At 44.1% G+C, this 144,179-nt stretch overlaps 1 protein-coding gene across 1 annotated transcript; it reads left to right on the forward strand.

Moving 5' to 3' along the window:
- Positions 1 to 5,501: 5,501 nt before the first annotated feature.
- On the forward strand, positions 5,502 to 116,068 carry FER1L6 (fer-1 like family member 6). Its single transcript, XM_044914306.1, has 40 exons — positions 5,502 to 5,577; positions 9,494 to 9,614; positions 12,737 to 12,791; positions 12,888 to 13,019; positions 15,400 to 15,462; positions 19,064 to 19,142; positions 20,389 to 20,545; positions 21,220 to 21,406; positions 23,088 to 23,280; positions 24,804 to 25,152; positions 30,299 to 30,411; positions 31,159 to 31,339; positions 35,724 to 35,844; positions 38,270 to 38,370; positions 41,706 to 41,796; positions 45,130 to 45,249; positions 46,736 to 46,888; positions 52,174 to 52,351; positions 55,635 to 55,759; positions 60,828 to 60,962; positions 64,695 to 64,844; positions 72,355 to 72,465; positions 72,727 to 72,888; positions 73,997 to 74,177; positions 76,403 to 76,629; positions 78,313 to 78,435; positions 79,694 to 79,733; positions 81,033 to 81,148; positions 82,404 to 82,535; positions 83,434 to 83,559; positions 86,801 to 86,928; positions 90,986 to 91,156; positions 93,745 to 93,905; positions 95,844 to 95,986; positions 98,203 to 98,291; positions 98,783 to 98,881; positions 101,110 to 101,351; positions 102,761 to 102,924; positions 114,445 to 114,545; positions 115,885 to 116,068. The coding sequence occupies exons 1-40, from the start codon at positions 5,502 to 5,504 to the stop codon at positions 116,066 to 116,068; spliced, it is 5,580 nt and encodes a 1,859-aa protein (XP_044770241.1).
- The last annotated feature ends 28,111 nt before the right edge of the window (positions 116,069 to 144,179 follow it).

Below are 144,179 nucleotides of genomic sequence, written 5' to 3' on the forward strand. Positions count from 1 at the left end.
TCCTACAGCACCAGCCTTCTACCACCTTGTCCTTGAACATTGGCAAAGTCTCTGAAGGGCTGTCAGAGGCTGGCTGAAACAGGCCGGCTCTACATGATGTGGCTCGGAAGTATTTCTGAGTCATCCTTGGTTCAGAGAAACCACAGGAGGAGGGATTCATTAGCATCCTCGGAGGTGCATTTCCTTGACTCAGCTGCCTCTTGCAGGTGCAATATCGAGGTCCTCAGTGACTGTCTGTGAAGCTGACGTCTGAATCTCCTTATGATGGCCACTGAGCTGGAATGAACAAAATGAGAGCCTAACAGGGAAACATTCCTTTACTGCTGCAATGAGGGAGGAGATGGCAAATCGTAGTAGCCCAGAGCGAACTGGTTCTCATGAAATTGGGAGTCATTGCTCAGTCTATTCAGGCCATTGTCTGGGACACTTTGGACCCAAATAGAGGATTGATCCTGCTCTTTCAAATTGGAGGAGTCAGGTCCTCCAAGGTTGGGTTGATCCTGTGCATAGTAGAGAAGGTGACCAATTCTGTGGGCTAATTGCCAGGATGGGGGTTGAGTGGAAGAGGAACTGGGGTAGGATGATAAAGTCCAGCCTACAAATATATTCACCAAGTGCTCTGAATTTCCTAAATTTCACAGCCCCCCACTTTGGTTGAAAATTTGTCTTTGAATTTCCCTTAAAAACCATACACCTTCTCTTTGGGAAGAGAGCTCTCTGGCACTAATTACTTATACACAGGGATTTGCAACACTGCTGCACATTAGAACGACCTTGGGAATCTGAAAAGTACTGAGCATTGGCCTCACTGCTGATCAGGGACATCAGACTCTCTGGGATGGGATCTGGCCGCAGTGTGGGAGACTGTTTTAGAAAGTGCCCCATATGAGTCCAATGTATAACCAAAGTTGGGCATCATTGCCTAAAGAAATAGGATATAGAGCAGGCAAGCTGTTATAGGAAGATGATGGGGAGAGAGGAAGAAACATTTCAGTCTTGGCAAGGCAGGAGGTCCCATGGATTTATATTTTAACTATCTTTTTTTTTAAAAATATTTATTTATTTGATAGAGAGAGACACAGCGAGAGAGGGAACACAAGCAGGGGGAGTGGGAGAGGGAGAAGCAGGCTTCCTGCAGAGCAGAGAGCCCGATGCGGGGCTCAATCCCAGGATCCTGGAACCATGACCTGAGCCGAAGGCAGACGCTTAATGACTGAGCCACCCAGGCGCCCCTATTTTAACTATCTTTAGTCAAAATCCACATTATGGCTATTTCTATATTTGGTGGTTTTCCTTTAATGAATATAACCCAGTTTTAAAAGTAAGATGAGTACACAGAGCAGATTCCTCAGTAGGCAGCAGGGAATCTATCCAAGGCTCTCTGGATAACCTCAGAATGGTGGTAGATCTTGGTTTTGCTTTATTTTTAAGGTAGTCCTGATTACATAAAAATCCCTTCTTTTAATAAGGAATTTTAAAGTTTATAAGTGTTTACCATATAAATAAATCCACAAATCAAAGTGATTTGTTTTTGTTTTTGTTTTTGTTTTTTTTCACACTGGATGTCGTGACTCTGGGTTTGGAGGGTCAGGTGCACAGATGACCTGCAATCTGCATCCTCTTAGGTGGGAGGAGAACAGCAGGGGCTAGTCCTGGTCACACCCATTGACTCAATTAGCTTAGTGTTTGGCTGCTTGGCCTGAGCTGCTTCTACTCCATATTGAAGGTAGAAAAGGTGATTCCAGAAGGGGAATTTTGTGAGGCAAGTGGAAAACCACATGGAGACCCTAATTGTGAGCCATTTCCCGATCCTGGCTCCAGTGAGCCATGGATATGAGTTGACATTAATTATTTGTAGAGCTCCTAACAATGCAGCATGAGCACTCAGTGAGGTCATATACATAACATCCCACGAGAAGAGCAGAGTTAACTTTATTGCCACTTCCTGCAGAAGTGGAACCTGAAGCTCAAAGAGGCCCCGTGGCCAGCCCCACCGGCATAGTTAGAAATGGTAGAGATGAGACCCAAACTCTGGTTGTCGAGCCCCTCTTTCTGTGTGCCCGGTTGGCTGCCTTCCCTATGGGGCCACCTGGAGTGACATCACCTGGAACAGAGGTGCTGAAGGGAGCCTAACACGCACACTGTTTAATACTCTCATTGTTTGGATACAGATATCGGAGTCATGGTAGCTTTCACCCTGAGGAGACCAGGTTGGTACGGGGGTTTCTGTGTGTCTTGACTTACCTTGGGGTGGCCCTGGGAGGGAATTCAGTAGATCTGAAGCCAGAGAGCCCCATCCTTTTTTGTGAAGTGGGAGGGTTCCCATGCTGGAATCCATGGCACACTGAGAAGAAAAAGGGGTTTGATGGCTCCTGCCCTGGGGACTTGCTTCCTGATTTACTAGCTGACCCCAATACACTGGCTGGAAACCCCTGACAACCTCTCATTTGTAAAAATGGGAAATAATAGCATCTGTCTTGTGGTATGTTGCAAGAATACTAGGAGATAGTGTGTGTCAAATGGTGCTCCTGGCACGAAGTGAGTGTTAATACATGTTTCAAAAATACTGGACTCACTCAGGGGAGTATTGTAGCACATTTCCTTGTCATCAGTGTTGTAACACAGTATTTTGTAGCACATTTTACACTTTACCAGCCTTGTTTCCCGTTTTGATGCCACCGTATGAACTGGGTAAGAAATGCCCACGTGGGAATGAAGCGTGCTCATCTGGGTTAAGTGTCTGGTCCTAAATTGGAGAGCTAACAGGTGATGCAAGCAGGGCCGTGAGCTGTCTTCTGTCTCCAGTTCGCTTTCTGCTGCCCAGTCTCCCAGCAGCATGATTATTCTGGGCTGGTGAGCCATGCCTTCTCTCTACTGCAGATGTCATGGGGCTGAGGAGGAAAAAATCAATTTTCATCAAGAAGCCTTTCATGCTGGGAGTCACGCTGGGAGTGCCCTTGATGACTGACTCAGGGTTTCAGGCAAACAACCCTGTGTGTTTGTGGAACAAATATCAACCCATCCAGGAGAGCTGAGCTGGTTGTAAATCCATTGTGCATTACTGCGAAAGGCTCTCTGGCTTCCTTGGTAGCTGGGTCTGAGCTGTGCCAGGGCTTCTCAGCACTCGTTTTTCTCCAAAGCAATTACAGATCTCTGAAAGTGGTTCCAAACATTGGTATCCTTTAAACTTCCTGAGGTGCCCCTAATGGTCAACAGGGCCAAGAGCTCCTGGTTTCAGAGGGACAGGGGTACCCATTTTTCTCTCTGCCTCTGCCTCTGCCCTCGCCAGTCACCTCAGGCATGCTTCAATGCCTCAGTCACCGGCTGCCCGACGGGAGATTCAGAATGCTGAGGCCATCTGTGATGAGGATGTCAGCTTCCTCCAGGAGCATCGAGTCTCCCTGTGGTAGATACTGTCATTTATTAGTAGTGACTTCCTGTTTGTTGATGGAAGAAACTCAGCCTTTTCAAATAGTCTGCAGAACCATTGGCCAAGTCCCAGGGGACATCAGATTCTGCCTCCATGAAATGATCATGGCATTGAGCCCTTGGAGACCACAATGGCAAGTCAGGGTTTGGAAGATACTGACCTTGGCCCTCTGCTTGGTAACTCTCTTTTGAAAACAGAAAAGTTATTGGAAGTTGCCTTCAAGAAATTTCAGAAGAGGAAAATCCTCCTTGTGTGTGTTCTCCTGAGATTCTTGGGAGACTTTAGAATGATTTGCATCACAGATGATGGCAAATCAAAGAGGGGAAAATGCTACCTCCAAAAAGGGCACATCCCAGCACTTTCTATATACCAGGAACTGCCCTCAGTACTTTGCTTACTTCACCTCATTTTATTCTCACAATTCTGTAAAGTTAGGTACCTTATTATTTATTTCCATAAATTTGTACCCACAGGGAAACTGAGGCTCAGAGAAGTACTGTGGTTTGCCCAATCCATCCATGTCTGGGGGCTTCCAGAGACCATTTTTTCCATTCTACTGTGTATCAAGGTCTTAAAGGACCCCCAGAATCCCATAAGCCAGTCCCCCTCTTCTGATGTTTGTCCTCTCTATCATATCCTTTTCCAGTGGTTGCTGGCCTTTGTTTGTACACCTCCAGGAACAGGGAACTCACTCCCACTCAATGCAGTCCATTTCACTGTTCAAACAACACCAATGTGGAGGGCTCCTTAATTCCTCAGTTGAATTAAGGCAGGATATAAAAAGAAAGTAAACAAATAAGTAAGTAAATGAATAAATAAATAAATGGAGTGAACTTCTTCACCTAGTAGCTTCCACTCATTGGTCCTAATCTTACCCATTACAATAATAACAAGCATAACTAACATTTATTGAGCAACAGGTATGTTCCAGGCACTGTGCTAAACGCTTTATATTTCTTATCTCATCTTATGCATGAAGACCCTAAAGTGCAGAGAGGCTCAGTCTGCCCATAGTGCTGGGACCAGAACCCAGACAGCCTGATGTGGAGTCCCTGGTCTTAGCCCCTCATGAGTCCTATATTCCTAAGCACACCGGACAACTTCGATGGCCCTCCACTTCCCTCACATCTCTCTGGGACCACAGGGTGTTCCTGGGAGGGTTTGCTGCTCTCTCCTCCTTCTCCTCTGTTCTGTCTTTGTTATTTCTTCTCCAGCCTCCAAGGGTCAGCTCACCAGCCTGCCTGACTCAAGGCCAGGACTTTCTTCTGAACTGGGTCCATCCATCCTTCCATCCAGTGTTCAGTCCCTCAACTCTAGAAAAGGATTCTCTCAGGACTGTGTGGAATGCTTCTGTTGTCTGTTAAGACAGAGGAGCAAGCCCTTTCCTGGGATAGAAGGAGACCCCAAGTGGCTTCTGCTCACAGCTAATAATGACAAAAATAATAGTAGCTGATATTCCGGGCACAGACCATGCACTAGTGGTGGGACCCCAGTGAGTCCCAGGGTCTCTTGACCTTGAAATGGCCTGGGACCCTGGCTCTGAAAAGGGTGTTCACTCTGCACAGGGTAACCTGCTCAGGCCATCCAACGGTTAGAACCTGGGTTCCTGTGGTCCTGATGCTCAGAGCTGTGTGACCTCAGAAACACTACCTACCCTCTCTGGGCCTTGCCTTCTCATCTATAAGATGGGCAAGAGAGGGTTGCCATGATGATTAAATGATGTCATTTATTTTTAGTACCTGGTACAAGTAAGCGAGGAGAAACAGCAAAATACTGGCTGGGGCTCTTTGTATTCATATTTTGCCCATTTAAGTTCTAGGTGGAACCCATAATTTCTGGGGGGCTTCATGGTTTCTGCAAATGTAGAGCTGTCTGAAGAGCTTGTTGGGTCATCCTGACACTGGTCTTTTGATCCCCATCCAGGGTGGAAGAGGAGGCTGGTCAGCTTCCAGGAGAACTCAGTGTGTGTGTGTGTGTGTGTGTGTGTGTGTATTTCCTCCTTATATGTCTGAATTCCTCGAAGTTACTATTACAGTGTTATTTAGTTTTTCTTCTTCTTTTCAGAAAGGGGATGTTTGGGTTCAAGCTGAAGAAGAAGAAGAAGAAAGGAGAAAAGGGGTTAATCCTAGCCAATAAGGCTGCCCAAGGTGAGGCTTTTGGGGGTGGGGAAAATGCACTACCCTGGTGCCTACAGGTCTCACAGAGCTGAGCCCTCCTTGGCTGAGAATGGAGCTCTCCCTCCGTGGGAGTGAGGTGGGAAGTGTGGTGCCTGCTGGGTCTTCGGGCCCTGCCGGTCACAGGTATGGTGTCCGCCCCAGTGCTGCTGGTCATCTGGTCACTGGACCCAACAGGTGGGGCGGACACCTGCTGGGCTGTGGAAGGGGACCCCAGGGGGAGAGAGTAGCAAGGTTCAAGCTCCTGTTTCTGTCCTGATTTGCTCTGTGGTCCAGGAATCACAACACAGCTGTGATTCTCGGCTTTTCCCTCTGGCAAGTGGGCACGATGGGGGTTGCTGGGCCGACCTCACACGCCTTGGGGAGGATCCAGTGAGATTTTAAAAATACGAGTGAGGACAGCAGCTGCTACAGGGGAAGCTTTACATTTATTGTCTCATTTGACCCCGCCATCATCCGACCAGTGGGTGTTGCTATCCCAGGAGGTTGTAGAGATGCAGAGAGAGTAAGTCAAGTGTGGGAAGGACAGCTACTGAATTTGCAGGGCACCATGGAAAACGAAAATGCAAAGCCATTGTTAAGAAATTATTAAGTTTCTGGATGTCAATAGCAGAGTATTAAGCCAAGTGCGATGAGATCCTTCAGATCACAGGACCCTGTGTGGCTGCACGAAGCTCAGAATCGGCCCTGAGACCCAGAGCACAGGCCAGGAAGCAGTGAGCAGCACTGGGATGTCAGTCCCGGCTGTCTGACTTTGTGTCCTCAGAATGGGCTACTTGCATCTTCAAAAGAGCAAATGAATCCCCAAGTTACAGTGTGAACTGTGCCAGTGGGGATAGGCCTGGCGTCAGGTAGACACACATGTTTGTTGAGTCAGATAGGATTAACCACTTCCGATGGACAGTTCTGCGGTGGTCTCCTAGAGTCCACTGCCCAGCGGCCCTGACAACAGCGAATTCAAGGCCAGCTCTCTGGACCATTTCTAAACCAAAATGGTGCAGTGGGTCTGCTTTATCTTCACCCCTCTTGTCTCCTTGGGGGGCCTCCCTCGCCCTTCACTGCTGCCCCCTGCGGGTGCTCTGTCGCTTCATGTCCCTCTCTCCCAACTCCATTTCCTGCCCTCACATATAACCTATAATGGAAATCTATGGACCCTTATTCATACTGATGAAGTCATCCTTGGATGGGATGAGAGAGGCATTTTAAGTGGGGACAGGGCTTAAAGCTACCTACTCAGGGAAAAAGGCTTTTAGGTCTTATCTGGTGTCCTTGAAATTAGGACCCTGCAGTGGGTCCCGGGGCATAAGGTTGAATGAGACAGTCCCTTACTTTCAGGACCTTATGAAAAATAGTATTTAGGACACATTTAGTGAGTCCCTGCTGCTTTTTAGTTGACATGCATCATTCATGACTCTGAAATGTAGGTTCCTTTGCTCCTGTACAATAGAGGTGCAGAGAGGTTGAGTGCTTACCCAAAGTTGCACAGCTAAGAAGTAGAGAAGCTGGCTTCTGAGCAGAGGTCAATCTCATACAAGAGCCTGGGTTTTCCTACTCCATGGGTCAGCCTCCAGTTAGGAGCCTCTACTGACTGCACCAGGGAGGAAAGAACAAGCTGGTGGAGATTTAGGGCAGTCAACCTGAGGCATTTCAGAGAAGCTGACTCCCCAGGCTCATTCTAATTAGAGTCTTTAGCCCACAAAGAAACAGGGCAGAGTGGAATCAGGCCCTTCCTAGAAAGTAAATAGCATTTATGCTGATGGCCAGGGGCTTGCCCCATAGGAGACTGACAAAACAAAGTCCATAGTACGCTCTCTCCTTTTTGGCCTGGCCTGGGAAGTTAGGGTTTTACTGGATGAAGTATATGGAGATTCTCAAAGTCAGTGGCTCTCATATCCGTGTATTTGAGGCATAGTGGCTATGTCTTAAATTTCATAAAATTCCGATGATCCTAACCCATCCATTAATTAGTTACTCAAAGTTATTGAGTCCCTCCCATGATCAGCCATTCATTCATTTACTCAACAAATGCTAATGGACTGTAAACTGAGTGCTGGGTTCTGCGCTAGATTCTGGTATAGAACAGTGCCCTCGGGTAGTTTAGAGGGAGGATCACCCTATGTAGGACTTTTCTGTTTGCCTTTCCCAAATCAATTCTCCACCCTTTTCCACCTGTTCTCAGTCCCAGGAGGCTGACCTGTATTGATGCAGAACCCAGGTCCCTTCCCCAGTGGGGCGCCTCAGCAGAAAGGATGAGGGAGGGAGGAGCATGAGCTCAGATCCAGGGATTGGATGTGTCCCTCAGCTGAAGGGTTGTAGGGAGCTGACTGGACCTGACTTCCCTTCCTTCCAGGTTCTGGTAACTGCTCTCTTGCCTCATTTTTGGAGCCTCCAAACAGAAACAGCTTGGCTGCTATGAGCCCCAGATAGCTGCACAACTCTTTGTGATTTTCCTGTACCCACACCTTTGTATAAAGTCCTCAAATCATCCTGTTCTGGGGGGGGGGATGGGGGAGCCTCTTTTATCTATTGAGACTTGAGTAGGTAACTGCATTACAGGTTGAGAAGAGTGCTATAAAAAAAATAGACAATAAAAAATAACACCTCTGTGAGGTAGGTAACATTGGCCTTGCCTGGCTTTATAGATGAGGACGACAGGGCTGAGAGAAGTGAAGTAACTTGCCCCAAAACATAGTTAGAACCTTTGGAGTCAGGGTTTTGAACTTCACCATGCAGTCTCTTAGTGCCTGAGAGAATTCCACACACTCTTTGGTTTTTGTCAAAAATCTGTCTGAGAAGTGGTTCTTAAGCTTTGCTATACATTAGAATCACCTGGGGGGATTAAAAAAAAATGGACATCTGGGTGACATCCCAGATCAATTAAATCAGAAGCCCTCCGTGGGGGAAGAGGAGGTCTAAAGAATATGTTTACTATCCATTCATTTAAATTTTCTAGGCACTCGTGCATTCATTTCCTGTGGCCGTTGTAACAAATGACCACAGACTGGGTGGCTTAAAATAACCCACATTAATTTTCTCATAGTAACAGAGGCAGGAAATTCACAATCACTATCACGGGACCGAAATCACAATATTGGCAGGGCCTCACCCCCTCGGGAGTATCTGATTCCTCCCTCTTCCATCTTCCAATGGCTAGGGTGGCAGCGTCTGGCCCATCTCTGCCTTGTGATCACATTGCATTCTTCTGTTCTCCCGCCTCCCTCTTGTAACGATACATATGATTGCAACTAGGACCCACCTGTAGAGTCCCGGATAACCTCCCCATTGGAAAATCCTTAATTTAATCAAAGACCCTTTTTCCAAGTAACATTTACAGGTTCTGGGGACTAGGACTTGAGGTCTTTGGGAAATATAATTCAACCTAGGACACCTTTCTACTCAAAATTGGCCCTCAGACAGCAGGAACAGACTTACATGGACCATTGCTGTTAGAAATGCAGAATCTTGGCCTCCACCCCAGCCCTACTGAATCAGAATCTGCATTTCAACAGTTTCCCAGGTGATTCTTACGCACATTACCTTTTACTGAGGAGGTTCAGAGGGAATAAATGACTTGTCTGAAGGTCCACTGTGGCAAGGTCATGACTTGAAAGCATGTCTTTAAGTTCATAATCCAGTTGTCTTTCCACAATACCATGCATATACATCTACTCTTTTTTTTGGAAACAGAAGATGAATATTTTTTTTAGAAAAATTAAGGTACATGCCTTTCTTTTCTGCCAGTGAGATATTAAGTTTCATGCTGGCAGGGAATGTCTTATAGGCTCCTTGTACTCCTTATGATGATTGGCATAGTGCTGGACAGTTGAGGCTCAGGTCACCTCTGTGTATATCATAATTGACAGTTTTCTTCCTTTGTTTGCTCCTCTAGATGGCCAGAGTGAAGCAGAGGCACCACAGGAGGGGTCTTCTCACCAGGAAGGACCAGGAGGAGATTTTATTTATGATCATGAATCTGTCACTCCTATCACTTCAACTCCTCCAAAGAGAAGGTACAGTGTTGGTGCAGGCAGTCGGCACACATTACTGGGTACCTCCCATGTGGAGGCACCTCTGCAGGTTCTGGGGAACAGAGAATAATACCTGATTACTGTCTGCAAGGAGCCAGATGTCTAAGACAGGAAGACAGACGTCTGTATCTACTTCATATCCTCTATGGCAGTGCTGGCCTCTTGATACCGGTCAGCCTTCAGCAGGCCAGGGGCCCAGCTCTACCAGCTTCTGGTCTTCAATCCCCTGAGTTAAGGTCCTGCTGTGCCTCATAATTCAGGAATGACAGGAACAACAGAAGACAGACTCAGGACCTGAGTCCCTCACCTGCTCTTTAATTCATCAAGGTGCCAGATATCTTAGCTTTGTGTTTGTCCCAAGTGTTTATCCTACCCAACAAAAAGTCAGAACAAACTGTCCTTTTGCATGTGATTTGCTATTATCAGTTAGCGCTTCATGTGTAACAACCCCAAGCTCAGAGGCTTAATACAAGAATTTATTATTGCTTATGAATCTATGAATTAGTTGGTTAGCTTTACTGGTTCCAGATAGTTATACATCCATCACTCATGTGTGTGTGGTCACTGGTAACTCTGCTGATTTTAGTTTGAGGGTTGGCTGGTGGTAGGCTGGTCTAGGATTGCTTCACCCAGGACCACTGAGCTCTCCTCCATATGGTGTTAGATCCTCTAGCAGGCTAGTCCAAGCTTATTCCAATAGTGGTGATGGCAGAGTTTCAAGAGAAGGAAGGCAGAGTGGAAGTACACAAAGTTTCTTGAGTCTAGGCTTGGAATTAGCAAAAATCATTTCTGCTGCATTCTATTGGCTAATGCAAGTCACAAGTCCAGCCCATGTCAGAATGAGAGACTACAAGTTACAAGGCAAAGAGCATAGATCCAAGGTAACTAATACTTGGGGCTATTGATGTCTTCAGTCTACCGTATTTGTTTATGTCATTTTCTTACTCATGGTAATTCCTCACGCCCTCCCTTCTATTTCTGCTCAGAATTCTTACTATCAATAAAGCATATTAGTCCTTCCCTGTGTGGCAGAACCTGAATTGTAACTGGGCCATGGCAGGATAGCACACAGTAGATATGTGTAAGAGGTAGAGGGTTGTTGGGAAAGAGCTGGAAATCTGAGATGGTGATAGCTGAAAGGTTGACTCTTAAAAGGAGACATGAAATTTGTATGCATATACTCACTGCAGTATCTCCTTCTCCCTATATGGCACCATGACAATCATGGCCCCCCAAGTCCCCCGAATCAGGATTGCAATTATTTTTAAATATCCTTGAAGGGATCCCTTGTGATTTACTTCACCAGAATAACAATACTGAATGAGGAAGGCAGGGGGAAAAGAAGTAAGGAGGAGAAGACTTTCTTTTTCCCTGGTTAGTGCATTCTGCATCAATCAAAATTCTACCCACCAACTAATGCTCAAGTGACATCTAATCTCTGCAGTAAAGTCTTTGTTGCTTACCTGGACTCTCAGGAATGTCTCTCTTCTTTGAACTTGTATCACATTTTTTTTTCCCTACAACACATTTTACATTTACTAGTTCTTTCTTGATATGCTTTGGTCCTCTCTCCCTGGGATAGATTGCTAGCTCTGCAAGGGCCAGGTTGCTAGCTCATTCACCTGTTTATCCTCTGAGACCAGGAAAGCACTTTCACACGGTAAATGGTCAGTATGAATTTGCCATTTTATTAATGAACTTATATACCTTTTGATATCTACCCTTCCCTACATGCATTATCTCCTTTAATCCTTAGAGCAACCCTATGTGGTCAGAATTATTATTTCCACTTTCAGATGAGGAAATTAAGCGTAACATCACAAAATTGGGAAAAACAAATATTTTAATTCAGATCAATCTGACTCCAAAGCTTTGAGATTTTTTACTAGCTTACTCTGTTCTCTATTAGACTCAATTATAATCAGCAGAAAAGGGATGAAGTCAAATGCAAGATGGTATTTTCAGAAGGCAAGAGAATAAAATTCAATAGGAACTCAAGCTCATTCATTTCCCACTCATTGCTGCCTTGGTGACGACAGGGATTCTTCACCTCTTTCTACTATTATCAGTTTCTAAATACCCAGGTGTTGCACATCTGTTTCCAATTACTTATGATAGTCCAGATAAATGAAATCCCCTGGAATGTGAAATCTCACTGAGATGGCATCTAGGTTGTTCCTTCCAATTTTCTCTTTTACTAATTCTTTTTTTTTTTTTTAAAGATTTTATTTATTTGACAGAGAGACACAGCGAGAGAGGGAACACAAGCAGGGGGAGTGGGAGAGGGAGAAGCAGGCTTCCCGTGGAGCAGGGAGCCCGATGCGGGGCTCGATCCCAGGACCCTGGGATCATGACCTGAGCCGAAGGCAGACGCTTAACGACTGAGCCACCCAGGCGCCCCGCTCTTTTACTAATTCTTTCAAAAGCAATCACAAAACTCAGGGTTGTTATATTTACTAGAAATGGCAAAGGGGCGCCTGGGTGGCTCAGTCGGTTAAGCGTCTGCCTTCGGCTCAGGTCATGATCCTGGGATCGAGTCCCACATCGGGCTCCCTGCTCATCGGGGAGCCTGCTTCTCCCTCTGACCCTCTCCCCGTCATGCTGTTTCTCTCTCTCTCTCTCAAATAAATAAATAAAATCTTAAAAAAAAAAAGAAATGGCAAAGAAGTCTTGTGGATAGGATCAGACAGGAGATAAGGGAGATCTTTATGTAGACCCAGCTCTGCCACTGACTTGCTGAGGCATCTCAGTTTCTCATTCTGTATAAAAAATAAATGATACTGATAATCATACTCACAATAAGAGTTGACATTTATTCTTGCCAAGCACTGGGTTAAATCTTTACATGCATTATATCATTCACTTGTAGCAATTACCTCATGTGGTAAGTGCTATTATTAGTTCCACTTTTAGGATGGAGAAACTGAGTCATAGAGAGGTTAAGTCACTTGTTTATTTACATTTATCTCCTCCAGAGATGGAGAGAGAATATGTGATACAGTATTAATAAAACTACTTAGATATACCTGGGAAAATGTTTTCATGGCTTATGGATCTAAAGTGTGTTCTTACTTAAACAAATACATTAAACTTTCTTTTAATAGATCAAAACTGTCGACTAAGATCCACGATGGGGAGGTCAGGTCCCAAAACTATCAAGTAAGTGAATGACTCCTCCTGCCCAGCCTCCCCCAGTTCTTCTTGTGTGAACGAACAGCAAGGTCCAGAGTGCATACATGCTGCTTTGTGTTGTAGATTGCCATCACCATCACTGAGGCCCGCCAGCTGGTGGGTGAGAACATTGATCCAGTTGTGATCATTGAGGTCGGGGACGAGAAGAAGCAAAGCACAGTGAAGGAAGGAACCAACAGCCCATTTTACAATGAAGTAAGTCGTGGAGGTCACCAACATCTTCCCCACCAATTCTCCCTCCACTCCCATCTGTGGGAAAGCTGTGCCCCTCCTCACTGCTTCCCACAACTCGTCTAAGCCTTGGCAAACCCTCTGAGCCTCCTTACAAACAACCCCGTAGAGTTTCACAAAAAGATGATGAAAAGGAGAGGGGAGGAATTCCTACTGATTTTAAATTCATTGCTGTGTTTTCAATATACCCATTTTCTTATTTCTCATATGCTCATCTTCACCCATTATAAGCTCTGGTTTTAAGTTCAATAAATGTATTGAGCGTTGGTGATGAAGAAGATAAACATCTTTTTCATGAAAGAGACACTAGAAATTTAATTATTAATTTTGAAATAGGCATGTTGGTTTGGAAAGTAAAGCAGACGGGTTTTTCTAAGCAGTGTAAAAATTGTGAACATCAAAGCGAAAAACATCAGAGAGAGACAGGAAGCTTCTAAATGTTATACAAAAAATGCAGCAAACTCTTAACTATTTCCCTAATGGGCGTAGTAATTGAAAAGGGAGACCATGGAAAATGAAATCAACAGAAAATAACCAAATCCCACTTGAGCTGTTAACTCCTTTCCTCATCACTCCTGCCTCTGAGCTTTCACCATGAGGTTTTTCCTTCCCATCCTACCTTCACCTCCATAACAACTTTGGCATGGATGAGACATGAAATAATGTGTATGAAGATGCTTTAAAACTGCAAAGCTCTACAGATTTGTTAAATGTTATAATTAGTATTTTCTTTATGCATACAAGTCCTGGATCTAAATGACATGAAACTGGGCTTATGTGTCATCAGTAGACATACAAGTAGAAACATAGAAGTTGAACTGAAAACCTTTATTACAGCTTTTGACCCTAATTTTCAAGCCCAAGGGCCATCAGATGTTGAAGGAACCAGTTAATAGGGGCTGGGGAATATTTTCCAGCTAGAAAAATGTGTGTGGCTCAAAGGTCTAGGGAACCTGTGTGAGGCAATTGAGTTTGAAATGTGAAAGCAGAAAACAATAAACATTGGAACGAATTTATTGGTCCAAGGAAATCACAACTTTCATATATCCAAACGAGGAATTTCATGTGAGTTTTCCACATAAAAAAAAATTCTGAACAACACAACTCTTTAAAAGTTTGAACACATATATGAAAAGCTTCCTGAAATAGCATGTGTATTTTCCCATTTTCTTAAACAGAAGACATTGAATGTAATGTGGCCTGTCATTGATATCTAGGGACTGCCATTTTGAAGGTTTCTTATTATGATGTATAATGGCATCTTTCAATTTCCACATTTTGATTTTTCTGTTCTGCCCTTTAAAACCAGGCTGTGAGCAGTCAGTTCTCCCTTTCCTACTGCTGTCCTGTTCATCTCTAAGGTCCTTGAATTATTCCTCCACCCTAAAGCTCAAAAACAAACAACCCATGAAGCGACTTCCTGGTCCTGCCTCCCCCACCCCTACCAGTCCCCAAAAGACGCAACCTACAACAAAACACCACCCCAGTGTTCTACATCTTAGGAGAATATTACCTCACATTTGGGAGGTACTGGGTAAAGTTCAAAGGGTGAAACATCTATACTTGAACGCTTGTGTGATAATTTCTGGAGAACTGAGCCGTGCTCTCAGGCTCAGCAATAACCAGCTGTCTGAATCCAGGCATGTCTTTTAAATCCTTTGGTCTTCAGTCTTCTTATCTGTAGAATAGAGAGACTGGTCTAGAGAATTTCTTCAACTCTAAAATTCAATCACTTTCTTAAAATTAGAAGTCCTCCTTGTCCATAATTTCTTTTCATTCTCTTCCTGGTCAATCTTGGGAATGGCCACAAAGATGTTTGAAACTGAAAAATCCTGAGACAATGAGATTTTAATCAATTCACTCCAAATTAAAACCACACTCTGATTTTCACCCATCATTATTTATAGACCAACAAATTAAGAGAATTGACAATATCAAGGGTTGGCAGGGGATGGGGAAATGGCTTTTTCGTATGCTGCCAGTGAGCATGTAAAATGGCTTGGCCCCTTTGGAAAGAAATTTCATATTATCTATTAGATATTTACATGCACATAAGCCATGACCCAATAATTGCACATTTTATGTCCATTTTAGAGGAAAATTCACGTATATCCTGTGCAAAGATGGAGATGACAGCATTTTTTTTTTTTTGCATTTGAAAAAAAATTGGAAAGAATTTAGGTGACCCTAAATAGGGGATGGCCAGTTGATTTATGGTGTATCCATGCTACTGAGGACCATGCAGCAATTGGTTAAAATGGTAGAAATCTATGACTAGTCCAGTAATAAAGTTCTTAAATGCAAGCCCTGAATTTATGGTCAGAATGAACTTTATGTTTTTTAGTACTTTGTCTTTGACTTCATTGGACCCCAATTGCATCTTTTTGACAAGATCATCAAAATCTCAGTAAGTATATCATTGGTGATGGAAGTGGGAGGGTGATGGGAGAGATTCTAGGTATTGGGAACTCTCTAGAACAGCTCAGCCTGCTTAGGGGTGAATAGGTTTGGGAGGGTGAGTGTGGGATGGTAAGTGCAAAACCAACAGGATGGAACATGAAATAACTAATGTGGAGGAATTTGAGAAGGAAAACCTCCTCAAGGAAACCTGTGCTTCTTGGAAACAAGTTATAAGCTACTCTCAAGCTATCATGAATTGAATTGTGGAGTTTACTAATGTGGAAATTTGCAACACATGCTTCAAATGTCATCTTGACAGATTGCCATTTTGAGTCAATTTATTTCTTTTTATGAGATGAAATGTTAGTGTTTCTCTCTTGGGATGATATCCACACTAATGATAATTAATCACACTGCTCCCCCCTCCTAGTTGGTAATAAATAGAAAAGGAGGAAAAGGCATCAGGAAGGAACCAAATATATCAGTAATGCTGGATCAGAGGACATGATTTGGAGCAAGTGGTTGCCATTTGGCCTCTTCCTAGCTGCCTTTGAGTGTAGACCTTAGGACCTGTTCATGGGGGGTTGTGTCTGCTGCACATACCCTTCTTCAGCTCCGCGGGTGAATTCCTGTCTCCACAGATCATGTCTGAACAGTAGAGACAGAGAAGCTTCTTGGTCTAGCCAGGCACCTTATCCAGGTGGTCCACCACATGGAGGACAGGAACGGGAAGGGAGAGTGCCCATGCTGAAGGGCTAGTACTTCAGAGAAAATGGGGGCCAGACAAGATTGATACCAACCTCACATCACTCAGCAAAGGGACAGAGAGACCAGTGGGTGACAGACTGCATTTATCTCACCAGTCTGGGAAATCACTGCTTCTCCCATGAAGAGGTTAGCATGGCTATGCATGCCTGAGAGAGGCGGAGTGGGTCGTGGAAGGGTAAGCGCTCTCCTCCTAATGGTTCTGAAAGGACAGACTCCATACTTTATGTACCAGTGCAAGACATATGGAGAGTGAGGAAATGTTTTTCTCCGCAGTGACACCAACTCTAGTTAGAATTTTGAAGATGGCAAAACTTGTCTTGGAGACTTCCTTGCCTGTCCTTATCATCCACCCATCTCTGTAATTTATATTATATTATATTTATTTTGTATTTTATATATGTACATAGTCTTATATATATATATATAAACATATATAACATATTATATATAGGTCCTGCTTTAAGTCTTAGGTAATAGTGGAATTATTATATTCTCTTTCTCAGGGGCACTTGAAGAATGTGACTCTTGAAGAATGAAAAGTTATCAAGAATCAAACATTCTTAAAAAAATAAGAGCCAAACATTATTTATTTATTTTAATTTTTTTAGAGAGGGAGAGCATGAGCGGGGAGGGGCAGCAGGAGAGGGAGGGAATCTTAAGTAGACTCCACACTCAATGTGGAGCCCATTGCAGGGCTCGATCTCACAACCCTGAGATCATGACCTGAGCCGAAATCAAGAGTTGGATGCTTGACCGAGGGAGCCACCCAGGCACCCAAGCCAAATATTCTTAATTTGAATTTTAGGCATGATGACAAGTGGTACAGAATATATTTTGGGACCTGGGGCATTGCCTCAGACTTTGTTACATTGCATAGCTCTGGCAACCACCTGTTTGTGAGATTGGCAGTGTAGCTGGGCCCTAAGGAACTGTCTAGATTTCAGACAAACAATTAATAGCTAGATTTTCATACCATAGCATAGACAAGGGTCATGGCTTTCTGTGGGACCGTGGATTTTTAGACTGAGGACCAAAGCTGGTATTGCCTTTCTTTCTTTCCCTAACTTGGAAGAAGAGAATACTTTGGGACCCCCAAATGACCCTTAGGGACAGAGACCAAAGATTTTAAAGGGAAAACTCCCCTTGGAGGGGAGTATTTAATACAAGTTTTCTGGTAGTTCATGGACTAAAAGTCAACATGCCCAAAATAAATTCAACATGGGACAAGAAGGGGGTGGAGTGCAGTAGGCAGATACTATTGGGATAGACAGGCTGTAGCAGACTATGGTGGTGCCAAAGACCATCTTCCTTTGACAGCGACCACAGGCATGCAGGGCCCCCAGCACTCTGTGTGTGATACTCCCTGAAGTCCCTGTAATCTCATGCTTGCCCGCACCTGGCGCTCAGACTGGGTGGATGGATAATTTGAGGAGGCCTCCTGTGTTATTTAAAGACCCATGTGGGCTCTTATGTCCCATTGTGCCCACAGGGACCCAGATGCCTTGGGCCTAAGAAGAGAGCCTGAATCAGGCTTATGTTCTTGCTGGGGCCTTTGGGAAGCCACATTAGCAACTGCAAGCATGGGGAGGTTTGGAGTGAGCTTTATATATGTGGCCTTAAATAACTCCTCCCCTCGAGCCAAGCTGTCCTTACTTGCCCTCAGTTCTCTTAACTCCCCTACAAAGTTTGGGCGAGGTAGTAAGGGTAGAAAGGGAGATTGGAAGGGCTGTCATTTCTTCATTTCCTAAAGTCAATTGAATTTATTTTTATTAGTTGCCTCCACCAAAAGGAGCTGTTTAGAAACCACATAAGTCTTCCACTCATCCATCATTCGATCAGTCAATCATTCATTAATTCAGTGAATGTTTACTGAACACCTATTCTGAGCAAGGCCATGCATGTGGTGGGTGGAAGAAAGTAGGAAACTGTTTCTGATTCAAGGAACTCATAGAATGTCATAGAAGGGAGCCCAGAGACCCTCTAGTCTAACACAGCTGGTGCAGGAACCCCTGTCGCTACCTTTCTGACATGGGGTTTTGGCACACTGCTTGGTTATATCCAGTGATGGACGGGTCACTATCTCTAGAAAAGCCTGTTCATTACTGGGAAGTTCCATTATAAAACCTATCCTTATAGTGAGCTGAGTCTCTCTATGTGTGACTTGGATCCACATGGGGAACCTACTCCCTCTTGTACATGGCAGTGTTTCCAAGATTGGAAAACACTTCAGTTACCATTACCCCACCTCCACACCCCCAGTTTTCTTTTTTCTGAGTTAAAGGTTAAACTACTCCTGCTTCTTCAGCAGTCTCTTATGCAGTGTGCCTTCTGGACCCCGTGCCAGGTCTTCTGCTTTCCTTTAGAGCTTCCTCATCCTGATAGCACTGCTCAGTTCTCTGAGTAAGTTGTGAGCAGAGTGTGGTGGAAGTTTAGGAGAGAAAGGGGACTTTCAGCTGTGGGGGATCAGGGAAGGCTGCTTGGAGGAGGCAACATTTGCTCTAGGCATTGAAGGATAGGTAGAGTTTCAATAGGGAGAGATGGGTGTTGAAGGGTGGGCTGTACCAGAGCTCACTTTGGTTTAAAAAGATACTTTTCAGAGAGTGAGATTTGTTAGGTGCCCTTCAATAGCTGAAAACCTGCTAGGGGGAAGAGGTCCAGGTGAGATACTTCTGGATGCCCTTTTCACTTGATGACCAAATGTCACTGTGCTCCAGACAAGAGTGAAGGCCAGACAAGCGTCACGGTCTAGAATCCTTGCTGAGGGGTCATGAACCCATTTCACAGATTTATCCTCAAAGAGAAATCTAGTGCAGCCAACTCACTGCTCCATCTCTCCTCAGGTTTTTCACCACAAGCTGATAGGCAGCATATTGATCGGCTCCTTCAAAGTAGACCTGGGGACTGTGTACAACCAGCCTGGTAAGGAAGCATCACTTCCCAATCTCTCCCTTACTCATCTCCAGTTTGCCACACCTGGAGGTCAACTCATTCATGTACCCATCCACTGACCCACTCATTCAATCAGATGAGCACCAATTACACAGTTGGAGCAAACCCGGCTCTTTTCCTCAACGTTGACCATCTAATGACAACATTATCTTTCATGTCCATACTTCTGAGCAGTTTTCTTCCCCCAACAAATTCCGTCTGTAAGTTCGTGCTGTGATGCTGTGTGACATGGGCAGAAACAGTGACATAGGAGTTACACATATGGACTCCAGAGCCAGATTGCCTGGCTTCACATTCCACCCTGCTCTTTCATGGTTGTGCAACTGACTTGACTTCTCTGCACCTCAGCTTCTTCATCTGAGAAAATGAAGATAAGATAGTACCTCCTTTCCAGGGTTGTTGGAAGATTAAGTTGATACATAAAGTGCTTCATATAGAACCTAGCTCAGAGTAATGGCTGTGGCATGCCGTATAAGGGTTGGCTATGATAATTCTTATTATCTCTGATTTATAGGAAAGTGAAACTCAGAGAAGGCAGGTAATTTGTCCAAGGTCAGGAGCTGATAAGTAAGAGGGCCATCAACAAATCTAGATCTTCTCATGAAAGCTCCCTTCTCTTCAAAGCAATTCCAACTCTCATGAGTTGGGGGCCAGGAGGGCAGTGGTTGGGGTTAATACCTTAAGGGGTGCTACAGACTGTGGGGAACAGGAGAGCTCACAACCCACATGAAAGGAGCAGTGGCTTCTCAGCTCCTTTACCACCTGCGAACACGTGGAACTGTACATTCTGTATTGGCAGATCTAACAATTTTTTTTAGATAAGCCAGAGGTCTAGATTTTGTAAGAGCTTTTAAAGTTTGGACTGACAGTGTAGGCCAAACAAAAAGATCCATGAGCCCCATTTACAGCCTGTGAAAGAGTATGTGACTTCTTTACCCCATTGATGTCCTCCTAGCCTGTCCAAGCTAGGAACCTATCTAGGTGATTAGCGCTGGGTGGAAGGCTTTCCAAATACCTGTGGCAGGTTGGAGAAGAGAGAGAAGAGGGTGGGAACAAAAGGAGAGGAGGGAAGGAGGGGAGGGAGGCAGCACGAGGCTGGGGATACTGACAAGAGCTGCTGCCTCCCAGGGAGCAGATCCAGGGAGGCCTGGGGTGTGGGACAGACCTGCTGGGTCCAGCTGTGTGGGGAATCGGAGCTGTCAGGACGCTTTTACAGGTCATCAGTTCTGTGACAAGTGGGCCCTGCTCACAGACCCTGGCGACATCAGGACTGGCACGAAGGGGTACCTGAAGTGTGACATCAGTGTGACTGGGAAAGGCGACGTCTTGAAGACCAACCCCAAAACCTCTGATGCCGAGGAGCAAATAGAAAAGTGAGACAGGCCCATCCAGGGTCATGCAAGAGAAATGATATGTCCCAGGTTCCATCTCTCTTTCTTCCCTCTCCCTCCTTTTCCTTGTGGGCACATGAGAACTGCCAAGTTCATGGCTTGTCTCCCTGGGATTCTGCTCTATCAGAGGCACCAAGATGTGTCTTATCAAAGGTGTCACTAGTCTTTGGGAGGTCAGCTTCTAGGACAAGGACCGCCTGTCTCCCTATAATAACCCAAAATAGATAAGCTGTTCCTGAGCTTATCCTATTTATCTGAATTTGGCTGATTTTTCTTTGAAGGAATTACCATTTCAACCAGTCGTTTGTGAAATGGGAAGACTTAATGCACTTCTTTTAAGAGGCAGAGTGGGAGGTGGTGTTTATGCTATAATTCAAGGACTTGAAGGAGTTTGCATTCACTCTATTCATACCCTTCGCTGCCAAGTACACCACAAAAAAAACTCATTTTATTTTTTTAAATTTTATTTTATTATGTTATGTTAGTCACCATACAGTACATTATTAAGAAAACTCATTTTAGCGATGAATCCTGATCTTTTCAGTTTTTTCTCCTATATCAGGATCCTTCTTTCTGTCTCCAAATTGCTTCTACCTTTTCTCTCTTCTTCCAAGTGAGAGAGCTTTTTTATTTTTTGTTTTTTGTTCCCCCTCAAGGAACCTTTTGATCCCTCAAGGGTTTCCATCAGAGAGACCCTGGGCCAGATTCTATGTGAGACTCTTCAAAGCAGAGGGGTTGCCCAAAATGAACTCCAGCATCATGGCGAATGTCACTAAAGCATTTGTGGGTGACAATAAGGACCTCGTGGACCCCTTTGTGGAGGTCTCCTTTGCTGGGCAGATGGTAAGGAATGTTGTCACCACCAACAGCAAACCAGGGCCAGAACTCTGCTCTTTACCTAGGACATTACTAATCAAATGAAATCAAGTTAAAATAAAAATTAGGAAGTGCCTTAAGAGAGAAAGCTTTCACAAAAGGCGTTGAGTCACATGGCAGGGAAGTGGGGGTGGTGGTGACCCACTCACTGTCCATTTGAGATCATGGAGAGGGGCTGTGAAGTATTGCAATTTAGGGCCCAGGCAGACAGGCCTCCTTCCTTACCTCTGGCTACTTCTCCGAGCTGTTACTCAGTCCCCAGGCTCCATAGCCTCGCCACCTGCCTCCCAACCTACTCCCCAGGCTCTCCAGGTATTCCTCGTCCTGTGTAAGCCTGGACATCTCTGTTTCCTGTTATTCCCTGCTCAAGAGCCATTGGAAGTACCAGCACCTGGGCACGTGGTCACAGCTTAATCCTGGTTGGCTGGACTTTGAAGCTTCAGCTGACACACATGTTGTCTCTGCCCTTACAATATATGCTACTCTAACCCCTCATCTTGGCAGGGTGAACATTGGAGTATTTTTTACTTGGATCCCTTGAGTCATATAGGACATCATCTCCATTTTATGACAAGGAAACTGAGGTCCAGAAGGGGGACGTGACTTGCACAAGGCCTTACTTTTATAAGACACAAACTCAGGGTCTAACTATATCTGCGGCATGGAACAGATGCATGGAACAATTCATGTTCAAACATGCATGTTGGCCTTTTTCCAGCCCCCATGTGATTATGAGAACTTTCTGAGGGCAGGACCCATCAATTACTCCCTTTGTTCCTGATGCCTGGCATGGTGTCTGGTGCAGAGTAGGATGTTAGTACAGTATTCCTCCCTTATCTGTGGTTTTGCTTGCCATGGTTTCAGTTACTCATGGTCTTCATGGCCTGAAATTATTAAATGGGAAATTCCAGAAATAAATAATCGATGAGTTCTAAATTGCACGCTGTTCCAAATAGCGGGATAAAATCTCGCGCTATCCTGCTCCATCCTACCCAGATGTGAATCATCCCTTTATCCAGCAAGTCAGCCCTGCCTACAGTTAGTCACTCAGCCACCTCGGTTATCGGGTACACTGTGGTGCTATGGCAGTGCTTATGTTCAAATCACCCTTATTTTACTTAATAATGTCCCCTAGATGCAGGAGGACTGGTCCTGGCAATTCAGATACACCAAAGAGAAGCTATAAGTGCTTCCTTTAAGTGAAAAGGTGATAGTTCTCAATAAGAAAGGGAAAGAAATTGTATGCTGAGGTTGCTAAGATCTATGATAATGTTTATTACAATATATTGTTTTAATTGTTCTATTTTATTATTAATTTGTGGTAATCTCTTACTGTGCCTTATTTATAAATTGCACTTTATCATAGGTATGTATGTATAGGAAAAAAACTTAGTATATATAAGGTTCAGCATTATCTATGGGTTCAGGCATCCACTAGTGTCTTGGGATGCGTTCCCTGTGGATAAAGGGGGGCCACTGTAATGTTCCTGGGTGCAACGGATTTCCATGGGTGTTGGGTGGAAGCAGGTTCATTATTTCTGGCAACTTACTTTATATTTCCTGCTGGTTTAAAGAGTTTTCTTTAGTCAGTTCAGGGGGCCTCTTTCCTTTCTTTTGACAGCTTACATCTTGCTGGCTTTGTTTTTAGGGGCGAACCACAGTGCAGAAGAACTGTGCCAATCCTGTGTGGCACGAACAGGTGGTCTTCAAGGAAATGTTCCCTCCTTTGTGTCGGAGGGTGAAAATCCAGGTGTGGGACGAAGGCAGTGTGAATGATGTAGTGCTGGCCACCCATTTCATCGACCTGAAGAAAATCTCCAACGAACAGGATGGAGATAAAGGTAAATCTTTATCTGTCTCACTTGGGAATGGGGTCACAAAATGATTGATTTGAAGCCCTCATTTTCATAATGAGAGGATTGGAGCAGGCAGTGTGTTAGGCATTTCCATGCTCTGTGTGGTTTCTGGTTTGCGTTGATTCAGGGCAATAGGTGGAGCCTGGCTGTGGGATCCAGGAGGCTTTATCGTGGTCCCAGGTCTTCCATGAACATTGCTGTGTGTCCTTGAGGTAGTCATTCCCCCTCTCTGGGCCTTGGGTTTCTTAAATGAAAAATGAAGAGTTTAGATTAGATCAGACATTGATAGGCTATGGTCCATGGGCTACATTCAGCTGGCCAAATACGTTTGTATGGTTCATAAGCTAAGAATGATTTTTACATGTTTAAATAGCCCAGAAGATACTGTGCCCCCAGCTCACTGTTAGGAGCACATGGTCCTGAGTGTTGCAGGAAGGTGCTGTGACTGCACACTCAGAGAGCCAGAGAGGGAATGAGGAGGCGCAGCTAATCCACCAGTCAGGGGAAAGAGCTTTTACTCTTTCTTTATTTGCAAAACCTAAATTAGCAGGTGATAACTTTCTAAATATCCCAACAAACTCTCCCTCCTTAAAATCCCAAGGCAATCTTTCTCTGCACTACAAATTGGTGTTAATTGATGAATATATTTAAGCATATATATATGTGTGTGTACATATAACGTATATACCAAAGGCTTCACTTAAGCAGAGGACAAGATTTACATATTTTTATACCTCTCACAGCGTGACACCACAGAAAGACCTCGATAAACACCTACTGTTTAAGTCTTCCTATCGTGGAAGGGTTTGCCACAGGATTGCTTCACGCAGAATGCGCACCACCCTCAGAATATCTCAACTTGGTATAAACATGTTTTACCCCAAATTTTCAGGAACATCTTGATGGTGTTCAAAGAAATGTATAAAATAGTTTTAAAAATTAGACATCAGGGGCCATAAAATCTTTTTATCCCCTTTACCACAGTATCTCTGCTCCTTAAAATCGACCCTCCTTTGGGACAGAATCTCTCTCTTTCTGCCTGACCCCTCTCCATGCCTCTTCAGCCTGTTATTTGTTCTTGCTGCATAAGGCAAATCTTCTGCTTAGCACTTATAATGTAAATATTTACTTGTTTAATGTTCGTTTCTGCTTCATTCTCCACTGGGCTCCGTGTTTAGTATCTAGCGTGGTGCCCGGCACATGTCAGGACTCAATAAACATGAGTTGAATGAATGAACAGACAAAGGATGCACGTCGGCATTGGTAGTAACATTACAGCTGTGAAGAAGTGTACACGTGTGCATGCAAGGAGGACTAGAAAGAAAGAAATACAGCAAATATATCAAAGTGGCAATGGTGGCTCTTTGGGGGATGGGATATTCTGTAAATATTTTCTCTTGTCTTTTCTGTATATTTTACATTTTAAATGAATGTGCACAATTTTTATAAAGCAAGAAATAATCAACTTGGAAACATTACTGGGCAACTAAAGCTTGGGGCTTTTGCAGGCTTTCTACCAACCTTCGGACCTGCCTGGATTAACCTGTACGGTTCACCCAGGAACCACAGCCTGATGGACGACTACCAGGAACTGAATGAAGGTTTTGGAGAAGGCGTGTCATTCAGGGGCAGAATCTTGGTGGAAATTGCTGTGGAGATCCTCTCGGGAGGGGCGCAGGAATCTAAATTTTCCAAGGCACTCAAGGAGCTCAAGTTGTCTTCAAAGGACAAGGACTCCAAATCTTCCAAAGGCTCCAGTAAAGACAAGGGTGACAAAACCAATGATGGAAAATCCCAGCAGGTGTCAGACAAGACCAACTCAACAGAGGTAGAGGTGGAACCTTTAGATGTGCCCCCCCCAGGTAGGTCTGAGCACTGCTCCACTGCCCCTGCGAGGCAAGCCCAGAGTGGAGGCAGCACCTGCCACCTCAGCTCCCACAGGCTCCCAAAGGCATGCACAGGTCTCACTCCCCCTGCTAAATGTGTTTTGGCCCAGCCTTGTATTCTGCGCCGATCCGCTGCCTCTTCCTGACACATTACAGCCATCTGCTCATGATAAATCCCTCCAGTGTTCCCCCCAAATATGGAATCCCATGAGAACCAAAGTGAAAGGGAAATAAAAGTGTTCTGGGAGAGCTGGTGAAAGCAGGTTGGTGGGGGGATGGACTGAGCTCTATCTGTGGGCTAATTTTGTTTAGCTTTGTTAGCCTAGCCTATGCTCTGGGTGTGAGGTAATGTGGGATGAGGGATGAAGAGGAAGAAGAGTGAGTGACACGCTAGGATGAAAGAATTTGAGAAATCTATTCCCCTGGCTAAGACTGGGGGAAATCACAATTCAAAGGAATGCCTATTACTCAACATAAAACACATTAGCATTTTTTCTGTATGATGGGAAAGAGATCTGGGTCTCCAAGATGCATACAAACTGTGAATATCCCCTAACTGTTTGTTAGTTTGTTTATTTGAGAGAGAGAGCAAGAGAGCAAATGAGTGTAAGTGGGGGAGGGGCGGAGAGAGAGGGAGAGAGAATCCCAAGCAGGTTTCATGCTCAGTGCCCGATGTGGGACTTGACCTCATGACTCCGAGATCATGACCTGAGCCGAAATCAGGAGTTAGAAGCTCAACTGACTGAGCCACCCAAACACCCCCCATCAACTGTTTAGATTAGCAAGACTGCTCTGTAGTTAAGCAAGTGAAGGAACTTGTGTTTTGTTAGTAGCAGAGGTGAGTGGACTCCAGCTCTCAACTTGGATGATTCTGCCTCTGGGAGTATGTTTCTCAGGTCAACCAGACAATCATTTTGGGTGGGGAAGGAAGGTAATGGCTGGTCTGGGTCACCTTGGCTTTGGTAGAGCCACTTATTTTTACTGCTGGGATCTAATACATCTTAAGAATCAGTGTGGGGGAGAGGTTGGAGCCCAGGGTTGGAAATCGTGAGGGGTGGTTCTATTCATGGCTCTGATAGTAACACCTCTCCATGTTTTAGTTTACTCATTAACAAAATGAGGTAGTAATAGTCTCTTTGTCACTGGCATCTCCTGGGGGTAAATGAGGGAATGCCTGTAGGACGGTTGACAGTGTTCTTTACATGTTTATGGTAGGCTGGCAGTACATTTACCATTGCTGTGACCGGTGTTTATGATTTGTTCAGAGCTCTCCACCCTGTTTTTTGGACCTATTTTGGATATTTTGTGGACCTCCCCAGCTCTCCCCTATGGACTTGTATATTGGGAAATATTCTCTGGAAATGTGTCCTGTCAGTTTCTTGTGGTTAGAATTGACATTACTTTGATGTGATTGTATTTATGTGTATTTTTTCAGAATATATGCCAACTTTGGAAATGACATTTTTTGGACTTTGCCAGAAACTGCGGGTACCTTAAGTAGCCACCTATGCTGATACCTGACTGTATCTGATTCTGCAGCAATCTTTCCTACTGTTGAGACTGGCCATTCTTTTCTAGACAGGAATTACCGAGTAGAAAGGGCCTAATAGAAGATTTTCCTAACCCATGTCAGTATCTTCAAGATATTTTGCTAAGGCCATCTAAAAAAAAATTTCTAGCAGAAAGCAAGTGTAGCTGGGAATTTACATAGACTGTACATTTTCTACAAGGCCAATAGCCCATCTTGGCTCTTGGATAGAAGGTGGTAGGAGAGGGGAAATTCAGGTCTCATTCAAACCCTTATTTCTCCTTCTTTCTCTCTTCATCTTGGCTTCTTGTTTGTGGTCAGTTTCCTGCTGGGTTTATTAGTTATCTATTGCTATATAACTATTATCCCCAAGTTTAGCAACTTAAAACAACAAACATTTATTTTTTCTGTGGATGAGGAATTTGGGAATACCTAGCTTGGTGGTTCTGGCTCAGAATTTTTCATGAGGTTTCAATCAAGATGTTGGTAGGGGCTGCAGTCATCTGACAGCTTGACTGGAACTGTGGGATCCACTTCCAAGATGGCACACTCTCATGGCTGTTGGCAGGACTTGGTTCCTCACCACATGGACCCTTCCATAGGCTTCTTAGTATCTTCATGGCAGTAGGCTTCCCCCTGAGTGGAGTGGGTGATCCAAGAGAGAACAAGGCAAAAATGTCTATGTCTTTTATGACCAAACCCATAGAAGTCACACACTGATATTTAGGCCACGTTCTACTTGTTAGAAATGAGTCACTAAGTCTAGTCCACACCGAAAGGGGGGAGGAATTAGGCTTCATCTTTTGAGTGGGGGGTTTCCAAGGATTTGTGGACATATTTTCTACCTTCCCCAGAGCCTCAACAGCCTCAGAGCTCACCCTTACCAACATGGTGATAGTCCTTCTTGAAGCAGTTTCTTTTTTAGCTCTCCAGGGTCCTGAGCTCCTATCTCCCTTGCTGCAGCCATGCTCTCATTGCATACCTGGACAAATGAGATCCCATGATGTTGGCTTTTCCAGTTCACCCTCATCACCACCATCAAAGGTTATCTCCCTATGCCAAGCTTTCACACAGCATAGCTAATCTAATAGATATGTTCATTTTCAAATTCTGTGAACATGTACTGACTAGTTTCTTTTTTTAGACATCATCCTCAATATTGGTAGGAATACAAAGAGAGTTTGACTCCATGGAAATTATGATATAGAAGGGGAGGTAAGACATACAAAATAAATGTACAGGAAGTAGAAGGTGATACATGCAATAAGGAGCTACAGATAAAGTGCTAATATTTCCTGGAGTAAGTGAAGTATGATAATTAAAATGTTGGGCTCTCAAGTAAGAGAGCTGGATTTCAGATATGGCAGTGGTTATTGCCCAGCCTCTGGAGAAACATTGCCTCTGAATCTTTGGGCAAGTGATTTAAGCTCCTTATGCTTATTTCCAATAATAATCTCTACTTCATGGGCTCACAGTGAGGATTTAATGAATTAATACATACAAAGTGCTAAGAATAGAGCCTGGCACATAGTAAGTGCTCAATAAATATTAGGCATGTTTAGTAATTTTGGACAGATATTTTAATCTTTCACAAGCTGCATTGTCTTTATCTTTAAACAGGTAGAATGAAAGCATCTTCCTCCTAGGGTGGTTATGAGAATTACATGAGATAATGTAGGTAAAATTCTTAATACTACATCTGACACATTATAAGAACTCAGTAAACATTGCCATCATCATTTCTCAAACTCAGGAAGTCAAAGTATGCTTCCAAAAGAATGGGCCATTTGAGTTAGACCTGAAGGATGGGAGGATTAAGAGATGAATTCTATCTGTTGAAATACTTGCCAAGACTACCATTCTTGTGGCATTTGTATGTGTAGGCTTTATACAAGATGCTCCGTGTAGATGATCTCATTATTCCCCCCCTGTAGGCCCTATGACAATGTTTATTTCACAGACAGGGAAAGTGACACCCAGGGAGTGGATATGACTTGCCTAAAGTCAACCAGCTAGGAAGTAGCAGAGCTGGGATTTGAAGAAGGGCTGATCTGGTTAAGGAGTCCATCATCCCTCTTCTAGGCTACATGGCCTATAGTCCCATCAGGTCTTCAGATACTTTTTAACCTCCTCCCCGAGAGTAAACTTGGCCCCAGAAAGGCAAGATAAGTGGCTCATTTACAGCTGGTGCATACAGTGGCAGCAGGTGGGAGGGGTGTGTGCTCTGTGACTAAGATCCAACAATGGGCCCCCACCCTGTCCAACATTTTCTGGTCAATAGAAACATTTCCTGCTGATGCCAACAGCAAGGAGGCTCCTGTGTAAAGGAAAGGTCACTTTTTTGAGACCTGTTGGCTCTCAGAGGGACAGGGTTCGGGCTCTTGATTGAATGGGGCTCTTCAGCTCTAAAGCCATTACTGTTTATTTTCCTTAGACGAACCTTATTGCTTTTTCCATGTAATGCAATCAATCCAACTCTGAAACCAGGAAACACGGACTGTATGGCAACTCATTCAGCCTCTTCACTCAGAAATGTGATGCTGTGTTGGTGTCTCAGCTACAACTGCTCCCTGAACCATCAACCTGTTCCACCTCAATGGGAGTCATCTACAAACAGTTATGGTTACCTCGGGATGGCTCCTGTCTTGTGACCTCTCAGGGTCCTGTCTTCCACAATGTAGGATTCCTTGAGAGGGAAGGCTTGGTGGAGCCCAAGCTTCAAATCTTGGCTGACTTTAACTTGCTGTGTGACCTGGGGAAGCCCCTTAATCTCTCTGAGCTTTAGTTTATTCAGATAGGAGGAAGCTGGAGCAGATGAACTCCAAGGCCCTTTTCAGTATAAAAGCCGATGTGGTCCTGAGACTCTCCGCATGCTTATAGCTTGTCCTGCATGCATTGGATTGTCTGATGCTCATGCAAGTGCCTAGCCTTCCTGTCTCTTTTATCCAGGCTTATGTTATTTTGGGGAGTAAGGTCTGTCTTTGAACAGCACCAAAGTGTTGGGTTAGCACATGGTAGAGCTCAAAGAGCACTGGTCTGTGGTCAGAATACTTGGGAAAGTTACTAAGCTCAACCTTAAGTTTAGTTTCCTCAACTTCTTCACCTGTAAAATGGGAATGATCCAGATTTTGACCTCTTGAGGTTGTTGAGAAACAAACATAATGTATGTGATCTCCTATATAATCCATAAAACAATGCTCCAATGTAAGGGTTTGATTCTGTTACTGTCTGTTTTCTAAATGGCTGCTCACCCGAAGGTGATTCCAGATCTGTGTTCTACCAATAGCACTGTAGAAAGATACACATGCCAACCTTTGTCTTTAAAAAAAAAAAAAAAAAGATTTTAATTGCAGGGCAGAAGCTCAGAAGGTTGAGATTATATCATTCTAGATAGATGGCTGAATTTGGATTTGTAATTTGTAGGTCCTGGTTCCTGCCTGCCTGCTTAGCAGAGAAATGATGTGCCCTTTCAGGCTGACACTGAAATTCAAATGCCTACAAATCACTCTGGACAAGTTAACATCACTAATTCAACTTCCTGGTAATAAAAAAAATAAAGCCAGACCTGTCTAAATTTTTTTTTCTTTCTACAGATTATACCAGAAAAATATGAGAAATTTATACTTTTTGGAGCATTTTTTGAAGCTACCATGATTGACCGGAAGATTGGAGATAAACCCATTAGCTTTGAAGTTTCTATCGGTAAGTGCAAACAAGCACAGTGCTTGGCACATGGCACTGGCTTTATGCTTGTTTCTTGAATGAATGAGTTAGTGTCTTACATAGAAATGATAGCATTCTGGCAGAGGTTTGCACCTCAGAAAGAAATGAATAATTCTTTGTTCACCCTAGTGTCAATATGTAAGGGATAGATTTATTTTCATACTTAAAAAAAGGATTAAGAGTATAGTTTGGATTCAGAAGGACTTGGATTACTAATCCTAGATCTATTACTCCTAGGCTCACTTAATTTCTCTGGGTCTCAGTTTCTTCATCTATGAAATGGGAATAGCGATAACTCTTCATAAAGCTATTGCAAGAGTGTAATGAGTTAATGCTTGTGAAGTCCTGTGCATATTGTAGGTGCAGTTATTATAACTCCCAACGATCTTCCTGGGCTGATGTACAGCTGGGAAAATCTTTCCAAGGAAGAGCATTCCATTAGAGAAGGTCTTGATTCCCATCAGGAGGGTGCCCTTCCAAGGAGCAGAAGGAAGTGGAGATGGAATCCAGTTAATTTGTGACTTAAGTAGTTTTTACAAAAGAGAACATGAGATGGATGCAGATGATGACTCACCATCACTGTCAATCTTATTTCTTTGGTCTGACCATCACACTTCCCACCTTCATACTGAGATCTTATTTCTCTGTCCTGGGAGGATGTGACCTTGGTAGCCTGATTCTGCTTGTTGACACCTGACCTCTCTCCCCTTGCTGCTGTCTCTATAGGTAATTTTGGGAATCTGCTTGATGGAGGGTCCCGTCATGGGAGTAAGAAGTCAGCTGAATCAGCTGAAGAAGACAGCCTCCCACTCCTGCATGAAGGAGAAGGGGATGCAGCCCACAATGTTGCCATCCCTATGGTCTCCACCACTCACCCAGAGAAGCCACTCGTGACAGAAGGAAACAGGTAGGAGACACGGTAAGGGAGAACAGCCAGGGTTCTGACAATAGGAGTCTGACCTGTTTCTGGGACTGTTTGATTCAGTTCTTCCCTAAAACCAGAAACATCATTTTTTAATCTTAGTCATGGGAGCAAGGCACGAACAGGAGCAACATGGTCATTGCCACTCTACTGAATCTTTAGTGAAATGTTGACAACTCTCCAAATGTCACATCTAGGTAATTCATCTAAGGGCAGGACAATGATGACGGCTCTTGTTACCATATCTATAACTTCGAAGCATAACAAGGTGGGAAGGTCAGAATTTAACATTTCAATCCAAACCCTATTAATAGTACTACGTTCATCTGAGTTCTGTGCTATTATGTAAATGGGATTATTGGATACATCATTTCTTATCTTGTTTTTGCCACAGTCAGACTAAAGAACTCAAAAACAAAAACAAAAACTGTCAGCCACCAGAAAAGACCATTTCAGAAAACATCTGGGGTACCTCCATGTATACTCACTGATCTTAAACCCACATAACCTTTCAACATGCAAAGAGAAGTAAAATTCTAGAATTTTGTTGTAAGAAAGTGGTGTTGAGCATCAACCACATGATTTACAAGAAGGGAAAGCCATATCCAGCAAGAGTCTTCTGAGTTCTGAGGCTTGTGCCCTGAGAAAAGCTTTATCCTCTCATTGGGTTCTCGTAAGAGAACATAGTTTTCCCCCTTTGTATGTGAGGAGATTGGAACCACATTGCTGGAGCTCTTCACTTTTTCTGCTCTTCCCAATCTAGACACTCTCTGGGCACAGACCCATGGCTTACTGAGCACCGTCAGGATAACAAGGACTCCCAAAAGCATTTCCCCAGACAGCCCTCTTCCCTGAGCAGCAAATCCAAACACCCCCACTTGGGTGTCCCAAAGTTGTAGCGGGTTCATTGTCTCCATACACAACATTGTTCCTCTTCCTATCTTTCCCATCTCATGGACTAGTCCGACCATTCCTTGTGTCCTCTGAACCACAAATCAAAAAGCTGTCAGCTGCCCTCTGTTCCCTTCCTTCCCACATCCAGTCAGCAATGAAGTCTGGTCAATTCTGGTTCTCAAGAATTTCTCATATAGATGGTCATTTCTTTAATTCTGGCCATTGGCATCTTTGTCCTGGATTATTCTAGAAACTTCCTACCTGGCTCGGATCTTCAGGAAATTCACCAAACTATCTATCAGACCCAGTTACTCTGACATCATTCATTGGCTGCTTTTGGCTTTCAGGATTATTTTCAGAAGCCACACCTTGTTATTTCCATCCCTATCTACTTCTCTACCATCATCTCTAGTCCGCAAACTCTGCCATTCCTCCAGCCACGCAGTGTCTCTGGTGGTTCTTCAAATGTGTCCTGCTATTTGCTGCTTCTGAGCCTTTGAGTATGCTCTGCCCTCTGCCAGGCGACGAGCCCCCTTGTCACAACTGCTGGTTCCCATCACCCTTCAAGGCTAAGCCCACATTCCCTTCCCTAAATCCCAAGTCTGATGTCTCCACCAAGCACCAATCATACTTCATGAAGATGTTTTTACTTGTTTGCCTCCCTATGAGACTGTGAACACTCTGAGGACATGGACCATGTCTTATTGACCTGTGTATCTGCTCCTCTCTAAGCCTGGAATGTAGTAGATCCTCATAAATGTTTCTGAATGAGTTAAGGAATTACCATAACTGAGTTGTGCACAGGGTACTAAGGGGGCAGAGAGAGGAGGCGGATAACTTACTTTCCCTGGGGAGGAGGTGAGGAGTTGATAAAGGTCACAGAAAAGGCAACATCTTAAAGAATGGGAAGGGCCTTAAGCAGTGGAAAGAGAGTGTTTGGGACAAAGTATGAAGGAGTGAGTGAAAATAATCTGAGCTGTTTATCTGCTCATTTTTTAGTGTTTCCTATACTTTCTAAATCCTGTCCCTCCCATGGACCACCTACCTTGGCATGTTTTTTTGGCTCCCTGGCAGCCATAGTTGGTTGTCCAATCTCCTTTCCACATACCCAACAAGGAACCCAAACTTCCCAGTCCTTTGATGGCTTCTCTGTCTATTCTCAAAACTGAGTTGATCAATAAGTGGATCCTATACCTGGATCTGCAACTCAGGGAGACTTTTCTGAGACTACTCAGAGGTACTGTGCATCCTTTCACGGGGACCAGGCAGTAAAAACCTCTCCACTTGTTGGACTAGCCCCATTGTTGACAATGGGTGAGAATGTCAGGAGGTCTAGTGTGGGAACAGTTTGGGAGGAAATGAGAAGTCTCAAAGCACCCTTGGATGGATCTCATATTAGTGCTGGCCAACTGGCTCAAGGAGACCCAAACGAATCATGCTATGTTTCTTGGACTTTCTGTCTCTCAGAAATATTCCTCAGTCACTGTATTGAGGCTCTGCCCACATAGTGGAAAACTGGGGTGGCAGCAGCTGAATTGGAAGATCCTCTGTCTATAATAGACACACATGTGCATGCACACAGGCACAGACACATAGTCACTTGATTTGTGTGTTACCTTCATTAAAATACCTCCTTGCGTTTCTTCTGGGCTTTCCTGTTTTACAAAGCACATGCATTTACATACGATTTCTGTACTGGGCTGGAGTTCAGGAATGAGATCAGAGCACAGGACATCCCGTGGCAGTTCATCATTTCCTTCTCAGGACTCTAGGGCTACCCTTACCCAAAGTCACAAGGCTGGTCTTGTGTCAGGGCAGCCATTCCAACTGGCAGGCTTCTCTTCCCACTGGCAATATGGTGCCCTCATGGTGTCCTCCCATCCGCCATGCTCCATCTGTACTGAGTTTGCCTGAGACCCACAGCATCGCAGTCCCAGGCCCAGTAAGACTAGGAGGACTCTGGGAATCCAAGAGAAAAAGGCCCCGAACATCATTAGCCCAAAATAATCTGAACCATAGAAACCTTGGAACAAAGGACAATATTGGGTGAGAATGTATCTTATAGGATTCTTGGCGCAATAGTTTTAAAAGAAGTGAAAGAACAGTTTGATTTCTAACTTTTTTATTTATTTATTTTTTGTTCTCCTGTTACAATAACAATCTCAGGCTCTGCCAAGAATTTATTTGGCTTCTCTTCTAAATTGATGCCTGCTGATTTATTTTCTGCAGAACAGACTGTAGGACACCTTTGCTAATTTTATGGTATCCAGAAGAAATTTGGTTTGTAGATCTAAAAAGAACAGCCATCCATTCTTTCAGGACGAAGTTCTCTTCAGTTTTTTGGAATGGAAACAAAGCTTTCTCTCCCTCGGTGTCTCCTCTCTCAGCCTTTATAGGTGTGTGACTCCAAAAACCGCCCATGTTTATAGGGCCACATGTCTCACCCTGCCCATTCCAAGAACTTTGCCTTGGCCTTCCTTCCACATTTGTCTTCTCATAGTCCCAGCTGTTAGTGGGAAAATTACAGGGGGTTTGGGGAAAACTTAGTCAAGGATATAGCTGTCATTAGACAGGAACTTCAACTTTTTGCCACAGTTCTCCCACCTTACCTGCCTCACCCCATCCCTTTCTTTCCTGGGGACCCAAACTGACAAGTTAGTTCCTTCTTTTGTGTCTTCAGTCTCACCCTGTTAACTGTCTTTTTCTCATCAGCATTTAAACATATCCAACCATCATCCTCAAAAATTTCCTTTGGCTCCACATCTCCCCTTCTAGCTATGTCGCACCCTCTTGTCCCTTCTTAACCAAGCAGGTTACCTGCATTATCAACACCAATGCCTGGCAGCAATAAATATTGGATGCATGGATAGATGGATGGATGGACAGATGGATGGATGGATGGATAGATGCATGGATGGACAGATGAATGAACGGATGGATGGATGGATGCATGCATGCATGCATGCATGCATGGATGGATGGATGCATGGATGGCGACATGGTTGCTGCAGTTTAGATTGAGGCACATGCTTATCCTCATTAATAATATATTACGCTCTTACAGTTCTCTAGCAATTTCATTCACATCTGTTATCTTGGTTGATTTTCACATAGTGCGTAGCTTATAGACATTAAAGGGAACATGTTAGTTTTTCTCCCTTCTTTCCTCTCTCAACTGGAAAGGGAAGTTCCTCCTTGCAGAAGGCTTGCCTGATAAACCCCGCCCCTGGTGCTCAGCTCTAGGCTTTGCCCTGGGTCTGATGGCTGTAGCTGTTAGTACCTCTCCATTGTCTCCACATATCTCTTCACTGTTTATTGTTCATGGGTCCCCGATCAGAATAGAGTTAATTGTTTGATTGTTTTGTCACCACCCCTCCCCACCCCACTCAGAATGTATAAAACATGAATATGTGGCTGGAATTGCCTGAATAATACCGATTGCCAACTAACATCCAGACCTAACTTGTTTTCACAGGAATTACAACTATTTGCCTTTTGAGGCCAAGAAGCCGTGTGTCTATTTCATCAGTTCTTGGGAAGACCAGACATTTAGGCTGCACTGGTCCAACATGCTGGAGAAAATGGCGGACCTGCTGGTAGGTGACCCTCACAGGTGATGGATTTGAACATTGGGCAGCTGGAGGCAAAAGGAATCTTTTTATTCATCCAGAAGAGGGTCTTGACCTCAATTTAAATACAAATAAATTGCAGCCGCTGCTTTGGAGGGCACATAGTTCCTACCATGTGGACCCAGGGGAATGAGAATATATTTTGACTTTAAATAGAACTACCTGGATTAGAATCCCTGCTCTGCTTCTTAATGTTACAGGACCTAGGGATAGGCTGTTTTCCTAATCTCCAAAGGGCAGGAGATTGACAACTTTCTCACAAAATTGATAGATCCTGGCTTCAACTCATATAAAATTCTAAGTCCTTAACATGGTAGAGAATCACCTACAAGATGAAGTCCTGCCACCTCTCCAGTCCTGCCTCTCACATGCTTTCTCCTTTGTTCCAATCACACTGGACTTCTGGTTTTTTGAAGAAACAAAGCTTCTTTAATGCCTCATAGCCACCTCTGTGCTGCTCCCTCATCCTGAGCTACTTCTCCCCTCCACGCTTCTCCTGTGTCACGCATCAACTTCCACAGCTCAGTTTCAACTACTTCTCAGAGAAGCCTTCTGGCTTCTCCGCATTATCCTCTCTCGTAATACCCTGTGCTTTACCTTCAGAGCTTTCTGCATTTTACAATTGATTTGTGTGCTTATTTATTCAATAACCATTTCCCACTGTTCTGTGGCATCTGGCGTAAGACCTGGCCCCTGAAAGGGGCCAAGAGTTATTTAAGGGATTGAACATGTGTAAGTACTTATGACCGTGCCAATATGCAGTGACTGCTGGCTTGCTCCACCCAACCCCGGAGAGGAAGGCAGCCCTGGGATCTCTGCTTCTTTGGGCTCCTGAGCCTGCCCTTTGATGTCTGTGCCTGCTCTTTTTTTTTTTTTTAAGATTTTCTTTATTTATTTGACAGAGAGAAAGACAGTGAGAGAGGGAACACAAGCAGGGGGAGTGGGAGAGGGAGAAGCAGGCTTTCCGCTGAGCAGAGAGCCCGATGCGGGGCTTGATCCCAGGACCCTGGGATCATGACCTGAGCCAAATGCAGACGCTTAACAACTGAGCCACCGAGGCGCCCCTGTGCCTGCTCTTATATTTCTCTTCATGCCCTCTACTTTCTGTCCCACCATGCCTCACCAGGTGACCCTCTCATTCCATGAAAACCTATGGTAGGGAAAGAACAAATTTCTCTCTCTCTCGTTTGCTTTATCATTCTGTCTCTAGTTGTGTGAAACAAAGTTTCCCCTCTGGCCTTGGGGATTCCAGGCATCATGGAGGTAGAGTCTGAAGGTGGTAGAGGATGCTTGGTCTGATGTCACAGTATGTGGAAGCCATAGACTCGCTTTGTAAGGCTGGTGTTGCTTCTCCTTCAGGCCAAAGAGATAGTTTATTTCTAAAAGGCTTGACAAACAAGAATGTTTCCCTAGAGGCCAGAGCTGCCTTTACCATTCATCTCTAATTCCTTTCTCAGTGCCAGGATCCCTGCCATGCTTGGCATATCACAGCTAGCATGATTGAATATTTACTAAGCACTAAGCTGTGTTTGAAGAAGTCCACACCTCCCTATGGTGCTATAGGTGGGCACTTTTATTACCTGATTTTATAGGAAACTGGGCATAAGGGGGTTAGTTCACTTATAAGAATAGAGGCTGGATTTGAACAGAGGTAGTTTGACCCTATGCCTAAATTTTTAACCACTCCACAATTTGCCTGTTCTTACAGTGAAGGGGAAAGAGGGAAACATATGTCTCCAGACATCAAACTTTGATGTGTAGTAGAGAATGTAGTTTTTGTAAGTTCCAGCAAAGCAGTGATAACATGTATATTTTGAGTGCTGTTTCCCTCCAAGCCACTGAATGGAATACTAGAATTTAGACCTAAAAAGAAAAGTATGATTATTAAATATACAAGCATATAGCCATTGTCATATGCAACCTGTCCTCCCCCATATAACACCTCACCCCCTGCCCAAACCCCTATAATCAGAAGAATTGATAACCCTTGAAATTTAGGATTATTCAGTATTACTGTATTCCCATATAACAAAATGACTTTAACATTGCTTTTGAAGTTTTAAAAAATTATATCTTACTTACTCTACTTTGTTAGGTATTTCTTGACGTTAGGTTTCCCCACAGCGTAGACTCTAAATAAATGGTTCCCCATTCAGAAATGATTTGGGATAGAAATGATGAGTTTGAACAATGCAGGAGAAGATTTGTATTTAGACTGAGTCCAGTTAAGAAAAATGAGGTTCAAAGTTAGTAGATCAGACACAAGAAAATGGAGGAAATCTTCCTTCATTTCTAAAACACAAAATCAGCAAAATATGATATCTGAGATATCAGTGTCTCCACTACAGTGTCTCCTTCCCCTCATCCCTCCACCTCTGTGGTTTGTTTCCAGGAAGAAAGTATAGAAGAAGTGAGAGAATTGATCAAGATTTCAGAGAAAGCATCAGAAGATAAAATAAAGACGGTGCTCAATGACTTCATCAGTCAAAGCAGGTACTGGGAGAGACAGCTGGTATATGGGTTACTGAGCTATATGGAATCAGCTTTTAATTACCCTAGAAAATAGTTCATTTTCCATGAATTCAGATGGGCATTTTATAGTGTTCTATCCATCTTTATTTTGTTCAGTAATTGAGCTGGCACTTCTGGGCTCACTGTTGCTTCCTGACACTTAACTAAAGCATAAAGCAAAGGGGAAAAAAAGAAAGAGAAGAAAGGAAAGACTCACTGCAGAGACTTTTAAATGAAACAAGAAAAATGCTAGTAACATTAAGCCCAGCACACTTCTTTGCATTTGGTAGCTACTCAACAACTATTTAACAATTAGATGGATAAGTTATATCAAATACCATTTAATGGAATTTTTTATATAACACAATAAGCACCAAATAAGGACTCTGATTCCAGGTAGCAAAAAATATAATGGAAGATTTAAAAATAGAGTATACTAGTTGCTTATTATGGAGTAACAAATGACTTCCCAATTTAGTGGCTTAACACAGTATTGATGATCTCAGTTTATGTGGGTCAGGAGTCCAGGTGTGGTTTAGTCAGGTCCTTTGCCAAGAGTCTCTCAGAGACTACGGTCAAGGCATTGACTGAGGCTGCAGTTACCTTGAGGCTCCCAGTCGGCAGGATTCACTGCCAAGACCACTCACGTGGTTATTTGTGGAACTCAGTTCTTCACGGGCTGTTGGATTGAGGACTTTCAGTTCCCTGCTGGCTCTTGGTTGGAAGTCAGCCTCAATTCTTTACCATGTGGGCTACCTCTCACAACATGGCGGCTGACTTCATCAGAATGAGCAGGCTAGAAGAGTCAGAGAGAACATGCCAGCAAGGTGGAAGTCATGGTCTTTTATAATCTAATCTTGGAAGTGATATCCCATCACTTTTTTTTTTCCATTATGTTATGTTAGTCACCATATAGTACACCATTAGTTTTTGATGTAGTGTTCCATGATTCAGTGTTTGCATCACTCTTGACATACTCTACTATGAGCAAGTCACTAGGTCTACTGTACATTCAAAGGGAGGGAATTACCCAATGGCAAGAAGAGCAGGAGAAGGAGGTCACTGGGGGCCATTGTAGGGGCTGCCTATCACATAAGGAAGTAACCTGGACTAATGCTTGAAATTAATTAGTTCAAGACTTGAACAAAAATGAGAATTTGTCATAAAGGAAGCAATGATGAAGGGGCAGAGATTTATTTGATGTAAGGCAAAAATTAGATAGGGGTAGCTAAGTAGCTAAATTCTGGTGTTCTGCTTTGTAAGTTCTCTTTCCTAATCTCTCAATTACCCCACATTTTTGCTTTAAAAAAGGGAAGCAAACAAATAAATATATATATTTATTTCTATCTTTCTTTCTCATTTCTCATTATAGAAGCAGTATGTGTCAGTGCCACTCTTGCTGCAAGCTAAGTGCCACCTGCAATTCTCTTTAAGCATCTTTGAAAAGCTTCATGATCTCATATTTTTAGAAACTGTTTGTGGGCAAATTATAGCTCAGTAATTTTCTATATTAGGGGGTTACTTGGAGTGATAATCATTCCCCTTTCTCTTCAAGTTACAAGCAACTGAACACATATTTATGAGGATCAGATGGAGCTCAAATTGTTAGTTTTATATTTGGTAATCTTGCATTTGAGAAAGCACCTGAGGTCAAGGTGGGCTTCCTGTTTCCCCCACACACACCCATTTGTGGTTAAGCAGCTGGACTTCCGGGTCTCCCCTGCCCCCCTGGAGAAGAGACAGGCCACTTGCCACGTGAAGGTGAGGAGGCCATCCACAGGCCACAGCAGGCTGGGTCTGAAAGATGAAGAATGAACAGAAACAGGTGCCATGGTAATTTACTCTGATTCTGATGAGGAAATTAATGGTTCCCCCTGCTGTGAGAAAGGGAGAGAGAACTCAGAAGTCAGAAGTGTCCATCAGGTCTCCTTGAGCTGGTCCGTCCTGGGAGTGGAATGGAATTTCTTGTGGCTCCCAGAAAGGTAGACATGTAGCAACAAGATGCCTTCCTCAAAACAGAATCCTTTTTAAAAATTAAGAGAACATTTAACTTGACTAGCACGTCCACAGTGAATTTCTGGTGCAGTTTCTAATTGCGCTGACATAGGACCCCTCACTGAGAGGTGTGGCATCTTAGACTTCCCCTTTTGTTTCCTTGTTTCCTTTTGTTTCTCCTTGATTTTCTAAATCATAGTGTTACTGCTCATCTTACCAAAAAAAGTATAGAAATGTATAAAGAAAAAGTGTTCTCAATTCTCTCTCCAATCCCACTCTCCAGAGACAAGTGTGATTTGTCCTCCTAGATTTTTTTCCTGTGCGTTTGCAAACCCACACGTTCCTAAAAATACTATATTTTTTCACAAATGATGCACACTTTGTTTAGCACATTGTTTTTTTCACTCTACAACCTATTGCTGGCATATTTCTATAGTAGTATTACGATAGCCCTCAATATTTAACTGTGTGATATATATCACATATTTCACTGGTCCCTGATATATTAGTTGTTTCTACTTATTTTCCTACTATAAACAATGTTATGATAAGCATTACTGTGTGAACATCTTGCACAATTTTTTAGTTGTTTTTGAAGAACAGAATTCTAGTTTAATTTTTGGATCAAATTATACGGACATTTAAATTTTGACAAGTGCTATCAAATTGTCTCTTAAAGATTATAACAATTATTGGAGAAGAGTGACTACTTCCCCCACCATCCTGGAATATTATCCAATTTTTAGTAAGTGAAAATGGTATTGATTTTCATTTGCATTTGTTATCGCTAATGAGGACAATATCTTATTTCCCCAAGTTTTAAAGCCATTTTATTTCTTCTTCAATTGCATTTATAACCTCTACCATTTTTAACATCATCCCTCAAAATGTTACTACTCAGTCTTTTGTATAGTTTTTAACATGTGAGGACATATCCCAGTATTGAGTCTAAAATATTTTTTACATACAACTTTTCAGGAAACTCTTGGTATGTGTTAAATGTGTAAAATGATGGAAAACGGCATTATTTTGTGTTTGTTATGACCTTGGATAGCAATCATAATGGATATATACATGAAAGAAAGTAGGAAAACAAGCATCTATTTCCCCAAACTAATGTGGGGTCTGGGCATCATTTCCAATCCTCATTTTGTCTCTTAGAAAAGTTAGCACACCATTGCTTAATTCTAAATGAGAAATCTTGGGTCTGTGGCTTCATCAACTTTCCCATTGTATTGCAGAAAGTATTTTTGCAAATCTCTGGAATTACATAAATGGATTTTCACTAAGTAGGTTTCAAAATTGTTATTCTTCTCTTATAGTGTCTTTATCTCTGAAGCAGAGAAGAAACCCAAGATGTTGAACCAAACCACCTTAGATAAGAAACGACTTACGCTCTGTTGGCAGGAGCTGGTATGTGAAAATCTATACTTTGAACAGAATTAAAACATGTGCTTTAAAAATAAACCTCACAGATGAGGCATAGGTCGTAGACCAGATGAGGATAAGGTTCTAAAGGTTATACATTTGCATGATGTAGAAGGATGAGTGAGAAGTGCATAAGTTGGAAGGGAACTAGCATTTATTGACCGTTTATAAGAATGATTTAGAAGCCCACCAGTCCTACATCCTATTCTGGTGGATTTCTCCCTTGCCTATTTTCTTGACATCTGTATTTTGTTAAAGGCTCTTTGACTTGACCTTTTGTCTCACAAATGGAGGAAACCCCTCCCACCCCCCCCCAAAAAATCCTGTTCTTCCCCTCTTCGGTTTCCTTCCATTAAGAATCGTGTGAAGAGTTGTAAGCCTTCTTGACAACGGGGCAGGAGCGCTATGTCCGTAATACTGCATGCCTCACAGATCCTCAGTCCCTGTCGCATGAGTGATGGCTGAGAAATGCCAGACCAAGTCAGACCCTGGATTATCTCACCTTGAAACTTCAGTTCCAGCAGTGGTACCAAGGGGCGTTTTGAACGAGGCCATGATAATCCTGTAAAGAAAAATTACTCAGTATTTGACTGGTCAGGGACATTTATAAGATGTGAGGGGGTCCCAGAGAGATTAAATGATTTTTTAAAGGTCACAGCTCATTAATCGTAGTCTATACACTAAAATCCAAGTCTCTAAATTGGTTTACCTTTCTTTCCAAAATAATAAACAAAGGTTTGTGTACTCCTCCTCTGGACTCCAAGGGAGGCCAGATTTTCACTATATAGAAGATCTTCCTCCTACCCCATTTCTTCTCTGACTGCTCTTCCCTGTCTCTGCAACGTCCATCCTCTACACATACTGCCCACAGAGCTCTATTTTCTTCTTATCATCCAATAGTCCTTGGCCTGAACGGGTCCATGAGTTTGATATCTTGTAGTGGCCCACCTCTCCCTCCTCATCTCTGGACCTCTATTTCCACCTTCCTAGGGGACACATCACCTGCTTGTCTCAAAGCACCTCCAACTCAACCCATCCTATTAAACCCATCAGCTTCCAGTCTAACCTTGTCCCACATTCTGTATTAGCACCACCAGCTACACCTGTTGCTCCAACCAGAAGCCTGGACTCAACTTTGAATCTTTATTCCTAACCCTCGACAATCAATTCGACTGTAGGCCCATTGATTCCTCCCCTTAAAGACTCTGGAACATGCTCCACCTCTTCATCTGCAGAATCGCTGTCTAAACTGACTTCCTTAGCCCAGTCTATTGCAGTAGGCTTTCTTCAACCCATCTTCCATACCACAACCAGAATGGTCTTTCTAAAACACAAACCTGATTAAATTGCCATTGCTTCAAAAATCGCTGACATCTGTCAGTCCTACATACCCTGAATCTGCAATTGGTTCCTTTGTCTGGACTATCCTTTTTCTTCTTCTTCTTCTTTCTTCTTTCTTCTTTCTTTCTTCTTCTTCTTCCTCTTCCTCTTCCTCCTCCTCCTCTTCTTCTTTTTTAAGATTTTATTTATTTTATTTTATTTTTCAAACTCAATTAGCCAAGGTATAGTACATCATTAGTTTTTGATATAATGTTCAATGATTGATTAGTTGAGTGTATCACCTAGTGCTCAACATATCTCATGCCCTCTTTAATGCCCATCACCCAGTTACCCCATCCCCCCACCCACCTCCCTTCTGCAACCCTCAGTTTGTTTCCCGGAGTCAAGAGTCTCATATGGTTTGTCTCCCTCTCTGATTTCTTCCCATTGAGTTTCCACCCCAACCCCTAGTGTCCTCTGCACTATTCCTTATGTTCCACATATGAGTGAAACCATATGACATCACCTGATGAATTCTGTTCATTGTTTAAAACTCAGCTCAAATGTCATATCATCTATAAAACCTAGCTCTGTCTCTCTCTGGCCCCCCTGATATTTTGCACATATATTGCTTTCAGCTCACCAAACTGTCAGAGTCTCAGGAAGAGGGAGCCTGTGTCTTCATCCCCTGTCCTAGGCCTTGGCTCCTAGGATAGTGCCTGGTCCATAGCAGGTATTCAGTCCCCCCTGTCAGCACGAACATAAGGCTTTCTATGGCCCAGGCCCTGTGCTAGGTCCTGGGAACACAGAGCTATAAGGACTTGGTACTTGCCCCTGATGAGGAATTTATTGATTGACTGGCTTATTCATTCTACAAACATTTATTTAACACCTGCTATGTGCCAGGAACTCTGCCAGACACGGAGAATAAGTAAGAACAAAGTAAAAACAAGCCAGAGGAGGTCCCTGACCAGTGGAAGTTTATATTTTAGTGGAGTAGACAGAAGATAGAAAGGTAAACAACAAATAAACAAAAATGATTATAGGTTATGATTATGAAGGAAACTGTGTAAGGCCACGGTGATCAGGAGAACGTGGGGGACATGAGGCAGTGGTGATGTTTAAGCTGAGGCTTCAGAAGAAATGAGCCATGCAGAGTCCAAGAAGGACATTTGAGCAAGAGGAAAGCCCCCACACACTGGTCTTGAGGATGGACTGAGCATGGCGTATTTTGGACCCCCTTGAGGACCCGTGTGCCGGGGGCCCAGCGTATGAAGCAATACAAGATGAAACAGAGAATAGGCCAGGCGCACTTATGCAGTGTCTCAGAAATCACTGGAAAGTGTTTGGGGGTTTCCTGAGCACAAAAATGTGGCTGAATGAATGAATTCAAATAAACAGTTTTGGATGTTCCAAACACTCAGGCTGAGCTCCCTGGCAGCATTTCTCAAATAATGCTGGTTTGGTCTGGAAGCATCCCCCAAGCCTCTAGGAGAGGTAGTGAGAGCAGTGACGAAGGATGTGGGTTCTGGACTCCACTGGGACTCCGCTCTGGCTCGGCCTCTCTGTCCAGCATTACTCTCCCTCCTCAGCTATGGTACCCACCCTGTAAAGCTGCTGTGAGGAGCAATGAGGACTAATTCCACAACTAGAATGTTGCCTGGCACAGAGTAAGAACTCAATGCATTTTAGTTACTTTTGTATGAGAGGGCCTGGATTTGGGTCCTGGCTAATAGAGTTTTGGGACCTTGACAGACCTCTGACTTCTCTGGGCCTTGACTTCTCTTCTGTCAAACAAAGGTGAGATGATATTCGCTGCCTCCATATGCCTATGAAATTTTTATTAAATGGGCAGCATGCACACTGACAGGCCCTGAACCAGCCTCATGAGTGGCTCAGTGTGGAACTTATAAGCACCTTCAGGATTCTCCAGCAACAGGATAGTACTTGTTGTCCAGATATCTAGAAAGATCTACACTGACTCTTGTCTTATTTCAGGAAGCAATGGCCAGGGAGGCCAAGGGGATCATTCAGCAGCAGAAGAAAAAGTTATCTCTTGATGAAATGATCCATGAAGCAGAAAACTTTGTGGAAAAAATCCGCTTCCTTGTCGATGAGGTAATAACTCTAAAGGCAAACTTCCTTTGGGAGATTAGACCAATTGTATTCCTAGTGAGGTTTGAATGTTTGGTGAGGATGCAAGATGGAGACCAGTGCTTTCTTCCAAGCCCTGCTGAGCTGAGCAGGCACAATTTAGTTTAGGGGTGAGAACAGAGATTTTTATATTAAGCCAAAAATGTACAGCTTCATTGATTTTTAAATGAAGCCTGGGTATTCAGCAGAAATAAAATGCATGTTCCTTAATGGAATCAAGAAAAGTCAAAAGAAGTATGGGACCTTTGATAAGTTTTCAACTGTAAGAGGGTTTAAACTCATATCCAGCAAAAGTCAAAACAGCATCTCATTTTAAAGTTGAAATCTTTTGTGACTTCTAGAATGATCTAAAAAGCTCCTCATATTTGCTTTGGTCAGATACCAGGTTTTGTGAGTGAAGATTTCAAGGAGAGGTACAGACCTACTCCTTCTGTCAATCTCAAAAGTTGTATTTCTTGTTGCAAATCTATCATTCCCTGGGGACAAAATAAGCAGTGAGACAGGAAGTTAGGTTAGTAAATGCAGGAATTTTATTAAGCACCCAGAAGGTTTAAACCAAGCATCAGGACTTCAGGTCTGTGACTGACTGACCCTCTGGCTAGGAAAACCTCCTTACTGATACTTCTGTTTCCATATCAAGAGAGAGGGGATGCCCTCTTTGGGAACAAATGACACCAGAGGATTATAGGGTTGGAAAGACAGAACACCGAGCCCAAGAAAGCCAAAGCATAGTTTATGACAGTGTACCTCCCTTTTGATTTGGTAGCTACTTTGGCTCAGAAATGTGCATTTCAAACACTCACAACATAATGGGCCTCTTGGCAGGGAATTCTGCAATTCCTATCTCAATTAGCTCAATTTTAAAGTAAAATTTTATGTGCAATTTAGTCGAGTTTCTCCTGAAAAACCACCTAAAATGGAGCTAAAATACTTAGCAACCATATTTTAGGTCGAAAGTCCCTTGTAGAATTGTTTTTCCTTCCTTAAGAGCAAATGGAAAGACATTCAAAGACATTCATGGATTTTTGTTTTTGCTTTTTCATTTGAATATTCTGGAATGTTACCTGGCTTTTAGGGGGACCAATGATTGAGGATGAATTGTTATTACATGATTACAAAAAAGCAAAAACAAAGGGGAAGATGTTTTATTCCTTAGACGTAGATATTCCTTAGACCACCAGAGATGCCAAATCATGGGTCCAACTTGCATATCCTTAAAGCACAAGAGCACAGTTGGGCATATGGGGTTTACATGTACTTGTAAGTCAGCACATAGGTTTTCTCAAAGAAGGTACACTTAACTCGCTTGCTTGCATAGATGTTTAAGTGGCTAGATGGTTTAAGTCACAGAATTTGTTTTACAGAGGGGGACTGTTTCAGGATAGGAGAACTCTGGAAGGGTACCTGTTAAGCACCAACCCACCAAAGCCATTCCCCTCCATTCCCACAGCCACAGCACACCATCCCCGACGTCTTCATCTGGATGCTTAGCAACAACAAGAAAGTGGCATATGTCCGCATTGCCTCCAAAGACCTGCTCTATTCCCCCATCAGGGAGCAGATGGGCAAACACTGTGGGAAGATCAAAACTCATTTCCTCAAAGTAAGTCTGCACTATTTTTGACTCAAACACAGGAAACCTCTGTTTTTCCCGAGTCTCTCAGCATTTCTAGCGTGTGTCCATATCTCTGACTCTTCCCCAAAACTTTCAAAGATCTGAGGACAGACAGCTGAAACACCTAGCCCCCTATTGATTCAAACTGTGATTTGGTAGACCATCCTGAGGCTGAATATTTTCCAGTTTTCCAATTGCTATGTCAACAGACACATAATAAAGGTGTTTTTTTTTTTTTCATCTAGGGGGTGTACCTCAAGATTGCTTTAATTTTTATTTCTTTGATTACTAGGAGAAACAAATACTTTTCTATTAGTTTTCTCTCTACCTTTTCTCTTGTGTAATTTGTTCATGGCACTTTTTCATGTGAGTTCATCCATATTTTAAAAATAAATTACAAGAGAAAAGGTTTGTATTTCACAGAACTGGTAGCTTAGGATTCCCTGGTGGCCTTCAACTATGAAATTTCATCTTGGGTCCATGGACCCTTCATGAGGACAGGTCACCTGATGCTTCCCCTAATGCCTCACGAGTGGACAATCATAGATACAATCTCCAGATGGATGCTGCTGCTGACTCTAAATCAAAATTTGAGCCTTTCTTGGAGACCCTGGGTATTTTACCTCTATTACAAATTTATATCTCAGAAGTAGACTCGAGCAAATCTGGAGAAGGAGAGGTCCAGAAGCTCAACACTCACCAGTACCTGACAAGAAAGTGTAATTTGACTGATTAACTCTTCCCAACTCATTGTCGACTTTCCTGGCAATTATAGTTCTGATGTCTTGCTGTAACATAATTATGTTCTACTGCCTCAGGGTGGGGGGCGGTGAGAAGCCTCATTAACCATGCCATATGAAGAATGGGTGAAGAGATAACAGTGCTTAACTGAGAAGGCTTGACAGCATGATAGAGATTTTAAGTGTTTGTAGGGCTAACACATGGATGATGAGTGTGTGTGTGTGTGTGTGTGTGTGTGTTTCCAGAGGCTAGAACCAGGCTCCATGATAGCTATGACAGGGAAATAGCTCCCTATATGGAGGTCCATATTTGTTCTCTGTCCCCTTGATATAAATATGGCAGTGGGCAGCTAGATTAGATAGCCTCTAAGTGTCATCCAAATATTAGAGTCTACATTAGATGTGATCGCTAAATGTTGGACACAGAAGAGGCAGTAGGGGATATTGGTTTAATGCTTGGGCTTTGAAACGAGGTGAATCTGGGTGGGAATTTGTATTGGTTTATCAGGGCTGCTATAACAAAGAACCACCAAGTGGCTTAAACAACAGAAATGTATTATCTTATAATTCTGAGATTAAGGTATTGGCAGAGCCATTCTCTCTCGAAGGTGCTAGGGAAGCACCTGTTCTAGCTTCTGGTAGTTCCTTGGCTTGTGGGAGCATAACTCCAAACTCTACACTGTGTTCTCCCTAGGGTGTGTCTCTTCACATGAAGTCCTTTTTGTAAGAACCATACTCCAGTTTGACTTCATGTTAACTGTATCTGCCATGACCCTATTTCCAAACAAGGTCATATTCTAAGGTACTGGGGGTTAGGACTTCAATGTATGAATTTTAGGGGAACACAGTTTAACCTATTACAGAATTCTGGGACTAATATTTACAAGCTGTGTGACCTTGGGCAAGTTACTTAACATCTCTGTGTTTCCTATTCTTCCTCCATCAAATGGAGATGATGCTGAGGGTTAAGTGCGTAACTGCCCATAAAGCAAACAGAGTGGACATCATCCAGAGTAATCACTCAATAAATATTGGTATTCAAACAAATGGGCATCCAACATCTAGAGGCCATTTCTGGAATTGTGTGCCCCTTCATATCCGGTGAAGTGTCTGTGGCTCTGTCTGTTGTTTTCTACCATGTGTGTAATGTGATTCTTAAACTGATCCCTGTAAAGCTGTAACTGAAAAGAAAAAAAAGGAAAAAAATTCCCTCTAGCTATTTACCACAAATGTCAGGGTTTCTCTTCAGCTTTCTCCATTCAAGGAATTCTGGGGTCACGAGAAATATTTGTCTTAAAAATAGCAAATCATTTCAGAAGGCTCTGCACTAAAAATACTAGAAACTCAGTGTAAAGTTCCTCTCTGCTAAATATTTGGATGTATGCTGACTTTATTTAAAATTAGAACAAAGAACAGCTGTAACGTGAAGCCCGAGGACGGACATAACTGAGAATTCAGGACCTCTGCCCCTGGCCTTGGCTTATGTCTGTCTGTATTTTCCTTTTGCCATCAGGATTACTTTGGGTGATAGCTTTTTAAATTTTGTTGAATTCAATTGCACTGACTTGATGAAACATCTTGATAAGATGATTCAGCAAAACTGTTTTCAGTCCAGTTTTGATTGTTACCCTTGCTTTTCCTTCCCTCTCTCCACCTCTCTTTATGTCCCTTTCCCTTCACCAAAATGGTGAGTCTGAAAAAAGCAGGAGTGGCACCAGGGAGACAAAATGTTCACCCACCTACCACTCGCTCTGGTTTCTTAGCTGAAAATTAAAAGTGCAGGAAGAGAGAGCAGAGAATGCAAACCTCCCAAATCTCCAGGCTGGAGTTTCCTCAACGTTTATGCTGTGGGACAGCTCGGCTTTCAGTGGCCCCGTGAGCTTCCATGTTCAAACCCATCTGGGAGGTTGCAGGTGCCCCCTCCCGCAGGGTTTCAGGTGCCCATTAGCCAGTAGAGGGCTCCCAGAAGTTCTGCAGTCAGGAAACATCTCCAACCTTTACAAACCACGCTTGCCAACGTTATTCATCTAGAATAGTTATTTACAAATGTTAGGAAACTCCTTTTACTAGGGGCCCGGTTTGGGGAATATGAATCTAGAGGAAATCAGAGTGCCTCATCTGAAGCCACATGGCCAAATAAATAGTAAATTGTAATAGTAAATCATGGTCCCTGGTTCCATGATCTTTCTTGTTTTCTAATTTTAATATACTCATAATGCTAGAGTGAACAGGAAGGAATCGCTGGAACAAAATTTGCTGAGCTCAGCCCAATCCACCCTCCAAAAGAACAGAGCTCTCCTGCTTGGGTCTCATCCCCACCATATCCTTAGTGGCCATAGGGTGGGAAAGGACATTCATGACCAAAAGGAAAGTACGTGTGGAAGGAGCTGGATGCACTCAGAGCCCAGCGGGGTGGTGGTACTCCACCTTCATTTCTCTCTGCTCCTGTGAAGTCCCCCACTCAGCTCCCTGTGAGTCCACCCCAGCTGGACTCCAGGGAGCCCCTCCTTTTGAGTCCAGTCACTTCTCTGGACCCCAACTTTCAATCCAGCTTTCCCTAGGATGCAGCACAAAGTGGTGGCTGGGTCCCGCCACAGACTGAAACCTCTACAAGGCAAGCACATCCTCTCTTTCTAGTACCCGCTGACCAAGTTCAGCACAGTATGTGTGAATTACCATCTCTTGTCCACATAATGAGCAGGATTCCTCATCCTTGTCTGTGTCATTCTCTTTCTTCTCTGAAAGCTTTTGGCAAATCCCTTCGTGGCACGGAATAAGCACCCACTCAATGTGAGTCTCTGTTAGCACTGTTAGTTCCTGCCCCTGTGTCTCCGTTCAAGCCTTCCCTCTTCCTGGGATGCCTTCTCCACTGGTCCAACTCTTGAAGTGCCCATTTAAAGCCCAGCGAAATATTTGACTCATAAAGAAAAGATGGAAACTCCTGCTACTACTTCTCTGCTCCCTTAGCCTTTTCTCTCTTACCCTTGACTTTGCACTTGAATAAATGAATTAAAGTCAGCCTCCTTGTCTAGATGTGAGCTAATGAAGGGGGTAATGCCCTCCTGACCCCACTGCCTCAGTAAGGCCTAATGGCACTTCAGGCAGGTGCTGAACTGAGTGGCTGAAAATCCATTTAAAGGACCCACAGTGCAAGATAGAAAGGTAAATAACCATGCTCAATTTTGCATTTAGATGCTCTCCACGGGTGCCTTGGGAACCGTCAGAGCAAGCTGTAGCCTCTCATGTAGGATTTTGTGATTCTCTCTGGAAAAGAAGGGGTGTGGAAGGAAGGGGAAAATATTGACGGGAAATCTGTAGAAACACTAAGAGACACTTAGCCGCGTCAACAAATTCTGGAGAGGTAACTATTCTCAGAATGAAGGTCTTGCCAGCAATCCTGAACACAGCCAAGTCTGGGGTTTGGGATTCCTTAGCTAGGGGGAAGGAGTCCTCTAATCCTGGTGACTAAGAAATAAAGAAGCCACACTGCATTGAGTTATATCCTCCGTATCTTGAGAACACATGCATCTGTATATGCACACACTCATACCACTTACACTAAGACACACATAAACACACCGATTCTAACAAACATAAATAGAAATCCAAATCCAAATACATTCAAAGGAGAGAATGGGGGGTGCCTGGGTGGCTCAGTCATTAAGCGTCTGTCTTCAGCTCAGGTCATGATCCTGGGGTCCTGGGATCGAGCCCCGCATTGGGCTCCCTGCTCAGCGGGGAGCCTGCTTCTCCCTCTGCTCTGCAGCTCCCCCTGCTTGTGCTCTCTCTCTCTCACACACACACTTTCTCTCTCTCTCTCAAATAAATAAATAAAATCTGTAAAGAAAACAAAACCAAAAAATCAAGGGAGAGAATGCAGGGTAGAAAGGGAATTTGAAACCATGCTGCGTGAGGAAGGGATGGAGGGACTAGAGATGGTTAGCCAGGAAGGAAGGGCACAGTAGAGCAGGTGGGTCCCTTCAAGCACATGGAGGCCTGATCTGTGGAAGAAGCACTTGAGTCCTTCTGAATGAAGCAAAGAGGTGGGAGCTGTGGTTGGACTTCCAGGTCTTGGCAGTTCTGGAAAGGGAGGTTTCAACTCAGTGTGGGAAGAGGCAGGCTGTGGGGGTACAGAGACCGGCGTCTAGCTCTGCAACTATCTCCCCTGGATTTGGGTGCTGGCTCTGTCACTTGAAAGCTGAGTGATCTTAGGGAACTTCTTTAACCCCTCTGAGCCTGAGTTTCCTCTACATAAAACAGGGGCAATAATCATACCTTTCCGTTAGATTTAAATGATCCAGGGCTCAGAAGTGCCTATTTAAGCTTCAGGCCCCGCTAAACCTGGATACTCCTCTGGAATGGTGCATGGTGGCAAGTGGGGGGTCGTTAGTCTCATTTTGATATAAGATTAGGTCCTGAGAGCTGTTCTCCGAATACCTGCCCTGGATGTGTCCCCAGATCCGCAGAGGACCTCTTTTCTCAAAGACTGAGGCTCCTACTAATGAAGTGGTCTTCCTTGTAACCTTTCCCCAGCTTCCTGGAAAACAGCCGGCTGGTTGGTCAGTGCAAGCGAAAGTTGACGTGTACCTGTGGCTGGGCTCCACCAGACACTCCAGTGCCATGTTGGCCAACTTGCCAGTAGGCTATGAAGCAGAAATGTCCTCCGAAGTGGCCTGCGCCGATCAACCCCCAGCCAACCTGCTCTACCAAGGTATGAGGCCCACTGGGCAAAGAGGGTCATTAGGTGTCTCCAGTGGACTTCTGATAAAACAGTGAGGAGGGTGGCATGCATGAGTTGTTTGCACATTATTTTAGGATCAACTTATTAGCCTTTTAAAAATACAGTTTCTTGGGGCGCCTGGGTGGCTCAGTCATTAAGCGTCTGCCTTTGGCTCATGTCATGATCCCAGGGTCCTGGGATCGAGCCCCGCATCAGTCTCCTGTTCAGTGGGAAGCCTGCTTCTCCCTCTCCCAGTCCCCCTGCTTGTGTTCCCTCTCTTGCTGTCTCTCTCTCTGTCAAATAAATACATAAAATCTTTAAAAAAAACACATATAGTTTTCTAAATCTTCTTCCTTACTTTCCAATGTCCCATCTCAACAAAACAAAGTGAAATTGTTAAATACATTTGGAGTAAAGGTTTATATTTTTCTGATAATGGAGAGGATGCAGTTTGAGTTTCTTTGTAGGCAGATTATATAGATTGAGTTTGCATTAGAAGCAGAAGATGCTTTTTAAAAACACATCAGTAAGTTCTTGCTCTGATATGACATGTGGTGCTAGGGTTTTGACCTGTACATGGCAGGCATTTACATTTACCAGTAACGACCCAGTGGGAACTGGGTATCGTTGGGGTCACTTGTGTTTCCTCAGCTTGGTTCTTGACATGGTCGCTTTTAAGAATTCAGCATGCATTATGTAATCCTCTCTTCTATATAGATATTTTCTCTGAGTGCCATTATTGACATTTTCATATAATTTAGGATTTTATTAAAAATATTAATGGCTTACGGTTGCAATTTGCATTCTGTTTCCAAATGGCTTCAATTTGCAGGATCTTCGCTGCCGAATTCAGACAGACTGCAGTTTTACCTTCGTTCAGCTGAAGATAAGTTTTGCACTGAGCCAGTGTTAGAAGCACAGGAGAACTGTCCACAAAGCCAGGTTTTCTGTGTTACACAACGCTCCTCTGATGTGGGTTGACCTTGACTACCAGTGGAATCTAAGTGGCTCAATAGTTAGAGAAGACAAGGTTCTGGGGATATTTATCCAGTGGTTCAGCTCATGGTTGCTGTGCCCAGTGGTAATGCACAAGAGCGAGGAAAGTTCAGCCCTGTCTTTTTGGAAAATGCATAGCCCCTACCAGGAGCCAAGCATGGTGCCCTCTACTTTAAACATTAGATTGTATTTATATTGTCACATCAGCCCCGGGTAGTTTCTTCATTTGACAGAGGGAGAAAGGATGTATCAGAAATGCTTAGAAATTTCCCAAGATCACATAGCTAGTGAACGCTGAAGTCAACTTCTCCAAACCCTGCTTTATTTTCCCAGCTTTCCATCCTGCCTTTAAAGAGTTTTCATCTTTGAGTGAAAGACACCCACATCGAGTTATCTTGTTATTTCTGTAGATACTATCTCTAGAGATCTGAGATACCTGGACATATTTGCTGGCCCAGCTACTAACAATTCAAAGGAGAGGGAAGATTTTTTTCCCAAAGCTTTCTGATCCTCTGCAGTGTGTTATTTTCATGGAGTGACCTAATAAACTTTCTCTGCTATGCACTGACTTTGATGGCTTTGGCTGCCTTCCACACCCACTGGAAAATTTTGTTTCTTCACCCATTTTGTGCTTCAGAAAATATCCATCCAACCAGTAATGAATTTGCACCTACATATGGCAGGCATGGTGGGAAAACTAGCGGGGGATGCAGAGATGAGAGAGGGGTCATCTGGCTCTCCAGTGGGAGCAATCAGACTTGTCTCTACTAACCACAAGTGGAAAGTGATCTTTAGCACAAGAGGTGGGCCACCAAATTGTGAGAGCGAAGAGGAAGCTGACTTTATTAGTCTAGGGACGGAGCTGCTAAGGGGTTTCAGAAAAAGAAAAACCTTGACTAAATAAATGGCGCCCCCTAGAGTTGTGTGGTGTACTGCCTACACGGCCGTAGTTAGGGGCTCTAAGGGATGCCCAGGTGGCCCCCAGCTGCCACCATCACAGGTCACATTACAATGAGCAGTAGTAACAGCCACACCAGCATTTTCACACCACTTCTTCCCGTGTGTCAGGCACCATTCTTAGTCCTTAGATCTCTTACGTCAACTCTATGAAGAACTATTATTACCCCCATTTTATAGGCAAGTAAACAAAGGCACAGAGAGGGGTAGTGACTTTGTATGAGTCCACGTAGAGACCTGTGTGACCTAAGCCTAGGAGTGGCATGGCAGGGGTCGGGGGGCAGTATTTGCACCCTTAATTGAACTAAGTAGAGCTAGTCAAATTGGTATGTGAGAGTTCCTGTCTGCCAGTCCACACATCAGTGCAAAACACGGGTACCCTGAATGCGGTATAGTGTAGCCTCTGGGGGAGACAGGGAACAGGAATGGGGAAAGGGATAAAGAGGAGCAAGCAGACATAAAAAATAAGAAGGGCCTTACAAAGTCCCACGAACCCAGGAATATGTAAGTCACCTCTTACTTGGGATCTCCCCCTGCAGCCCTCTCTCTGCTCCCGTCCTATCAACAGATGTGCTCACCCCTGCCTTTCATGTCCATGTCCTCTGCCTGTATTTCTCACAGGCTGCTGGTCCCTGGCCTCCTGTCACTGGGGTGCAGGTGCTTGTCTTATCTTCTGCCCCCTCCCTGGAGTTCCCATAGGGCAGAGGCTGTCTTAGCCACTTCAGAATCCTTAGACCAGACTACCTGGTACACGGTAGGCACTCAAGGTGACACTGGCTGGCTGAATGGAAGAATGGCTGAGTGGCTGACTCAAGAGCTTACCAAAGCAAAAGCTATTAGTGGGGCAGCCCCTTTCTTACACACACACACACACACACACACACACACACGCATGTGAGTGTATGTGCCAGTGGAAACAAGGAAAATTACAAAAACATAAAATGTGGTATTTTGGAAAGAGAAGGTGAGTTGGGAATCTGACAGGAGTAAACATCCAGGCTCTGGCATTTGATAGCTCTGCAAACTTGGGAGACTTCTGTAGCCATTTGCCTCATACATATATGGGGATAATTATATCTATAATCACAGGGTTGTTATGAAGATTAAAACCCACGGTGTGGTAAGGGTGCCAAGGAGAATGCATGGCTCCAAAGTATCCCCCCACCTTCTTAACTGCTTCCCCTTCAGTCTCAGAGGCTGGCGATTCTCCTCGTCTTTGCCTCCAGACAGCCACAGATGCACAAGACACACAGACACCTCTTGCCACTCCCTGTTGGGAAAAGCCCACTGATGCCTGTCCCTTTCCACTCTTTGTCCACAGCCCGGCATGTCTTTCAGCTGAGAGCACACATGTACCAAGCCCGGGGCCTCATTGCAGCCGATAGCAGTGGACTCTCAGACCCCTTTGCCAAGGTCACGTTCCTTTCTCACTGCCAGACCACAAAGGTAACCAGGGAAGCCCGCCTGCCTTCTTCCTGCAGCCCATGACTGATGTGCAGCAGAACCCAGCACAGGAAAAAACAGGGGCTTGTTGCAAATACCCGTGTCTCTGGGGATGCAGGTGTTCAGACTCCAAAGCACGTGTGCAAGGAAAGATTGACATGGGGCAGCTCTCTTGTTCCAAGGTGACCCACGGTCCTGCAGCCAAGAGAGCAAGTCCCCAAGGTGAAGGAAGGGTGTGAGGAAAGAGGAATGAGGAGGAGAAGTGAAATCTGGCACATCTGGAGTGACTGCCGAAGCGCTGGGCACAAGGCCAACTTGGGTGGGGAACAAACACACGAGAAAACAGCACACAGGCATGGCTGTGTGAGGCTCATGATCTAACCTTTGTGAGGGGTGTCAGTGGGGAGGAACGTTTTCCAGCTTTGTGGTCAGGAAGCCCTAGACTTTGCACCAATGCTTTCTACTTACAAGTTAGGGAAAGGGCTTCCCTTCCAGAGCTCTGGAAAATACTACTTCCTAGTGGATGTTGTGAGGATTAAAGCAGGTGGGTCTACACTGGTTTCCTCTGGGCTCTCCTGCTTTCCTAGACACTGAGTGCTGAAAAGCGGAAGGGTCTCAAATCAGCGGGCATCCAATAGGACACTTTTCCCATTAGATCGTAATATCCGAGGATTGACTCTGTTCTCTGAGGATTCAGTGTTCTGAGAGAGAGTTCACAAGGGATTCACCCATCTCCGGGAGTTAAGACAAACACGGAGGACCCAATGAGACCTGAGTAGCTCATCTACTTTCTGGCCGAGTTTACTCACTAAAACTCCATCTGTCATCTAAAAATAGGGCTGCTGTGAAGAAGCACAGAGTTAAGCGTATAAAGTGATTGATGAATGGTGTCCGCTACATTGGGTGATAGTACACAGGCTGACATGTCTCTCCAAAGTGAGGCCTGTGACCAGGGAGATCGAGTTTGATTTGTGAAACGCAGACCTGGATCATAATGTGAATCATCATCTCGTCCATTTCTCCAGCACCTGCCGAGTGCTTGCTCTGTGACAGGTCCCATGCTGGGCTCAGGGGCTGCACCATGGAAAACCCCATAGTGCGGGGCTAGACAAAGTCTTCCAAGAGCCGTGGGGAGAGAGGTTAGTTCTGTCTGAGGGGGGAGGCGAGAAAGACCTTGGAAGGAAGGTGACTGCATCCTCACTTAGTGAAGGAGCATGAAAACCCATGATGCATGAAGACTTCCGACTACTTTCTCTTCCCTGTGTTTTGAGAGGTAGTACATAGCTCAGTGATTAATAAGAGTATAGACGCTGGAGCCACATTGTTTGGGTTCAGATCCAAGCTCTTGAAGCAAAGCCCTCACGATGATGACCCTGTATACACTTCCCAGAAGGTAAACCACCCAGGACAGTGCCTTGCTTCTAACAGTTTCTATGTGACTCCTTATTATTGTCATTGAGGCTTCCCACCAGAAGTAAGGATGATTCTCAAAGGGTGGACCCCTGGGGCCTTCCTCCACCTGCCACAAAACCATGAAATTCCAGGCCCTGGTGATCTCAGGGCCCTGGATGGGGAAGAGGTTTGAGTGAGCCCACTGGGCTGTGATTATCTTCCTATTTTGCATCCCTATCTACTACCTTCATTTGATTTGGACTCATATCTCAAAGGAACAGATGGCATTTATGAAATAATCATTTGAAAGGGAAAACAGCTCCTGTTGAGCCCTGGACTTTGCCTCCACAGTTTTGAACCAAGTACCTAGTTTTTGTTAGTAATAATAGCTGCCATTTATTAAAAGCTCCTTTTTTGCCAGGCATCATGCTAAGCATTTTATATGCTTTGTTTACTACATCTCACTACAGCCTAAAGGTGGATGTTATTAGTGTCCCCGTTCTGCAGATGAGAAGGTAAGGCTTAGGGACCATATAGGTAGAAGGTGGCAGAGCCAAGATGGAAACCCACATTGGCCATTTCCAAACCCACTTTGCTTAACCACTCTGTTTCCGTTTTGGTAAGCAAAGGTTCTGGTTTCCCTCTGCTGTTTCAGTGTCACGCCCCACTCTTGTACGCTTCTTGATGGGGAAAGCTGAGCCTGGGGCCCCTGCAATCCTATCCACGCTCCACCATTCACCTGGTAGCACATGCCTGAACTGACCCTATGGAGCTCAGCGAGAGCAGTCTCAGCAGGGCTGGTCCTGCAGCCAGTCCTCTCTAATGTGATGTCATGATCTGAAAGATATCAGAAGGGGAACCCTGTTATTCCAGAGGTCACTGATGATGTGGGACTTAGAATTCTTATAGTGGTCAAAGGATAAAGGGAAAGGGAGACAGCACCCCAAAGAGAAAGGCTTTGAAGACAGTAGGGGAGAGGGACTAAGTGGCGGAGAGGAGCTTTAGAGGAGAGGAGAGGACATTGCGGAGAGGGGGGCAGTGTGGAACCTGAGATTTCAAGCAATCAGAGTCCCGAGGACACAGACGGTCTCTTGTCAGACACCAGTGCCCAGTCCACCAAGACTGGCACGTGGTAGGTGTTCAGTAACTGCTTACTCATTCATAAATAGCTTGGCAGGATGGAGTTGGGTGGGCAACAAGCACTTACTGAGCACCTACTGTGTGCCAGGCACTTAACACGCTTTATCTCAGACAATGGCCATCACAATTCTACAAGGTCAGCACTAACCCCAATTACATCAGGGGAATGATGGTCTACATCAGATCCAATGATGGATGACATCACCCGTTTGTCTGCACAGCCTGGGAGAGAGGGAGATGTGACACCGTGGCCTCTTTCCAGGACCAGCCTCGCACATTAACCCAATTTCACAGGGGTTAAATCACCTGCCCAAGTTGAGGCAGTCGATAGAACTTGGGTTCTATTCCAGGGATATCTGACTTAAAAGTCATGCTCCATCCATAGTACCTCACTGCTTCTTCAAAATGTCAGCTAAGTGCTACCAAAATCTCCCAGATGGCATCAAACACAGTCATAATGCATAACTCCTTAAGGAAGCCCTGAAGGAGAGAAGCTAGTCACGGGCACCTTGGAGGAGAAGTGGGAGAATATATTTTTGTTTGGGTGAGCCTTTTAGTACCTCTTGAAGGTGGCCACATGGCCCTTATACTCATGGGAACAACTCTGAGGACAGGCCACTATCCATTCATTTATTCATGCAGATTACGATTGAGCACCTGCTGTGCGCAAGATGCCATGTTGGTGCCCAATACTGTGCCTAGCACACTGGGTGTTGAATGTGCTAAGAAATATATGTTGAGTGAACGAATGCTGGCCTCTGAAATCTTATCAAGTGGTAACCACAAGTGCCAAGGAAGCCATCAAAATATTTCTATAGGAAAGATGCTGTGAGGATCATAAATAGCTTTGGTATCACATTTTTGTGTGCATACTGCGAAAGAGTTCACATTTCTATTTTTAAAAAAGCAACACAAAAACTCATGTTTCTTTGTGATGTCATACACCCACATGGGGTAACTTTTCATTGCAACGACGTAACTCCTGTTCATGGATTGGTTGAAGCCATTCTTCCCTTGACCAAAAAGTTAAGATTTTTTTCTGAGATTTATGTCAAAAACATCACTGTGTCTGAAGCTTAAAATACTCTAAAAGCAAAAAGTGAGAAGGGAAGGAAATGGTGGAATGCATGGTATTTTTTTGACTCCCATAAAGAAGAACAGTAAAAAATTCTCTCCTGACCACAGTGCCAATGGTTTAATGTCCTGACTAGAGATGCCTCCTGACGTAGAACTCTGAGATGCCAGTTTGATTTGTTCTTTGGAGTCTGGGAAGTTAATCCAGGCTGGATCCCCCTGGGACCCCTCTGGCATGCATAGTGAGAAGTAAAGGTGTAGTTCAGAGAGGGTGTGGAAATTCCCCAGGACCCAGCAGCCTTGGTTCTGTGTCCACCTGTGACATCACCCGTTTGTCTGCACAGCCTGGGAGAGAGGGAGATGTGACACCGTGGCCTCTTTCCAGGACCAGCCTCACACATTAACAGAACAGTTTCTGCCCAGGAACAGAGTCCACCTGTCCTGCAGACAACCCCAGTCTTCAGCTCGGTGAAACTGGCAGGTGTCCAAGCATCCAATTAAACTAGAGTAGGAGAGGCAAAGACCAACGACACACTGACTTCTGAGGGTAGCAGGTGAATGGCCTGGCAGGGGGTCTGTGAGCCAATTTCAGGTGAGACACTCATGGTTCTAAAGCAGTAATGCAGACTGTTGTCCTCTGTTCTTTGGTCTCTCCATCTGTAGGATGGACACAGCCAATGACCTATGTCACATTTTGCTATCTCAGAAAAAAGATGCCATGCAAAATGGTGAAGGTTATTTTGAAGACTTTGGTTAGTTCAACACAAGTCAAATAAATATCCACAGAACAGTGGAATTCCAAAAAAGGAATATTAGAGTTAAACCCCACTTTTGAGTATTTAATGACAAAATTTTATTTGCTCATAAGCGAAGCATCACTAGATCTTCCTCATCCACGAAGTACCCTTCCATAAAATGGAGATAATATTAGCATCGACATGGTGAGGGTGGATGAGGTTAGCAGGCTGGGCTTTGGCGCCAGAGGAGTGAATCCCAGTTCTGCCACTTGCCGGCTCCAGACAAAGTGATCCCTGGTTTCCTGATCCACAAAATGTGAGCAGATAACCATCCACCTCCCAGAGTGGTTGTCAAGTTTGAATGAGACTGTGCATCTGAAATGTAACAACTGGCACATAATGCTCAACCGAGGGTAGCTCGTGTTACCAGCACAGCACTACCGGGAGGCTTGAGTTGAAATTATGGGTGCAAACACGGTGTTCATCATTATAGGGGCCCTACTCATGAACTTCTGTGAGCTCTCCGGGACCAGGGATCTGCATCCGCTCGCATCTAGCACACGGTGGCAGTACATCGGTCTATGTTGTGGCTCGGAGGTTAAGTGACTGAACGAGAATGACGAGGATGGTTCTCTCTGCCCTCCACCACGAACTGTGGAATGAATGCATCCCTCCCCCTCCAGCCCTACCAAATGATCTTTTGCTTTTCTTTTGGCCCCACCTTCCAGGTCATTTCCCAGACCCTCTCCCCCACCTGGAACCAGATGCTGTTATTCAATGACCTGGTGCTGCACGGAGACCAGAAAGAGCTGGTGGAGTCCCCGCCTTCGGTGGTGGTGGAACTATATGACAGCGACGCCGTGGTGAGTGTCCCAGGCAGTGCCCACTGGGCCGAAGTCCACTGATGTACTTGGTCTAACCAGCCTGTGACTGCTCAGGCCCCGACAGGTGCCCAGAGCCATTCTGACCTGGGAAAACAATGATTTGAAATGGGAAAATGGGTAATGGTCATTTGCTTTACTAAGGGGCTTTTCACTTAGATTTCCCACGAGATTGCAATTAGAATAGGATCCGGGTCACAAAACTTCGGTCTGCACATGCTTCTTCAGGAACAGGATCCTCGTATGAAGTCACCTGCTGTTGCACCCAGCCTTCTGCTATGTCCTATTGCTGCTCAGTAAAAATGTCCAGGCCTCAGGAACCTGGGTGGCTCTGTAGGTTGAGCGTCTGCCTTTGGCTCAGGTCATGATCCCAGGGTCCTTGGATTGAGCCTTGGATCCAGCCCTACATGATCAGGGCTCCCCGCTCAGTGGGGAGTCTGCTTCTCAGTCTGCCCTCCCTCCACTCATGCATTTCCTCTCTCTCTCAAATAAATAAATAAAATCTTTTTAAAAATGTCCAGGCCTCTTGAAAACTGGAGGTGTTTACTGACCTCACTTGCCTGGAGGGAACTGGGTGGGTACCATCAGCAATTCAGCCCTCAGAGCTGGGTCTTGTTTTCTCTTGGTTTTGTTCCCAAGCCCTGCAACAACACATTCATCTCCATCCCATTTCTGCTGATGTTAACCAAAACTTTTCCTCTCCAGAGATGTCTGTGTTCCATATTAAGTAGATTCAAAAGCTTACTGGAGGATTTTTTTTGATTACTAAGACAAACCTTCTTTTTAATTTTATTTCTCTTCTCCTTTTTTAAATGAAATAAGTCTAAGATAAAAGTCAAAGGCCGATTTATTTTCTTTGATGTCTGCCCCCTTGGGAAGTTGAAGAAGCACAAATATATTAAGTACAATAGTTGTTCCAAGAAGCCTCCCTACAGCCTCCCCACCTCCTCAAGCATGCTGGCAGCTCTGACCTGGATGCAAGGTCAGAAGGAAATTAGGATGGGAGAATTACCGATGAGCAGGGACCTTGGAGAGCATGCCCTCTGGCTTCCTGGAGAAGGAACCAGAGACCCTGGAAAGTCAAATGCCTTGTTCAAGGTCACAGGTAGCTGAAAGCAGAGCCGGAACTTGAACCTAGCGTCCTGTGTCCATCCTTTCTTGCACATGTGGGAGTAGCTGGTGTGGCCATATCCCTTTACGCACACACATTCTGCTTCTCCATGTCTCTCTCTCTGCACCCTGTTGCCCCAGCTATAAATCGGAGTTCTGTAAATTGTATATGAGTTCTACCATTGTGCATATTGTATAGATTTTCTGTAGAGACAGCCACAAAATAGATGCCTTTTTTTTTTTTTAAGATTCCGTCTATTTATTTGAGAGAGAGAGTGAGAGAGAGAGAGTACAAGAGGGGGGAGAGGAAGAAGCAGACTCCCCGCTGAGCAGGGAACCCGACGTGGGACTCGATCCCGGGACTCCAGGATCATGACCTGAGCCAAAGGCAGTCGCCCAACCAGCTGAACCACCCAGACGCCCAATAAATGCCTTTTAAATTGTGTTGCTAACAACATGATTCCCATCCTAAGTATTTTTGTATTTGAAAACCAGTAACAATGATCAAGCATCTTTGCGAACTCCTAAACCAACCTGCTGCCCTTTGTGGATTTCCCTTTGCTTTCAGACCCCTCCCAGATCCCGTTCTACGGCTGCCCTCCTGGGCCCCACCCAAGCCAGATCCTTCACAGAAAAACAATCAAAGGGAAACGTAGGAGAGAAAAAAATATATGAAAACTTTGTATTTTCTTCCTGGAGAGATACATGTAGACATGCAGAAGGTTCTGTTTACATTTGGGGGGCTGCAGCTATGTCGGGCCCGCCGCCCCAGGCTGGTGATCGGATGATTACATTCTGACTCTGCCAGAATGTGGCTCCAGTCTAGGACTTTCTCTCATTACCCAGTGGCTTGTACCCGCATTAGGGCCTGCTGCCTCTCTAAGCAATGAGTTTATATTTGGCAAATTAGCTCAGGTTTAAGTTTATACTCTTTTGTGCCCAGGGCAATTTTACTTAATTATTCCCAGCTTGGATCATGGACGACATAGACAGCAGACCACTTGTGTCATGTCCAGCGTCACATCCATCCCGCAAAGGACAGTTCTGACCCCACCAGCTTTGTTTGTTTTAAAGTCAAACTAATCATCTAAAATAATTATAAAATCATCAAATAATCATTCGTTGAAACGAAACCCCATTTCCACCTCAACCAAGGTTCTTTCTACAGCCAGGAGCACGAGTGCTGGTTTGAGTCCCAAGGCAATGAAGCAGAGGGGCTGCGAAAACCTGGCAGAAGCCGGGCACTGACTGCCAGCGCCGTCCTTGTACCTTGGAAGTCATTAATCCAACACCTTTCACTCAATAAAATGTAATGAGTGCCTGCCCTGGGCTGGGGGACACAGCAGTGAGTAAAGCAGGCAATGCGGCCATTCCTGAGATAAAGAGCGAGGCAGCCCCATGCTCCAGCCCCACGCTGCTCCTGGGGGAAGGCAGACCCACACTCCGGGGAGCAGGTGTGGCGAGAAGCAGGAGACGGCACGATCTCATAGTTCTTAAGGAAATTTGAGGCCCATAGGCAAACATACATACAAAAATATTTTAATGGCCTCTTTTTTTTTTTTTAAGATTTTATTTATTTATTTGACAGAGAGAGACACAGCGAGAGAGGGAACACAAGCAGGGGGAGTGGGAGAGGGAGAAGCAGGCTTCCCGCTGAGCAGGGAGCCCGATGTGGGGCTCGATCCCAGGACCCTGGGATCATGACCTGAGCCGAAGGCAGACGCTTAACGACTGAGCCACCCACGCGCCCCTAATGGCCTCTTTTATTACCAAGAAAATTGAGGCAGAACTGCTCTATCCCTTGAATATACTGATCATCATCATCTCATCATATCATCATATTACCATGTATTGAGCGCTCATTGTATACCAGTCACTGTGCAAAGCACATACATCACTAAGTCATTCCCCATGGCCCCATTAACAGGTATTATTTTTTCTTTTTTTTTTATTATGTTGTGTTAATCACCATACATTACATCATTAGTTTTTGACGTAATGTTCCATGATTCATTGTTTGCATATAACACCCAGTGCTCCATTCAAGACGTGCCCTCTTTAATACTCATCACCAGGCTAACACATCCTCCCACCCCAACAGGTATTATTTTTAATCCCTTTTAAGACATGAGGCTCAAAAAAGTTGAGTAAATGGGCCAAGGCCATAGAGCTAGAATGTAGCAGATTTGGGAGCAGGGACACTGGTTTACCTGAACTCCAAAGCTTTTGCATTCCATGACCACAGTGGTGTCCTGTCCTGCAGAGATTTTGGAAGGTTTGGTGCCACCTTATTTCTTCTTTTCCCCTTCTAAGCCTACCCTAGGTGATTATTTTAACTTAATTCCACTGAGCTCTATACGTTGAGAAGAGATAACCCCTAAGGGCCTTGGGCCCAGAAGTTTTCCCTGGGACCCCAAACGGATTCCCCTGCACGCTCCCCACTGCCCCCAGCCTTGGTCAGGGATGAAAGACGCTTGGCAGAAGAAGAGAGTGAGTTAGTAGCAAGAGGGACACACTGAGGCTGACAGTTTTAAAGGTGCACCGACGCAGGTCAGATCCAGGTAGGTATTGACAGGGGACAAATGCCTTTCTTTTCTGCCTTAGGGGAAGCCAGAATATTTGGGTGCCACCGTGGCTGCTCCTGTTGTGAAGCTAGCTGACCAGGACTATGAGCCGCCCGGGCTGTGCTATCACCCCATCTTTTGTGGGAGCCTCTCCGGAGGGGACCTCCTCGCTGTATTTGAACTGCTGCAGGTAAGCGAGCTGGAAGTGTCATCTGCACTCGAATCCACCTCATCTTCCTGGCCAGAGACGGGCCCTCGCTGGAAGTACACTCCATAAAGCTGTGCTTGGTTGCTCCCTGCTGCCCTGGGTCTGGAGGTGTCTCCTTCTTGGGATCTGGGAACCGCCACTTAACAGTTCAGGTAACATAGGCTATTTCTAGAGCCCCTGTGCTGGAGGTCAGAGTCCCAGGGTGAAAGCCTCATGGGTTTGGCCAGCAATGCTTGCACAGCCCTGTGTGCACGTCCTGGAGCTCACGTGGACCATGAGAGGATACGGGGGAAGAAGGGAGCAAACTTGTGGGCACTTACCACACGTGATGTTTGCTGCCTCACATAACTTTCATCACGTAGACCTCCCTCAACCCTGTTGAGGTATTATGATTCCCATTTTCCAGATCATAAACCAAGGCTTGGTGCAATTGACTGACCTACCTCATCATGCAGCTAAGAGCTGAACTGAGACCTTTAAAGCCTTTTGCTTCTTACACTGCATCACATAGTTGCCCCGAAGACAGTTGCCCCATCTTAATCAGTCCTATTAAAACATAGGGGAATTTCAGGGGCGCCTGGGTGGCTCAGTCGTTAAGCGTCTGCCTTCGGCTCAGGTCATGATCCCAGGGTCCTGGGATCGAGCCCCGCATCGGGCTCCCTGCTCCGAGGGAAGCCTGCTTCTCCCTCTCCCACTCCCCCTGCTTGTGTTCCCTCTCTCGCTGTGCCTCTCTCTGTCAAATAAATAAATAAAATCTTAAAAAAAAAATAGGGGAATTTCTGAACGTGTGTCTCAGAAGACTTTTCCAGGAAGCAGAGGCAGGATACTAGGGAGGGAAGCTGAGACTCTCAGGTCTGACTGGTCAGTGGAAAACCAAATGGGACATGGAGAAGATCTGGAAAAGAAGTGAGCAGAAGAGACCACTGCATTCACTGAGGCAGGCGGCACTTTACCTTTGGGTCATACCAATTCCTCTCTAGGTAACCCTGTTTTTCAGAAATCCTATTTTTAAAAAATTCACTTAATAGAGAAACTAGAAGGCAAGCACTCCTAAAACATAGAGACAAGGGAGAGGGAAGGTGACAGAGTCGGATCCCAAGGGTATGGATCTCATTTCCACCACTTAGTAGTATGTGACCTTGGGTAAGCTACTTAATTTCTGTTTCACCTGCAAAATGGGGATGATGATCAGTCTACTGAAAGTGCCTGGCATGGAATAAACACTCAACAAATACCACCTATTTTATTAGTAGTGGTAGTATGCCACAGAATATTGAAGCAAAATGTCTAGTCCCGCCTATTTATTTCAGGTGAAGAAATTGAGTGGGTAATAGAGAGGTAATGACCTGCTTAACATGGCAGGTCAGGGCCTAGAATCCAGCTATACTGATCGATTCCCCTGATGGCTGAGAGGCTGGAAAGTGTAATGGGGCAGGGAACAGCTGAGAGCGCCTTTAAAAAAGATCAATGTTGCCAGTAGGAACATTTCCCAAAGTGTGCTTCTTGGAACATCAGTTCAGAGACAGTGAAAAGAAAGTTTAAGAAATGCTTCACATTCCATATTCCCATAACCTGTTTGTTTTCATTGGTCTTCTTTTTAAAGTCGCTTTTCATTTATACAAGTGTTACTTTTTTGCTTAACAGCATAAAGTTCCCTTTTTAAAAACAAAGCATTACCTAATGAAAATGTTCACTGGATAATAGTACAGGGCAATATATGTGGTAGAGGAACGGCTGGAAAACCAGATCTAGTGCAAGGCTCCCGTTTCACATGTCAGGAAGCTGAGGCTCAGGGTTAACTGACTGGGATTCAGTCAGCTGTTCTTTAACCACAGGAAGCTGCCTGCCCTGCTCTGAGCCTGAGTCCCCTAGTCCCTCAGTGAGGGGCTGGGTGACTGGTCCCTACAGGCTTACCAAGGGATGGCTCTCAGGGTTTCTTGTCTTCCCTCCCTCCATGCTGAGGGTCCCCCCCTCCCCATCCCTTCCTCTCTTCCTCCACACTGAGGGTCTCCCCTCACCCCCTCCCTCCACAGCTGAGGGCACCCCCTTCCCCCTCTATGCGGAGGGTCCCCCTCCCTCTCCCTCCTCTCTCCCTCCACTCTGAGGGTCCCCCTCCCCCATCCCTTCCCTCAGGTACCCTCAGTATGAAGGGTCCTCCCTCCCTTCAAGCCGAGAATACCCCTCCCAACCTCCCTTCATGCTGAGGGGCTCTTCTCCCCTCTCCCTCCCTCTTTCCTCCACACTAAGGGTCCCCCCTCACCACCCTCTCCACTGCTGAGGGTACCTCCTCCCACCTCCCTTCATGCTGAGGGCACTCCCTCCCTCCCTCTCTCTCTCCCTCCATGCTGAGGGACCCCAACCACCTCCCTTCAAGCTAAGGGTCCCCCCTCCATCCCTTCAAGCTGAGAGTACCCCGTCTCCACCTCCCTTAATGCTGAGGGCCCCCCTCTCCTCTCCCTCCCTCTCTCCCTCCACACTGAGGGTCCCCACTCACGCCCTCCCTCCACTGCTGAAGGCACCCCCTCCCCTGTCCCTCCATGTTGAGGGGCCCCCTCCCCCCTTTCCCTCCCTCTACTGCTGAGGGTACCCCGAGATCCTGCTGCTTCCCCCCAGCTGCGTTAATTGTCAGAGGTGAGCAGCCTAGGAGATATAATTCATTAGGGTTTCATTAGGACTTCTCATTTGATTGCTTGTTCAAAAAGTAATTTGATCATCAGCATGACAGACTTAGTATGTGGATCTTGTACGTGCTGAGAAGACAAGAGCTGGAAAATGCCTTCATTTGTCGCCAGCTGCTCGCTCTCAGTTTTCATCTGTGGGTGGTTTGCTTCAGCCTCTCCACCTCCATTACTGAAATGCTTCTGTGTCTCAGAAGAAGGATTTGGTAACTCGGCTCTTCCGTGTCCAGACTGAATGCATTGTCTCTACTTCCCTCCCTGACCCCCTGTCCGCCCAGTCCTGGCACATGGCCCCACTGTTCTCCACTGTTCTCTGCCTTGAAAACTCAGACTCAGATTTAATTCTTCTCTCTGTGTCTGCACCCTTAGCCAGGCCAAGCCTGTCTTCGAATGGTTTCCATCTTCCTGCTGCCATGTATCTCTTCAGGATCCTTGCATTGGTCTGTTTCCTGGTCTTCTAGCTTCTTACTCTTCTTGTTTATGTCATCCTCCACATTCCTTCCAGAAGACAAGTTGGTTCATTCCACTCTCTTCTTCAGAAATCATCAATGGCTCCCCACTTCTTACCTCCAGAAACATTTCTCAAAGTCTATTTTGTGGAACACCAAATACAGTCCCTCTAGTTACACTGAAGAGAAATTTTGGGAAATGCTTCAAATTATATCCCTCCTGGGGATTTGGAATGCCCATTACCATGGTCAACACTCTGAGAGGATCCAAAATTTCCCAAATGCTGTGACTGTGACATTTTTTTTTTTTTTTTTGGCGTGATTTTCATATCTCATGAAAAGAAAGCCTGGCCCATAGAGAATGTCAGATTTCCACAGCTTAGCACTCAAGCTCTCCTATAACTTATCTTCAAACTGCTTCTTCAGCCTCATATTTCCTCATATTACTTTATACACACTCTGGCCTCTTTACGTCAGGCTACTCCAGGTTCCCTGACCTCACCACACAGATGCGCTCCTCTGCTTTTAGTCATGCTGTTAGCCCATTCTGAAATGTCTTCCCCACTCCACTCACCCCAACATTAACCTAAACCACCTGTTTATGATAATGGTCATCAAAGTTCAAAACAAGAGATGCCTCCTCCAGGAAGCTCTCCCCACCCTCACCTTGGTCAAATTAAATGTTTTCTCTTCTTCCATCCTATAGCACATTGCCTCTTTTTCTTTTTAACTCTGGCTACAGTAAGGTAAATTGTTTACAGGCTTGTGTCCATTAATTTGTAAGTTTTTTGAAGGCAGGACTACTTCACTCATTCATGCAGTCAAACAAATATTATTGAGTGTCCACTATGTGTCAGGCATGTTCTTAAGAATTCATCAGTGAGGGGTGCCTGGGTGGCTCAGTCAGTTAAACATCTGCCTCCAGCTCAGTCATGATCCCGGGGTCCTGGGATCGAGTCCCAAGTTGGGCTCCCTACTCAGTGGGGAGCCTGCTTCTCCCTCTCCCTTGACCCCTCCCACCCACTCGTGCCCTTTCTCTCTCTCAAATAAATAAATAAAATCATAAAAAAATAAAAATAAAAATAAAAAGAATTCATCAGTGAATAAAACAGGCAAAACTCCCTGCCCTCCTGAGACTTATATTCTAGTGAAGGGAAGATAATAGAGGATACTATGTAAATTATAATGTAACAGCAGTGTGACACATGCTAAGAAGAAAAGGTAATGCACTGGGAGATGTGGAGTGGACATGGGTGTGTGGGGGAGGGGGCAGTTCGACATTTTGGCATCCAGGGAGGCCTCACTGAGAAAGCGGTATGTAAGTCAAGACCTGAAGGGGAGAAGTGAGTCAGCCATGCTGGTATCTGGGCAAAGAGCATTCGATGCAGCAGGAGCAGCAAATGCCAGACTGTGAAGCCTAAGTGTGCCTGGCATGTTCAAGGACAAGCAAGGACACCAGTGCTTCTGGAGCAGGGTGTAGATCAAGTCAGAGGGAAAAGATCATGTGGAGCACTGTGAGGAGTTTGGCTTTTATTCTATAAAAGATGAGAAGCCAAGAGAGGATTTTGTTGAATTTTGTTAAATTTGTCTGGTTTATGTTGAAAACTATGGATGCTAGATTGGGTATGTGCTGAAGGGGCCCAGGGGGAAACAAGGAGGCCAACTGGGAGGCTCTTCAGGTAATCCAGATTGGAGAACTGGAGACTTGGATCAAGACTGTAGCCATGAAGAAGGATTCTGGTAGAGTCCACGGGATTAGCTGATGGGTTGGAAGTGGGGTGTGAGATTCATCTCCACGTCACACATGGAAGCCAACAATAATAGACACACAATACATAGTAGACTCTCAATACAATATCTTCAAACATGTCTCACTCATTCACAAAAATATGTAGACAAAATCTGAGCATAGGGTGATAATGTTTTCCTTGCGAGAGGATTTAAATTTGCTTCTGAGGTAGTTTGGGGCACTAGCAATCCTAGCTCACCTGAGTCCAAGATGGCATGAAGTCAAGCTTCCACCTTTGCTGTCTCCAGTAGACCCTCACTCCTAGGGAATTTACATGTGCCAGAAAATGTGCCAGGCACCTCGCATGCTGTGTCAGCCACTCTTCACAGCAACCCATGAATTAGATATCATTATCTTCACTTTGCAAATGACAGAACCGAGACTCAGAAACACTGAGCAACTTTTCCAAGTTTGCACAGCTAGCAAGCGCTGGAGCCCTGGGCTGTGCTACCCATGGCACCAAAGAAGAGGGGTATCGCAAATGTAAATGATGGGCTGAGGGACACAGAGGACGCAGAAGGGCTTCTGAGCAGCAGCGATTTTCAGATGAGCAGGACTGGGATTAAGGTCATGCATGACCCCGAGAGTGGCACCTGTCTAAATTTTGCACCCTAGGTCCTTGTCCTGGCCCTGCATCTGGATCTCCTTTGAGGTCCCGATATATTGTCTCCACTGGGCTATTAGAGCAATTGGCTTTTGGACCAACCTATTCAACCCACCTCTGATGGTTACCCTCTTGCATTTATAACTGTTCTTTATCTTCCTCTGGCCCCGTGTGCCGAGTAACTACACACCACGCAGATTCGTAAGCCAGTAGCCAACCCATTTCCCTGTGAAAATGTCTACCCATGGCTGGGAGCAGCCACACAGTCTACACCATGACGCAGAGCCCTTCAGGGTTGGTGTTGAGTTCAAGGGCATCTGTCAGGCACTGTGGGACAAAGCTTCTTCAGAACATTTCCTGGCGGCCCCGGAATGAGGAAACATGTGGTACTTTTATCAAAGCCCAGCCAGGGGCACCAGACTATGCCACCACCACAGCTGTTTTGTGGCTTTCCCTCCAGAGCTAGAGAAGCAGTCAGCTTTCTCAGGGAGGCGAGGTCTTGCAGGCTCAGTCGCTCAGGCCGTGCGGTACTGGGCATGCGTCCTCACAGCTTCCAGCGCCTTTATCTCATCTGGTTCTGCAGCTTCACTGTCTCCAGCCTCTTTGGCGTCCACGGTGTCTGCTGTCTTCTTTGTCTGAGCTTTCTCGTAATTAGCTTAACCGCATCTGTCGTTGCCAGCTAGAATATGTCTGTGAAGAAGAAATGGTGATATGTTTGTGCTTTGCCTGTTTTGAGGAGCAATTAAGCTTTTTTAAGCATATGGAGCTAATGTGTCAGTCAGCCAATAAACATTTATCAAGAGTCCACTGGGTATGGAGCACTGCTTAAGGGGCTTAGAGAATGAAATGAAGTAAATAGAGGCTTCCTCTTGGTCAAGTCAGAAAAACATACCCAGGGCATCTGGCTCTCAAAGGGTTTGAAGGGTCATCGGGCCCACTATCTGGGGCCCCAGAGAGGGGAAGGGACTCATACAGGGTCACACAGCGGGGCCTGGTTTCTGGGCTCAGGCCACTAATTTCTGCACTAAGCTTCCACAGAGAACACACTGCATTCCAAGGACCGAAGGGTAGGAGAACCACCACAGTGACTGGGGTCAAATCAGGGACGGCTTTTTGGAAGAAGTACGCATTGAGCCAAGCCTTGCAGTGTGGGGTGGCCTTTGTAGACTTGCCAAGCTCTTTGTGTGAGATTTCAGTGAAGCACGGGGATTATCCTCCTGCAGTTTCTGTATCTTCAAATGCACAGGAAATGATAACCTTTTCATTCTGGAGGTCTGTCTTCAAAAAGCTTCATTTCTGTTTCACTGATGAAGATGTAGTCTCTATTTGACTAAACACAAATCTCTTGGGGCTCCTGGGTGGCTCGGTCAGTTAAGCGTCTGCCTTCAGCTCAGGTCATGATCTCAGGGTCCTGGGGTAGAGCCCTGCGTTGGGCTCTGTGCTCAGCATGGAGTCTGCTTGTCCCTCCCCCTCAGTCCTGCCCCCCCCCACTCGAGCTTTTTCTATCTCAAATAAATAAATAAAATCTTTAAAAAAATAAATAAAAATGAATCTCTTTTGTACTAGTATGTAATGAGGGCGTAGCTAAGTCTCAGCGCTCAGAACCGGACTAGAGCCCTTCTCCACACCTCTGCTGTCATTCCAATGTGATCTCATCAGCTTGTGAGGACCCATTTGTCTTTTCTTCTCCCCTCTGTATTGTGAGCTTACCAAAAGCTTATTAACCTATTAACTTTGTGGCACATTCTAAGTGCTCACTAAATGTTGGTCACCCTCGTGGAGGTGTCAATGAATAAATATTTGTCAATGAATAAATCATTAAGTGTGGTGAAATGCACTGTCTTGGCTACACTTTAAGCTGGAAACATTCGTTTTGTTAAGTGAGTGTCATATGGATGAGGTGGTTGCTTGGCAGTGCTGGTCTTCCTCATCTCTCCCCCACCTTCTAACCAGCACTTGTTCTGTGTGGTAGGTCCCTTCATCTGGGCTACAAGGGCTCCCTCCCATTGACTCACCGGATGTTGCCCAGATCTACCCAGTTCCCGCCAACATTCGGCCAGTGCTGAGTAAATACCGAGTGGAGGTATGGTGCAGGGGAGGACTGACTTGTTCTTTGGGGCTAAGGGCAGTGGTGCATTGTCATACCTGCCTGTGTTGTCTGAGGGGATTGCGGGGTGGAAACGAGGCATAGCTGCCAGAACGGGGCTCTCAGGGAGCTGCTCGGTCCTGTCCCAGAAGAACATACTTTAGTTCCCGGGCAGCACACCTGACTTCCCACACCCACACCTGCATGCCGGCTCCTCCCGGGGTCTCTGAGTGACAGCTCTGCTGGTCCTCTCGTCAGGTCCTCTTCTGGGGAGTCCGAGAAATGAAGAAGGTGCAGCTGCTCTCCGTGGATCGCCCTCAGGTCCTCATCGAGTGTGGGGGACGAGGAGTCAAGTCCTGTGTGATCCAGAGCTACAAGAACAACCCGAACTTCAGCGTCCAGGCAGACGTTTTCGAAGTGGTACAGCCTCTCCTTCTCCTGCCTGCTCATTCCCTTCATTTCCACAGATGGGACCCCCTCCTTCATTCACTTGGCTTGGGGAGATGCTTCAGAGTTTTGGGTGTCCACTACCTACAAGGAAGAACAGTCTGAGTAAAAAGCAAGAATCTCAGACCAGGATAAAATGGACTTTTGTTATTGCTGTTGCATTGTCTTGTTTTTAAAGGTTCAGTAAATCCAAGCAGGTGGACAGTGGTTCCCAAAGTGTGGCCCCCAATTCATCAGCATCAGCATCCCCTGGGAACTTGTTAGAAATGCAGATTCTCAGGCCCTGCCCCAGTTCTGCTGAATCAGAAACTGCTGGGGGTTGGGGCCCAGACGCCTCTGGCTTAACAAAGTCTCCAGTGATTCTGATGCATGCTAAAGTTTGCAGACCACTGGCCTAGAAGGTTCCTTAACGAAACTTATTTTAGTGGTTAGATTTTTAAAAAATTATTTGTATGTACCATGTCAGCGGCTTGCATGTGAACTTACGTTTCTAAAGTGATGTTTTTTGACACCTGAGCTTCTATTTCAATATTTCAACACACATATTTGTGTTCTGATCTGGAACTAACTGTGAAGAACGTTTGCTTTGTGTGACACAGCTCCAGTGGACACATTTCTAAATCAGCAGAGAGTGGAATTAGAGGATGTGCACGGTGTTTGCAAACCTGTCACACTGGGCGTTGTTGAGCCTCTGGGGCCACCGGGAGACAGGAGAGGGAGGGCACTGGCCCCTTACCCTCAGTTCCATTTTTAATGTGTCCACTTTCATCTGTTTTCTATCTTGGGTCTGGCTCAGCGTTCAGTTGAATTGGCAGTCTGTGATTTTTGCATTTTACACCTGGGATGACTTGTCAGTGCCATCCCTCATATTATGGATAATTGTTCCCTGGCTTGGAAGGCAATGCTCCAGACTTCTGGCCAGCTGCAGGGGTGACCCGGAGGGCAGAACAAAAAGGCAGGGACAGAGGGAGGATGGGTGCCTGGCTTGCTTTGATCCTGCCCCTCAAGAGGTCAGCAGGGCACCAGCAGCTGGGCTCAGCCCAGGCAGTGCTCCCCACTTCACCCTGGCCTCTCTTCCCAGGAGCTGCCTGAGAATGAGCTTCTGCACCCGCCCCTGAGCATCTGCGTGGTGGACTGGCGAGCTTTTGGGAGGAGCACCCTGGTGGGCACCTACACCATCAACTGCTTGAAGCAGTTTTTGTGTAAATCCAAGGAGTCCCCGGCCCTCACCTCCCAGGTGGACGGAACCCAAGCGGAGCAAGGTAGGAAGCACCTTCTAGATTCTGGAGCTTCAGACTACAAAGCCGTCGTGCCTGCAGAGGCCTGCTAGGGGACACCACAGGAAGTGGGAGCCCCACCGTCAAGTCGAACTTTCTGAAGAATTTGCTCCTGCAGTCCCCTCAGCTTCTTTAGCTGCCAGGTTCTGACTCTAAGACTGACATCAGGGTCAGCTCCTCTAAGAAGGCTTCCACGAATATGAGTCCAGCTCCCTTCCGCCTCCACTCCCTGACATTTTTCTTTGCTTGATGTTACTTTGATTTGTTCCCTTTTGGATCTCAGGTGCAGAGTGGAGTTAACTGCACTTCTCTGCTCGTGCTGGGTAGTCATCACTGGTCTGGTCAAGGCTTCTGTCTCATACCCACTGCCCTCCTGTACCTTATGCCCCATCCCCACTCCCGCCCCCTCCCACTGCAGGCCCCACACTGCCCCTCCTTGTAAAATTTCAGTCAATTTAAATGACATACATAACACGATGCTGTAATCTTCATTTGGTTTCCTACTCTTGTGCTCAAAGCAATGCTTTAAGATCTATCCATATTGCTGTGTGTACGTTAGTTTGTTACCACTACCTGCTGATCCACCCCACTTTGCTTTTCCTTTCCCCTCATATTGGACCCCTAGGCTGCCTCCAAGTCTCCACTTCCACAAATGATGCTGTTACGAATATCCTTGTGAGCGCTGCCCAAGGGAGGATCCTGTGCGGGATTTTCTTTGGAATATACACCCAGGAGTGAGATTACTGGTTCCCAGAGAATGTGCACATGTAATTCCACGGAGTACTACTACCAGAGGGCACTCTAGAGAGCTGTGCTGGTTTACACCAGTCTACACCAGTTTACGTTCCTACCATTACTGCGCCTGGAGTACCATTTGCTTCTTTCTCAATACCACCTGCTATTATCCACCTTTCTGAGCGTTTGTTTTGTTTTGGTTTGGTTTTTGTCACTCTGCTGTGTATAAAGTGGTATCTCATTTTTATTTCAGCTTGGTTGTCTCTGATTACTCCTGAATTTACACATCTCTTTACATGCTTGCGCCACCTTGATTTCCCTCCTGTGATTTGCTCACATCCCTTGCCCAAGTTTTATGTGTTTTTTTAAATTTTCTTTTTGGTATATTCTAGATGTTTATATCCTGTAGATCAGATCTTCTCCTACTCTGATAACTGCTAAGCTAACCTGCCTGTGATCCCCATCTTTGAAGAGAAATTCTTAATTTTAATGTAATCATATCCATCTGAATTTTAAACTTTATGGCTTGTTCTTCCAGAATTTTGTTTGAAAACGCTTTCTCAATTGTTGGTGACAAAAATGTTGTTTTATATTTTCTTCTATTAGTGTTATGTTTTTAAGTTTCACATTTAGATCTGCAGTTCTCTGTGTTTGTACATGGTTTAAGATAGGGAGCTTGCTACATTTTTCTCCATAGAGTACATCATTTTCCCCCAAAAGAGTCTACTTGCCCCATTGTTTTGTGCTGTCAGCTTTTTCATAAATCAAGTAGCCATATATCCCTAGTCTATTTCTGAGCTTTCTATTCTGACCCACTGATCTCTCCATCTCTGTGCCCAGCACAGAGTAGATGCCTATCAAGTGTTTATGGAGTTCAATTTTCTGTTGAAAAATCAGCAGCTGGGGAACAGAAACTCCGGAGGCTCCCAACTGGGAAATGTTTCTGAGTACTGGATTCTACAGCACAAAATGGAGAGAAGAGGACCCTTGGCAAGAAAGGACAGTGTTATGATCTTTTCACTGGATCAACAATCCAGTTAAAAATCTCACAAAGTCCAGGAACCTACCCCTGCTCCCTGATGAGCACATGTAATCACGTGTCCAGAGTCTAGCCTGCAGTTGGGAGCTCACAGACCTCTGGAGCCTCCAAAGTTTCCCTGAGTTAACTGGGACTGGGAAAAGAAAACCCACACAGAGGACCTGTGCCCTAAACCTTGATATGCACTTTCCTTATGACCACAGTTATTTAAAATAGCTCTGAAGGATCAATAATAAGTACAAGCATTTATTGAATCCTGATTATCCCCCAGTGAGATGGGATTTTTCACCATCATTTTGTAAATAAGGAAAATGAGGGTCAGAGATATAAGAACTTGCCATATTTGAATCCAGATCTGTCTGACTCTCAGTACTGGATCTCTGAAATGACCACCCTGCTTTGCAACCCAGTTGACCTGATATACTTCCAATTTTAGCTCTTTCAGATTTGTCAATAGCCACTGAGCCCTCTGGATCCCTTGGCTTCTCACAGGAGCTTCCAACAGATCACATCTATGTGGATATTGAGCCGCCTCCCACAGTGGTACCCGACTCTGCCCAGATTCAACCAAGCAGCGTGGTTGATATCCCTGACTCATCTCCTATGCTTGAGCCTGAACCCAAATCGGCAGCCCAGGAGCCACCCAAAGATGGTAAAGCTAAGGTCAGAATGTAACTCCTTTTCATATTTGCAAAGCTTTGCTTTGGAGGCTCTAGATACTAAGCCTCCCACCTATTAGCTGTGTGACTGTGAGCAAGCAACTTCACGTTTCTGAGCATCAGTTTCCTCATTTGTAGAATGAACATACTGATATCCACTTCACAGATAAGCCAATGTATATGAAATTCAAGTGCTAGCCAACTGTGACAGTCATATTTAATTGAACAGAAACTCTTCTAAATTAATTAGCTTGGAAAAACAATAGTTTCTGTATCTAGACCCATTCCATAAATATTTAGGACCTACTTCGTACAAGGACAAGTAAGAAAAAAAAAAAAAAGACGTATTCCCTGGAGTCTAAAGCAAAATGCTTAGCTGAGATTCTGGAAGGCAAGAGGGATAAGTACACAAAGAACCATAAAACATGAATGTGATGAATCTTTCTAAGTCATAAATTTGCGTGCACAATGCTGGTGTGTCAACTGATGAAGCAGCAGCCAGTTTTTAAAAAGTCCAGAGGGATTGCCTGCCCAGCTCATGGTAAAGGCTGAAATAAAAAGCAGAGTAGGACAGATTAATGGATATTTGCTCAGGCTGTTCCTATTGTATCAATGCTCGGTATGACCCTCCTTGGCCCCCAAGGGCTTCTCTGCATCCTACCAGCAGTGCACCTGCCACTTCCTGTTAGAATTCCGGCTTAAGTGTGCATTGCCACCATAAAATTGTGGGCCCCTCCAGGTCACAGATGATTTTCTTAAAGATATCAGTATCCCCTGCTCTTGATAGAGTACCTGGCACATCACAGCTACTCCAGAGATGTCTGAGAGCAGACAGATGATGAGTACATGATGAGTCTGTCATGGGACCACTGTCCTCTCCCCAAATGCCTCCTCTCTCCTATTCATGCATCACCGCCTCTCCTGTCCCTCTGTCTCCTCCTGCATATGGTTGCTGGTGTCATTGATTTGGACCCATTCACATCAGAAATGACGCTAACAGGAAATTGTCTACATGACATCGCTTAATCCTCCCAACAGTGAAGTAGGCAGGTAGGATTGTCCCCAGCAGAGGAAACTGAGAATCACAAAACTTATATTAATTGCTTGTCAACTAATACCTTTCTTTCTTTTTTTTTTAAGATTTTATTTATTTATTTGACAGAGAGAGAGACAGGGAGAGAGGGAACACAAGCAGGGGAGTGGGGGAGGGAGAAGCAGCCTTCCTGCAGAGCACGAGCCCGATGCGGGGCTCGATCCCAGGATCCTGGGATCATGACCTGAGCCGAAGGCAGACACTTAATGACTGAGCCACCCAGGCGCCCCAACTAATGCCTTTCTGCCATAGCACACTGTATCATGCCGCCTGCCTGTCTCCTCTACTGAATGAAGCTTCCCTGATGCTGGGATTGTTTCTCATTCCCCTTTCATCCCCAGTGTCAGGCACCATATCTCATATCTGTGTGTTTAAGTAATAGTAAATGTTCACTGAATAAATGAGTGAATGCATGGGTGGATGATTAAAGTATCATTTATGGAAATGTTACAGAGAGCTACAGCCTCAAAAGCTGCTCACACCCTCATCTGCTTCCAAGGGGACCTGTGTGTTCCCTTCCTCAGGAAACCAGCCAGCCACCAGCAGGCAGATCCATGAGGCCTCCCTAATAATCCATCCCTCATCCCTTGCCAGGATGCCAGGAAGCTTTCTCGAAGGTCGACCAAGAGGAGAAAGAGGACCATAGCGGATGAATCTGCTGAAAACGTCATTGACTGGTGGTCCAAATATTATGCCTCCCTGAAGAAAGCACAGAAGGTAGAGTGTCTCCTGACTGTGACAGTCAAGGGATTGGATAAGAAAACACAGCGCCCTCCACAACACCCTCCCACACCCCTGCAAACCCATATTATCCCCTTCTAGATTCTACTATAGGTTAGGCCCCACTCAGGTGCAGTTCTTTTAACTACAGAAAGGGTCAAAGCCTGGAAGCATCCAGAATTGCAAAATCCTCACCCTCTGGCTGGAGCTGACCCTAGGACACAGGCTCTGTTGTAAATGCTGGAAGGATGTTCAGTCCGGCATAGCATCTAGAGATCTAGCCCCTGTCAGACTCTGAAAGGTCCAGCCATGAGAAAGGGGGTCTCTGGATAGATGGGTATAGCAATAGGGGCTTCAGGTGCACCTGGAGATAGCCAGATCAAAGGGCCCCAGGTCTCCAGCAGGATTCTAAGTTCGTATGGGAAGCTACCAATGTAAAGGCAGAGGAGTTAGCCTTAGCAAATGCAAATAATGAACAGGTTGCCAGAGCAGAGCTTTGTGTATATGGAACAAGAAAGATATTGAGTTACAAAACTGGAGAACCACTGGAAAGTGGGTCAAGAGATTCAGGCAAAATCTCAGGGGCTGAATTTGGTAAAACGTCTCATCCTTAAGTAAACAAGGAAAGGAAAATTAGTCCTATGGTATCACATTCAGTTGCATAGAATCTTCTGATTCTTTCGTTTGTTAAGACCATAGTTTCTTCATCTAGGGCTACACGTGAGTATTGATATATAGTTAAATAAACAAGCCAAACGGTGGCCCCTGCCTCCAAACTCCCTCCTGTTGTTGCAGTGGACACTACCAATCCCAGGGAGGGCTCAGCCCTTTTTCCTTACCCTGCTAACCTCCCCAACCCCTGGGACCAACCCAAAGACCCAACAGCCTGGCGTGCCAGCAGATAGAACTCATGGTGCCAACTGGGTGATGCTCCAGGGAGGTGGGAAAAGAGGGGAGAGAGGTAGTAGCCGAGAGGGGGCTGTGCACACAGGGCAGGGAAGTCTGCTGCTTGCTAGTGCTTTTTTCGGACACATGGGCGCCTCTTCTGTAGGGACAGGTATCTTGCTGCAGGAGGGTCCTGGTCTATCAGCGAAGCTTCGCTTGGGGGCTTCTTGGACACAGTTTGCATAGTCTTTTAAAATGGCGTCTCCAAGAATGCAGAAGGCTGAGATGATGGAATTGGAACTGTTGGCCATCAGGACTCATAAATGAGTCATGGTAGGGTCAATAATCTAATCTCCCTCTTTTCTCAAAGGAAAAGGAGAGCAATCCCAAGGAGAAAAGAGGCAATGCAGGTAAGTTATTTGAGCATGGAATCTGGCCATTGGGGTTAGAATATACTAAAAGGAAGCAGTGGGAGGCATGCTCGTGCTCCACTCCCTCATTTCCCACATGAGGAACAAGCTCACGAACATGACAACACTCTAAAAATGTAGCTGATTTGAGCTGGACTGGGACCAGATCTCAGGTCTCCTGAACCCAGTTCAGTGCTGGCTCCTGTCTTGGTGTAGAAACAGCAAAGCAAAAGCAGGAGGAAGCTGGCATGATGGGCCAGATTCTGCGTGGTGAACTTTAATAGAGGTGACCCGGGTTTTAGGTTCCCAATTCGGTTAAGGATCCGGTAGATCTGGTTTGGCAGAATTTCAAATGAAAGAGGGCAGGGATTTGAAATGACCACAAACTCGATTCAGGCCATCGGTAGGTCTTGACCTAAAATTAACAGTGATAGCAAGTGGTGGTGCTTTTTCAGGTGACACTGAGAGAAGTAGGAGAACCAGAACCAGGCTCACTCAGTTCCTCAACCACTCCTAATTGGCAGATTTAATCCCAAGACCAGCCTCATGACATTAGCCACAGCATCTTCACTTTGCAGATGGTAAAACAGAGGTACAAAGAGATTGAGTAGCTAGCTCAAATTTATATGCTGGAAAAGAGCAGAGCTAGAGGTCTGTTCCAGATGGTGTTTTCCTAGAGACTGCTCCTGGAAAATTCCTGAGTAATCTCTCTAATGACATTTGTGACTTGATGCAAGACCCTTAACATAGCTGAGCCTCAGGTTGCTGAACTAGATGAATCTCAAGTCCCTAAGCAGATCTGAGAGGAAATGTAACTAATTGTACATTTAGTTACATGCATATTTTCTAAGTATATGTAACTTCACACTTAGAAAATTCAATTTTCTAAGTATATGTAACTTCACACTTAGAAAATTCATGTCTATATGCATGATGATAAAAAGTTACCAACTTCTTAGCCAGTTGGATGACTGGGCAACATCCTTCCTTCCTTCCTTCCTTCCTTCCATCTCTGGGCCTAATTTAATGAATTCTTACCTACACCAGGACAGGCCAGAACATTGCCTGGCCCTGGGGATCTGTTGTCACTGCATTGCTCCGTGAGTGGTGTCACCTCCCATCCTGCAACACACAGACTTTAGGCCGTATGTAGCAACTCTGCAGTGACATGTTACTATTTCTTTTTGAAAACAAAAGTCCTGACACCTGCAGGAACAAAGGGAAAGAGGGAGCTTGACTCTGTTTCTTCTCATCTCATTAGCACTGAGAAGTCTAACAATTTCCACTAAATATCCACAGAGGCAAAACCAGACGAGGTGGTGGTAAATATAGAAAATGGGCCAAAGAAGAAGAAGGACAAGATGCTCAAGAAGAAACCCAAAGAAGACGAAATTCCCAACCTGGCTGTCTTGCAGGTGTGTGGACACGGCCATCTTCACCAGGGGTGGGAAGCTCCAGATGGGGGTTCTGTTAGTGTTTCAGTGAACCCTAGTAATGCCTTTGTCTGAACTAACTTACTTTGTCTTCATTATAATCACTGATGCAGAGAAATGAACCTTAACAAGCGGGCAAGCAAGACAATGGGGCTTGCTAATTTTCTATTTTCCGTGTCCTCATATTGAGAAGGGGCATAACTTACATTGGTTAGCCTGGATCCAGCAAGGTAACTTGCAGTGAATGAGTTCCCCTTGGCTCACCTCTCAGAGCTTGACATCATCATGCTCAAAATATGATCAAAATAGCAGGAGTTGTTTTTAAAAAGATTAATTAATTTATTTATTTATTTGAGAGAGAGAGAGAGAGAGAGAGAGCGAGCATGAGTTGGGGGGAGGGGCAGAGGGAAAGAGAATCCTCAAGCAAACTCCCCACTGAGCATGAAGCCCAAAGCAGGGCTCCATCCCAGGACCCTGAGATCATGACCTGAACCAAAATCAAGAGTTGGCTGCTTAACTAACTTAGCCATCCAGATGCCCCCAAATAGCAGGAGTTTTAACTCTCACTAAAGTCAGCTCCATCAGACCAATCTTAACATTAGTCAGAGGCTATTAGCTAGAGGCATATTTATGGATATGAAAATTAGGAGTATGAAAATTACATGTAAGAAATTTAGATAAGTAATTTTGATAGGAAATTTGCATAAGTGATTTAATTATATTACCAAACCTAAAACTCAATTCAATTTTGCATTTCTAAAGTACATATATATATGTAACTTCACACTTAGAAAATTCATGTCTATATGCATGATGATAAAAAATATTCCATTATTTCATATGTGTTAAGAGTTAGATGCTTAATGGACATTTATTGATTTGAATGTCCTCAAAATATTATAGTCTAGATACAATAACCAGATATCAATTTGCTATAAAAAGCTTTATCATATTTATCATAATATATTATATATTTTAAAAAAATTTTGGTTTAGCTATACTTCTTGGAACTTCAAAGTTTAGCCAAAAGATTTTATAAGTTTCAGAGTGGTAGCTAGTTCTAGGAATGCTGAGTCAATCATATTCCTTTTTTTGCTAAAAATAAATGAACTGTGGCCTCTTAGATTTTTTGAATGGGCATATATCAAGGCTAGTTTTGGAGAATCTTGGCATTTCTCATTAAATCAATCCTGGGCCTTCCTTCCTCTGAGCACTCTCTTCTCCCTTCTCCCTAAAGATATATGAGGGTGATCTCGAGAGTGAATTCAACCATTTTGAAGACTGGGTGAAAACCTTTGAACTCTTCAGAGGCAAGTCTACGGAGGATGACCATGGCCTGGATGGGGACCGAGTCATAGGGAAGTTTAAGGCAAGTTCCAAAGTTAACCCTTTTATTTGGCTCTCCTGTCTGTAAATGACTGATGTGACTCAATTCTGTTAATGAGATTGTGGTGCGGGATGTGTGTAAGAAAATTCCCTAGTCTTTATGCAAGAGCTTCTCTAGAACCCCACAAGGTCTAGCCCTGGTCTTTTGAAATATTTGGCTTGTGGTCAATGAAGTGAGTCGGAACTCAGTCTGATGGGATATAAGGAGACAGAGTTGTTACCTAAAAGGATCACTGAATTTTATTTTGCTTCTCTCACCCCTGACCTACCAAATCGATGATTTATGCAGATGTACTAATTGGATGATTAATCAAACACCAGCTGTTCATCCTGGCAGACTCTCGGTGTCAGCATCACAAAGAAGTGGTTGGCATTTACTATGACCTGCTGTGCGCTGGGCCATTTGGTGCAGGGCCGTGTGCTGGAAATAGCACAGAGACTGCAGTTGGCCCCTCTCTGATATTGTAGTACTAACTCGCTTCGTGATCTTGGACTTGACCTCCATGGGACTCATTGGCAGCATCGGAAAATAGGAATACTGCAGTAAGGCTCGAAGGACCTAGTGGGGGAAAGCACCAGCTCAGCTCCCTGTGTGTTAAAGGTCCTCAGTATCCCATCTGATGCTCCTATCCACATTCCTCACCGAACAGCCCTATGAGGAGGCTGTTATTGTACCAACACCGATTCACTGACATACCGAGAAGCACCTCAGACACAAGCAGTTTACGTGGACTGCCTGAGGACCCCCAGACACAAGGGTAGCACCAGCCCAGGTCCTGCTGGGTCCCAGACTCCACTCATTTTCCCAGCACTATGCCCTCTAGGGCTTTGGTGGGACATATGACCATCTCGTTTCACTGGGTCATGCTTTACTGTTCCAGGGCTCCTTCTGCATTTACAAGAGCCCCAAGGATTCCAGCATCGAGGACAGTGGGCAGCTCAGAATCCAGCAAGGCATTCCACCCAACCACCCCGTCAAAGTCCTGATCAGGGTGTATGTTGTTGCGGTAAGCCGTTCTTGTTTACTCAGGGATTGTCTTAATCTGCTCAGGCTGCCATAACCCAGTACCACAGACGGTGGTGAGGTAAATGACAGACATTTATTTCTCACCATTCTGGAGGCTGGAAGTCCATGATCAAGTTGCCAGCAGAGTTGGTTTCTGGTAAGGCCTCTCTTCATGGCTTGTCAGTGGCTACCTTCTTACTGTGTCCTCACAAGGCCTTTCCTCTGTAAGCATGTAAGCACGTGCATGCACACACACATACACATAATGAGAGTTCAAGCAGGAGAGTGAGAAAGAGAGAGAGCCAGGGAGAAGGAGACCTGGTGTCTCTTCCTCTTCTTATAAGGCCACCAGTCCTTTTGGATTAGGGCACCACCCTTATGACCTCATTTAACCTTAATTAGCTCCCTAAAGACCCTGTCTCCAAATATAGTCACATCAAGGGTTAGGGCTTGGACACAGAATGTTGAGAGCACACACTGCAGTCCATAACGGGGGGTATGAAGTTTGGTTGGTAATGTGCACATTTGCTGGCTTTTCACTCAGGGAAAATACTTCGCAGGCATGTAAGACTGCTCTGGGTAGCTTCATTTGCTCTCTGTGGTTGCCTGATAGCTGGAAAGAAGACCAAATAGGCCTGGAGCAGGAAGCTCACAGGCAAGAGAGCAAAACCAGGGCAAAGCAGAACAGCTATCCCTGTGAAATCCTCCCCTAGGCTCGGGCTCTGCATTGTCGTGGTCAGAAATTTCATTTCAAATATATTTCCAAGAAAAGTATCTTTTCTGCTCTAGGCTTCCTACTTTCTGATAATGAGAGCACTACACTTTTTTTTTCCTCTTTTAAGTTTTTATTTAAATTCCTGTTAGTTACCATACGGTGTAATATTGTTTCAGTTGTACATCATAGGGATTCAGTACTTCCATACATCACGGGTGCTCATCACGACAGGTACCCTCCTTAATCCCCATCACTTATTTCCCCATCCCCCACCCTCCTCCTCTGGTGATCATCTGTTTGTTCTCTGTAGTTAAGAGTCTGTTTCTTGGTTGAGAGCACTACACTTTAATTATGAAACTTTTTGACCTGATTGCCCGGAAGCTTGGGGCCACATTTGATGTTCAATCAAAGCAAATCTCTGCTGAACCTTTATGGTTCATGTATTTGTTTTCCTATCCTGCCCTTGGAGTTGATTTTCATAATCCTATTTGATTGCAGTAGGCTTATTTTATTCTAACTTCCTTCTTCAAATTGCCTATATCCTTTTTTAGAAACATAAATGAGGCATAAAACAAAGATGAATTATTCTTTAATACTTAGGGAAAATATAAATAATAAGTTAATTTAAAAATCTTATAGGGGCACTTGGGTGGCTCAGTTGGTTAAGCATTTGCCTTCGGCTCGGGTCATGATCCTGGGGTGCTGGGATCGAGCCCCAAGACGGGCTCCCAGCTAAGCAGGGAGCCTGCTTCTCCCTCTCCCTCTGCCTGCCGCTCCACCTGCTTCTGCTCTCTCTCTCTCTGTCAAATAAATAAATAACATCTTTAAAAAAATCTTTTAATTTAATAAAATATCCAAAAATGTAAAAAATACTACTACTTAAAAGTTGCTCCAAGAAAGAAATCAAATCTCCCCACCTCTGCAATTCTATCCCTGGAAATAACTCACTTTTCTTATGACTATGTAAACACATCCATATCTATAGTTGAACAATGTGGGGGTGAGGGGTGCCGACCCCCCTCTCAGTTGAAAATCCACATATAACTTTTGACTCCCCACAAACTTAACTACTAATAAGGCTACTCTTGACCTGAAGCTTACTGATAACATAGCCAGTTGATTAACACATATTTTGTGTATTCTATGTATTATATGCTGTATTCTTATAGTAAAGTAAGCTAGAGACCAGAAAAATATTATTAAGAAAATCATAAGAGAAAATACATTTACAGTACTGTACCATATTTATTGAAAAAAACCCACATGTAAGTGGGCCTGCACAGTTCAAACCCATGTTTTCAAGAGTCAACTGTATTTACGCTTGTCTACAGCTACATCTAAGTACTTATTTAATAGACTCTTGCTTCATGCATTACATATTAATCTCTTTTTCTCTTATATAGTATAACTTGGTCATTTTCCAGATCAGTACATATAGGTGTTCCTCTTCTTTGTAGTAGACACCTAGTGTTTTCTTGAATTAATGTAGTTCCCATTTATTCATTCATTCAACAAATATTAAGACTCTGCTCTAGGTCCTAGAGATAATGTAATGAACAAGATAGACGGCACCCTTGCTCTGATGGAGATCACACACTAGCGGGGGGGGGCGGGTGGTGTGGGGATTAAGAAAGGACAAAAATAAACAGAGGAGCAGATAAATGAGATGAATGTCAGAAATAACTGCTACGTGAGGAATTAAAACTGGGTGATGTGATGAGAGCAAATGGGGAAAGGGTATTTTGGATTTCTCTATATTGGATTTCTCCCTAAGTAATTAACATACAGGTTATTTACAAATCTGTCTAGAAAACAATGCTCTGATGAGCATCCTTGAAAACAGAGCTTTGTGTGCTTATGTATTCCATCTGTAGGACAGAGTCCTAAAAGTGGGATCGTTTCTCACTCAGCTCTCATTTCTACAGTTTCTCACCAGCCCCCTATCTGGGCCTTCGCTTAGAAAGCATTTCCTTGGGATTGGTTAAGGCCCAGCTTGTCTAGAAGCAGACCTCACTCTGAGAAACAGACCACTACTCAGCTGGCCCGTGCTAAATGCAGGCCTGACGGAGTCATGGATTCAGAGCCCATCAGTTGTGGGATGGGCCTTCACGTCCCCCTCCCCATGATTTTACAGATAGATCTTGGAGAGGGGCCTGCCCAAGATCATACAAGAAATAGGACTAGAACTCAAAGTCATGCTTTCTGGCTCGTGTCCAGCATAGTGCTCATTACTCTGTGCCAAGCTTTGCTTTCCACTGGGGAGATGGCTCCAGAGAAAGTTCAACTTGAGAAAAGCCAATAACTTTTCTTTCAGCAGCAAAATGGAGAGGCTAAAGCAGTGGTTCTTAACCTTGGATGCACACTGGAATCATCTAGGGAGCTTCTAAAAGTCCCAAAGCTCAGGGTCAATTAAATTAGAATCTGGGGATGGAACTCAGGCATCCATATTTTTTAAAAATCCCAGGTGATCTGAGTGTGCAGCCAATGTTGGAAACCACTGGACCAACAGAATTTTCTTTCTCTCCAGGCATTTAATCTCAGCCCCGCTGATTCGGATGGCAAAGCGGATCCCTACATTGTGGTCAAGCTTGGCCAAACGGAAATCAAAGACCGGGACAAATACATCCCCAAACAACTGAACCCAGTATTTGGAAGGTCAGTGGCCACCTGGGTCATGACATACTGTCCTGTGTGTGTTTGTTCCTGCTGTGTCTCTGGGGGGGGGGGGGGCTAGTGCGTATGTGTGTGTGTCTGAGTGAATGTGGCAGGAAGTTAAGCTGACCTCTTGGTAATCGCCGAACTAACCTTCACCAAGCTAACCTTCATGGAGAACTAAATTCTTTTGTGACCCCTTCAGGAATTTGGTGGTACCTGGTGATTTTCATGCCCATAGTTTTCCAACAATGATTTTCTTAGATCTTAAATACAAGAGGCATCTGAACGGTCATCAGATTCAGCCTTCTGCCTTTGGACAGAGAGATTTCCTTTTTATAATCAAGCCAAGGGCAGCAACAGAGAGATTAAAAACTTATTCAAGTTCACACAGCTCATGAGTAGGGGAGAAGGGGCCATACCTTTGGTCTTTTGTCTCCTATCAAAGGGATTTTTCCATCAGATCATTTTGCAGCTCATCTGGGGTGACCCCTGAAGTAAACAAATTGAATTGCATCCTCTGCTTGTGTTTTACGTTCCTGCAAAGTGTTTCAATACACATTGCATTTGTTCGTGTTTGGGTGAATGAGATGTTTTCCAGTTCACAGCAACCCTACTGCCCCCATTTGTCTTCTAACAGCTTATGGCACACATTTGTGTTCCCCGCTTGGATTTGTGCACCTGATTGCTGTTAACTTTGGAGTTAGATAAATGTGGGTTACATTCTGCCACATACAGGCTGTGTAACTTTATGCAGGTGGCTTAACCTCTCTGATCCCAGTTTTTCTAACAAACAATCATGACACTTGACTCTCAGTGGCCTTTAAAAGATTAAATATACAGCACTTAGCACATTATCTACACGAGCATGTAGTTGACACTCAGAACACATCTGTTTCCTCCTTCTCCCCCGGTGATAATCATTTTAGCAATGGCTACGTCCTAACTGTATTTAACTTCTTTTTTTCTGGAGTAGCAAGGAGCGTGAGAGGAACTCTCCCTTAGCCTCATTTAAATTCATTTACACTTTTGTGATCGCTGTGGACCCTCTGACATTTGATCAGAATGAACCTCTTAACACTTTATTGCTCTGGAGGAAATGAGGCGATACATGATCTTGCCTGTTCAGATTAATGAGAATGATTAAAACAATGGTGCCAGGGAGGTTTACCCTTGCTTCCCTGACCCAGAGATGACCTTTATTATTACTTGCTTATTATGTAACCAGCACTTCATTTTGCCAAGTGCTTTGTAGTCACTTTTTATAAGGTACTTCCAGCACAGTGCATGAATTAGACTGGTTTTATTACCCTGTTGATGGCTATGGTAAACAAAAGAAGAGGATGATGAAATAGTCCCACCAGCCTCTGGCATTGTGGAGCCTCTGCCAGAAGCCCTCCATATGTAGATGCTTTCTTCAGTGTGTTTTTAATTGTTATTGGGGGATAGAATTTGCTGGCTCAATCCTGCATGTTCCAGCAGGCAAAGTAGAGGGCTCCTGTCCCTGACCTGGAGTCTGGGGAATCCCTCTTTGCGACCTCACAGTATGAGGAAGTCACAGGCTCCATCCCCTGATGCCTGGCACCTTGCCTGCTTTACTTTCCTTCACAGCTTCTGACATAACTTGACACGTTTCTGTGTTTATTGGCCACCTCTCATCTTCCCATGAGAAGGTAAGCTCCCTTGGAGCAGGGATTTGGTCTAGTCCATCCAATGCTGCATCCCTAGAACCTACAACAGGGTCTCGCACAGAGCAGACAGATGCTCAGCAAGTATTTGGGGAGTGAATGAATGAATAGATGGAGGGACAACCTTCAGTCAGTTTCCAATCAGAATTAATGGGCCCCTGTCACTCTGCATCATCCTGAGGTGGTTTCCTTTGGCGTTTCCTCATTTTCTTCACAGTGCCTGGCATACAGGTATACAATGTATAATAAATGTCATATGAACAAATGAATAAATAAAAGAATGAATGAATGAACAACTTTGCTCTGAAGCATAGAGGTACTGAATGTTTTAACAAGGCTCAGTTTTACCCATTTCATATGCTTTCACTCTTTTTTAAAGTAATCTCTATGCCCAATGTGGGGCTCAAACTCACAACCCTGAGATCAAGAGTCACACACTCTGCTAAGCCAGCCGGGCGCCCCAGTGCTTTCTCTTTTCTCATCCCCCTTGTATTTAGAGGTAGTATCTCAGTGTGTAAGCCTAGTGGAAGCCTAGTCTTTCCCCGGGTAACTGGAAGTGCAACCACGGTGAGCTGTTTCTGGTAGTTCTTTTAATGACAGTTCCAGTGAATAGTCAAGAGAGGTTAATCTGTGAACACTCCGCTTGGGAAGATGGACCAAAGCAACTGGATCTTCTGTCAACCGTTGGCAGGGTAGTTAAGCACTTAACAAGTCCTTCCTTGGTGGCAGCAACCATGTGATGGCCAGCCTCAGAGACTGTGGCTGGAGGCTTCCTTGTGAGACACCTCCAGAATACCAAGCACAGTTTGGAATCTACATCTTGGCGCCCCAGGCAATGCTATGACTACTGATGGAAGACATATGGATTTCTTCCCCGCACAGCCATATCTCTGGCCTATTAGAGCTGCCTCAGTCAGTTCCAGTCCATGGAGCTGTGGCATCTCTCTTGCTTTCTCTCAGGAAGGCTTCATTGGTGGGGTGGGGGGGCTGGTGTTGGAATTGTAGTTGCTGCCACTGGAGACTGAGAGCCGGGGCTGAGTGGGTCTGACCCCAAGGGCAGCAGCCCAGACAGGCCAGTGGACACGGAGGGAAATCATGGGCCTTCCATCCTCCCTTTCTCCCCACCTCCTCTTGGTCCCTCGCTCACAGGCCAGCCCACAGCACCTGTCCCAGGGCAGCCGGAGTTGGGAAGAGCCGGAGAACGCTGGTGTGTTTTTTATTTTCTTCTCAAGAAGACACTTCCCTAAATTGACTCAGGATTTACTTTTTTTTTTTTTCCTCTCCAAGTTTTTATTTAAATTCCGGTGAGTTAATATACAGTGCAATATTAGTTTCAGGTGTAGAATTTAGTGATTCATCCCTTACATACAACACCCAGTGCTCATCCGTACAAGTGCCCTCGTTAATTATCTTCTGTAATGCTCAGCAACGCGGATAATGCATTATCCCAGGAAATCCCACGGCACTGCTTTTCAACACCTTGCGCTAGTGAGGTATCATGGAAAGAGCTCAGAACTAGGGGGGTCAGGGAACTGGTACTTACCCTAGCTTGACCTGATTTATGGTCCAGGCAAGTCACTTCTGTGCTCCGGATTTCAATTTCTTTATCTGTAAAATGAAGGGGTTGGGATATGGTGATTCCCGAGATCCCTTCCGGTTCAGGGAGACATTCATTGCTTACTCTCTGCAGGTGAATCCAGGGCTCCAGCAAAGCAGAGGTGAAGGAGGCAGGTCTCATGGTCGAGGGGCTCAGAAGTTTGCAGAGACTGCATTGCAGTCCTGCAATTCTGTTTTCGGGATTTTCCATCTTCAAAAGGCTTTTCATGTAAAACAAACTCAGCTGACACCCCACCCCCCATGAAGCAACCAGGGAGGGGGAAGGGAATGGCAGTTTATTGGACACCAGTTGCATACCTGCAAGCTAAATGTGTGCTTTGTATAAACAATATCACAATTAACGACCGTGCTATATTATAAAGAAGATATACTGATCCCCATTTACACCTAAGGAGGCTAAGAGGGATGGAATAACTTTCCCAAAGTTTTACACCCAAGAAGTTGCAGATTCAAATCCAAAATTGGAAATCAGTTCTGTTGGAGACCGAACCCCCAGGTGTTTCATACCCATCTTGCTGTCACCCTAGATGAAGACTGTGGGATGCGACCCACGGAAGTGGAGATCATTGGCTCCTGGAAATTGACAGCGGAATTGGAAATTGAATCTCAATGAAACATTAAATCAAATAAATATCTACTAAGTATTCACCGAGTTTAGTGAGTTCCTATGAACCGCAGGCTAGCTCAGAACAGACCGGGGAGACGTTCCCTGTGTAGCCAGATGTAGATTCCTAATGCCTTTACTTGGACCACAGGTCATTTGAGATCCAGGCCACATTCCCAAAGGACTCCCTGCTCTCCATCCTGATCTACGACCATGACCTGATCGGGACAGATGACCTCATTGGGGAGACCAGGATCGACCTGGAGAACCGTTTCTACAGCAGACACCGAGCCATCTGTGGCTTGCAGAGCCAGTACGAGATGTAAGTTCTTCTCGGGGCCGGGGCGGGGACTGCTGCACCAGCCAAGGCTCAGCTTGAATGCCTCAGAGGGGTTCCAGGTCAGCGGGGCTGGTGGGAGAAACTGTTCGCTGCACTTGAGGGTGGTTGGGACTGGGGAGGCAGCACGGATTTAGAACCCAGGGCAAGTTCTTCAAGAGTCAAGAGCTGAATTAACATGTTCACTCAATCGGCTGGGCCTGGTGGGCAGAGTTTCCTGGTGAAGAATGATGTTAGAAGAAGAATGATTAATAGTACACAAATGCCAGTATCCTAGTTAATTATAACAAACACTCAGGAGGGCTTATGATATACCAGACACTGTACCTCATTCAGTTCTCTCAAAACCCGTTGAGGTGTTATCCGCACCTTACAAAGAGGGAGGAATGGACCAGCTCTCACTCTTTACAATGATTTTGAATTCTGCTTCATCAGAAAAAATTTTTGAAAGATTTTATTTATGTATTTGAGAGACAGAGCACACATGAGCAGGGGGAAAGGCAGAGGGAGGAGAAGTAGACTCCCCGCTGAGCAAGGAGCCTGATGCGGGGCTCAATCCCAGGACCCTGAGATCATGACCTAAACCCAAAGGCAGAGGCTTAGCCGACTAAGCCACCTAGGCACCCCTCTGCTTCATTTTAAAATATAGACTACCAGCTTTATTTTTTTTAGGTGTGTTTTATCTGATATCTTAAGAAAAAATAAAAATCTTCCGAATTTCAGCCGGGAAAAATAGAAAAACACTCATTAGATTTCCATGGTGTAATTTTAGACATGCTTTTCTTGAATATAAAATAATATATATTCATTGCAGAAAATTGAGGAAATGCAGAAAGTACAAAATTATGCTCAAATTATTCCACCCAGACATAACTTGTATAAAAAATTCTTACCTATTTCCTTTTAGCATTTTTTCTATGCTGTTTTTCCCTGAAGTTGGCCTCACATTAGCCATGTCATTTTGCAAGGGGCTACTTGCATCTATCCCTATATCCTAAGCATTCTGTAGTGTCATTAAGTATTTTTTGAAATCATTGTTTTCATAGCATGGAAATCCAGTTCGGGGGCGCCTGGGTGGCTCAGTTGGTTAAGCGACTGCCTTCGGCTCAGGTCATGATCCTGGAGTCCCGGGATCGAGTCCCGCATCGGGCTCCCTGCTCGGCAGGGAGCCTGCTTCTGCCTCTGACCCTCCCCCCTCTCATGTGCTCGCTCTCTCTCATTCTCTCTCTCTCAAATAAATAAATAAAATCTTAAAAAAAAAAAAAAAGAAATCCAGTTCGGTTTGGGGGACTCTTGTGAATGTATAAGCCCCATGAGGTGTTTACCTGAGAAGGTACCATTCAGAGAACGATGCGTTCTTCTCACTCTGAAGTCAGGGAAGGAGGCCACAGGTAAAGATGGTGCCTCTTCTGTTCAGAAGAATTTCCTGACGGTGGAACCACCAGGGAGCAGAATAGTTTAGTCAAGGGGGTTGTAAACTTTGTTTAGTAAATTTTTAAAAATAGGTGAGAACAAACAAACAAACAAGAAAGCAACCAAAACCAAAACCAAAACCAGAACACCTATTTCTGGGGAAGCCTGTGTACGTATGGCTCTGGGCATGGCTTGGATGAACTTTTCAGGATCCTCGTGTCTTTGGCACAAGGTAGGAACACTGCTTTATAGTTATGTTTTGATTTATTTAAATACTTAAATAAGTTAAATTCTGATGAATCCTGTGTCCCAGGGAACAGAGAAATCCAAACTTGTCTTGGTCATGGCTCATAGGGAGCATTTCATTGCAACTTAATATTTTTTAACCAAACAGCTAGTGTTTAAGGGAAGAAGGGGTTGGAAAGATTTAGAAACTAAGCACCAGGAAAATCACAGATTAGAGAAACCGCACATCTAGACTCTCCACCTGTGACGTGAGTCTCCAATACGATTTTGGTGGGGGAGGAGAGGGGAAGAAAGAAGCAGAGTAATTGAAAGGCTGAGCTAAGCTTTCCTCTTAGAAGCAGTAGCAGTCAGATGGCTCTTCTGCAAGGGATAGAACAAAACTAAACAGGAACTGCATGCAAAGAAATCCAGACCACAGAAAGCAGATGGCTGACTGCCAAAGGCTGAGCAGGGCAAGGAGGCAAGGAGCAACCACTTAAAGGGTACAGGGTTTTCTTTTGGGGTGATGAACAATTTTTGGAACTAAGTAGAGGTAGTGATTATACAACATTATGAATGTACTACGTGCCACTGAACTGGACCATTTTATGTTATATGAATGTCACTTCAATTTTTGTTTTAAGGTACATTTCTTGAAAAACACACACACATACACAAAAACAACTACTGGCAAAGGATTTTTATGTCAAGCTACTCAGAAGTCTTGACTTTCATTTAAGCATGCAGATGCAGAGGAATTAACCAGAAAAGAGAGAAAACAAAACAAAAAACATTAGCCCCAAGTGTATAGAATGGCAAGAAATCTAAAGGAAACCACTGATCATACTTAGGTGGTGCTTTTAATAGCTACTTTAAGTGTGTCCTCCCAGGGGAAGGCAGGCCTCACCCCATCCATCCTTTCCTCCTGTTTCTAGAGAAGGATACAACGCCTGGAGAGACACATCCAAACCCACTGAAATCCTCACAAAGCTCTGCAAAGACAACAAGCTGGATGGACCCTACTTTCATCCTGGGAAAATACAGATAGGAAATCAGGTCTTTTCTGGAAAAACAGTCTTCACGGAGGAGGACACGGGTAACTCCCCCAGTGTATCCTGCTGACGTTGCTCTTCTTTTGAAAAGCCTGCTTCTGGTGGTATTTGTGGCTGGGAGAGCAGCTATTTATTGTAAAGTAATCATGCTCCTGGTAGAAAATTTGGAAAAGAAAAGAGGATAATGAAAATCACTCAGAATCCCCAAATTCAGAGATAAGCATGCTGCTTGTTGGTGTATTTCCTTACAGTGTGTGTGTGTGTGTGACATTTTTACAGAATTGGAAGTGTACCATATATAGTATTGTATCCTGCTTTTTCTATTTCCAATAGATTATGATGGTTTTCCTTTGTTCTTTGAGAGTGTCATTGACAATATTCCTTTTTATGGCTGTGTCATTTATTTACATTGTGTCTTGTTTTTTGTACATTTCTGTACAAAAGAAACATGTTTCTTATACATATTTTTGCACATTTCTGATATTTCTATAGTGTAGATCACACAAATAGGGTTGTTGTGTTGGAAGGTAGGCAGTAACCTTAAAATGAATATGATATAAAACAAATCATTGGACACATCCCAAATTACCCCCACAAATGTTATACCAACAGTTCTCTTATTTCAGTACCAAGAAGCAGATTTTCCATATAAGCACATGGGACATACCAGGAAGATTCCAGAGGGGCTTTCATAAATTGAGGATGAGAAAAAAAAGCCACCTTTACTTTACTTTCATGATACAGAACAATTCTTGTAATGCCATTCCCATCCACTTGATGCAAATCAATAGGTGTAGAGTTACATATGGGCAAAACACAGGTTCAGAGCTTCTGATGCAAAGCACCCAGTTAAGGATATATCACTGGATGTGTTCACAATGTTATGTTGATCCCGCCACTTTGACACCAGAATTTCTTCTCACCTTGTTATTTTGACCCCAAGAACCTCTTGAAAGTTTTTTCATGCAGAGTAATTGACATTTAAATTGTGTATTAATGACATCTTAATGAATTTCTCTTGAGAAAAATATTTTTTCACAATATACGCTATTAGGCCAATTAATTCCTTTGTCAATATTCTACATTTCATGATGAAACCATTTTTTTTGGCCACCAAAAATCTGAAATGATATTCATTTCAGTCAGTCAAGAACTGATTAAACTTTATGACAAAAGATTTAGTTCACTGATTATGTGTTCATCCCCATCAACTTCTACTGATTGTAATTATTGCTATTGGGAGATTGTGTGTGTGTGTGTGTGTGTGTGTGTGTGTGTGTGTGTGTGGCCTTTTTAAAACTGAACTCAACATCCCTATGTCAAATTTGGCCATTCTAAACTTTATCAAAAAATTTGATTTTTTTCCAGCAATTTTTGTGTTATTTTTGCAAGTACTTTTTCTGCCAGTAGTTTTTATTATGTATTGCCTTCTTTGGTAAGATGACAGATGTGAGAACCTTCCCTATGAGCAAGTACGTTAGTGGGAAGGAACAACGAGAAAAGATAAGACTTCCATGAACACATACTGTGTGGATTTTACCACCTGTTCAGGACCACCCAGATCTACTAGGCCCTCTCACACTATGGTGTTAACAAATAGTCTTATATCTCCAGGAAATATACCCTTTCCAGTACCTCAAAGCCAAGCTTGCAGTTCACAGGCTCTAGAGGAATCTGATTCAAGGGACAAATGGAGCCACAGACTCTGAGACCTTGACTGCACTCTGGTCATCTTGTCAACCCATCTCACTTCCTGCTCTCTAAACCTCCTGTCTCTTTCCCTTCCCTCCACTCTACCCCCACTTCTTTCTATTCTCTTTTTGTCCTTTCTCTCTTTTGCAGTTTTACTCTCTCCCCGTGCCTTAGTACATTTAAATTTAACCTTTAAGGGAGTGTTTAAAAGTGCACCTGACAGCCCATCATTGTTCCATTATGGGAAAATCTATCGGACAAATGTCTTTATTCTTCTTTCTTCCGTGCAGATGAGACAGTGGAGTCTTACGAGCACCTGGCCCTCAGGGTTTTACAGTCATGGGAGGATATACCAGAGGTTGGGTGTAAGCTGGTTCCTGAGCACATAGAAACTCGGCCACTGTACCACAAGGATAAGCCAGGAATGGAGCAGGTAATGGCCAAGACGGTTCTGGCCCCAATAGGTGTGTTCCTTCCCAAGGAATAGGACTTTGTCCCTAAAAGTTATTCTTGTGTTCCCTATGGTAATGGTTCTCAACCAGAGACAGTTTTGCCTCCCTGCCCCAGACTTTAGCAATGCCTAGAAATATTTTTGTTTGTCTCAGGTAGGTGGGGATGCTACTGGCATCTAGTGGGTAGAAGTCAGAGATGCAACAAAACATCCTGTACGGCATAGCCAGCCTCCCACAACGGAGAATTATTCAGCCCCAAATGTCAACAATGTTGAGGTTGAGAAATTCTGCCCTCAAGTCAGAGTCGGATTTAGTGCTTTTTGCCTTTTTAATGAATTTGAGTTATCACACTCTGTTGAAAGAATGCTGATATTTGAGAAACTTCAAAATCCATCTGACATGCCCAAGACCTGTCCAAAATCTATCAGTAACCCCACAGGCCATTAGTTTTCCCAGGGAAGCAATAGATGGTGGCTTATTCTGAAGAACTGGCAAGAGGAAGCTGTTTGGAAAAAATAACCAGAGATCTGGGTTAGGAATTAGAAGTGAAAAGAAGATCAACTTTATTAGGAGCCCTCTTGATATGTACTTATTAATTATATGTACGTAATTAATACATACTTATATACTAGGCCCTTTATGTAAATTATCTCAGTTAGGATGATCATAGATTTGTTTGTCCAAATGATGGCCATTTTGAGAGTAAAAGAGGCTGCTGTTAATAATTAAGCTGGTACAAGGGGCACCACCAGGATTTTCCTAGACAAATAGGGGTGTGTGAGTCACCTTACCTTATTCCCTAATACAGCCTCATGGTGTACTTATTATGATCCTTGCTTTTAAGATGAAGAAATTGAAGTTCATAGAGTTTAACTAACTTGCTCAAAGTTACTCATGTGGTAAGTAGTAGAGCGGGATTTCACCCAGGCAGTTTGAGTTTCCTGTCCCAGCGCTGGACTCACTCACTGTGTCACTTGGGCAAAACATATGAGCTTGACTCCAATGGGGCAGTTTCCAATGGCCACACTGCCATCTCAGTGGTGTTGGGAAAGTGCCTTTTATCAGATGTAGAAGCCTATGATTAGTTCCTAAAATTCACTGCCAGGTGTTTAAAACCTTTTGGTTATTGGTATACTTCATTTTGCCATGTGGCTTTTTGGTTACAAGTGAATGTTAATATCTCTTTAGAGACTCTAGGATTGTAATCCTCCATTCATTGGTTCTTCTCTTCCCAAACGCTAAACTCGTTGCTTAAATTGTCCCTTCCCTAGGAAAGCCCTTTTATTTTCTAGCCAAAGCCCCTCCTTCCCCTAATTCCTACAGATCCTCCCTGTTCTGGTTGGGAACCCCACTTCCTTCATATAAAATCTCCCCTGACCATCCCAGGCCTTGTTGATCATTCACCTTCTTGTCTGAGCTGATGGAGTACTTAGAATGTATACCACAGAGCTGAGCATTGAATCCACTGGGACTTCTCCCCACATGGGCACTCAGATCCCTTGCAGCAGGGTAAATTCTGATGTATGGAGTCCAAAGCAATGGATGGGAGGCCTTATTCTGCCACTAATTAGCCACAGGACTCCTATCATTTCTTTGGCTGCTCTAAGCCTTGGTTTCTTTAGATGTGTAACACAGAAATATAGCTGGGCTAAGCAGTTATGGAGATAAAGATGTTAAAGCACATTGGAAACAATGAAGCATGATACCTCTGACAGATAGTATTATTATCTTTTTAATCCTTAGGAGTTTATAGAAAAAGCAGTCTCTGGAGTCAACAGACAAGGGTTGAATCCAGACTCTGCTACATATTGTCTGTGTAAGCATGGGCAAGTTGTTTTCTCATCTATCAAGTAGGAATAATAACATCCATCCTTTGGGGATAGTGGGGGAATTGACATAATGTTTTGTCAAGTGCATAGTACTGTGTCTACCACATAGTAGGTGCTCAATAAGGGTTTGCTTGCCTTTCACCTGCTCTTAACATATGTTCTGACTAATTCTTAATAAAAATGTAAGTTCTGTCTTTGTCAACAAATATCCTAAGCATGTATAATATGAGTAATATCCATATGATAAGATATGATATGATATATAGCTAATATCCATGACTAGTCAAGGGATCTGTTAACACCATGAATGATCAGTTGCCCATGTGATACCCCACCAAAGTTAAAGGAGATCTTCTTTTCTTGACCAGGGCCGCCTGCAGATGTGGGTGGACATGTTTCCCAAAGATATGCCTCCACCTGGACCTCCTGTTGACATTTCACCAAGGCAGCCGAAAGGGTAAGTCAGCTAGCTGCAGCCCTACCTTCAGGGGAAGAGACCATGGTAGCCAACTAAAAGATCATGACATTTGATCAATTACAATGATTGTTGCACTGTAACTTGAGTTACATTGATCAGTTGACACCTGATAATCATATCTCACTTTCCATCTGGCCATTTACCACAAGGGTGAGTGAGAGTAATGGTAGCAGTGGTTATGGTTGAAATGCTGGCTCGTGTTATATGTAGGGGCTATTATGCTTCAGCATTCTGCAACATTCTGAAAAATGTCAGCTAATGGAAGAAAATACTGCTCAGAGAACTTCATGTCCTTGGTGATTCCAGCTGGGACACTTGGTTTTGAAGGAACCAAGACCTTAAGTGTTGATATTTTTGAACGTGGTAAAGTTGAAGAAGCCCACTGACACACAGCAATACCAGAATCCCATACACACCAGCTGACTCCGCTTTCAAGGTCTTCAGCCTAATGCTGCCTTCCCTTATCCCAGGTATGAATTGAGAGTAACCATCTGGAACACTGAAGATGTCGTTTTAGAGGATGAGAATATCTTCACAGGACAAAAATCAAGTGATATTTACGTTAAAGGGTAAGGTCATCAACAAACTCCATGCCCCCTTTTCTTCCCCTTCTCCTCTCTTTAACCCCTAACTGAAGCTATGCCTCATGGAAGGTACTCCACCCCACCTCATACAGAAGGAGTCCATCTTACTCACCTTTTTAGATAAGGTCACTTCCTTTGTCAAATATTATTTGGTCATTATGCTAAGAATTATCTTATGAAAATATTTTTGTGAGAAAATTTTATTATATAAACATCACTTTCAGTTAAATGTTGGGTACCTAAGCTTTTTGAGTGGCATTCAAAATACCTTTACACCTGAAGCAAGTAGAGAGATGTAATGTAGCTGATGAGAGATTCAGTGTTAGGAAGGTTGTAAGACTAATACAGAAGCTAAAAGTTGCACCTTACCCTTTGCTAGTTCTACTGATAGGAACGACACCAACCTAGGACTCAGGAAACTACCCTCTTCCTCCCTCCCTCCCTCCCTCCCTCCCTCCCTCTCTCTCTCTCTCTCATCTTGGCTGTGACACAAATGCTTCCTTTGAGCCCCTAGTCATGGAGACAGATGAGGTGGTAGAGAATCAGAAGCAAAAGTGATTCAAACATGTCCCCTTGGATAAAACCCATCTCAGAAGTAGTGAACTCATCTCAGCCTCCTTTTGGCATCTCTTTGCCTTCCCCAAACAAGGAAACTTCTTCTTCATTGGCTCTATTTCTAGTACGCCATTAAATCCTATCCATTTAGCTTCCCAAATGGCCATCAGCACCGTCCACTTCCATCTTCACCACACCACCATCATAGTCTTTCCCTCCATCATTTCTTGCTGAGGCCACTGAAGTACCATGTGGGTTGGTCTGTCTGTACTCACTCTTGCCTCCTATAGCTTATTCTCTATGTTGAAACATGGGTTATCTTCTCAAAACACAATCTGATCAAATCAGATTTAATAACATCCTATTTTCTCTGGATGAAGATTCAGATCCCTAATATGTCCTAAAATATCCCATCTGACTAGATCCTCCTATCTCTCCAGGCCCATCTCATTCTTCCTTGCTTTGTGCTCTCTAGTCATGCTGAGCTTCTTTCCCTCATTGGAATGTGCGCCACCACACCACAGGGCCCTTGCACATCTCTCGCTGGTGACTTCTGCCAACCTCCCCTCCATCTCTCCATCCCCTTCCCTCTGTGGCTGTAGCTCTATTAAGGCAAGGACCATCTCTATGTGCTCCCATCACTCCTCTAGCAACTAGCTCACCCCTTGCCTCATAACAGATACCACATATATATTGGTTGAGTGAGCACCATCTTTACTTAAATAATTGCATCCATACTCTGAGTGGTACCACTCCTGTGAGACAAGGAAGGTCTTTATCTTTCCCTGACCTGTGGGGAAGGGGTGTCTGCTTTCAGAAAGCAAGTGGTTTGGAGTTATCAGTTAAAGTTAAAAGCACCTCAATAATTCACCAGGGCTAAAGTACTAGAGGAAAATGTATTAATGGTAGCTTACTCTATACTGGGGTTGGAGGAGGAAGACCAGATAAGAGGAAATAACATTCTATATAACTTGGAGTACACAAAGCACCTTACAGCTATTACCTCTTATAATTCTTCAGAACAACACTATGAACTAGGTACTGTCATTGCTTCCATTTTCCAGATGAAACAGAGGTACAGGGGGTTTGAGACCTTATCCAGGGCTTTCCAGTTAGTAATGGCAGAGCCAGGACTAGAATCCAGGTGGGTGCAGACAGGCTTCTACCCTCCATGCCATGATGATGCAGGCCTGCTGGGCTTTTGAGGCCCAGAACCAGAGAGGAGGGAGCTGATCACAGGCCTGATACCACGAGTCTAAACCAGGCCAATTGTACAGGCCCACCAGGGTAGTGGGTGCAGAGGTGGGACCCTCACAGGAAGCCCCAGGGGGAGAGGAAACTCCAATTACACTTTCCCTTCACGTTTCCCGAGTCTTCCCTCTTTACTGCATGGGGCTTCAGTGCCGCTCCAGAACAACCAAAGACATCTCCCAAACCTGGCTTAGAATGAGAGTCTCATTTCTCTTTCAGATGCTTTGACTCCTATTTCTCTCTTTCAGATTCAGTGGAAACTTCCATCTGAATCTAACTATATCATAATTTAAAAACTATGATCTGTGACCACATTGAAACTAGTTAAATCACTCTTGATTTTACTGATGCCTGAATAATGTACTCAGGGACTCAGGGTGTGTAATTCTTTTTCTGTCTTTATTTAGGTGGATAAAGGGTCTGGAGGATGACAAGCAGGAGACTGATGTGCACTACAACTCCCTGACTGGCGAGGGGAACTTCAACTGGCGCTTCCTGTTTCCATTTCAGTATCTCCCAGCTGAGAAGCAAATGGTCATCACCAAGAGGGAGAACATCTTTTCCTTAGAGAAGATGGAGTGTAAGACACCAGCCGTGTTGGTGCTCCAGGTTTGGGATTTTGAAAGGCTGTCTTCTGATGACTTTCTGGGTAAGCTGGTGGCTTCGTAAAGTTCACATTAACGTTAAGGGCTCCGTCCCAGTTTTTGGAGAGCTTGGTTTGATTTAGCTACAAGGATAACAATTTCAGTGCTATTTATGATAGCAAAAGATTAGAAACACTCCAAATAGGCATTAGTAGGGGATTGGCTGAATAAGTTATGGCACATCCTTATGGTGGAAGATACGTTTTCAAACAGACTTAAATTCATCTTTGCTCTACCAATGAGAAGCTGTTAAATTTTGAGCTAGTTACTAGTCTCCTCTGTACCTCAGTTTCCTTCAGTTATAAAATGGGGATGGTAATATTACATATCTCAGAGAGTGTTTGCAGCTCTAAATTTGAAGTACAGCTTCAAATCTAATATAATTAAAAATATAACTTAATTTAATATAATTAAATATAAATTTAATATAGAATTATTACAATTAATATAATTTAATGTAATTTAGTGTAAAATTAATATAATTTAATATAAAAATATAATTTGATTTAATACTTTTACAATATAATTTGAAAACACACATAGTAAGCACTCAGTAAGTGATAGTCCCACAGCCATTAAAAATATTTGAATATTTAATGAGTTGGATAGTTGTACAAGATGCATTAAGTGAAAAAAGAAGGTAGAAAAAAATCCCCTTTATGCAAAGTACATGTTTATATGTATCAGAGACAGAGAGAGTCAGAGACAGGCAAAGAAACAATGACTAACATAGGATAAAAACTAATGTGTAGAGCAGTGATCAACTTTTGGGGGATGGAATTATGGAATATTTTTCTATGAATTTCTGGTTTATGTACATGCCCTAAATGCTCACAATTAGCAAATATTCTGTAGTAGGGAAAGGTTATTAAAGAGAGAGAGATAAAATACTCTCGTACTAGTATCTTATTTTCCATAATATTCACTCATTGAAAATACTTTGTTGAGAGCCCACTAAGGTCTTGGACAGTAGCTACAAAGACAGGAAGACTTAGTCCCCTACCTGGAGGAGTTTAGTGGACTCAGAGGGAGGTGAGTTGGGGGGGGGAGGTTCTCTTCGGCAGACCCACGCTAAGGCAGAGGAAAGCTCAGAGGACAGGTACATAGTCCCCAAGCACTCAGGGAGTAGACAAGATGTCCAGCAGTGACAACACCCGAAACTGAGGCTTGGAAGTTATATACTGTAGCTGTGCCCTGTCTTCTACCTGCTACTACATTGGGTGCCTTGAGGGCACCAAACATGTCTTGGTAATATTTGTATCCCCCAAACCTAGTACATGCTAGTGATCCAATGTGGTGCTGGTTGAACGACTAGTGAGTAAATGAATGAATGAATGAATAAATGGGTGGGTGAATGATGCGTGGTGATGGATACAAAAGCCCTTCCATAACTATCAAGGGCATCTCTTCACAGGCTCCCTGGAAATGAACCTCAATAGTTTCCCCCGAGCAGCCAAGTCTGCCAAAGCCTGCGATCTCACCAAGTTTGAAAATGCAAGTGAGGAGAACAAGATCTCCATATTCCAGCAAAAGCGTGTGCGGGGCTGGTGGCCTTTTGCTAAAAGCAAGGAACTCACAGTAAGTGGCAGCTGTAGGAGACAGGGTTGGGGGGCAGACAGGGGCCATCATGCTCTTTAAGTGAATCACTTTGTAAATGTCAAGTGCCTTGAAGTGACACGGAACACTTTAAGGCAAAGTTTCTGCTGAGAGGCAAGAATTTTGAAAACTATAAATGCATTAAGCTTCTGTATTTCAGCATACTTGATTAAATAGCTATGTCAGGGTGGTTTTCTAACCTCTTAGCTTGAATTTATGCCCCTGGCATTATTTTTTTTCCCAACATTTCTTGAAATCATGCATTAAGTCTTGACTAATGTACAGTTTTAATGGAACAACCTCATCCCCTCACCCTCAAATGCAGGACTCCATTTTAAAGGTGATGCAGACTTTTAAAACTTCCTTGAGAGGGTGGCAGCAGAGAGAGCCATTTCCCCTTTTCCCCGCATTGCCAGCCTGGTCCGTGTGGCACATGCTGTGGGCGCTTAGTCCTTTCACAGATATTGGGAAGGAAGTTCTGCAGCCTCCTTAGTGCCCCTCCATAAGGGAGGGCGGATAACCCACATGATGGGCAGGGTTGAGAGAAGGGAGTTCATTGGTGACCCCTTTCCATGCTGCCTCCTCCTCTTGGTAGAGAGAATGTTCTTCCTTCTGCTCCTGTGCTTAGTGGCAGAAGCATACCTGGTTGGAACCTTCTGGTCACACCTGGTTCTCTCTCGCTGCTGTAGGGATCCAGTGTGTGTGTGGCAAGGATTCCCTTTGCACCTGCCTGGCCTGACTCCATGGCATCTAGTTTTATTATATTTTCTGGAAGGTTTTCTCTTCCTGCCATTTTCAGCTGAACCTCCAATGGGTAAGGTTGGGTCAAGAGAATGAGGCCACAGTCCTCACAGGCTTAGCACATAACAGATGCTCAATCAGTGAATTGATTGATGAATGGGTGAATTCAGCAATGCAGTCAGCATGGCCTCTACCCTCAACCAGCTCAGAGTCCAGTGAGAGAGACAGATGTGTCTAGTCGTGCATGCAATAGTCAGTGTATAAATGACACAGAGAAGGAAATGAGAGGAGGGAGGGACCTAATTCTCTCCGAGGATGTTGAGGAGTCAAGCAGAGTATCAGTTTTTCAAGAGCAAAGGCTCTTGAAAAGGCATTTTCTAGATGAAGAAGAGGGTGGATATCTACCTTGAGTAGAGGAACCATGAGGAGCATAGCATGGAGTCATGAAGCATCCCTGTGTGGAAGGCTGGCTGCCCACTGGTCAGAGTTGCCAGAGTGCAGCATGAGGTCAGGACATGGGGGACTGCCAAGCCCCAAAATCCAAATTCATGTCTTTTGATATAATTCCTGTTTCTATAAAATCATCAAGAGTAATTATGTATGCATGATTATGTAATGACCGTCATCATTTATTACACTTTTATAGCCCTTTAGAGTTTGCCAAATATGTTCAGACTTCCGTTATTTCATTTGAGCCTAGTTGACTATTTTCTGTCACTTATTTCTTTCTTCATTTCATGCAACAAATATTTCTTGAGCATCTGTTAAGTGATAGGTCCTGGGAATAAAATAGGAGTAATAACAGACATGGGTCTCTGCCAGCATGGAGCTTACTCACAGTCCAGCATCAAAGACAGACACACACATGTTGAAGAGTTTGGATTTTATCCTCAGAGCAATGGGGAATCACTGAATGATCTCCAGCAGAGAGGTGAGGGGATCTGGCTCACACAGGAAAAGTAATCCCTCATTGCTTATGTGGACAATGAGTCGGAGAGGGTCATAACTGGAGAAGGAGAAGAACTGAGGCAGAACTATAGGAAGAAAATGATAAAAATGTGCCTGAAACAAACCCAGAGAAGAGTCTCTTTTGAGAAGGACAGTTGGGCCACTGTGTCAGATGCCCCTGAGTGGTCATATAAGAAGCAGAGAAGTGTCCGGTGGATTTAGCAACATGGAGGTCACTGGTGACCTTTTGGAAAGCCTGGGTGGCTCAGTTGTTAAGCATCTGCCTTCGGCTCAGGTCATGATCCCAGGGTCCTGGGATCGAGCCCCGCATTGGGCTCCCTGCCCTGCAGAAAGCCTGCTTCTCCCTCTCCCACTCTCCCTGCTTGTGTTCCCTCTTTCGCTGTGTCTCTCTCTGTCAAATAAATAAATAAAATCTTAAAAAAGAAAAAAGAAAGAAAAGTAGTGTTGTAAAGGCTCATAGCAGCACTGTTCATAATAGCCCTGAAGTGGAAACATCCACATGTCCATCAACTGATAAATGGATAAACAAAAGATGTTATATCCATACAACGGAATATAATTCAGCCATAAGAAGGAATAAAGTGCTGATACAGGCTCCAGCATGGATGGACCTTGAAAACATTCAAGTGAAAGAAGCCAGTCTCAAAAGACCACATACTATATGATTCCATTGATAGGAAATGTCTAGAATAGGCAACTCCATAGAATGTAGATTGGTGGTTGCCAGGGCTGGAGGGACGGGGAATGGGGAGTGACTGCTAACCAGTACAGGACTTGTTTTTTGGAGTGATAAAAATGTTCCAGAATTAGTGCTGCTGACTGTACAACTTCGTGAATATACCAAATTCTACTTTATTGTGCACTTTCAAAGGATGAACTTCATGGTATAGGAATTATATCTCAATATTTAAAAAGCATTGTCCGGGGGAACGGTGAAGACAGACATAGACTAGCATGCACTGTGGAGCAAGTGGGGAGTAAGTTAGCAGAGACAACATGTGTAAACTCTGAAAGCCTTCACAATTCCATCTTTCCCTCCTCCCCCCAAACCGCACCAGCTGTCCTCATATGCTAGTCCCCAGCCACTCCCTGTTCCTTCCCACACCCCTCCTTTTCTAGGGACTGGTACTTCTGCCTGGAATGCCTTGATTCCCTTCTTCTCTGCGAAATCTCCTCCTCCTTAAGGATTCTGAGACTCTTTTCGGCAGTCACCTCCTCTGGGAAGCCTCCCTGATGCCCTAGGCAGGGATAGGCTTGCTTGCCTTTATGTTTCCATTGTTCTTGTGACACTGATTTGTAATTGTCTGTATATGACATGGTTCTGCTGTGAGTGCCTTGAGTCCAGACAGTGTGCTTTCTCTTTCTGTCCCTTTTTGGAATTTGTAGTGTCTCATGTGGTGTCTGGCACATGGTATGTGCCCAGTAAATTTTCATTGCATGAGTCAACAATTACGACATTGACCCTACCATCAAAGATATTTTATGATTTCCTTCTCTTTTTATTCAGTGTACTGAACACTCGGGAAGGGTTCAACAAATAGTCTTTGAGAACAAACACATCAGCACACATTTCTTTTTAAGGCTAAGTGTCACAGTAGAAACCAGAGAAAAACGTGCCAAGGAAATGAGAGAGAAGACAGGTAGATTTTAATGGTGGGAGGTCCCCAGGATCCAGAAGACAGGTTGTTTGGGGACATGTGGAGAAGGGATGAAGGGGTGTTTAGGCTGAGACAGTATGTTCTCCTAGATTGCATTAAGTATTACAAAATGGTTAAGACTAAAGAATGTAGAAGCAGACAGCTTGGGTTTGAATCCTGTCCTCTCCTGACTAGCTGTGTGACATGAGGCAAGTTACTTAACCTCTCTGTGCCTCAACTTCCATTATCTATAAAATGGGGATTGATAATACATACACAATTCATGGGGTTTTAACAGATAAATGAGTTAATATACATGAAGTGTTTAGAACCAGGAAAAGAATGAAGACTACTCAAATGTGAATGGGCTGTTTATTCAGAGCGGGCTATGACAAGAGAGTCAGCCACCCTCACTCTGGTTTGGTAGAGATTCAAAGGCAGGGGAGTAGGGAAGCTTTATAATGAAAAAAAGGGAAGATTTCAGGTTCGTTCTGATTGGAGATTGTTGGCAGGCAGAGTAACTAGAAGGGGGGCATCCTATGTGACTGGTTAAGGGAGAATACGGGGGCGTGGCACACAAATTAGGGAATCCGCCTCAAATAGGCAACTTGGAACCAGGCAGCCACAGAAACTGGGAGAGAGGGGTGATGGATGTTTCCATTGCAAAGAGATGGCTCCCTGGTCTTTGGGAAAGGTGGGTCCTGGGTATTAAAGACAAAGGGCCTATCTAGTATCCCAAAGGATTTATACGCATTTCAAAGAGAAACGAAAGGGCTTCCAATTACATTTTCTAAAGTGAAGGCTCTTAGAAAAAGGAGAGGGAAATCTCTTCCTTTATTTTCCACAGGAAAATTTAAGCTCCTTGTTTTTAATTTGGTTTTGTCCTTACACATCCTAGAGGGAAAATGAGACTTGACTTCATCCCCACCCACCCGGCAGCCCCCCACTCCCTGGTTTGGCCTGCAGCAGCAGGATGCCTCACGTCCATCCTCTTTCCTTCCAATGAACTGGTAACCACAACGAGGAAGCCAGACCGGCAGCCTTCTCTCAGGGTGGCAGTGAGTTGGATGAGCTGGGAGTCAAGTGGCGTCATGGAAAACCTCAGTCAGGGTCTGCCACCTCCTGAGGTCCTGCCATCTCCAAGGCTCAGTTTCCACGTCTGTAAAAAGAGTGGGTTGGACCGGGTGCCCCCAAGGTGCCTTTCCGGTACGGACACCCGCTGCTACCGAGCTCCCCAACCCCCTACCCCCGAAGCCAGCACTCAGGGGGTCACAGTCCTGTTCCAGGCACCAGGCAGCCAGCAGGGATTTGCTTACTGCCACTGCCACGTGCCCAGGCTTATTTTTAAAGCTGCTTATCTGTACTCCCAGGCAGTGCAGTTTAGACATCTGCATCACAAAGCTCCTAGTGTGGAATGTGGCCATGCTTATGGTCAGTGAAAAACAGCTCCAGGTGGGATTAGCAAAGAACAGGTACCCTTGGGACAAAAGGAATACGTATTGAACAGCTGCTTTATGAGACACATTGCAGTATGCATTTTATATGTGTTATCCTACTAAAAGCAACCTTTAAAGAAATCACTCCTTTAGAAGATGAAGATCAAGAAGTTTCTTGTACAGGTGAATCCCATTAATTGACAATTAAAGAGCCCAGCTAAGTCTCAAGAACATCAACAACTAAAATTAAAAGGGAGGTTTCTGTGCTTCTGGTTTTGGGTGAAAAACCCTCGTCAGTAGCTACTGTGGGTACACACTCATAGACCAGGCGGTAAAAGTTCAACAGTGAAGGAGACAAATTCCTGGCATCGAGAAGCTCACAGCTTAGCTGAGGAGGTGGTAGACACACAGATCATCTAAATAGTACGTGGCAAACTCAGAATCTCTAGGAGCAGAGTGGGTAAGTATTTTCATGTGAAGATTATCTTAAGACAGAGTAGGTAGTATACTTTTATAGGAAATTTAAAAGACACAAGAGTATAAAAGGAAAGAAATAGCACCCACATGTGCACCACCCAAAGAAAGCTATTGCTAATGTTTTGGTTGAGCCCAATTTATGTAGATTTTGGTTAATTTTACATGGTAGTGATCATGCCATATTAAAAATAGTGCCTTTTTTTTGTTTGGCTTGGTGTTCTAACGAGCATTCCCCTATGTTATGTTATCAATGTTATTATCAACTCTTTGTATTCTCAAAATAGAAATGCCAGTTTAATCATTGTGTTTTTCCTCAACATTTATTCATTTAAAAAAGTTAAAATGTGGAGAAGTTGAAAGAATAGGACAATGATCAACCATTTATCCACCACCTAGATTCAACACCTGTTACTATTTTGCTGTACTGATTTTGTCTATATACGTGAGTATATAGTCTCTCACCTCCCTCACCCCCCCGCACACATACTTATAAGCTGACCATTTAAGAGTAAATTGTAGACATCCCAACACTATTCCCTATTTAAAAAAAAAACGTAAATTTGAAGATCCAGTTGCTTTATTAAATAATTCATGAATAGGGCAGCATCCCATCTACCAAGTAAAGGGGAACTCCCCCAAGTTAAACAAAAGGAAGGTTTTTAAAGGCAAAGAGAGGGCATAAAGAAAGGAATTTATTAGCAAAAAATGCATTGTTTGGGACAGGTGCGCTCCTTAGAGGAATGAAAGGGTGTCTATCAGTAAATTTCCAGGTTGAAATTCCATATTGGCTGACTAAAGTTTAAATTCCTGGGTGTGGCAGGGGGAGACTGCAATTAGAGTAGGTATTAAGTCTTGGATTGTTCACATGGGGCCTTAATCTAAGTAACTCCATCATGGGCCTGTGGTTTTCTTTTTAACAATTCCTGAATACTTCAGCATGCATCTCCTAAGAATATGGACATTCTTGTACATAACCACAATGCCATCATCACATATAAGAAGTTGATAATGATCACCTAATCTGATATCCACACCATATTCATTTCTCCATCTACAAGAAGGATACCCTATTACTCTCAAAATGTATTTTATAGCTGTTTCTTTTTTCAAAACAAGATTTAGTCATAGTTCATGTGTTGCTTTTGGTTATTTTGTCTCTTTGGCCTATTTTGTTTTAGAATGGTTCCCCACCATTTTTTCCCCCCTGACAATACCTATTTGATGAAACTGGCCTCACTTGTCCAGTTGTTTTCTCATGATCTTATTCTCTAGACCCTGTATTTCTTGTGAACTAGAAGTTAGGTGTAACAGCATTATCAGGATCAGGTTAAACATTTTTGTTAAGAATACTTAAGACCTGGTACTGTTTATTTCATACTGAATTATGCCAGGAGGCACATGCCCTCAGATGGCCTCACTAACGGTGATGCTGTGTTTGCTCACGTGATCGTGCTGGTGACCACGAGATCTCTTCATTGTAAAAGTACATTTTCCTCTTTGCAATTAGCAAGTAACCAGTGGGTGAGACTTTGGCACTGTGGGAAATCCCTGTCCTGCCACCACCTTTCACATAATGATGATTGTAATTAAGTATTTCATTGGTGTTGCAAAATGATTTCTCTAATCCTTTCTTCCTTCTTTACCCATTCCTTCTTTCCTTCCATCCATCCATCTCTATCCATCTATCTTTCTTTTTTTTTTTAAGATTATTTATTTATTTATTTGACACAGAGAGACACAGGGAGAGAGAGAACACAAGCAAGGGGAGTGTGAGAGGGAGAAGCAGGCTTCCCGCCGAGCAGGGAGCCCGATGCGGGGCTCGATCCCAGGACCCTGGGACCATGACCTGAGCCGAAGGCAGACGCTTAACGACTGAGCCACCCAGGCGCCCCTATCCATCTATCTTTCTATTATCTAGCTATCTAGCTATCTATCCAGCCATCCATCCATCCATCTATATATCCCTATCATCTATCTGTGTATCTATCATTCTTTTTTCATTTATTAGTAAGGAAGAGATTTCTCTCAACAAATGGAAATCAATTATAGTTACCACCTCCTCAAAAAAAAAAAAAAAGACAGGATAAATGTTTAATTCTATCAATTACCACACTGTAGAATCAAGAATTGGTACAAGAGGTACCTCCAAGGGTGGTAAATGAGATTTTTTTTCTCTTGCATTATTCCCAGTATCACTATGGACTTCTGGATTTAAAAATATTTTTTCTAGCTCTATTCACTGAAAGGACCTAGAAGTAAAATCACCAAGTAGCAAGAAGACTCCTAGCATCTGGATCCTGGTTTCTAAGTATCGATCTCTACTGAAAGAACCAGGCAGGCATATTTGGCTGACTCCAGGTCTAGGACAGATAGAACACAAGATGGGCCTGGGACATATCATTGTGACAAATAGGACAATTTGAAAATCTGACAGAATAATGACTGTGCTTTGCATATTAAGCTTTTTCTGAGTTTTGAATTATTTCCTTAATTTATCTGCCCAGAAATGGCATGTCTCAGTCCAGAGTATGACCGTATAAGGTAATAGACACACTTACATGGACATTATATGTATGCATGCATATATGTGTGTATGTATACGTTTGTGTCCCTCTTCCTAAGAGACTTTGCCAGGACACATCCCCACCATTAATGTGTGGGAATGCCTTATACCAGCGAGAGTTGTTTAATAACTGGCTGACTAAAGTTTAAATATTTAAATAATTATTTAAATATTTAAATAATTATCACTGAAGAAGGCATATCTGACCTAAAGCACCCGCATCCCTCCCCAGGGCATCCACTCTCTGGGCTCAGTGAAGTTCGAAGCCCATAAATAACACACTCAGTGCAACAAATCCAGTCTTTTCAGGACCTTTCCTGGTCATTTTCTTCTATCCATAGATGTCATGAGGTTAATAGATAGTCTCTCAAACTGTCCATTTTTCTTTCCTAGCTCTGATTTAAAATTACATTTGGAGGATATTATTAGTGTAAGACCTCGACTTGGTGCTTGGTTGAATACTGATGATTAAAGTAAAACTGGGAACACTCTGTGTGGAGAGATATAGAATGAGGAGTGGTATTTATCCAAATATGTCAATAAACCCTTTCCTCCTGGGGCCTGTGTGATATCAGAAAAATGCTTTGTGGCAACTCAAGCAGGACAGTGAAATGGGGGGCGAGGCCCTTCATGGTAATAACCAATGACATGGTAATAACCATGTCTAGGGCGGAATTCATTTCTCATGCTCTGCTTCCCATTTCTTTGCATTATCTTCCCTGGGTGTTTTCTATATGGGCAGATGTTTCCTATCAAATTATGTGTTTCCATCCATGAAATAGTGTTGAAGGTAGCAACTATAATCTCTTTAAGAGTTTACTGTTTACCAGGCACTAGGTTGAGCACTGTATATATGTTATTTCATTTATTTGTCAAAGCAAATCTGTGGGGTACATGCTATTAACATCTCCAGGACAGTGAGACTGAAGCAGGTAACTCAGCCAAAGCCACACTGCTAGTAAGTGGTAGAGCCCAGTTTCAAATGCAGATCTGTCTGCACTAAATCCTATTCACTCAACTCTTACGCTATGCTATGCTACGTGGTAATAATCCTTAAACTACCCAAGGTCATCCGTTAGATGGAAGCCAGAAACATATCATAAAGCCATGTTATAAGGGCCATGGCAAGGATAATGGAGCTTCTCTTGATCATTTCAAAAACACATTTCCTCACTGTTAAATAGATACCTTGCTTCTTTTCTTCCACAAAGAAGGGCCTCTTGGGCACAGTTAATAGCAGGGGATGGGGTTTGGTGTCATAGTATCTTGGCGCAAATCCTGGTTTTGTAACACAAGTTAGCAAACATCATCAAGCCCTTGGTTTCCTCAGCTGTAAAATGGGAAGAAGAATGTCTACTTTGCCAGTTGTCAGAAGGCTGAAATGGAATGACGTATGTGTGAAGCACCATGCAAATTCTATAGCACTGTGACTGAGCTTATTAGCAAGCAGTGGACAGCAAAGAGGCAGCTGTGATCCCCTTACTCTGGTCCTAACTTACCCACTGTTGATTATTGTCCTCTCTTCCAAACATACGGGAGCCCAGCAATTGGTTAGCAACTCTTAAGCTGACTCTCTTTCAAACACAGAGGATTTAGATGAGGCTCCTAGCGTATAAATATACTGCTCAGTAGAGCTTAGGTCACCTCTGGAAGACCTCTGGGAATCAGCCCTTTTTGCATATTGGAAACCCTTCTGCCTTGAGTTGTAGGCTGGCCTCTGGGGTTTCTTCCAGCCCTCAAGCTTTACAGGGTCTCCTGCCTTTCATGAAACCTAGAAGTAGAGCCAGAAGTTGCCTTAAAGCACATCTGGCCATTTGACAGGTATGGAATCTGAGGTGCAAGAAGACAAATGCCTTCAAGTGGTAATTATGATGACAAGCCAATCATCTCATGGTAGGGTTAGGAAGGTCCTTGCAAATCTTCTAGTCCAACTATCTGGCAAATGCATGAATAAGTTGGGAGGCAGCCCACTATCATGGAAAGAGCATGAGCTTTGGCATCATACGGCCCTCAGTTCAAGTTCTAGTTGGTTGGCTTATTGCCTGTGTGACCTTGGGAAAGTTATTTGACCTCCACTGCTTCATTTTTCCATTGATAAAAAGGAGACCTACCTTGCTTGTTGCTGTGATTTTTTGACAGATGAATTGAAGGAACATAGGCAAAGTGGGCATTCAATAAAGCATCGCAATTATAGTTAGAGTAATAGTACTATGACTCCACTGTTAATAGAGGTGGAGTGGAGTGGAGTGACTAGACGGGACAGAAGCTTTGTATTCCTTCTTTCCTGGTTTTCAAATATTCCCCGAGTACCTGTATATGCAAGTCATTACCTATAGGGCAAGATTTGTCAATAGGAAGGAGAGACTATATATATACATGTTTTTAAGGAATATTTTTGGATCGTAGGACATGTAATGTGTTCTGAGTTGGGCCAGGGTTGTAGTCTAAAGAATGGATGAGACCCCCTAGATTTGAACTCATGACTTCACTTGTAATATGCCCACTGCATTTCTTTACTAATTCAGACAACCATGCCACTGCCTCTTGTCTCTGGCTTCAACCCCACTCTAGATACACGACTCCTCTCTAATTTCTCCCATGATTAAATTTTCATGGTTGCCAGCAACCATCCTGGCTGCTAAGAAGTCCTAGCTTTTGGTGGGGGTGGGGGGAATAGGTAAGTTAACACAGGCTCACTGGTTCATCAGAAACTTTAATCTTTTTACTGGGGTAGGAAATCAGGTTATGCCCCAACCACATGTAATTCCAAAATGATAGTCATGGGTCTAAAATATTTCCATGATGCTCTAGTCCCCCTCCAGTTCTGTGTCCCTCCTATTACCTTGAATCTCAATCCACAAAACCAAAGAAGCAGAGAGAAGGTCTTCTTCACTGAGAACTGGAGCTCCAGGAGATCAAGGAACCTATTTTTCTTAATCATTAAGTCCCCAGTGTCTAGAACAGTACCTGGCATACAGAGGGTCCCTAAAAGTAGTGAATGACTGAACGAACAAGAAAGAGTGACCCTTACCTTCTGCAGCCATCCTGTCTCACCCTTTGACAACCCAAGACTTACATCAGTGCTAATAATGCACAGAGCTCTGAAGACGCACATGACACAATTTTCAAACCAGAAAGGCTGCTTCTTATTGAAGGAAAGAGAAAGTGCAAGAAGAGAAGGATAATTCTGAAACCATGTGTGGAGACAATAGAAACAATGAAGGGTGACAGAAAAGCCATTTGGCAAATGTAGGGCGCCACCCACCAATTTCCTCTGGAGAACCATTGGCAGAGAAGAAAGACTGTAGCTGATTCAAAAGGGTTCTGTCACTCAGGGAATTCGTCCCCTTTCCAACTGCTATTGAGTTTCTATAATCAGATATTGATTGAACGATTATAAGTGAAGGAACACAGGCAGCCAAGGATATGTGTGTCTGTGTGTACAGGTGGGACTTCTCCTTTCACAAAACTCAACAGCGACGTCATTTCAGAGCTTTTACTGTTCATCGTACAAATGGCTTCTCCCAGAACCAAAAAGATAACATTTTTTTCTCAAAATAGAGCAGCAGGATAGTCAAAATACTTCCTGGCATTCCCCCACGCTGGATACTTCTAGAAGGTTGGCATTGCTCCCAGCAGGTCTTTGTGACTAGAAACTGAAACGTTTGTCTTTGTGCAGGGCAAGGTTGAAGCCGAGTTCCACTTAGTGACAGCAGAGGAAGCAGAGAAAAACCCTGTCGGAAAAGCCCGGAAGGAGCCAGAGCCCCTGGCCAAGCCCAAGTGAGTGGGGTTGGGGGTAAGAGCATGGGAAAGGCCCTTTGTAGTCCCCAAAGCAGGGGACTGGGCATTTCTCTAGAGGGCCCCTCTGGGAGGACTGAGCCACAAGGAGGCAGCCAACAGGTGCCGTCCAATCCAGCTAGCTTTTTATTGCTAAAATTGAGAAATATTCTAAAAACAAGATAGACTGTTTGGAAAATGGAGAGGGTACTTTTCTGTAATACTGACACATAAGCATTTCTAGAATAATTCCGTATATTTTTTCTACTCTTTTTATGTGAATATGAATGCCACATGAATTTTTTTCTACTTGTTTTTGAATCAGGCATACACAATTGTCTTAATGTTTCATTTATCCTGTGCTGCAAAGTTTTGCTTTGTTGCCATAGTGGTCAGAATTAGAATTTTTTAATGCCTGTGGAATATTCCATACATTTGGTGCCCATAATTGACTTGGTCATCACCCCGTAATTGGATATTTAATTTACTTCTCCCTTTTTCCATTATTATTGTAATATGATGAAAATATTTCCATTTATAAATTATTACTTTAAAATAAATTCCCAGAAGTAGAATTACTAGAAGTGTTGCCTTGCTCAATTTAATCCATGGTTACATATCAATTAAAAAGTAAACATATGTGGATATGAAATATGTATAAAAATTACTCTTTCAAATCGTATTTCTCCTATTCTTCCTGAGATCTCCAGTGTCTCAAGATGAGTGGTCCCTTCTCTGTACTTACTTTTCATCTATCATAGTGTTAGAAACATAATGGATACTTACTTATTCATTAATTAAAAATTATTTGCTGAGCTCCTGCAATGTGTACCTACTTTAAAAAAAAAAAAAAAAACAACCAACACTTTGAAGAACATCGAAGAAATCTAAGACATAAGTTCTATCTTCTAAGAGCTTCCAATCTGTTTAGGGAGAACACAGATTCATAAAAGAGTTAACAGAGTATAGAAGACCAATATGTTAGGTCCAAAAAGGAGCTAAAGTCAAGTGATAGATGAGATAGGAATTTGGAAGGAGGGGGATCTTTATGGACCATGGTGGTCAAGGAGGACCTCATGGAAGAGGTGGGGTTTGGGGAGCTGATCAGGGTTGGACGGATGGAGTCAGACTTTCTCCAGACCAAGCTTTAAAATGATGCAGGAATCATCACCCAGAATGTTGGATTGCTCCTGCTTCAAGGCAACATGGACTTCTCCCATTCCCAGGCATCTCCTTGTGGACCTCTAGAAAGCGGGAGTCAGAAATACTTCCTGAGGTCTGGAGAATCCCATGTGTTGACATCATGGCCCCTTTCCTGACTTTTCTCTTGCTTCCCTTGCAGCCGCCCAGACACCTCCTTCTCCTGGTTTGTGAGCCCCTTCAAATGCCTATACCACTTCATCTGGAAGAATTACAAAAAATACATCATCATCGGTTTCATTCTGATCATCCTCATCATCTTCCTGGTCCTCTTCATCTATACCTTGCCTGGAGCCATCAGCCAAAAGATCGTCAGGGGCTCCTAGAGAAGCATGGAGGACCGGGCGCCTCCTGTTCCACTAATCCTCTCTTCTTCCTCATCTCTAATATGGAAGAGCATATGCTCTGTGTAGGCACTGTGTTGGGTGCTAAGAGGATGAACACAAAGGGCCCAAGAACCAGTCCCTTTGTCTAAGGACAGATCAGCTCTTCTTGGAGGAAATGGGAAAGGAGCCTCCCCTCCCTGCTCCAACCCCTGCCACCACCTTTCAAACTCACAAGCTTTAAGCCATGTTTTCACCCATGGACAGCATGAAATGATGACTCCTTTGCCTCAGAGTAATCAATGGTGACCTCAGATTGACTTAGGTGAATGTTTTCTTTATGTAATTGGTTTTATTCTTAGAAGTCTAATTCTGGGTCTGAGATTTATTGGAAGTGCTTTCTTTTAAATAAAAATTTTACAGCAAATAAACTGAAAGCATTTTTAGCAAATTACTAGACATTCAACCTGTCCCATATATCTTAACCTTGTTTAATCCTTACAGTTTATAGAACACATTCACTTATTCAGGCTGTGAAACTGTCTTGGAGAAAACTTTTTATCACCTAAAATACTTTGTTGTTGAAATTCCCATCTAGAGTTGAGATGTTGCTGGTTTTCCATCAAAGTCAACACTTACAGAACATGTTCAATAGAAGTAATGAGTTCTGGGGCAATCCACTGGGATTGATGCTCTATGGCAATTTCTAAGTGGGAATTTTATAAATATGAAATATTATTTTGTGTATGTGTATTGGGGGGGTGTACCTCCATAATACCAGTAGAAATTCTCTTTAGCCAGATATATAAGCCCCACCAAATATGGTGTTCCCATAGACCATGCTATGAATGACCATGCTTGGCACTATTCAGCACTTAGTCTTACCACCATATGTAGTGGGTACTATCATGACTCTCAAGCATGCATTATTTTCAAAAGTAGTCCCAGAAATAATATCCTATGTACTTGTCAGGTGGGGTCAAGTTTTTTTTTTGTTGTTTTTTTTGTTTTAAAGAAAACCTTTGATTTTCTACACTGTCTAGATCTGCCACCCCATCTAAAGCAGGGAGTGGAAATGAGCAGCTGGTGTTCTCAGTTAAAATAAGGAAACAAAGGAATTAGAGTGTTTGGCCTCATACACAAATAAATATGGCAACCATTTCTTCTTCCAAGCATGAGGGGCCATTTGGCAGTATTGAGGAGGCTGGATTGGGGATCGCCTCTCAACACCAGAAGCACCTGGGCTACTGTTTTCTTTATATCTTCTTGCACATATGTAACTCTTCTAAAATGAAGGATATTTACTTCCACATGGAAAGTCATTCTAGAATATTCCTGGTTGATCAAAATAAGATTGAAGCATGGGCTGTGTGATTTTAGACTTAGTGTTGTTCATTGAATTCTGGCCCTAGGTGCTCACTGCCTAGTAACTATAATGCCCTATTTTCCTGAAGTGATGAAAAATAGAGCATTTATGGCATTGGTGACGCTTCCTGGTGGGATTAGTTACATAAACTGTGCTTTTCCTTGCTGTGGAATCACACGGCACCAGAAATCGTGGAGTGAAAAATACTTGAGGACATGGAATGCATACATTGAATACATTGTAAGTGAAAAAAAAAAACCCAAACATACAAGTTAGAAAACTGTATGTACAGCATGATATAAAAAGAAAACATGTATACATGCATAGAGATAAAGCCTGGGGGAATATGCCAAAAGGTGAATAGTGATTATCTTTAGGTAGTGGTATCTTTTTTTTTTTCTTCTTGTTTTTCTATTTTTCCTAGAACTTCTAAAATAAATATGTATTATTTTTAATGTAAAAATTCAGTAAATAAATATAGATTTAAGTGTGTTCATTTAAAAATATTTATTGAGTGTCTCTTATGTGCTGGGCAGAGGGATGCAGGAGAGACAAGACAAACATAGCCCCTTCTCCATTGATTTTACATTCTGGTAGCTCCTCAAGGTCTGCTTTATCTTCAAATTATGGGGCATCCAAGAAGAGCACTGAGCAAGGGATGGGTTTCATGGATGAGGTTTAAGAGAAAGGACAAAATACGTCAGTGGTGTCATTCAAAAGGAAAAGAACACCATTATTTTAGGTTAGAATTAGAAATAAGGTATACTTTCTGCTAGATTTTGGACAGTAAAATGAAGTTAACTTTTGACAAAATAATGCACATTGTTCAAATTCACCAAAAAAAAAAAAAAAGCTAAAAATTGAAAATCCTTCAAAGTTAAATAGAATTCATCAACTTGGCTTTGATGCCAAAAGATGTCCAAACACTGAGAAGCCTTTAGCAGAAGTATTTGAAACACTTTCAGATCAGATGGCATCATAAGAAATGTGTGAGAAGAAGTGGCAAGCAAGGATAATTTTGGAATCAGCTATGTCTGCTGTTCTATACATAGGTTATCACTTATGGCCTGTCCTGCATGTAAAGAAATAAATAAAATAATGTTCTAGGCTTAATTTTGCAGCCCTGGCCCTAAAGACATTACAGATTAAAAATTTTTTAAATTAAAAAGCAAACAACCCATTTCCCAAGAAGTTGCCACGAGTCCCTACTTATGGTCTTAAAAAAGACTAAATTTATTCATTTGACAGATTAGAGTTTTCTTTCAGCTTAAATCTGTTTCACAGCAGTTCTATTTATTTATTTTCCACAGTATTTGAATCCTTTCCTCCAAACTAAGCAAAACAAAATCAATACCAGCGACACCACCACCACCAAACAACCCACAGGAGGCTATCCAATTCTGTGTTTCCAGTAGTTGAAACATTTGGTACCTTCCTTGCTCTTTCCCTTAAGACACACATAAGTGGAAATTACAGGATTGACTTCACAGCTGGGGCTAGTTGGTATTTATTCATTTAAAAGATAATTATTGAGCTCCATCCTTGTTCCTGGTGCTGTGACCAACAGTGGGTACACAAAAGTACACCATCATATAAAGTAAGTCTCTGCTCTAGTGGAGCATAGAGTTTGGTGGAGAGAAGACACTGATGAAATAATCACACACATGGATAATTACCGACTGAGGGACTGAACAGGGACAAAGTATTGGGAATGGAAAGAGCATCTCATGGAGGGCCCCCACTCAGTCTGGCAGTCAGGAGGACCTCCTGGGGAAGGAATGGCTGGAGGGGGAAGAAGAATAATGAAGATAGGAAGAAGAGCACTCCAGACAGGGAAGATAGCATGTGCAAAGGCCCTGAGGTAGCAGGGAGTGAGGCACATGAAGGAGTCTGAAAGAGGATGGGTATTATAGTGAGAGACAGACGGTGCTGAGGTGGAGCGGGAAAGTCATGTAAGGGTCACATCCTTAAGAGTCTGGGTCTTTGTTTTAAAAGCAATGGATGACAAAGGATTTTTAAGCAGTGGAGAGGCACGATTAGATTTTTTTTCCATGTGGAGAGTAGATTGGAGGTACTATAGTCCTCCTCACAAGACAGAATGGTTGTTTTCACTCAGTAATGATGGCAGAGGAGGGAAGTGGAGGGATCAGAGATTATCTCTTTAAAACTCCAGGTGGTCTACTGGGGAATTTGGAGTCTAGTATTGACTCTGCATCATGCAAGTTGTGTGACCTAAGGCAGATAACTTTCCATCTCTGAGCTATATTTTCCTTGTTTGTCATATAATGGCATTTGTATATGTGGTGATGAAAAGTCCATGGCATATTCTGGTGCAAAATTAACGTGTTAGTGGATCTGTTCTGTAGAGAGTTTGAAGGGATGGACTGACCTCAGAGCCAGATTGTGAGGGTCTTTGAATGCCATGCCAGAAAGTTGAACTTTATGCAGCACAAAATGGGGTCCCCTGGGAGGGTTTGAGCAGAGAACTGAAAAGGACAGTTCTGTGTATTAGAGAAGTTATTCTGTCTATATATAGCGCATGATGGATTGATAAGGATGAGATCCAGGGGTAGGGGGATGTCTTAGGAAACAGTGGCTAAAACCCTGGAGGGAGATAAGAACCCACGCCAGAGCCAAGGCCATGGGGCTGGAGAGGAAGAGCCAGGTTCCAGTGTGTGGGTGAGGTTCCCTCCCCACTGCCCAGGCATCTGCCAGAGAGGACAGGGAAGTCTGAATCCTAGCCGCATCATTTCTATCTGGGCAGTTCGCTTAACCTCTGAGTCCCAATTTTCTCACCTGATACAAAGGAATTACTACTATTTGACGAGAATGGTGAAGATTACAGGAAAGGCATGTAAAATGTTTCACATGTGCCTGGCATGAAGCCGGTTTTCAAAGGTTAGCAGCTCATGGCACAGGCATTTCTATGGGCAGAATCAACAGGACGTGGAGGCTAATTGGATAAGAGAAGTGATGAGGGAAGAGGATCAGGCTTAGGCTTTAGAAATGTTCTGGCACATGGACTAAGACACTTTTCAGCCAGTGATACTGCTGAGTGTATGTGTTCCATCGCCGCTGTAACCAATTACAACAAACTCTGCGGATTGAATTGATCATAGAGGCCAGAAGCCCACCACGGAGCTCACTGAACAAATATCAAGGTGTTGGCAGAGCTGCCTTCCCTCCTGGAGGCTCTAGGGGAACATCTGTCTCCTTGCCTCCTCCAGCTTCTAGAGGCTGCCTGCATTCCTTGGCTCGTGGCTCCTTCCTCCACCTTCAAAGCAGCAATGTTATTTCTCTCTGTGCCTTTCTTCCATAGTCACGCCCCCCCCCCCCAATATAACTGGACAAGTTCTTGCCTTTAAGGATGCATGAGACTACATTGGCCTCACCCAGGTAATCCAGGAAGATCTCCCCATCTCAAGGTCCTTAACCACATCCACACAGACACTTTCACCTTGTAAAGTAACATGCACAGATCCTGGGGATGAGGACGTGGACATTGTTTTGGGAGCGGGAGGCCTTATTTTGCCTACCACTTGAGTATCACACAGGCATTGTGATTCGGCCCAATTTGGAAGCCCATTTAGCAGAGCTTTGAAAGCCAGGATGAATATTGTGCATGAAAGAAGGAGGCTCCACAAATACTTTTCTCTCTGGAACAAGATTTTCCCATTTGTTATTCAGCCTCTCAAGTGACAAGTGTCTCAGGAAAAAGGAAGGACCACGCTCCATCCTTCCCCGACTCATTAAAATCCTCTCAAGCACGGTGGATGAGGCACATTCAGAGCTGGTAAGGGAAGGACACCCAGGTCCTCCCCCACCTCTGCCCCCAGGAGTTTCCAGACCAGCCCCTAAAGTTCAGCTTTCCTTTAAGGGAGCACGAGCTCCTCCCAAATCAAGAGATAACACATGTCTCTGCTCTCCCTCATTCAGAAAGGGCCATTTGAGAAAAGAGCACTCTATTTTTCTCTGAATCTTAGCAGGAGAAAGAAAATGGGCTTTGGAGGCTGAGATGGTGGCATGAAGCCTGAGCATAGACAATAGCTGTGTGACCTTGACCAGGTTACTCAACAACTCTGAATCTCTCTGATTTATAAGGTGAAGATGATGTCCATCTTGTAGGATTGTGGGAGTCTGGGCGTGCAGGCTGGTGGCTGATGGCTCTCTACTGCGGATGGAGGGAGAGGAACATTTTTTAAGTGTCTAGTATTGCCTTCTATATCATAGTATCCAAATGAATGATCACTTACTATCTGAGTAACAAACAATTAAAGCTCGCTGAATGCTATTACAGATTACAAAGTAATACATCTATTTCCTCGCTCATTCTCCCAAAGGTCCCACTGCGCAGACAAGAAAACAGCTCTAGGGGCTTCCAAGATGTCCAAGCTCCTTTGTAGCAGATCTAAATTCCAAGCGCTTTCCCCCACCTCCTGCCCCTCTGCTCTGTGCTTTCCTGGAGGGGCTGCCTAATGATTGACTTAAGGTGGGTGAGCCTGCCCCCAGTCAGAATATTCCTTGATGATTTTTTTAAGGTTCATCCATGCCCTGGGGGTTCAACCACAACCCCCCAAATATTTACACAACATCATGGATGCAGGTTGGAGTCTCTTCTTCTGTTTACTTGAAGCACTGCGTTTGATGATGGTAAGAGAATGTAAAGGCAGTTCTCGTTCATGCTACACCCGATCTTTTTGATGTTCTTTTCTCATCTTGCCACTTCTTGTGGTGAGAATCCCCACACCCACAGTACAGAAAACAGTGCAGACATTTAACTGAGCTCTTTCTAAGTCAGGAATAGGACTTAGATTTGGAAGTTAGGGTTGTAAAGAAACAGGCAGGGTAGAAACTGCTAGCTGCATACCCAATATTCATTTTCTCCTTCCTTCTTGGTAGCAGAAGACCAACTGTAGGAGGGCAGCAGTGTGCTGAGCTCAAGCAGCACGTCTGTCCATGTCTTGCTATTGGGGGTAGCAGAAACTTTGTGAGCATAGCTCCGTGGGTAGGGCTTACAGGAAATCTCACTAAAGGGAGTTGTTTCAGCTGACAAACCCTTTGCACCTTTTCTTCCTCCTTCATCGCCCCTGAACTGTGGGTGTGATGGTTGGAGCTCCATCAGTTATCTTGGATCTTGAGGCAACCTTGACTATGGAAGCCGCCATAAGTAGTGGGGCAGAAAGATAAAAGGGGCACAGATCCCTGCTAATTGTGGAGTCACCAAACCAGTCCTGCAGGGACTATCTCCAGAGTTTTCTACATGAAAGCAAAACAAACTTCTATCTTTCTAAAGCCACAGTTATTTGGGAGTGGTAGTTGTTGCTTTCATTGTTAGATGCAGCTGAACAAATCCTAATTGATACAGAAACCCTTTTCTGGACCTTACAGAATTGGCAACAGTTTATTCCAGTAGCTTATCTGAATTTCTTCACCTCTGGCCAGTGAGGGACCGGGCATCACTAGTCCCTTTGTGAAGACATACTATCTTCCTTCAAGTTGGAGCTGAAACCCAGGGAGAAGTTCATGCCTTGAGGCACCTCTGCATTTGAGAACCAAATCAGTTAGAATTTCCAAGTGAAAGTTCTCTCTTTTCCTTCCTGAGCTTCTCTGAAGTCTCACCTTTTATTTATTTTTATTTTTTTAAAAGATTTTATTTATTTGACAGAGAGAGAGAGACAGCGAGAGAGGGAACACAAGCAGGGGGAGTGGGAGAGGAAGAAGCAGGCTTCCGGCGGAGCAGGGAGCCCGATGCGGGGCTCGATCCCAGGACCCCGGGGTCATGAACTGAGCCAACGGCAGATGCTTAACGACTGAGCCACCCAGGTGCCCCAAATCTCACCTTTTAAAAAAACTTACTTATTTCTAACTTTAGCAAAACATACATAACATAAAATTTACCATTTTAACGATTTCTAAGTGCACAGTTGTGTGGCATTAAGTATATTCACATTGTTCTACAACCATCACCGTCCTCGATCTTCAGAACATCTTTCATCTTGCAAAACTAAAACTCTGTCCCCATTACCGACGGCTTCCCATGCCCCCTCCCCTGCCCCTGGCAACCACGGTTCTGCTCTCTGTCTCTATGAGTTTGACGACTCTGAGTATGGCATGTGGGTGGAATCATACGGTATTTGCCTTTTGTGACTGGCTTATTTCACTTAGTATAATGTCTGCAAGGTTCATCTGTGTTGTGGCTTTTGTCAGGATTTCCTTCCTCTGTAAGGCTGAATAATATTCCATTGTATGGGTGCACCACCTTTTGTTTATTCATTCACGGACACTCAGATTGCTTTCACCTTTGAGCTATTGTAATTGCTGCTATAAGTGAGTGTACAAATATCTCTTTGAGACTTCTTCTTCGAGACCATACTTTCAATTTTTGGAGGGGGTGGGGATAGACTCAGTAGTGGAACTGCTGGATCATATAGTGCTGCTATGTTTAATTTTTTGAGGAATTACCATACTGTTTTCCGTAATGACGGTCCCGTTTTATGCTCCCACCAGCTGTGCACAAAGGCTCTAATATCTCCATATCCTCAACAGTATTGTTACTTTTCTAGGGTTTTTTTCCTTCATAATCACCATCCTAGTGGGTGTGAAGTGATAGCTCACAGTTTTGATTTGCATTTCCTTAATGATTAGTGATGTTGAATATCTTGTTGATGCAGGCAGGCCCGGTCCGAGGACCCAGAGTGGGGGACCCAGAGCGAGGGTCCTTGGTTTCACACAGGACAGAAATCAAACACAAGCCAGAGAAAGTGAAAGCAGAGTTTACTGAGTAGCGTGAGTGACAGAAAATAGCAGACGGAATGTCTGGGAGACTCGGAAAGGAAAGGAGAATGAGTCTCGTCATCGCTTGGGGTTAGGGGCTTATGCTGGAAAGGAGTCAGGGAACGTGTTCCTTCAGGAATCCAAGGTAGGGTGCACTCAAATGTGAGTGGAAGGTGAGTAACAGGTGTGATTTCAGAAATCACTGAAGGTAGGGGGTGCTGATGACAGTGTCCGCCAAGGTTTGTTCGAAGCTAATGACCTGGAAACAGGTTTGGGATCCAGCTCTTCGTAGATGTGATCAGGTGCTTGGGGGCCTAGGAGAAACTCAGAGAATGATCAACCCTCTTGCCTCCCCATTGGAGTGAGAACATAGCTTCTTTGGTTTTTACTCCAAGGTAAATATAGGATGTGAGTAAATGGGGGCTTGCAGAGAAACTGCAGAGACAGAGCCTTTCTAACCTGGGGTCCCTCTGGCTTCTCCACCTCATTTTCATATGCTTATTGGTCGTCTGTGGATCTTCTCTGGAGAAACGTCTGCTCACGTCCTGTGCTCGTTTTTTTGTTTTGTTTTTTTATTATGGTATGTTAATCACCATAGATTACATCATTAGTTTCTGATGTAATGTTCCATGATTCATTGTTTGTGTATAACACCCAGTGCTCCATGCAGAACGTGCCCTCCTCAATACCCATCACCAGGCTAACCCATCCTCCCACCCCCATCCCCTCTAGAACCCTCGGTTTGTTTTTCAGAGTCCACAGTCTCTTATGGTTCATCTCCTGTTTGGCTTCTGTTGTTGTTGGGTTTTCCAAGTTCTCTATGTATTCTGGGTATTAATCCTTCATCAGATGCATGGTTTGCAAATATTTTCTCTCATTCTGCGGCTTGCCTTTTCACTGTTGGTGGTGTCCTTTGCTACACAGTTTTTAACATTTTGATGGAGTCCAACTTGCCTCGATTTTCTTTTTTTTTAAAGATTTTATTTATTTATTTGAGAGAGGGAGCACAAGCAGGGAGAGAGGGAGAAGCAGACTTCCCACTGAGCAGCGAGCCCAATGCAGGGCTCAATCCCAGGACCTTGGGATCGTGACCTGAGCCAAAAGTAAACATTTAACTGACAGCCACCCAGGTGCCCCCAGCTTACCTTGTTTTTCTTTTGTGGCCTATGTCTTTGGTGTCATATCCAAGAAATCATGATCGTATCCAGTGTCCTGAAGCTTTTCCTCTGCATTCCCTTCTAGGAGTTTTATAGTTGCAGCTCTTATATTTAGGGCTCTGGTACACGTGGAGTTAATTTTTGTATTTGGTGTTAGGTAAGGGACTAGTGTCGTTCTTTTGTGTGTGGATGTCCAGTTTCCCCAGCACCGTGTGTTGAAAACCTCACCTGGTAAATGTTTTCCCGTACTTCCTTCATACATACCACTCTCAGTAGTTGCTCTTACTGTAGCCAGTGTGCTAGATATTTTCATAATCTTCTTGAGTCCCTGTCATGACTCCAAGAAGAGTCTGCGGTCAGCATAGGCTAGAATATATTATAGTAACGCACACACCCTCCAGATCTCAGAGTTTTATCTGAATAGTTTCTCTCACTCACAGACTTGGCTTTGGGTCTGAGCAACACCCCACATGTTGGCCCAGGATTCCATATGGACCCTTCCATATCAATGTCAATTCCACAACTTCTGGGTCCAGGAAAATAGAGTAATGAGACTCCAACATTGACTAGTAAATGCTTCTTCCTCTTGGAAACAGCACAGGATACTTCCACTCATGGCTCATTGGCCAAAACAAGTCACGTGGACACACCCAACTTCAAGAGAGCAGAGAACTACAATCCCCCTGGGTGCTCAGTAGAGGAGAACCCGATATTGGTGAGTCATAGTAACGCTTTCTACATGTGGGTATGATTACTCCCAATTCACAGATCAGAAATTGGGGTGTCATGGCTAATTACCAGGCAGTTTTCTCTTTGGCTTTAAAACCATCTTCTCTTCCTGTTCCCAGCACTGTAGCTATTACAATAGAATGTACTGGATATAGACTATTTTCTTGCTAGGGAATTATCCAATTTTCTGCCTGCACCAGTCTTTGGGATGTTTATGATGATTTAAGGAAACTGCTCACTAACTGTAAGCCAACTGATTTTCAATAAAACAACAAGTTTCAGATTGTGGTGAATCATTTCTATGGCTTTCCTGAGCTCCTTCATCAGAACCACTTAGGGCTCCTAAGAGTCCACCCGTGGCTTTTAGGAGACACCCAGGGGCCCTTTTCTTCCTCTGCCATTCAGGAAGCTCGGCTGGATCAGTCAGGATCCATGCACATACACGCAGCAGTGGTGGCCACGAAGTAGAAGTAAATTTGCATCGATGCCAATGTTCAAAGCACTGATGTCAGTTTTAAAAATAAGTCTTAGGAGTCCATGACCCTCATCCCCTCCACCCCTTCCCTCCTGCAACCACCAGGTTGTTCTCTGTATTTATGAGGCTGTTTCTGTCTTTGTTCTTCTTTCTTCTGTTCTGTTTTTCAGATTTCACATATATGTGAAATTGAACTCATTTCACTTAGCATAATACCCTCTAGGTCCCTCCCCATGGTCATGAAATAGCTGAAGGGGATTAAAAGATATAAATCTCCAGTTACAAAATAAATAAGTCACAGAAATGAAAAGTACGGCATAGAGAGTATCGTTAATAATATTGTAATAACATTGTATAGTGACAGATAGTAACTATACTCATTGTGGTAGACACTGAGTAATGTATAGAACTGTTGGATCACTATGTTGTACGCATAAAACTAATAGAAGTTGTATGTCAACTGTACTTCCAAAAAGAAACAAAACAAAACAAAAACAAACACAAAACAAAACAAAACAAAAACCATCAAGAGGTACGTGATGCTCAGCGCCTCCCCACCGGGGGCGAGGGCTGTTCCTTTCTTTCTGCCAAGCCCCAGTGTACTTTTACTTACCTCTCCTATGACCCACATGCATATTCTCTGGCTCTAGAATCAGTATGTCCTTATCACCATGCCGTTTTTATCCCTGCAGACTGAATTTCCTCAGGTCCTATCAACTGATGGGTAGAAAGGGGATTACAGTCATAGTAATTACCCCAAAGTCACAACTCTCTTGATCCAATGTAATCTATAGGAACCCGACCTCCTAAAAAAGTCTTGTTCCCTCACTCAGCCCCAGAACCTTTTAAATAAAACCTTCACCCAGGCCTAGGACAGTTCACCCACCATATTTCACCTCTAGCTACAGGGGCAGGATCAGATAAGTGGGCAGAGACTGGGGTGGCCATGTGACAAGTGTTGGCCAATGATGGATATTAAGAAGTCTCTTGGCTGGAGCCTGAGGCACAGCTTGTTTCCTTTATCTTGTCCCCTGATCCCATCTTGGAATGTAAATGTGATACTTGGAGGTACAGCAGCCATTTCTTCACATGAGGTCTGAAGCCGAGGCCACTGCCGTGAAAACGCATCAAGAAGCCTTAGCGCCGCTCTGCTCCCCTTCAGACTCCCCTGCTTCCAGGGGAGAAAACAACCCCTAACCTGTTAGGTTTTCTGTAGTTTGCAGTCATAGCAATCCTAACTGATACAGAATGGCGAGGCACATGTCTCCAAAACTACAGATGATATTCAATTGCTTTTAAGGGAAAACATACCCATTTGAGTCAAAATGGTAGAAGAAGGGCAGGGCAAGAGGCAGGGACTGGCCAGATTCAGGAGCAGAGTCAGCACAGGAGTCCACAAAAAGATAGACCGTGGTGGCCCACGTTGAAGAACAATCCCTCTCCCCGTCCCCACCACCAGTACCACTCACATAGGAGCTGAGGCCCTGGGCAGGGGCGGGAGCGAGAGAGAAAAGAACACTTCATAAAAACTCAGGAATTCAGTGACTTGGTCATTTGGTAAATTGGCTTTTAGTAAATTAGCTTTCAGAGAATTGATTTTCAGCAAAGGGACTTAATGCCTGTGTTTTCAGCTAGAACCACTGTCATTCCCAGGGCTATGGCCGGGCTGAGAGGCATGAGGCCCTCCCCCCACCGACTGTGTGCTCTGGACGGGCCTGGCCCAGGGTGGCTCTGTCCCACAGCCCTCCAGGGCTCTCAGTCCAGCAGCTGCTTTCCCTCCCTGCCCTCTCTGGAGCGTTCAGGCATCAGCCCCGGGGTGGGGCACAGAGGCAAACCCTGGGGAGCCCTGGGCTTCACTCATACCCAGCCTCCCCTCGGAAGACTAGAGTTTTTGATGCTGGTCAAGCTCTTGATGTCTGCTCTTCCTCATCCAGTGTTTGTTCTCTCCCAGGAGCCTCCTAAGTTCTCTTAGGAAGAACCCTGTGCAGGTGCGAGCCATGACTTTCCAGACAGGCCTCATAGGACTGACCCCTAGCTGAGGCTCGAGCTGAGAATACAAATCCCAAGTTCCCCAGGCGTGTCTTGCATGTCAGGTCAGTAGGTCAGTAGACACTTGTCCAATAAATGACTATAATAATTACTGCCCTCTATGGAGGGTCTACCGTGTGCTTTGCACTGTGCCAGATTCTTCATTTACATATACCTCAGTTCCCTGAGGCTAACAGTGTGCCCTCCTTCTAGAAAAACCAGGAATAAGGGAAATAAAATTGACTTTCAAGAACTACACTAGGAGACTATCCACTGGAGGTAACTGGTCAGTGTGAGAAGCAGGTCAGCCTCAGCTAAGCTTAGAAATAGGTGGGATCTCTGGGCTGAAACATAATAAAGTCAATCTTTACCCAGGGCATGGTGGAATGTGGTCATAATCACCTGCTGTTGTTTTTATCTGCTCAGGATCCCTTGCTTTGGGGGGAAACATCTCTTTCCCACCTTCAGTCCAAGGGGTTTTAGGAGGAGATAAATTTACCTCCCTTCCCTCAGACATGTATCCCGACTCAGCCTGTGAGTGTTCCAGCCCAAGGGCACAGCAATTCAGTGAGTCATTCAGGGTTGTTCATGTGACCCAAGCCACGTGAATAACAGTCATTCCTGAGACTATCACTGCCCCTCACTCTTTTGTGTGTGGTGGGAGGAAAATTTATGGTAAGTGCCTGCCTGAGGATAACATCAGCCCAGAAGAAAGCATCTCAGAGAAGAGAGAGAAAGAGGGAGAGAAAAGCAAACTGGATCCAGCCATGCCTGAAGCACATACCTACCCCTGAGCTTCCCAGTTACTTTAGCCAATATATTTTGTGTTAAGCTAGTTTGAGTTGGATGGATCTAACACCTGGCCTGAGTACCCAGAGAGCTCTTCAGGGAGATGACTTGTTCACTGACTTCACGTATTCTGGCCCCACTGGCAAAGTCACTTGTATGCTTAACAGATATGCATAGAACCTCTGATCCACCATCTCCCAGGTTCCTCAGCTAGATAAATGCAACTGCCGTGGACACATCTGCCAAAATCCTGAGAGCTGTCATTGATTCTACTCTTTCCCATACCCTCCAAGTTCCATTGATCAGTGCCTGTCAATATGGGGTAGACCCCCAAAATATCCACATCCTTCTAGTTTTCTCCAGTTCTTCTGCCACCATCGTGGCTGGCCTAACTGCTGCAAAAACCTCTCACCTGGTGTCCCTGTGGCAGCCAGGGTGATCTTCTAAACGTGGAGACCAGGTTGTATTGTGGCCCTGCTTCCAAAGGTTCAGTTACTGCTCACTGCCCTGAGGAGAAAGGTTCAGCTCTGTAGGCTGGCTCATGAGCTCTGTACACTCTGGCCCTGTAGCTTCGGTGATCTCCCCTGGCCCCTCGTGCCCCTGCTCATCTGCTCAGGCTCCCCTGCTTCCTTCGTGTTCCCTGACCTTGCCCAGGGTCCTGCAGCCCCAGGGCCTTTGCCCCTGCAAGTCTGTCCTCCTGGGATATTTGTCTCCTGGCTCCCCCATGCCTGGCTCATTCTCATTTCTCTGGTCTCAGCTCCTGTGTCATGTCTCTCCTCAGAGAGACTCTTTGGCTTCCTTGCTTTGGACTCAAGTCTTCCTCAAGGGAATGGCAGCTCCAGGAGGGTAAATGTTACCCCGCCCCAAAGTCTCTACACCAGTGTCTGGCATTGTGTGAGTCAGTTCCAGCTCCACCACAAATACCACAGACCGGGCAAGCTAACAAACAGGCATTAATTTTCTCGCAGTTCTAGAAGCTGGACCCCTGAGAGCACAATGTCAGCAGGCCGGCAGGGCTGATTTCTTCTGAGGCTGCTCTCCTTGGCTTGCAGATGGCTGTCTCTTCCCTGTGTGTGTGTCCTCAGGTGGTCTTCCCTCTGCTTCCATCGGTGTCCTAATCTCCTCCTAAACACACAGGTCACATTGGATGAAGGCCACCCTAATGGCCTCATATTAATTTAATTACCTCTTGAAAGGCTCTATCTCCAAATACAGTCCCACTCTCAGGTCCTGGGGGTTAGGACTTCAACATATGAATTTTTGGGGAAAATGATTCAGCCCATAGCAAGCATAAAGTCGGCCCTCAGACATATTTATTACATTAGCGCAACGTCTGCCTTCTCTGCTTTATACTTGCTCCGGTAATCTCCTGTTGGAGATTTGGCTTCCCGAGCGACTTGTTGATCCTGCTAATGGGAAAGTTCTAGTCCATGTGACAGATCTATTTCTCACTATAAACGAATACATCAGAATTCTGGTGTTTGCCTCGGTCTACTGTGCACTTTAATCAGCATCGGACGGTCTGCAAGGCCTCTTTACTAATCCGGCACTGACGACGACATCCCCAGCCTTCCAAACCAACACTCAGGTCCTGGGATGCAGTGGATGACAGTGACACCACTGGTGTGGGCTTCCCTGGCTTCAGCCCCACCCCTCCTCCCCGGATTTCTCCTATTTTACAGATGGTCGGAGAGGTTAGGTAAATTATACAAAGTCACCCAGCTAGTCAGTCGTGCTAGAATCCAGATTCACATCTGGTCTTCTCTGGCCGCAAAGCTCCTGTGTTGTCATGGTTCTGCAGTTCTTGCTTCTGCAAATGAATATGCAAAAACAGGTCGCAACTGACCACCCAGTTCCCCCGGGGTCACTGATGTCATTCCTCAAAACACTGGCTGCTTTGAAAACAAGAGAGCGAGGATGGCCACGGGGAGCAGCCTGACAGAATCAAGGAGCAGGGGCGTTGTGGAAGGGTCTGGTGGGGCTTCAACTGCAGTCCCCCTCCTCACATCTGGAACCTGAGCCACAGGGCCCTGGCCTGGGCAGCCATATTTGGGCACTTTCCCCAGGCCTGGATCTTGTCAGCCAGGGATTCCAGAAAAGACTGAGTAAAGAGCAAGTGAATGTCAGGACTGTGTCCTTCATAGGGTCAAATCCTTCCAAAGCAGCTCTTCCCACTTCCCTAGGCCTCCAGCTCCATGGCTGGCCCAGGCTTCTGTCTCCTCCCACGTTTCGTCTCACTTTGCTGTTTTGCCTCATAGCCCTGCCGGGACTGGACCCTGTCCCTGTGCCCGTGAGGAGGGGCCAGGCAGCCCAGGGATGAAGAACAAGCCTGAGCGTTGACATCACAGAAATCTGATCTAAATCCAGATTTAAGCACTTGCCTTCCTTGTGAGATGTAAGATGGGGACAATAGTCCCAATCGTGTAGCCAGTTACGAAGATAAATGTGATAAGAAAGTCAAATTCTTGGCATAGTGTGAGCACTCAATAAAAGAATATTAAAACCTAAACCTGTGGCTGAGGTTCCTCAGCTAGTGCAGAGCTCAGCCAGGATTTGGATCCTGAACTTCCGGGCTTCAAAACCCCTGCTCTTTCTCTCGCGCCTCCCTCCTCCCCAGGAGGCTGACCACGCTGTCCCTCCCGCGCGGCACTGGTGGGAACACAGAGACAGGGGAGGTAGAACTGCTCTCTGCATTGTAGAAAAGCAAGGAAAATGTCAGTGGTTCTGCCTCTCACAGGCTGGCTCCACATCCGTCCTCCCTTTGGAACCTGTCTCTTAACCCACCACGTCTCCAGTGGGAGGAAATTGCCAGCAAACCTACTGCTCTGTCCCTCGACAGCTTCCTCCTCTGGACCAGGGGATGGTTGCCTTGGGAACCAAGCGATTTCCTTGCTGTCTGCCTTGAAGACAGGCATGCCGAGAAAGCCACCAGAGATGGGCTTCTGCCGGATTATTTGGTGCCAGGGCTATTGGCTTGAGTGGTCTAAGACACCTGCTGCTTGGGCAGAAACCAGGAGGTGTGGGGGCGGGAGGGAAGACTCGTAGAAATGTGGGTAGGGACCAAAACTGAAGTCAGGAAGATCATCCAGCGGAACCCTGAATCTGAAGGGTTCCCAGACAGAAAAGGAGATGAGAGGATGGAATGTGGGGAGACCAGAAAGAGGAAGAAGGGTCGAAGTGTAGGGTGGGAGTCAGAATCCAGGGAAATCACTACTACTCGGAAAATGTCAGTGTGAAGGCTCTGAGCGGAGGGTGGGAACCCTGGGTATAGGCAGAAGGAGCTGTCAAGATACTGACCCTATCCAGATTGGCAGGTTCAATCCATCCCTGCCCTTTGTCTCACAACCCTGAGGGAAGGACCTTCAGGATGGATCAGTTTTGCTTGTTTTGTTTTCTTTTTAAGATTTTATTTATTTGACAGAGAGAGACACAGTGAGAGGGGGAACATAAGCAGGGGGAGTGGGAGAGGGAGAAGCAGGCTTCCCGCGGAGCAGGGAGCCCGATGCGGGGCTCGATCCCAGGACCCTGGGACCATGACCTGAGCCGAAGGCAGACGCTTAACAACTGAGCCACCCAGGCACCCCTTGCTTGTTTTTTATAACTTTAATTTTTAGAGCAATTTTATGTTCATAGTACAATCGAGTGGGAAATAGAGTTCTCATGTACCCCTGACTCCACACATGAACAGCCTCCCCTAAGATCAACACCCCCAGTCACATTTATTACAACGAACGAACCCTCACTGACATATCAGTATTACTCAGAGTCCTTAGGGTACAGTAGGGTTTGTTCTTGGTGTTGTACATTCTACAGGTTTGGACAAATATAAGGTGACCTGTCTCCATCATTGTAGTATCATATGGAATAGCTTCAGGGCCCTGAAAACCCTCTGTGCTCCACTAGTCATCCTGTAGAGCCACTGTTTGTTTGTTTTTTACCGTCTCCATGATGCTGCCTTTTCCAGAATATCATATGGCTGTAATTACATAGTATGTAAACTTTTCAGCCTTTCCTTTCATTTAGCAACATGTTTTTAAGGTTCCTCCATGTCTTTTCATTGCTTAATAGCTCATTTCTTTTTAGCACTGAATAATATTCCATTATCTGGATGTACCACAATTTATTTAACCTTTCACCTACTAAAGGACATCTCGGTTGCTTCCAAGCTTTGGCAATTACAAATAAAGCTCTATAAATATCTGTGTGTAGGTTTTTGTATGGACAGGAGCAAATACCAAGGAACATGATTGCTGAATCATATGGTAAGGGTATGTTTAGTTTTGTAAAAAAACTGCCAGAAGTGAGTCAACTTTGATGGTAAGAGTTGCTCAGACATGAAGGAGCTCTGCAAAAGGCAGTGAGAAAGAGTAGGGTAGAGGGAGGAGGTGGAACCAGAGATGCAAAAGAAGGGCAGGTAGAAGGCAAAGACAGGAAAGGTTGACACACCTGCTTCACGGCTGCCAAGGCTGGGTCTAGTTGGAGACTTCACCTTTGCTTGACCTTGATTCAGCCTTCACTGAGCCAGAACTGCCAACTCGAGTTACACCTGCCCGTAGGAAATTCACCAACTGGTTGTAAGAATCACAAATCATTAATCTAATTCACGGCTTTTCCAACTGGCTTCCTCTATAAAGAAAAATATTTCTCATAATTCCCATTTCACGATGAACAAAGCACCCTGTTCACACTCAGGAATACCAGCTGTGGGTAATAATACAATGAGCCAAATTATGCTAAAGCCCCTCCTAGCATCCACACCAAAAACCCTGGACTTTTCCTTACTTTAAAGGGGTCTCTCTGTCAAAGCACTGGTGTGTTGGAGATTGGGACTATAAATTAGTCATTTGCCTTCCTTCCGGGCTATAGCCAGTTGACAGTAGACACAAGGAGCCAAACAGACCAAAGAATCAGTTTTATCAATGGCAGCAATGTCCCCTTAACTTGCTTTCAGTCATGGTCACCATCCCCTGCCCCTGCCCTGCATGGAAGGTCTGTGGGCCAGCAGAGCAGGATGAACTTATTAACCAATCCGCCACTTTGCTTTAAGTTCTGCTAAGGAAGATGGAGAATGATGAGATCATGAGGCTCACTGTGCCTGGGCACAGATCCAACAAGAAACAAGAGCTCTGCCATGAATGAGCAGTGGCTTGAACACATTAACCTTGCCCAACAGAGCAATGGGCTGCTGAGTGTCAGCCTCTCACCAGCTCTCCGGTGGATGAGTCAGCGCTCTTCTTTTCTGCTACTGGGGTGGGAGAGATAAATCCACCATCCCGATTTGCCTGGGACCGAAGCATTGCCATGATGTGGGATTTTTAATGCTAAAACCTGGAAGTCCCTGGCAAATTGGGACCAGTCGGTCCCCTTCTATCCTCCTCAAGCCTTAGCACGTGTGTTGTCTCTACGGAGGGACAACAATGTGGAGAGAGGAAGAAGAGGGTTTCTCCCTACAGTGGCCCCAGCAGCCCCTCCAGGCTGATGAGAACCGGGGTCATTAGTGGATTGGTATGCGTGTGGGGATGAAATTTGGGATGTAAATACAACACCCCCTTACCGGCACTGCTCTCTGTGTGGTAAGACTAAGGGTGATTTTTATGTTCTTTATGCTTTTCTATTTTTTCCAAACTTTCTGCAATAACCATTGGTAGCATGGGAATCAGAAAAAAGAACTAAATTATTGTTAAGCAATAGGAATAAAAAGAGAAAGCCAGTAATTTAAATTGATCAAAAGTTACATTGATCAACTGGAACAGAACAATGAGTAGGGAAAATGGGAAATGTGTTCCAAATTTACCCTGGATGATCTTAGATTATCCAGTGGTCGTATCACAATTTTTAGGAGGTATCTGTTCCTCTACTCGCCCCTTCACAATCATAATCAACTATAAGTACGGGATTCTCCCAAAACACAAACTGTATTACCCTATTCCTCTCCAAATACCTTCTCTGAACTGAAACTGTGATTCAACGTTATGCTCTCTGTTTAAACAGCATTTCCCACCTTGTAAGCAAGCATGGCTGAAGATACAAATTTATTCTATTACCGGCCTGAGAGGAAAATCTGAAGAGGTGAATTTTTGGTCTCAATTCAGCTACTTCCTGAATGTATGGCCTTACACGTCCCCAAGACTCGCGTTCTTCATCCAAAGAGTGTGGCTGGGAGGCACTTTTCTCCCAAGCTTCAGTGCCCCTGGAGGGCTCCATCAAAATCAGTAAGCACGGAACTGTTCTATACCCTACAGAATATTGTCCAAAGATTCACAACTACATATCAAGGGATTGACCTTTTTGCCTTAGGAACCAGGAAACATAGAAACCAATTCAAATGGAAAATAAAACCATTCAGTCATTCGTTCATTCATTTATCCAAACAGCATTTCCTAATCACCTCTGTACTTAGAACTGGAGACCCAAAGATGGATAAGTTCATCTCTAACCAGGGACCGAATCTGGGAAGTATAGTATTCAGTGTTGCTGCAAGCTCCCAGACCACCTTCCACCCACTCCTCTTAGTTCTGGCCTCTGTGACCATAATGAGACCCTAATGGGACCATAAGGAGACAAATCTCATTGAAAAGCAAGCTTCCAACCATTTCTCCACTGGTGACTGATAGAAACTCTTGTTTTTCTTTCCTTTTACCCAAAGGGAAAAATAAACACTTTAAAAATGATGAAAGTCCTTTGGTCAGGAGCCTGGACTCAGACCTAGAAAAACCAGACAGTAAACACTTAAATTAGCAGAGAGAAAAGATCTTCCCTAAAGAGCTTCCACGGGGCATGCACCGGGGAGGCTGAAAATAAACCCTTTGAAAAACAGAACAGGTGGGTCTCAGCCCCTTCATGACAGTTGATTGCAAATTCTATTTCAAGCTCTATCTTGGAGCAAAGAAGTAATTAAACACACAAAGGCAGACGAACTCAGACAGAGGAACGCCCACTCCCAGAGGACTGAGGCTGAGGGAAGACAAGGATGGCTTGCTTTCCCTGGAAGAGAACTGCTTCACAGGTAGGCAACACCCCATGTAATATGGTGGCTGCTGGAAGCCACCCAGTTCCCCAAATACCACGTCCCACTCCATCCTGCCTTATGGGTATCTGGAACTCCACCTCATTGTAACTGCATCCTTTTAGGTTAAGATAGTGTCCCTGTTACACAACCCACACCAGGTGTTGGTAAAAGTGGGCAAAATCAGGCCAGTCAAGTTCTAGGTATTTGCAGGAAGAAAGGAGGTAGTTGTGAGCTGTTCAGAATGGAGAAGTTTTCTCCAGGATGCCTATAAAGAAAATGCTCAAGTCTGGAGGTTCTCAAACTTCAGTGTGCCTCAGAACTGCCTGGAAGGCTTGTTAAAACCGATTGTTCCCCCATCCCCATGTATACTTGGCGCAATAAAGAATTCCATGTTCAAAGGCGCATACCCTTGACACTTTGAGGCTGATGCTCTAATGTCTGCTGGGATCTGATGTGGCTGAGATTTCTTTTCCTTTAGTATGCTGTTCCATAATTTTACTTTTTTATTTTTATTAATTCTCTGTGATTGTGGCTATTTTTAAAATATTTTTTTTATTATTTCTATGTCTTTTGAAATGAGGGCATTTTTTTTTTTCCATGCTCAATCTATCAACCTGAGTGAGAAGTCTGAGCACGTGTTCTCAATCCTTTCCAATTCCAGGAAGCTGGCCCCAGAACATCTCCAAAAGCCCAGAGATCAATTTGTAAAACTCACAGCACTCATTTTTAGAGAAACAGTTACCATTTCTGTTATCTCTCTGTATTCAGGAAGCATTGTGTATATATGGCTTGTCTAGATGCTTCCTTATTCCCTTGGCTCAATTTAATGTTTATTTATTTATTTATTTATTTATTTATTTATTTAGCATTTTTAAAATAATTTTTTCTATTATGTTATGTTAGTCACCATACATTACATCATTAGTTTTCGATGTAGTGATCCATGATTCGTTGTTTGCGTATAACACCCAGTGGTCCACTCAATACGTGCCCTCCTTAATACCCACCACCAGGCTAGCCCATCCCCCCACACCCCTCTAAAAAGAAGAAAAGAAGGGGAAACCAAGCCACTTGTTCTTGTTCTGATCTGAGGTGAATCACAGTGTATATTTCCCGTTCCTCAACCCTGCTGCAGCATATGCACCCCAGGAAAATCAAATCCATAGCTTACCAGCTAGTCTGTCGCTCCATGGGAGCAGGTTGTCAGTGTCATCCCAACTGTACCCTTTGTACCTAGCACAGTGCCTGACATAGAGGGCCACATTGCTCTATCAACTGAGTGAATAACCGGAAGGAGTAAGTGGGAGGTATGTGACGCAAGCTATATCTTGCTTGAGAAAACTGGGGGTCAGAGTCACAGCCAGGCACCAGAGTTAGGACTAGAACCCCGAATTTCTGACATTAACCCAATTCAACACATCCCAGGAGAAACAACACAACTCTGTTGATGATTTACTGACTGGACATTTCTCCAAAATGTGTCTTGTTCATCTGTGTGCTCATATGAACCCATAAAAGATACTCAATAAGATAGATGCTTGTTCGATTACGATGATGAAATGAATTAATATGATTAAGCTAAGTATTCACTTGTTTCCTAATACTTTTGCGCTTATAGAACATCCTAGAATTGAGTAACAGCATTAAGAACCCTCTCCCCAGAAAAATGCATACCTGTACATGCACACACACGACATTTTGCATCAATTTCGAAAGGTTCCCCAGAGCCCCTAAAGTTGAGTTAGACCTAAAAAATCCCTTTCAAAATCTTGAAACATTAGGGCTTAGAAGGGGTTTACAGATGATTGATTTCAGTGTCCTCACTTCACAGACACAGAACTGAAGACTAGAGATAAGGAGTTACTGGTAGATTGACTTCAGAGTGCCTACAGGGAACGAGTGGGGTGTCAGCTGTGTGGAAGTGCCCCTGGGAGCTAGCTGGGGAAAGAGCGATACCACTTCCCTCACCTTCCTGAGCTTCCTGGAGGCAGAAGTGACCTATCCCAAGCTTCATAGCTAGTTAGGAGAAGCCCTGAGACCAAAATTTCTAGCCCATTGCCCTTTCCATGACCAGCACTGCCCCACAGAGGCTCTTGTGTTTTCCTCTTCATTTTCTTTTTCTAAAAAATATTTTATTTATTTATTTATTTATTTATTTATTTATTTAAGAGAGAGCTTGAGCAGGGTTGGGGGGAGGGGCAGAGGGCCGAGGGAGAAGGAGAGAGAGAATCGCAAGCAGACTCCCCGCTGAGGGCAGGGCTGGATGCCAGGACCCTGAGATCATGGCCTGAGCCGAAATCAAGAGTCAGACCTTGATTCAACCAATCTGCGACTCTACCGAAAAAGAGGAGGAGGAAAAAAGTGGAGGAGGAAGGGGAAGAGGAGGAGCCACCCAGGGGCCCCTCCTCTTCTTTTTCTTTTAATTGAGGTCTAACTGATACACCATATTGTATTAGTTTCAGGGGTATAATAGAATGGTTCAGTATTTGTATATATCGGGGGGGGGTGATCCCCATGAAGTCTAGTTAACATCCATCACCATACATAATTACAAAGTTCTTTTTTTTTTTCTTGTGATGAGAACTTGTAAGATGTGCTCTCTTAGCAACAGCAGAGCCCCTTCCAACCTCTCCCTCCACCCTCCCAGCCTGCTGTTGTCCCCTCCTTCCCTCTGGGCTACCTTCTCATTGACTGCTTTCTCCTATGAAATTCTTCTTCTTCTTCTTTTCTTAATTAAAAAGGAATAAAAATTTCAGCCCATAAAGTGACACATAGTTAGCATAGGATGATTGAAACCAAAAATTACTTGTGTATGTCCAGTGTGAGGTTCCCCAACCAAACTATTTAAAACTCAACCAATTAATCAATTAACCATGAATGTCCCTCCTTCTGACACTAGGAAAATAACAACATAAATATAACAAGTGGATGGGACAAAAGAAAAGGTGACATTTAAAATTGTGTCCTGAAATGTCACAAGAGGCTTGAGTAAATCTTTATTATGCTAAAATAAATGAAAATAAAAATAAATGGAAGCTACCAAGTCACAGAGAATTTAGGGCCAATATCTGGCCAAGCCAAAGGAAGTGAGGTCAGGAAATGGAGCTCCTTCACTACTCAGTTCAACTGTCAATTCCAAAAATAAAAGCTGTGCCTAAGAGGCTGAGTAGAGATTTTGGGATTCTCATAGGACTAGAGGGAAATAAAATGGCGTTCACAGTGCTTTAAAAAGGAGGGGCTTTGAAAAACATGCAAGGCTTTTCATTGGACAAGGGGAAGGGCTGCCCCCTGGGAGTCACATTAAATGGGAAATAGAATATCCCTCCCAAGGACAGAGGCTTCTCAATCATCTCAACCCCTGATTTGTTAACATGATCTGCCCTCAGTTTAGATCAGTTTAGGAAAGTTCTAACTGAGGAACAACAAACAAATGTGACAAAGAGAAAACAAATAGGGGCGCCTGGGTGGCTCAGTCGTTAAGCGTCTGCCTTCGGCTCAGGTCATGATCCCGGGGTCCTGGGATCCAGCCCCGCATCAGGCTCCCTGATCGGCGGGAAGCCTGCTTCTCCCTCTCCCACTCTCCCTGCTTGTGTTCCCTCTCTCGCTGTCTCTCTGTCAAAAAATAAATAAAATCTTTTTTTTTTTTAAAAAGAGAAAACAAATAGCAAAATGTCAGACTTAAATGAAGCCATATAAATAATTATATTCAATAAAAATGGACTGAATACTGCAAGTTCTAAAAGCAAGATCCTATGTGCTGTCTATAAGAGTAGGACACTTAACTGATTGCACCACCCAGGTGTCCCAGGATGTTTTTTACTCTTAAAATGTATATGTCAAAGTTGAAGTTTTATATATATAATATATATGTATATATATAAAATTTCAACTGACATGCAAATTTTTTTCTATTTTGTTTTATTTTTTAAATTCAAGTATAATTAACATATATTCATTTCAGACCTGTATTATGATTCAACAGTCTCATATGTTATTCAGTACAATATGAACACACTTGTAAATGATAAAAAATACTACATATCAAAATGTGTGAGATGCAGCTAAAACAGTATGTAGGGGGAAATATACAGCTTTAATAACTTGTATTAGGAAAAAGGAGGAGGAAATCAGCTAAAAATGTTTTACAGATCTAAGTCTAAGACCTGATACATAAAACTCCTAGAAGAAAACACAGGGAAGAAGCTCCTTGACATTAGTCTTGGCAATGATCTTTTGGATGTGACACCAAAAACACAAACAATAGAAGCAAAAGTCAACAAGTGGGACCACATCAAGCTAAAAATCTTCTGCACAGCAAAAGAAAAGATCCACAAATGAAAAGGCAATCTACGAAATGGAAGAAAATATTTGAAAACATAAACTGGATAAGTGGTTAATATCTAAAGATCTCATGCAACTCAATAACAACAACAAAAGCACACAACTGTAAGTAAATCTACTAGTATCTAAAATAAATTTTAATTTGGGGCACCCGGGTGGCTCAGTGCATTAAGCGTCTGACTTCGGCTCAGGTCATGATCTCAGGGTCCTGGGATTGAGCCCTGCATTGGCTCCACACTCAGTGGGGAGTCTGCTTGAGATTCTCTCTCTCTCTCTCCCCCTTTGCCCCTCCCCCCACACTCTCTCAAATAAATATATAATAAAATCAATAACAAAATACATTTTAATTTAAAAAATAAAAATATCTGAATAAACAATGGGCAGAGGAACTAAATACATTTTTCCAAGAAAGACATCCAAATGGCCAGCAGGTTCGTGAAAAGATGCTCACCATCACTAATCATCAGGAAAATGCAAATCAAAGCTGCAGTGAGATATCCCCTCACACCTGTTAGAATGACTATCATGAAGAAGACAAGAGACAAATGTTGGCAAGGATGTGGAGAAGAGAGAACCCCAGCACACGGCTGGTGGGAATGCAAATTGGTACAGCCACTATGGGAAACAGTATGGAAATTCCTCAAAAAGGTAAAAATAGAGCTACCATATGATCCAGCAATCCCACTTCTGGGTATATATTCAAAGGATATATATAGGATAAAAACAGAATATTAAAAAGATATCTGCATTCTCGGGCGCCTGGGTGGCTCAGATAATTAAGTGTCTGCCTTCAGCTCAGGTCATGATCCCAGGGTCCTGGGATCGAGTCCCACATCAGGCTGCTTGCTCAACGGGGAGCCTGCTTCTCTCTCTCTCTCTCTGGCAAATAAATAAAATAAAATCTAAAAAAAAGGATATCTGCATTCTCATGTTTATTGCAGCATTATTAGTGATAGCCAAGATATCAACACAACTTAAGTGTCCATCAACAGATGAATGGAGATAGATATATGTCTACATCTATATCTATATCTATCTATCTATCTATCTATCTATCTATCTATCTATCTATATACCACAGGATATTCCACGAGGAAAAAGGAAATCCTGCAGTTGGTGACAACATGGATGGCCCTTGAGGGCTTTATGTTAAGAGAGCTAAGTCAGACTGAGAAAGAAAAATACTGTATAATATCACCTATAGGTGGAATATAAAAAAGCCAAATTTGTAAAAACCACCACAATGGTGGTTACCAGGGCTGGAGGGATGAGAGAATTGGGGAGATGTTGTTTAAGGGTACAAACTTGCAACAAGTAGATAAATAAGTCTTGGGAGACCTAAACCACAATAACAATAACCATATTATACTAACTGTAAAGTTGCTAAGAGACTAGAACTTAATTGTTCACATAAAAAAAGGAAATAATAATTATGTAATGTGATAGAAGTGTTAGCTAATGCTATGGTGGTAATCAGACTGCAATGTATAAATGTATCAATCAAAATGTTGTATACCTTAAATTTATATAATGTTATACATCAATTATATCTCAATAAAAAAGGGAGAGGTGTTTAAAGTAAATCATCCCAATTCCACCTTAAAAAGTAAAAAGAAATAAAAGCAATTAAATCCAAGGTACAAGGAAAGAAAATAAAAGATCAGAAATCAATGAAATAGTTAACAACAAGGAAAACAAATAATAGAAGAGTTAACAAAGCCAAAAATAGTAAAGAAAAAACAGGGAAAACAAAGTTGCTAATATTAGCAATAAAAAAGGGGCTATAAGTACATAACCTACAGATATTAGGATAATAAGTCAATTATCATAAATAACTTTACCAATAACTTTGGCAACTGGACAAATTCTTTGGACAACACAACTGCCGGAAACTAACAAGAGAGGAATGACTCGAATACTGCTATATCTATTTTTAAAATTGAATTCATAATAAAAAGAAATGTCTCCACAAAGCCAGATGGGTCACTGGTAAATTCCATCAAACACTTAAGAAAAAACAGCAGAGTGTGTCAACGGCTGACTGGCCTTCATTGCTGGTGCTGCCAGGCATGCGAATCCCAGTCTCTGTCCCTTTCCTCCAAATTCCAAATTCCAGGGAAGAAATTTAATTAGTGCAGCATGGGCCAGGTAGACACCTCTAGAAAAATCGAATTGTCCATGGCCAGTAGGGGTGGGGAGGATGGGCACTTACACAGTACTGACCAGGGCACAGGGACCGACTCTAAGGTCTGACCATGCTCTTGGAGAAGAGGGGGTCGCCCCAGGCAATCACCCCAGAGCACCTACTGCACCCACTGGAGCCTAGCCTGAGAAATACCCAACTCCTGCAACTGGATGAACATGGTCCCGGAAAGAACGGTAGCATCCAAACTCCCTACATTCACAGTCTTGTCATCTGAAAACGAGTCCCAATCACCATGCGGTTTCAGGCACAACGAAAAATGTAGTGTTGATCTAGTAACACATGAGAAGATCAACCGGTGAATAGGCGCAGGGAGTATAACCCATAAGAGAGCCCACCAGGTTTTCTTAACCAGCCCCCAAGCTTATGCAGTCCTAAAGCAAACAATCCCCTCCCCAACCCCACCACCACCAAAACAAAAACAAGAAACAAGAACCAAAAAACAACCCAAAAAAACCAAAACAAAAAACAATGATCCTGGGGCGCCTGGGTGGCTCAGTTGGTTGAGCGACTGCCTTCAGCTCAGGTCATGATCCTGGAGTCGCGGGATCGAGTCCCACATCAGGCTCCCTGCTCGGCGGGGAGTCTGCTGCTCCCTCTGACCCTCCCCCCTCTCATGTGCTCTCTCTCTCATTCTCTCTCTCAAATAAATAAATAAAATCTTTATTTTATCTTTATCTTTGATCCTCTGAGATCAATACAGCAGGTTCTGTAGTACAGTCCCCACTTTCCAGGTGGGAAAGGTCACATTTAGAAAGGGGCCAAGGGGGGCGCCTGGGTGGCTCAGTTGGTTAAGCGACTGCCTTCAGCTCAGGTCATGATCCCAGGGTCCTGGGATCGAGTCCCGCATCGGGCTCCCTGCTCTGCGGGGAGCCTGCTTCTCCCTCTCCCACTCCCCCTGCTTGTGTTCCCTCTCTCGCTGTGTCTCTCTCTGTCAAATAAATAAATAGAATCTTTAAAAAAAAAAAGAAAGGGCCAAGGGGCCTGACCTGTCTCACTATGGGATCCCGGTATCTTATATCATATGATTCCTGCACGCATAGTTTTGCTCCTCAAAGGATAATTTTTGGCCCCCTGTGACTTCTGTTCGTCTAATCTGGGTGCCACCTGGAGGAAGCAATGCAGTGTGGCCACTGACAAAGGGGCTCCTGCTTTTCCTGTGCTCTTGCAGATCCCCCGGATCTTCCTGCTTTGCCTGCCTCCCTGTCTTGTTGAGATTTGTTGTGTCTACCAATGTTGAAAT

Source organism: Neomonachus schauinslandi, chromosome 4 (assembly GCF_002201575.2).
Source record: "Neomonachus schauinslandi chromosome 4, ASM220157v2, whole genome shotgun sequence".
Taxonomy (NCBI): Eukaryota; Metazoa; Chordata; class Mammalia; order Carnivora; family Phocidae; genus Neomonachus; species Neomonachus schauinslandi.

What these genes read in the sequence shown, in the direction of transcription:
- FER1L6 (XM_044914306.1), top strand. Translation starts at nt 5,502, where the DNA reads ATGTTTGGGTTCAAGCTGAAGAAGAAGAAGAAGAAAGGAGAAAAGGGG. An exon ending in GACTGTGTACAACCAGCCTG is followed by an intron (nt 19,143 to 20,388) that starts GTAAGGAAGCAT and finishes ACGCTTTTACAG; the next exon opens with GTCATCAGTTCTGTGACAAG. An exon ending in TCTCCTTTGCTGGGCAGATG is followed by an intron (nt 21,407 to 23,087) that starts GTAAGGAATGTT and finishes CTTTGTTTTTAG; the next exon opens with GGGCGAACCACAGTGCAGAA.